Source organism: Simochromis diagramma, unplaced genomic scaffold (genome assembly GCF_900408965.1).
Source record: "Simochromis diagramma unplaced genomic scaffold, fSimDia1.1 OVJJ01000097.1, whole genome shotgun sequence".
NCBI lineage: Eukaryota > Metazoa > Chordata > Actinopteri > Cichliformes > Cichlidae > Simochromis > Simochromis diagramma.
In genome coordinates, this window is record NW_024387319.1 from 381,238 (window position 1) to 507,278 (window position 126,041).

The window sequence follows — 126,041 nt, forward strand, 5'->3', positions numbered from 1 at the left end:
GAGTGGAGTTGCTGGTGTGTTGTGTTTTGGAACTGTGTGACGATTTCCTCATGTGTAAAGAGCCCCTATTTCTGGACGTCCCCTGTGCCCCTCTGGATCCCCCCCCTCTCTCACCTATATATAGTTGCACCTGGTGTTGTGTGTTAATAAAAGGAACTGCATTTAGCTTCCCTTGTCTGCGCATGAGTCCATCCCGCCTCGTGACAGTTTTCTTTCCAAAAAACACAATGTTGACGAAATGTTTTGCACCATCAAAGGCATCTGTGAGTGCCTTTGGTTTCATTCTATAATACTGGACGTCTTTTTCTACGAAGGTTTGAACTTTCACAAGAGAAGTGTGAACATTGTCCATGTCTGTCTGACAAAAATGTATGAAGTGTGTAGTGGGGTGTTTTACAGCCTTAAAACATCTATAAATCTATAATAATTGTAAAAAATAAAGTTGGATACTTTGCGGATTTCACCTATCGTGGGTTATTTTTAGAACATAACTCCTGCGATAAATGACCACCGTATGTAAAATAGCTGCTTGGTATTTTGTTTGAAAATGCTTTATGAAGTTATTATTGTCCACATCTGCAGTTTTCATGCAATATCAGTTTGGTAAAAAACACATTCCTATAACTTTTATAATACAATAAAAAGTACAACTACTACACACTACTGTGTACTAAGGGAACAAAGATTAAAATGTGACAGGGATAAAAAGCACTAATATCGCTCAAAGGAAAATAAACTTTATGTTTATCTCCATACTACCTAAATTTAACATTCAGTGCGTTTACTGCAGGTCCAGAAATCAGAGCTACCTCATCAGATTCAAGTGTGACATCAGCTGCACTCTTTACAGGAGACTCGAGCTGAACTCTGTGGAGCCTGATCTCAAGGTGTTTAAGTCTGACCCTGAAACCAGAAGAGGATCTTTCTGTCTCTTCAGATTCATTGTGATCCAGTGATGGGAATAATTTCATGACCACGCTGATGTTTGCACAGAGCAGATAATGAAGTGAATGTTTTTGCACATTGGTAACAGTGAAACAGTTTATTTGCAGCGTGGGATCGTTTGTGTGTGGTGTATGAACTGAGATTTCTGAAGGTCTTGTCACACTGGTCACAGCTGAAGTTCCCTTTAACGTGTGTACGTTCATGTGTTTTACAATGAGCTGATTGTGAGAAGCTTTTGTCACAGTGTCTGCACTTGTATGGTTTCTCTCTTGTGTGGACTCGTTTATGCAGGTTTAGGTCACCTGCAGTAGTGAAGCCTCTCCCACATTCGTTGCAGTAGTTCATTTTGCCTCCAGTGTGTCTAAGTTGATGTTTTCTTAGGCTCCCACGATTACTGAAAGTTTTTCCACAAAGGTCACAAAGAAACTCTTTCCCGCCACCACAGTGCTCACAGGGTTGAGAACTGGATCCATCTGTGTCGCTCTGCTTCTAAACAAAGACACAAAGACAGTGTAAGTCAGGGAATTCTTTCAACATTTTTATTCTGAACGTTGCCTGAAATAAAGAGCAGCCTAATTACATTTTACTGTTTACATTATAACACTCAGCTTACTGGGCGAAGTTAGAAATAAAATGATTAAACAATGTTTTTTTTAATGTACACATTGCTATGTGCTCATTAAAGAGTTGGCACTCCATGTAGTGATGGTCAAAACCTTCATTCAGCACTATGAATTATTGCGACTGACATGCTGAGTTGCGGAGGGTTCTGCAAACATGCTTACACATCACACTGGTTAAAGTCAGGGAGATACTTTTGCTTGACCAAGGGAGACCGAACATGTCCTGAGCTTAGATAATAACTAGAAACGGTATGCTGAAAATTTGCTAGATAATTTTAAATGCAGCAAAGATAGGTTGGGGAGGTGATTTTTCGTTCTCCATCTTATTCCAGGAAGAGGGATGATACAAGACGAGGTCAAACGTGAATGAGGTGCAAGAGGAGAACCAGCCAGGAGAAGCCAGAAGAAAATAGTCATAACAATACATTTTTTCTTTTAGCATAAAACTGCGTGGCCCTCCTCTAAGGGCATCCTTTGTGAGAAAACAGACCGCTGATTTCACATCAATGTTCAGCACTGTAACTTTTAATTTCAACTGCTGAAGCAAATTAAATCTTTTAAAAGAATAGACGCTCTGACATACATTATCAGTAAGCAGTCTCTGTTACTGTCAGTGGCTTCATCCATCTGCAGAGAAAAGTGTTTATCACGCACCTTATCATTAGGCTGTTCCACTATGTCCTCTGACATATAATAATAATAATAATAATAATAATAATAATAATAAATGTATACTTTATTGCTCCCTGTGGGGAAATTACTCTCTCTGCATTTGACCCATTCACTCAGTGAAGCCGTGGGCAGCCACTAAGGAGGTGCACCAGGGAGCAGTGTGTAGGGACGGTACCTCAGGGTAGCTGTTCAGTGGATTTGAATGCCGGACCTTCTGATCATGGGGTTCTACTAGAGCTGGGCGATAGAACGATAACGTTATGTATTGCAAAATAACTTTTTCTCGATAGAAAAATTAAACTATTGCGATAGGCCTCATCTCTCTTGTCCTCTTAACAAAAAAAAAAAAAAAAAAAAAAAAAAAAAAAAAGGAAGAACAGCCAATCCACATTAAGTAGCGCAGAGCCGAACCAATCACAGCCGCAGCGTCACGTCACGTGACTTGTTACGTACAGCACAAGTGCCAAGCCGCACGTGTGTTTGTTTGGGAAGCAGCCAGCGGGTAATGGAGGAAATGAGTGCGCCGACTAGAAAAATCAACCGAGCGTGACCGAAGAGAAAACAGATGATGGTTCCAATGCCGGAGAGATTGTCGAACGGAAGAGCCATAGAAGTTCCGTAGTGTGAAGGTATTTCGGCTATTTCAAGTCTGACAACAAACAGAGTAGCGTGCACTGTAAATTGTGTCAAAGGTTTTAAAACTGTTTGAAAAGCTAATCTATACAACAAGGAGAGATTGAGAATTTCCTTTTAGTTCTCAGTTTATTTGATATTGACAAAAGTTAGTTTGTTTTACAGAAGAACAGACAAAATTGACTAAGATTTATTTTTAGAATTAATATTTTGTTTCTAAGTGGAATTGACAATTTAGTCTGTTTTGTTTGTTCTATTTTGAAACTTAAACGCTTTAGCGGCTGCCTTTTGTATAGTTTGCAATATTTGCCTTTATTTATCTGAAAAAGTCTCATGTTCCTTAAGTACATCTACCCTGTTGAACTTATTATGGGAAATAAATATTTAAATCAAAACAAGCTGCTGATTATTTCACATTTTACTTGTGAGCAACGGCACATTTAAATCTTACAAATATAGTTATTTGGCTTATATCGTGATAGATATCGTTATCGCCTGAAATGAAAAAAACATATCGTGACATGAAAAAATCTCATATCGCCCAGCTCTAGGCTCTACCTACTGAGCTTTCCCTGCCCCCATATCATAAATATGCTGATGCTATTAATTCCTCCACAATTGTGTGTGGCTTTTTTACACTGTGCCACTTGGTAGGCAACTTTATAAGAGCAGAGGTAAGCGTTTGCTGGCACAGATGCAGCTTTATTAAAAAGACACTGCTAAGGACAACTATTCACAAATTTTTGTTTAAAAAAAGTAAACTGACTTGTCTTTGTGCTGTGGATGTTTTGTCTCTAAGTGGCATTTAGCTTGTTTGGCTTTGTAAAGGTGAAGACAAAGGTAAGACAGGCTTCATCAAATTTCTACTCTTTGGCTTGAAAGAGATTGGTTTGAAAACATATTTGGTGATGCTTCTGTTCTCTACTATGCTAGCAGTGTCGAAGCCTTTTTTTTTTTTTTAAATTTATACCCACCCGCAATGGCTCTACTCTACCTCAGCACTCAAAGAGCTTTTTACAACATGCCTCATATACGATAGAAACGATATAAATTTTGCCAACGATAGAGATTTTGACTATCTGACGCTCTATCGCGATAGTGCATGTTGATGATGTCACCAAGCTGCGCCTGTTTTGGTCGAAAGCATCGCAGCGGCTACAACCATTATCATCTGCAATTTATCATCACTTCATCTGCCCTTCCTCCACTTCTGTACCATTGATTCATTAATGTTGAATTCTCTCGCAGCTGCTCTGTTCCCATGTTGTTGCAGTATATTAATAACTAACCTCGTATTGTGGATGAATAATCTCAGTTGTTGTCCTGACTGAAGTTTGGCCCGTGTACAGCATCCTGCTATGCGATTGCATTGATATTAAAATTAGTTCAAAAAAAATGCTTCAAATGAATTGCAACTCTAAATCCGATTATGGATACAAAGTAACAGTGATCATTGTTTTTAGATAGATGACTTATGTTCTTTACTGACACTTGCCAAATTCCAGCAGAAATGGCAAATGTAACATGGGCCTGTATATGGTACAAAGTGGATACTGTGTCTACAGAGAATTAGTTATTCAGTGTTTTTTTAAGGATCATGGAAGCAAACCTCTGAACTGAAATTCAAGTGTGATAAATCCAAACAGTCCAGGGTAAAATAAAAATATAAATACATACCTCACAGTAACTGCACTTGTAGAGTTTCTTTCTGGTGTGGAGCTGTTGGTGGACTCTGAGGGATCGTGGAGATTTAAAAGCCTTATCACACAGGTCACATTTATAAAGTTTCTCCTCAGCGTGTGTAAACATGTGTTGTTTTAAGCTGTTGTATGTCACAAACAGTTTGCCACACTGATCACAGTAGCACACGTCATTTTTGGTGTGAATGCGTAGGTGTTTATTTCGGCTCTGTTTGCCGCTGAAGTGTCTTCCACAAATTCCACAACCGTACGCCTTAATTCCAGAGTGGGTAACTTGATGAAGCCGTAAATAGCTACTGTAAGGAAAATCTTTACCACACTGATCACAGGTGTACGGTTTAACTCCACTGTGGATTAACTGGTGTCTTTTTAGGTTTCCAGCCTGGGTAAAAGTCTTTCCACACAAGTCACAGTTGTATGGTCTCTCCCCAGTGTGGATGCGTCGATGTTTTGTCAAATACTCAGCAAGGATAAAAGATTTTCCACACAAGTCACAGCTGAATGGTCTCTCCCCAATGTGTCTAAGCCGATGTGTTTTTAGTGAATCCTTTCGAGAAAAATCTTTCCCACACTCATCACAGCTGTACGCTTTAACACCACTGTGGATGATTTGGTGTGTTTTTAAGTGTCCAGCCTGGGTATAAGATTTTTCACACAACTCACAGCTGTAAGATTTAACTCCACTGTGGATGGATTGGTGTGTTTTTAGGCCTCTAGGACGGGTAAACCCCTTCCCACACTCATCACAGCTGTATTTCTTCTCTCCCTTTCTTCTGTGAGGTTTGTCGGCCTCCTGAGAGCGCTGACTTCTCGCTCCATGTTGGTCCTGCAGTGACAGAGATACAAACAGAGGCAGTGAGTGAAATGCAGTCGTGGAACAAACTGAACCTTCCAACTTCCTCCATTAGTGGAGTCAAAGATGTCACTAAACACACTGCAGTCAAGTCAAGACAGATTTCTTTGTATAGAACATTTAAAAGACATCAAGTGTCAGCCAAAGTGTTGAACAGAGAGATAATCTAAGGAAATAAAAAAATAAATGAGGTAAAGACAATACTACAAGATTCATTATGCAAATGTACTGTTTATAAGATTGGGGAAACCTGCAGTCAGCTGAGACTGAAGAAGTCACTTGGATGAGTGACGAAACGTTTCTCCCACAAAACGCTACGTGCAGATGAACAGAATCAACTTTTGGAGCAATAACTTGGTTATGGCGTTCCATGTTTGTCCTGCCTGCCAGCATCTTGCACCCTGCTGTTAAGTGCTGGAGTCAACTTTACACCCTCTTCACCTGGGGTCTTGCCTGGTGTGATAGACCCCATTCTCTATCGATCTTGTGCATAGAGCATGCTCCTGTGCTGCCATGATTAGTGCCTCTGTGCTGTCTTTCAGTCCAGCTTTGTCCAGCCACTGGTAGGACTTCTGGATGTCAGCCACTTCCTCTATCTGCTGGTGGTACATACCGTGCAGGGGCCTGTCCTTCCATTATGGTTCCTCCTCTTCCTTGGATTTCTGCTGCCCGAGGAACTCACTGAGCATGCGTTTTTTAAAAAAAATCTCAGTTTTCGGTGATTCGAAACGCCGTTTACGTGTGGACGAAACAGCTGCGTTTTCCAAAATACCCGTGTAGGTGCGGACGCAGCGTAAAAGAGTTAATAGTTTATTTTATTACTACCTGTAATTTATTGCAGATTACTTGTATTTGCTTAATTGTTTACTAAATGTTTGAGGTGTGAAATAAACCACAATGGAGCAAAATATGGGCGTGTGTGGTTGGAGGATGTGTTTGTTCACGCGCGAGAAGGGGGGGGGGGGGGGGGGGGGGGCAAACATTTTTCTGGTAAAACAAGGGGGGCCCAGCAAAAAAAGTTTGGGAATCACTGCTCTACAGGGTACACTCCTATATGTGCCAGACATGGGCTCCTTCAATTCATGGTCCTACACAGATTACATACCTCAAGTTAGCAAGATTCCATACAGGAGCTGCCCCCCTGTGTAACAGACTGCCATGTGTGTGCATGCGTGCTGATAAAATGTGATCTTTGTATTTTCTTGTAACTTCTGTGGTTTTTGTTTGTGAATGTAGATTCTCTATTTATGGAGGAGCCCAGGATGGAAAAGATAAAGCTGCTGTTAACAACCAGCTGTGCACAGTTTCAATAACAGCGTAACTGAGATACTTTTCTCACCTTTTGTGTTAAAGTCATCGTTTCCTCTGTAGTAGCTGAGCTGAGTCCAAATGGCTGAAACTGTTCCTCTGCTGCTCCACCAGACTCTTCTCCTCCCGTTACTCAGCTGGGACACAAAAAAAGTATAGATATGTATTTTATCCCTGACAAGAAGAAGCAGACCAAAATCTTATATCCCAATATAAGACATTCCTCATCCTGATAACAATATAGATCCAAAATAGTGCATTTTCTTTAAACTCTGTAAATGTCGGGCAACTTGACTTGTGTGAAGTGTTTTCAGCTGAGCATTGTGTACATGGAGTTGAGTGTTTTGACCAATGCATGAAACCAGATATTTTTAGACATCATTTATTACATGGCACACTGTGGGGAACAGCCGGTTCTAATGTTTGAGTCTAAGGTTCATTTTGAGCACCTGACGGTTGTTTCTTGTATTTTGCACACTGGTGTTGCTTGTGAACCTTGTGTGATACCCACCAACGTGTGATCACATTTTTGTGAATTCATTTATGTTTAAGCAAGTGACATTTTCATTTGAAAATGCCATAAATTAACTAGTTTTAATAGGAGACCTGGTAACTAGTCCGGGATATTTGTAGCATATGCTTCATTTTTGTACCAGTAGGTGGCAGTGTGAGACCATGGTTTGGCCCGTTGTTAGCAGTCAGAAGTCTATGATCCGCACTGTTTTCTCATAATGGTGGAGTATTCAGGAAGGACAAGCCACGTCTCCCTGTCTGATCATGTTTGTCCTGCTTGCCGGCCAGCATCGTGCCAGAAATATAAAGTAAAAGCAGTCACACCCGATATATTGCATAGATTAGTTATAAAAGTCGGAAACTGAAAGCGCACAACATTGCGTAGTATAATATATTAGATTTTTGTACGCATTTGTTTACGGCTTTAGCAGCATGCTATGGGTATACTGTTCGGCTCCACCGTTATCATGTATTGTTTTAGTCGCTTTTTCTGCCATAAAGCGTTTCCTTAAATTCATCACACATATTGAGATGGTGCTGATTACATAATTCTTTCAGAATATTTGGGATTTATGGATTTATCTTTTTAGCATTTGTTTTGAAGAAAGCTTGATAAGAAAACTAGGTATGTCTATGACAGTGAAATATGTTGATTCTCTTTGTCTAGCTAATAACAGAATACATATATGGAATATGGAACAGGTAAATACACTGTTGTAATACTGTACTGTAACAAAAAGTGCATAAGTAGGAATTGGAATAATGGTGGAGTATTCAGGAACGACACGCCACGTCTCCCTGTCTGATCATTTCTTTCCTGCTTGCCAGACACATATACTGCTGTGTACGGGTGCTGCCACTTGGTACCTGTAACACTTGCACGCAAGAATTTCACTCACATGTGCTGTACGATTGGAGCAGTAATGTGACGTGACAATAAAAGTGATTTAATTTGAGGTCCACAAACTTACACTGGATCCAGATGAAACCATAATCTCCTTCGATGTGGTCTCGCTTTTCACTTGTCTAACTACAAACGAGGCAATGGACACAGTCAGAAAACTATGGGCGCAAGATGTGGTCATAAATATTTACTTGTATTTGTAAATCAGGATTTGTATGTCTAAAAGGAATTTGTGTGTGTGTAAAATAGATTGGTGTGTGCACTTAGCCAAAAAAATACGTGTAAAACTCTGCACTCAAGTTTCAAGTTTCAAGTCCAAATTTTGACCCCATTTTTCTTCCTTTCATCTAATTGGCCAATGTCATGTCAATCACAAATTTAACTATCCAATCAGAGAATAGATGGGTTTGGCTGTCGGAGGGGTGCTTTTTTGAACTGCAGGTCCTTGAAGGGTAATATAGTTTGAAGCTGGAGGATCTCTAAGTCAGGATCACACAGTCAGTGTGCAGCTTAAAGGTCCTTTCAAATCGGACGTAGCATGTGCTGCTAATGCTAACTGCTAACTAAAAGCCAAGGATCCAGAATTTGTTGCGCTGGCTGCTGAGCTCCGTGGGTTTTTGCAGCAGCTCTACCTGTACTAGATGCACCTGCTCCTTGTCGTTTCCATCTCTGACTTTTTTTTTTTAAATCTTCAAATGTTCAATAAAAACATGTATGCTAATTCATAACGAAGAAAGCTTTGTAACTATCCCCACTAGTGAAGACTGTCATTCCCCCCAGACACAAAAATCACTAAACTCTGACCACCACACTGTTTTTCTTCGTGGTGATGAAGGAAAACGCTGGGCTGCCATGTAAAGCGGCATTTATTCCCTTCAAGGACCTGAAGCTCCATAAAGCACCCCTCCAATAGCCAAACCCATCTGTTCTCTGAATGGATAGTTAAATTTGTGATTGACATGACATTGGCCAATCAGAAAAGAAGAAAAATAGGGTCAAAATTCATACTTGTAACTTGAGTGCAGAGTTTCACACGTATTTTTTGCTCCATACACAAATCTTTTTCTTACACACACACACACACACACACACACACACACACACACACACACACACACACACACACACACACACACACACACACACACACAAATCCTGATTTACAAGTACAAAATTTATGACCACAATTTGAGCCCATTGACGCAGGTTTCAGAGCTCCATACTTTAATTACTCTTCAAAAATTATGCGATATTGCTTCACATTCAAGAGCAACAACATGATAGAAAACAACCATCCCGGGCTATAGACAATATGCCCCAAACATTTTGGGCCAACAAGACGGAGAAGGCTAGTAGTCGCTTTTCAAGCGACTACTAGCCCAGTTAGCTTAGCTTGCCCAGCTACTGCAGGGACAACTGCAGGCAAGCAGCAGGTGATCCTGAAGGAGCAATTAATGAATATATCTCGATATATTGTAATATATCTATATCATGGCTAAAGCACTTCTGGATGGATGCAAACTGCATTTTCTTGCATGGACTAGTTTTTCCAGGCCCTGTTGAGACAGGGCAGGGCAATATGACCCAAAATTAATATCTCGATATTTTTTTTAAAGCCATAAAGTAAAAACAAAAAGAGTTCTTAGATGTCACACAGGCACTTTTATTAACATACACCGTAGATGTACACGAAAAAAACTACTCAAAAATAAATTATGAGCATTTATTAAATAATCATGCTCCATAAATAAAAGAAAACTATGTTGTTTTTGCGCATAACAAAGAGCTCACAATTGTGCAGTCAAAATGTAAACTAAACGCTGAGCATAATAAGAGAGACAGATTTCACAGCTGCTCTGTTCCCAACTTCTATGGCGTGATTGAAAGCCTGGAGTTTGAAATCCGCTTCGTAACCATGTCTCTTAACAGGTGCCATTTATGGTCCTTATACACACACACAATATGGTAATACGTATCACTCAGTGAGGCTCCTCGGCAGCCGTAATGCTCCAACAATCCATCAAGCGGTGCAGCTCCGTAGCTTAGCAAAGTCAGTACGTACTGAAACATTTTTTGACAGATTGCTGAGCGCCGTGCACCACATAAAATCGGTTTGCGGTCATCGAGCACAACCAGAATTCATACAAAAGGCACGCTGTCAACTTTTGAGAGAATGAAAGGATTTTTGGCTGTGCAGTCCCTCTGGGCTGCATGGCGTTAGCGTGGTTAGCTCGTTAGCTCATTAACACATTGACGCCGTCCAGCCCCACGCACGGGGCAATGCGCGGTAACTCGTTAACAGAGATTTGCCGGGTCCATCTTGTCGCTGCCTGCAGGTAAAGCGATGGGGGAGGAGGGGGAGTTGTGTTCAGATAAGGAGAGAGGCGAGGTAAAGTAATGTTGCGTAAAGACAAAAGTGGACGAAAGAGAGGCAAACTTGTGGCTCCACAAATATAATTATAACGTAACATAGACTATATCGATATAAAGGATGTGTCACATCTTATATCTCATATAAAATTATATCAATATTTTAAAAAACCCACTCGACATATCGCCCAGCCCTACTTAATGCTCTAACAGCTCCCGCTTTTTCTGCTGCTTTTATGGACTCTGGAATAATGAACTCCAACTGTAAAAGTGTTGAGGACCTTTCGGACATTCTTCATTCTACCTGCACTGATATCTTGGACTCTATTGCTCCGCTCAGGACTGTGCGCGCTAAGCATTTATCAGAGCCGTGGTTGAACGAACATACGCGCTCCCTTAGACGTGACTACAGACGCGTCGAAAGATTGCACGTTTCCCTACAGATTTTAAGGACTCGTTTTTCTGCTTACCAAGAAGCTGTAAAAGCTGCAAAGACAGTTTGTCTCAAACTTAGTGTCAGTAAACAGTCACAGGCATCAGGTACTTTTTAATGTCCTTAACCCTTTAAGACCTACCATAGAACCAAGTCCGCCAGAGCTTATATTATATTTTTACATGCTGTGGAGCCATTTTTGGAGCATTTCAAGTTGCTATACATCAATACAACCATTAAAGCCCAAATTTGAATAATATGCATTAATTGCATAGTAATAACATAAATTGCAACAAAGTGCAATAAACTACAAAAAAGTTGAAAATCGTTTTAGTTTTTTTTAACATATATTTGTAGTTAGAGAAATTTAAGAGGCTTATCCCTCAAAACTGTAAATACAAAAAAGTTGCACAAAATAGTTTCCAACCACAGGAAATTTATTTTAAGTGTCTTCATAGTTTTATTTTTGAAATACACCAATTTTTATATACTGCAGGAAAAACAAAAATAAATATTATAATGCAAATTTGCAAAAAAAAACAAAAAACACCAAAAAACAGCATATGCATCAAAATAAACTATTTCCAGCGGTGCAATTTGACTTTAAGCATCCCAGAAACGACACAGAAAGTCATAAAGTCAAACATAACTTTTAAAAACACCAGTATAGGCTCATGAGGCCCTGATGGCTTAAAAAAAAAAAAAAAAAAAAAAAAAACTACATTTCCGCGAAAATGACGCGGAAAATGACGAAATGAGTGCTGCCCTTTTATTGTTGGACTTGTCAGCAGCTTTTGACACGGTCGACCGTGACATCCTGTTATCACGGCTAGAATTTCATGCTGGCCTAAAAGGATCTGCCCTCCAGTGGTTTCGGTCCTATTGTCAGAAAGGTCTTTTCATGTCAATATAGGCCCCCACAACTCCAAAATAGCCCCTCTTAAATACGGTGTACCTCAAGGCTCAAGGCTCTATTTTGGGTCCTGCCCTGTTCGCACTCTATTTGTTGCCATTGGGCTCCATCTTCTCGTGGTACAGCATTTCATTTCATTGTTTTGCTGATGATTTGCAGATTTATCTACCTTTAAAAGCAGGGTCAGACCATCCCCAGCTCTTCTTACGCTGCCTTGACGATGTCAAACAGTGGTTGTCATTAAATTTTTTAAAGCTAAATGAAAATAAAACTGAGGTTGTCATTTTTGGCAACTTTAATCATATCGACAGCACTCTGGGCGCCCTTTCCTTCTATTGTAAAACACATGTAAAAAACCTCAGAGTCAACCTTGATGGTTCTTTTAAATTGAATAAGCAGGTGAGTGCAGTAGTTCAGTCCTGCTTTTTTCAGTTAGGGCAGCTAGCCAAGGTAAAGCCATCCCTCCCGGCTAACATCTTTGTTATTCACCTTTTCCTTACTTGCAGATGAGACTACTGCAATTCATTGTATTATGGTCTAGATCGGGCCTCCATCCATCGTCTTCAGATGGTTCAAAATGCAGCTGCTCGCCTGCTAACTGGTACCAAACGGAGAGAGCATATAACCCCAGTTTTAGCTTCTTTACACTGGCTTCCTGTCTCCTACAGGATCAAATTTAAACTTTTACCTTTTGTTTTTAAGTCACTTAATGCCCGAGCCCCTCCTTACCTGTCTGAGCCCCTCCTTACCTGTCTGAGCTCCTCTCTGCCTATGCTCCAGGAAAACCCACGAGGTCTAGCTCAAAACTAATGCTGTCCATCCCACAGACTAACCTCAAATCTCGTGGTGATAGATCCTTCTCTGTTGCAGGTCCCAGACTTTGGAATAGTCTCTCTTTAAATATTAGATCTGCACAAACACTTGCGCAATTTAAATCATTACTGAAGACACATTTCTATGCCCTAGCTTTTAACACACTATGACCCAAGCATTTTGGTCTTATTTGAATTAGTTTTAGTTATTGTTTTAATTCTCTTATTGTTTTATACAGTTATTATTGTATTACATTGTTGCTTTTTAATGCCATTTTTATATTGTTAAGCACTTTGTGCAGCATCGGCTGTTTGAAATGTGCCATATCAATAAATTTGACCTTGACAAGCTCATTGACTGAACCTCTGGACAGGTCAGGTGTTAATGGGAAGACCTGGTTAAAGATGTCACTACTGTCTTCAGTTATACACCGTTTTATATTTAAAATTGATTCAGGATTTAATACCTCGATCAGAAAATTGATTATTGAAACCTACTTTAAAAAAGTAATTAATTACTAATTACTTAGTCAATATTGTATTTAAAATACTTATCTAATTACTGTGTCAGAAAAGTAACTTAATTACTAAATAAGTAATTTAACTAAATACTTCTTAAAATCCCTGTAAACCTTCAGTGGGCAAACAATAGAAATTAAACTAATTAAATTAATTCATTTTTTTTTTTAAAGACGGAGACTGTACAGTACGCAGCGCTAGCATCTCTTCCACAACGTAGCCTGCAATCATTTTTTAAGCTCACCTTTTTAAGCACCTTCTGTGCTGCTGAAGTAAAATCAAGTTTTGCCTGCTTAGCAGGAGTTGCCGCGGTGTTATCTGTGGATGATGAACAAGGATCATAGCTTACATATTACTGTAATATTCTTGTCTGCTTGTTTCAGAAAAGTGAAGAGACGGGAATATGTCCATTTCATAAGACAGCCACTCGCTTCAGCCGAGTCCGACATCTTCCGCTTTAGAATACGACTGTGCAGCAAACTGGCGCGAAATGACGCGCAGCTGCACTACAGCGATGTTAAAGCGGCAGAGTTTACTTCTACGTTTAGAAGATAAATTATTGAAGTTAAATAATGATATTCTGCGAGTTTAATTATTTTACAATGTAACGCAAGCACATTGTAAGTAACTGTAATTAAAATACCTAAAAATGAACAGTAATTAGTTACTCTACTTTTTCAGTGGAAAAATAATTTAATTATAGTAACGCATTACACCCAACACTGCTTGGCACCACAATTGTGCAAGTGAAGCAAAAGGCAAGATATACGTCATCATATTTTCTACTCTTTGGCTTAGAAGGATGTTGGTTTGGAAGCATATTTGGCGATCTTCATCTTCTGCTTTAGGTTTGCATGTGAGCCTCATCAAAAACCTGCCCATTATGCTAGCAGTGTCCAAGCATTTTTTATTTTAATTTATTTTTTACTCATAGCGTAACATCTGGTAACATAACATCTCTATTAAGGGAGAAGTTAAAAGTCAAAGATCTCTGTATAATTTTCAGTGCTGCCAAATGTGGATTTAATTCCTCACTGCACTGTGTGTGTCTGTTTATAGATTCAATAAAACACATGTAGTTCTCCCAAAATCCTTCCCCTTCTCATCAGACTATGCCCAACCCAAAAACAACCCCAAAACTAATGAAATATGTAATTTTGAGAGTATTTTATTTGTTATATTAGCTTTTGGGATAAAACCAAGTAATATGATGATAATAAAATAATAAAAACACTAAGAATAATTTAACATTTTAGTTTCTTTACTTTAACTAAAAGAATAATAATAAAAACAAACGACCAAAATATAAGCTCCAAATTTGATCTTAGTACTGAAAATACCGTATTACTATTATTATTACTATTAGCTATGGTTGTGACTACTGTAAGGGATACATATGCAGCAGGCCCCTAATATTCCGGCCATCCTCGTAAAGGAGAAGAAAACTACAGGATCATTTAAACAACCTTGTGAGTTTAGGTGTACAGTTTCCTGAATTTACGAGGTGCACCTAAAGGTACTGTTGAATAGCGATGCCCGCACTGAACTGTACATAATGCTTTTTTAACCCTGGATGTGGCTCGGTGCTTACCTTTAGATGAGCCCACAAACTCCGCGATGAAGCTGGAACTCTTTCCAAACACAGGAAACAGATCAGGGAGCAGAGACCCACGTGGTTCACGCTGATCGCAGCTACGATCCAGGAGATAAGGGTGGGCAGATCGATGCAGATATCGATCAGGACGTTGGTAGCAGTATATGATCGATACTTTAGTTCGTTTCTCTCCTCTGAGTTCACTACTTTACTCCCGTTTCATGACAAAGCAGCTCTCTCTGCTCGACTCCTCTCCTGCACACACACTGTGCTCCGTCCCCGTCTTCTTCTTCTTCTTCTTCTTCTTCTTCTGCCGTATAGGGTTTACTGGCGGTTGGCAAACAGCAAAATGGTGCATTGCCGCCACCAACTGGTGTGGAGTGTGGACAGAAAAGACAAAAAAATAAAAAAATAAAAAACATAAAATCCTCTCGAACAAATGGGTCTGCCTTAAAAACCAAAATACAGCCTGATAACTTTCACTTACAGAGGTCGTGCGAAACAAATCAATCAAGTCCAACTTCACTTCCATATCGTCCAGCTTTTTGATCAGTTGTCTCCTTTCAATATCAAACCTCTGACAATTCAAGAAACATGTTCTATTGTTTCCTGTTCCCTACTGCAGTCACTCCCCTGTACAGTGTTTACCTGTTAAAAACAAGGTGCTATTTGAACCAGTGTGTCCGAATCTCAGTCGAGATATAATCGTATCCTCTATCATGTTTCGGCCTGTACTTCTCATTTTCCCCACTTTCCTTTGGATTTTATAAAACCATCGCCCTTTCCTCTCTTCCTCCCATTGCTTTTGCCACATTTCCTTCATTTTGTATCGTACTGTACTCTTGAGCTCTGTCCTACTCACACTAATAACCATATCTACCATCGGTCTTTTGCTGTCCTATCTGCCATTTCATTTCCTTTACCTCCATGATGCGCTGGTACCCATAAGAATGTGACCATAAGCCCCATCATAACAAGTCTGAACAATGTTTGCTGGATCTCTATCAGAATGTCAGGTCTGCAGTCTGAGTGACTGTCTTGCAGACTGGCCAGTGAAGAGCTCGAGTCTGAAAATGTCACAGATCTTAGTGGTTTTGTTTCTTCAACCCACTGGACAGCTAACAATAATGAAGCCATTTCACCCGTGTACACTGATAAATCGTCACTGATCCTTTTCCCCACCTTGATATTAAATTCTGGAACTATAAATGCTATCCCGCTTTGGTTGGCTGTATTCTTTGATGCATCTGTGTAGATTTTGACATAACTCCAATACTGATTAATATATTCCTGCGCTGTATGCAGATTTAAGATAAACCCCTCTCCTTGTTCTTTTTCTTTAACAATGTGAAATCTGCTACTGCATCAGGGAGCATCCATGGTGGTATTGTAGGCAACGGTGCTGTTTGACTTATGTTTATCTTGTCCAGATTAAGTTCAGCTGCTTTCTGTCCCACTGTCCACCCAAAACTCTTCTATTCATGTTTCTCTTTTTCCCAGCATGGTTGGAAAACTGTTTTTGTCGGATGATCCTGACCATGTCCTTGTAAACCTGCCCAGTAATTCAATGCCAGTTGCTCTCTTCTTATTTGTAATGGCATTTCCCCCATTTCTACCTGTACAGCTGCTGCAGATGTTGTTTTGAATGCACCTGAGCAAAGTCTTAACGCTTGATATTGGATACCATCCAACTTACAAAGACTTGTTCTGACAGCAGAATTATATACTACACACCCATAATCCAATACTGACCTAATCAACCCAGTATATAAAGCTTTTAAAGATTTCCTATCAGCCCCCCAGTCAGTTCCCACTGAGCACCTCATTATATTCAACACTTTCTTGTAGTGATGGCCCGCTTGAAGCTGAAGCTCCGGTGCGTGTGTCAAAAAAATCAGCACACTGCTTCAGAAGCTCTGTGTCGAAGCTTGATTCGTTTGGCCAGAGTCATGTGATCAGTGACGTCCGAAGCTTCATTTAGAACCTAACTGCTTCGGTAGAAAAACTTCCACTTGACTCTTTACATGTAATGTTGTAAAATATATATTTTATTGTTTAATTAATCTGAAAATGTTAGTCTGCCAAATGTGCAGCAATTTAATGTATTTATTCTCTTTAGCTGATAGTTTGTGGGGCCCAGGTAGACTGTATAACTGCATCTCTACCAGTTTCTCTGCACTCCAGCCTCCTCTGTTCCATGTGAAGGGATTTTCCTTAAGGCAGGAGAAATTATCTCCACGAAAAGGAACAGTTTCAGCCATCGCACAGTGGAACAAATTCTCTTCTTAAATAAAAATGAAAAAGGGTTACTTTAAATGCATCATGTTTTTAGTTTGCAAGTTTATAACCATTTTCCATTTCACAATCAATTCTACCCCCAGGTCAAAAATATGTCTGGGAAAATTTCCCTAATATAATATTATTTATATATATACACCCGTCTAGCGGTTAATTGCATAAGGGCATGGAGGCGGGACCTCACAGCAGAAGCATACTTCATAATGTGTTGTACATTATTATATGTATATTATATGTAATGTGGTATTTTTCAATTATTGTATTTACCAACATCAAGAAGTCTCAAGCAAAGAAAGACCACACAATGGTGCATGTTTAAACAAGGAGAGTTTACTGGTCAAAATTATTTATTAAACAAATAAACCATATTTTTTTTAACCACCAAAAAAAAAAAAAAAGAAAAATACACGTTCAAAGCAACACAACGGCGGCCCAATATCAGACAAAATTCCACTCTGTACAGTGGGCAATCTTAATGAAGCAGTTGGTTTTATTTTGTGGATTCAAGCGGTTCTTCATATTTTTGGCCACCAGATGTCACCAGAGAGGACTATGTTGAAAAGCTTCGAGTAATGAACCGTTTTTCAATACAAGCTTCAGAAAGCTTCATTTGGCCATCACTACTTTCTTGCATTTGTCTATTATTTTCTGAATATGTACAGTCCATGTCACCTGTGACAAAGTGGGTGAAAGTACCATTTGTCCATATTCTTAGTTAACATTCTTGTTTTGATTTAACCATATTTCACATGTAATCTGCAATAGGCAAACATCTAATATCCCGGGTTTGTTTATGTTTTGCACTTTTATAGATTATATAATATAACATCTCGGTTTAAATCAATTCCTACAAGTTTGTTAAGTTAACATGTTATTTACTTCAACTGTTAATTTGTATTGTTTAGAACTTACCTTACCTACCTGTCTTCCAGAAACAAAAAGAGGAAATGTAGTTTTACTTCCTGCTTTATAGCTTCTGGGTTCATCTGAGGTCACAGGAAGAGACCAAGTGCAGAAGGGGAAGAATTCTTGTAATTTAATAAAGTTGATTTTAGAGTGTTTATGGATAAATACATTTATTGATGTAATATGTATTGATTACACCATAGAGTTTATGTTGCTAGTAAAGAGTGGCAGTAGAGGTTTGAATATAATCATGTTCATCTTACCTACCTACTGAATGGAATAGTCCAGAGGAGAAATTGTTTGGTTAAGTGGACTATTTAAGCAGAACTCAGGTGTTTGAGGAGAAAGGTTCAGGTCGGTGTAGCTGTGTGCACTTTGACCTTAATTTCCGTTGATTTAAGTTCACTTATGTTTATTTGAACTGAGTTAATTTGAGTTTCTTATTTGTTTCTTTGTAAATATTATTTGGGTCACAAAATGGTGAATAAATCACTTGCTACACTGGACAGCATCAGCCTCCTGCACTTCTTTGGCCGCTTAAGTCAAGTCCTACCACATCACCCTTTCATCAATCCACAACCACCAAAATTTAAACTGTTTTACCCTTTCTAATTCTTGTCAATATAATCTGACCCTGATGTCAACACCAACTCTTTTTCTTGTAAAAACCATTATTTTAGTCTTATCAGCTGAGAATTTAAACCCCCATTTATATGACCACTGTTCTATTTCTGTGATTGCCCCCTGCACTTTCTTTACCAAAAAGTCTAACCTTCGTCCTCTTGCCCACATTGCCCCATCCCACCCTCTATGTTCTTAAACACATCATTTATCAGCAGTGAAAACAATAACGGGCTAACTATGCTTCCTTGTGGCGTTCCATTTTCTATCAGCAAACTCTCCGAATAACTCCTCCCAATCCTCACTATTATTCGTCGGCCTTCCAAAAAATCCTTAATCCATCTGAACATTCAACCATTTATACCCATTTCCCTCATTTTTATTAATAGACTTTCCCTCCACATCATATCATACGCTTTCTCTATATCAAAAAAGACTCCGCCCCCTTCTTCCTGCTCTGTGGTGATTTGTTGCAGTGCGGTGGCGTGACACAACTTCGCTGAACACACACAAAGTACCTGCTCTTTCGTTTCCCTAATCCGGTCTTTAAGTGATGACGTGACAAATCCTACTTCCGGGCCTAAAGTAGTCTGCGTTTAATATGGCTTTTGTGTTGTTAACATGTTTAATGTTTTGTATTTTCTTCTATTTAATCTCAAAAAGCTCCTAAAAACAGTCAGTGATCACTGTTGCCTCCCTCGGCTTTTATTACCGCTAATCATTTATTTAAGCTCAGTTTTTAAAACCTTACGATGTAACTACAGCCCAGCCCGTGCAGGAGTATATGAATGACTAACCCAACTACCGCCTAGCTCGTGCAGCAGTACATTAAGAACGAACCACTTATTATGAATGAATTATCTCAGTTGTTCTCCTGGCTGAAGTTTGGTCCGTTTACAGCATCCTGCCATGCGATTACATTTGGTCCTCCTGACCACCGAGAATCCTCATGTTAACTTTTATTGAGTGGAAAAAAGTTAGCATGTTTATATTATAGCCCAGCGTAGTGTAGCCCAGCAGAGGATGTACTTCCTGAGGCAGCTGAAGAAATTCAACCTGCCAACACGGACGATGATGCAGTTCTACACTGCAATCATCGAGTCCATCCTCACCTCCTCCATCACTGTGTGGTACGCTGGAGCCACTATCAGGGACAAACAGAGACTGCAGCGTGTTGTGCGCTCTGCTGAGAAGGTGATTGGCTGCAGACTCCCATCTCTGCAGGACCTGTACACCTCCAGGACACTGCGGCGTGCAGCTCGGATCTCAGCTGACCCTTCTCACCCTGGACACAGTCTGTTTGACCTGCTCCCCTCAGGCAGGAGGCTCCGGTCCATTCGCACCAGAACCTCTCGCCATAAGAACAGTTTCTTCCCCTCTGCTGTCGGACACATGAACAATAACCATATGACTGTTCCCACCACTAACACATGACCCTACGCTGTGTTCACTGCATCATTCCATGTTTGGCACTGATCACCACCTGCACTCATGTATATATCATGTATATATCTATCCACTTAGCACTTTTAATTCTTATTCTTATTTTTATATTTTTATGACAGTATGTTGCACTGAAGCACCGCAGCAATTTCCTAATGTTGTAAACCTCCTCAACATCTGGCAATAAACCCTTTCTGATTCTGATTTCTGATTCTGATTCTGATTCTGATTCTGATTATGCTCACATAGCTGTATGGCTAGCGGTCACGTAGCACATTATTATATACCAGCTAGCCAAACTTCAGTAACCCTACAAACGTCACTGCTGTTTTGTTTTCTGTCTTCATTTATGTTGGAAGTGATAGCAGAGCCGTACGTCTTAATTTGTTTCCAAAATCCCGCAGTCAGGACATGCTATATTATATTTAGATGGAAGCTAGCGAGCTAACTTCCTGCTAATTTCTAACTGCGTTAAATGTCATAAATTCCATTTTCATGGATGACTGGATGTTAAACTCAATTGTTACACCTGGAAGAGCAGAACGCTGATCATTTTATTACAGATGAAAGAATTTAGACAGTTTTTCAACTCTCCGTGATGCCACACTGATCGTTAGGGACCTGCAGCGGAGTTTGAGCCCAAACACGACTAGTGACGTCAGACTTAAAGAACGGATAGAGATCAATGACTGTAGAAAACATGGATGACACGACAGCGCCTCCTCCTATAGGGCTTTGGAGCGTGATGTCACGGGGGTGGGCGTGGAAAGGATTTTGGCCTGATGCGCCATTTTCGGGGTCAAAGCAAAGCGCAAGCGAAAAAGGAGCGAAGGCACACACAACAGCCACGGTTTGTATTTGCTGGGTGGTCGGCTGCAATGTTCGATCGCACGACCAGCAAGAGAATAAGCTTGAAAAGGGTTTATCTTTTCATTATTTCCCAACCTGGAAGCAACATGAGGCAGCTCGTGTATCGATGTTACCAAACGAAGGCGTCTAGCCTGGATAGCAGCTGTGAGACGAGCTGATATCCAGTTCTCTTCCATCTCCAAATATCTGTTGGTGCTCCAGACATTTTCATTCCGGTAAGTTCTAAACATGTTCATATCACTCTTTATAGCCTATTAGTTTTATTTTCTATGCACTCTGAGCTCATAGCAAATTACAACAAACATCCTACTGAGTGATTGTGCAGAACTACCTTCTATTTATAGAGTTGCTAATTATTTGGCATTATTGCAGCAAACCAGCCAATGAAATGGATGAAACATCGTGACTGGGTTCCAGCGCTACACAAGGGACCTGCTTCAAACATACTACCATGCCAATCAGATTACTTCTTCCATGTGAGGGTGAAGAGGTGACCCTTCTGGATAAGATGGTGAAGGTTTGCTGCCGTTTTGGTGAACAGTGTGGTGGTAAAACCAGAGAAGAATGAAACCTGCTCCTGTTAAATATTCTTGTGCTGTCTGAATAGCGGTAATTTTTCAAAAGATGCAGTAATTAAAGTAATGTTAGTAGTGGGTGATATCATGTAAACACTGTCATGATTTTGTGTAAACATTTTGTCATTTGTAAACTATAAATGATATGGATTCTACATTGTAGAACATCACATCAGTTACAAAGTGGTTTTAATTTAAAAAAAAAAAAAAAAGGCAAAAATTATTGTTTCTTTATTCAACGGAATTACAAGCAGTACAACATTTTGCGGCAACGACAGACTTATGGTCGAGTCAAACTGTGGAGCCATACATGAGCCTGACAGTCCATTATGTTACCAGGGACTTCACCATGAAAAGTCGGTGCTTACAAACTGCCTTTTTCCCCGAGGATCACACAGGCGAGACTCTAGCACATGGATTAAAGGAGGGTCTTATCTCTTGGAGTTTGGAGGAGGAAAAAATGGTGTGCATAACAACAGACAGTGGAGCCAACATTGTGAAAGCAGCATCCCTTAACTGGACAAAGCTTCAGTGTTTTGGCCACAGACTACATCTTGCTGCTCTTGTAAGTTGATAATTTTATTTTGTTTAAAAAAAACTAAAAAAAACAAAAGCTATATGCTAGTATGATGTATATTATAAACAACAATAGCAGCATTAATAATACTACAAAAATAGTTCATATTAATACAGCTGTATGTTTTAAACAACAATAATAATTAGGCAATAATGATATTGATAATGATACTGTAAGATTTTAAATATAATAATAAATTAGTTCATGACAAGAACTGATTCAAATTTTATTTTTTCTTGTTAGAGAATGCAATGAAAGATCCAAGAATTGATCGTGCTGTGGGTCTCTGCAAAAAGCTTGTGGGCTAAGGCTTCAGAAATAAGAAAGTAGTCGATTCTAGTATAAACATGAGGCGGAGAGTAAAAGGAATACTCCCTATCTTCTGGATGCATTGTCTGCCAAATATCATTCAGACCTAAATCTGAGGTCATCTGCCTTATGGCAACTACAGATTTACTCACTGTGCCTCTCCTAGGAAGTGATCTATCTAGGTCTTGATCCAGTATTTGATTAAAATCTCCTTCTACCACTATTTGTGCACCTTCTAATTCCAAAAGATACTGTGACAGGTTATGAAAAAAGGCGGGTATGTCTGCATTAGGTGCATAGATGTTACATAAAATTGTGGGCTGCTTCAGTTACAGTTGGAGACGGAAGAGGGAACTTGCTGAGGCCCAAAATGAGCTTAAGCTACCAGAGCACAAGCTTAAAATGGAGTGTCCAACAAGACGTGGCTCCAGACAAGCTATGGTCCAGAGGGTACTTGAACAGCTACCTGCTATTTCACATGTTCTCTCCTCTGATCGGAAGACTAGACACCTGGTTCCAACATGGCAGGATGTTGAAGTTCTCGAGGCACTCAACAAAACACTCAGCCCACTGACAGACTTCACTGATGCCCTGTCAGGAGAGCAATATGTGAACATCTCAGTGAAACCGGTTCTCCACCTCTTTGAAACATCAGTTGTGGCTGTGCAGGAAGATGACTTGGATCTCACACGATCAATTAAGTCCAAAGTCCTGGGGTACCTTCAGGAAAAGTACAGTGATCCAAACACACAGCAGCTGTTAGACATTGCCACATCTCTGGATCCAAGATGACATCCAAGATGGACTACATCCATGAGGAACAAAAAAAAAAAAAAAAAATAAAAGCCAGACTGACACATGAGATGACTAGCATAAATTCAGTTGTGGTAATTATGTTTACATCAGATCATATCAGACTCATAATGATATTCACACATTTTAAATTATTAGAAAAAATTTTATATTGTACTTTATTGTTTTAAAGGTATTACTGTGGTGTGGAATAGAATGTTAAGATGAGTTGAGTTCCACCTCAACTGCATCCCCGGCTGCCTCCATGAAGAAGAGCCGACCTTAGGCAGCTTCCTTAAAGCAGCAAAAGGCAATGAGGCACCCTCCCAGCCTGAGCAAGATGTTGTCTCAGAACTACAGTCATATTTGTTCTTAAGCAACATTGATAGTGAAGCGGACCCCTTAGTCTGGTGGAGGGAACACAAGGGAGAATTTCCAAGACTGTCCATACTGGCCAAAAAATACCTCTGTATTTCTGCCACAAGTTCCCCTTCTGAAAGGGTGTTCAGCACAGGGGGAGGACATTGTAACGTGTCTCCGTTCCTCACTGAAGCCTCAAAATGTTGACCGACTTGTGTTCTTGGCAAAAAACCTTTAAGCAGCTGGCTGCATAAAAAAAGGACTACGTTCTCTGTTGTGGTCCTGCCATGGTCAACTATCATATCGTCATGTCAAGCGTTATATTTTGTTAATATTTGTGGTTTACATTTTAAGAAACATACCTATTACCTACCTCTTTCATCACCTTACACACGCAAAGAATACTGTTCAAAATGTTATTGTTAAAGTATTGTAAATATTAAATATTTTGTACGTAAGAGCAGACAAGTGAGACATTTATTGTTTTTATGTTCAGTCTCAACTGTTACGAAGTTGATGTGCAGTTAATAAGTGCAATAAATATTTATATTGGAAAAAAAAAAAATGGTGATTCTCATTTTATGCAAAATGGTGCAGCCCTACGTACAAGTACTGAAAAATTATTTACTAGTACTCACCTATCATGTGATTGGAGAGCGCAAACTCCGCTCGTGTCTTTTTCCATCAAACACTCATTAAAACAGCAACCTGCAGGTATGTTAGCGCACTCATTCCTGGCTATTGACGCCAGAATTAAAGACTGGATAATGGTTGTAGTGAGTAATTTCTCCAACTGCTGGCACAAACTGGTTTTACATGAAAGTACAGCCCAACACAAATTTAGCTTGAATTTTTTTTTTTTTTAATTTTATTTTCGGTATCAAGTCACATCAGTCGTTGTTTCAAAGCCTGTTGACCGATTTAGTTCATATTAGAAGCTTCACGAGCAACTGGTGTAAAATTATTTGGATTTTTGGGAGAAAAGCAATTTAAGAGCACAGATTACGAAACAGATAGGAGGATTAAACATGAACATGGAATTCAACTGAGGTAACTTATGAAATGAATAAATAAATAAAAAACATTCATGTTGAAACAGAGCATCAAAGGTAATCAAAGAAAAATAAAAACTTGACGTACATATTTATAATTTCAGCTTCCTGAGTGTAACATTCAGGATTACTCACTGCAGGTCCGGAAATAAGAACTACCTCATCAGATCCAAGTGTGAAATCAGCTGAACTCTGTGGAGCCTGATCAAGGTTTTTAAGTCTGACCCTCCAAACAGGACTTTGCTGTCTCTTCAGATTCATTGTGATCCAGAGACTCCAGGTCTGCATGATGACGCTGATGTTTGCACAGAGCAGATAATGAAGTGAATGTTTTTGCACATTGGTAACAGTGAAACTGTTTATTTGCAGCATGGTATCGTTTGTGTTTGGAGTATGAACTGAGATTCTTGAAGCTCTTGTCACACTGGTCACAGCTGAAGCTCTCTTCCATGTGTGTACTCTCATGTTGGTTACGACTAGTTGAACGCGAGAAGGTTCTGTCACAGTGTCTGCATTTGTATGGTTTCTCTCCTGTGTGGACTTGTTTATGACTTTTAAGGTGACCTGCAGTGGTGAAGGATGACCCACACTGGTCACAGACATGCTTTTTAACCCCACTGTGAATAAGTTCATGTATTTTTAATATACTTGGCATGGGGAAGCCTCTTCCACATTCTTTGCAGTAGCTCATTTTGTCTCCAGTGTGTCTACGTTGATGTAGTTCTAGACTTCGGTGATGGCTGAACGTTTTTCCACAAAGGTCACAGCGAAAGTCTTTCCCACCACCACAGTGACGACAGGGTTGAGAACTGGATCCATCTGTGCCGCTCTGCTTCTAAACAAAGACACAAAGACAGTGTGAGTCAGTCCTTCAACATTTTTATTCTGAACATCACCTGAAATAAAGAGCAGCTCTGCCAATATTCGGTTACCTTTTACTGTTTACATTATAACACTCAACTTACTGGGTGAAAATGTCTCATCATTTGTAGGTAATCTACTTAATGGAAAGACTGATTTTTAAACCTAAGGATGCGCTACTCTGCATGCCACAAGAAAGTAACCCCAAGCTGCTCTCCAATGTATCCACTGGAGTGTGATTGTTAGATAGATAGAAAAGGAAGAATCTTTAAAAACATATTTTTTTTCCAACATCAGGAAAGTTTCAGAAGGTTTGTGTGAGGTTTGACTGAATATTCTGTACATTAAGTTTTTATGTCTCGTTTAGCTTTGAAATTAAACTATATTCACATAATACCTTCAAAATAAGTGCAAGTCTAAAAAGAAAAATACATACCTCACAGTAACTGCACTTGTAGAGTTTTTTTCTGGTGTGGATCTGTTGGTGTTTTTTCAGGGAACTTGGCTCTTTAAAAGCCTTATCACACAGGTCACATTTATAAGGTCTCTCCTCAGTGTGGCTAAACATGTGGCTTTGTAACTGTGCATCTGTTGTAAACAGTTTGCCACACTGATCACAGCAGTAAACATCATTGCCAGTGTGAATCCGTAGGTGAATATTTCTGTACCCTACATGGCTGAAAGTTTTTCCACAAATGTCACAGCTGTACGCTTTAACTCCAGAGTGGGTAACTTGATGTTTTTTTAAGTTTTGGGACTGGGTAAATGATTTTCCACACAACTTACAGCTGAATGCCTTAATTCCACTGTGAATGAGTTGGTGTGTTTTTAAGCTTGCAGCCTGGCTAAAAGACTTTCCACACAAGTCACAGTTGTATGCTTTAACTCCACTGTGGGTGACTTTGTGTATTTTTAAGCTTTCAAGGTGGGTAAAAGACTTTCCACACAAGTCACATCTGTATGCTTTAACTCCACTGTGGATGAGTTGATGTCTTTTTAGGCTTCCAGGATGGGTAAAAGACTTTTCACACAAGTCACATTTGAACGCTTTAACTCCAACGTGGATGAGTTGATGTGATTTTAAGTCTGCAGCCTGGGTAAAAGGCTTTTCACAGAACTCACAACAGTACGGTTTAACTCCACTGTGGATGAGTTTGTGTCTTTTTAAGTTTGTAGAATGAATAAAATCCTTCCCACACTCATCACAGGTGTATGTTTTCTCTCGCTTTCTTCTGTGAGGTTTGTCGGCCTCCTGAGAGCGCTGACTTCTCGCTCCATGTTGGTCCTGCAGTGACAGAGATACAAACAGAGGCAGTGAGTGAAATGCAGTCGTGGAACAAACTGAAACTCCATTAGTGGAATCAAAGATGTCAACAAACACATTGTAGGTGTTTTACCGCCACCTTCTGGTGATAGTATCACATTACAATGATGTGCTACAATGAAGAAATATTGATCACTGGAAAAAAGCTGTTACATGTTTAAATCATGTTTTTTATTTGTTTTTGTTTCTAATGTCTCTGTAAAGCACTTTGAATCACCTTGTTGTTGAATTGTGCTATACAAATAAATTTGCCTTACTTCATTAAAAAAAAAAAAAAAAAAAAAAAAGTTCAACTGATAATAAAGAAAATGGAAAGAAAACATTATTGAAGAAATTGTTTGTTGGGAAAAAATATTTCCTCTTTGGAAAAGTTTGAGTTGAACTGATGACATTGTCCCCCCCCCCCATTGTGTACTGATAAAATATGATCTCCGTATTTTATTGTAACTTCTGTGGTTTCTGTTTGTGACGTACATTCTGCAAGTATGGAGGAGCCCAGAATGGAAAAGATAAAGCTGCTGTTAACATGCAGCTGTGCACAGTTTCAATAACAGTAACTGAGATATTTTTCTCACCTTTTGTGTTGAAGTCATTGTTTCCTCTGTAGTGGCTGAGCTGAGTCCAAATGGCTGAAACTGTTCCTCTGCTGCTCCACCAGACTCTTCTCCTCCTGTTACTCAGCTGGGACACAAAAGTATAGATATGTATTTTATCCCTGACAAGAAGAAGCAGAGCAAATAAACATTACTACACTCAGTGACAACAATACCTATGAAGCTTCAAGGTGAAACCCCAGAAGCAGCTACAAAAAGAAAGTCATCAGCTGCCTACAAGAACTTGAAAGGGAAAAAGCCACTGAGCTCCCTGCATACCACCACCTTTACCCAGGGGATGCTGCACCCTGTATATATGAGCTTCCATAGATACACAAAGAAGGAGTCCCACTCAAACAAACTTACACTTGATCCAGATGAAACTAAAGTTCCCTTTGATGTAATCTCGCTTTTCACTTATATAGGGCTTTGGAGCGTGATGTCACGGGGGTGGGTGTGGAAAGGATTTTGGCCTGATGCGCCATTTTTGGGGTCAAAGCAAAGTGCAAGTGAAAAAGGAGCGAAGGCACACACAACAGCCATGGTTCGTATTTGCTGTGTGGTCGGCTGCAATGTTCGATCACACGACCAGCAAGAGAATAAGCTTGAAAAGGGTTTATCTTTCCATTCTTTCCCAACCTGGAAGCAACATGAGGCAGCTCGTGTATCGATGTTAGCAAACGAAGGCGTCTAGCCTGGATAGCAGCTGTGAGACGAGCTGATATCCAGTTCTCTTCCATCTCCAAATATCTGTTGGTGCTCCAGACATTTTCAGTCAGGGTGAAGAGGTGACCCTTCTGGATAAGATGGTGAAGGTTTGCTGCCGTTTTGGTGAACAGTGTGGTAATAAAACCAGGGAAAAATGAAACTTTCTCCTGTTAAATATTCTTGTGCTGTCTAAATAGCTGTAATTTTTAATCACACAGGCGAGACTCTAGCACATGGATTAAAGGAGGGTCTTATCTCTTGGAGTTTGGAGGAGGAAAAAATGGTGTGCATAACAACAGACAGTGGAGACAAACTGACTGAACGCCAACTTTTTTTCCACTCGATAAAAGTTAACGTGAGGGATTCTGGTGGTCAGGGACAAATGCAATCGCATAGCAGGATGCTGTACACGGGCCAAACTTCAGTCAGGAGAACAACTGAGATTATTCATCCACAATACGAGGTTAGTCATTAATATACTGCAACAACATGGGAACAGAGCAGCTGCGAGAGAATTCAACATTAATGAATCAATGTTACGGAAGTGGAGGAAGCGCAGTTTTTGGCTTTCCCCATATTTCTAAAGTGCTTCATCTCTTTCCCATGACTGTCGCCCGGCATAATTTGCAGATGATAATGGTTGTAGCCGCTGCGATGCTTTCGACCAAAACAGGCACAGCTTGATGACATCATCAACATGCGCTATCGCGATATAGTTAAAATCTCTATCGTTGGCCAATTTTATATCGTTTCTATCATATATCGTTTATATCGCCCACCCCTATATTGTACCTTAATTTGTTTTTATATAAGTGCGTGGAATGAGTCTTCAGTTGAATGTTTTTTAATAGGCAAAAATACTTAAGTAAATGGCGAGTCGAATTTTTGTCTTTTTTTTCCTGTTTTTGCTGATCCAATTCGTGACTTAAAACCGTGATCCGATCCGAACCGTGAGATTTTTGACCCGTTGCACCACTAACAGTGACCATCAAAACGATGAGAAAATATTGCTGAAAACGATGTGCTGGGATTCCGCTGTTCTCACCGGCTCTAGTGATCCTCGATCTCCCGGTCAGCTATGGAGCTGGTGGGTAAAAGACATCCCCAAAAATGTTGGATCACTTTGGAAATGTATATCTTGCTAAATCGAGCAGATATCTGAAGCTTACACAGCTACATTCACATTTGAAAATAACTTTTATTTTGTGATTTTAGATATAGAGTAATATTTAAATTTTAGCCGCGCTCATCTACCATTGCCGTGTTTGGCGTTTGGATGAAATGCATTCTAGGATATTTAGCTGTACTAAGTACACACAAGTCACCACCAATGCATGCTTGATAAAACAGGAGGAACGAGAACACATCTAGGAATTTTTCACGTTCTCAGCTCGATGCGTACTTTAAATCAAGTCTTCAATGGCTAATTCCAGGCCCAAACTACTTCACCTTTAATAAGGCTTTTGTGTTTTTAACATGGTTTATTGCTTTATATCTTGTTCTACTTTATCTCAATAAGCCCCTAAAAACACTCAGTGATCACTGTCGGCCTCTCTTGGTCTTTATTACCGCTAATCATTTTAAAAGCTCAGTTTTTAAAACCTTATGATGCAACTACCGCCTAACTTGTGCAGCAGTACATTAAAAACGAACCACTTATTATGGATGGATTATCTCAGTTGTTCTCCTGACTGAAGTTTGGCCCGTGTACAGCATCCTGCTATGCGATTGCTTTTGTCCCTAACCACCAGAATCCCTCACCTTAACTTTTATCAAGTGGAAAAGTGTTAGTATTCGTCCTTCAGCTTCACTGTGCTAATGTTATGCTAACGTACCTGTGTCGCTAGCGATCGCGTAGCACAACATATAGCAAATAGTCCAACTTCAGTAACCCTGCAAACATCACTGCTGTTTAGTTTTCCGTCTTCATTTATGTTGAAAGTGATAGCATGGCTGTACATTTTAATTTGTTTCACTAATATCTCAGTCAGAACATGCTATATCATGCTTAGGTGGAAACTAGCGAGCTAACTTCCTGCTAACTTCTAACTCTGTTGAATTTCATAAATCCGGTTTTCATGATGCCTGGATGTTAGACTTAATTGTTACACCTGGCGGAGCAGCAACACTGATCATTTTATTACAGATGAAAGAATTTAGACAGTTTTTAACTCTCAGTATGCCGCAGTGTTCGTTTGACTTTGGGACCTGAAGAGATGGAATTTAGGACCCAGATTACTCGCGAGGCTCCTGACTCCATCAAGCAATGTGCCTTCATAACTTACCAAAGTTGTACTAAAACATTCTTTGAAAGATTTCTGCACGCCATGTGCTACGTAAAATCGGTCAGTAAGCACAACCATAATTCATACATAAAGCACACTGTCGATTTTTAAGAAAATTAAAGGATTTTAAGTGTGACTTTAAAGTGTGTAAAGTACATTATATAGAAGAAAGAATATATTATATCGTCATATATATATCATTACCGCACATGCTTCAAATTATACCGTGATATAGATTTTAGACCTTATCGCCCAGCCTTAAGTGAATCCTGCTTGTGAATCCTGTCGTGTTATTCAGGATTGCAAACCGAGCAGTATTCACTGGCTTTCAATTTGTTGTGTTTGTGGATATATTACTGAATTTAATTCTCCATAAAATCATCCCATTCTCCATAAGATTATGGACTATGAATTGTGGGATATATGGGACCATGAAGTCTACACCAGTCCACACTTCAAATTTGGGGCCATCGTTGGCGCATTGGTTGACCGCATTTGGAGTACCACTTCGAGTTGGGACAGCTGTCGCTGTGATGTAATCGGTCTCCAAATGCACACTACGAAGAGTGTGGTTGCTGGATTGGAACACAGCCCTAGGGACTTGCAGCGGAGCTTGGGCCCAGGCATGGCTAATGATGTCAAAATTAAAGACCGGATTGGAAAACTACTTGGTCTCCGACTGATGGCGTACCACGAGTACGGAAGTATGCACAAGCAAGCGGTACTAGCGCAGAGAGGCTTTCACAAGTAAAGTCACACAACGATAAAAAGAAACATGAAGAATGGCAAGAAGCTGTTGCATTATTGTTGCATTAACTGGCAAGGGCCAGTTGCATGACAGCCACTGGAAGCCGATGGGTAAAGAGAACTGTTTTTATTGGATTCCGATGTGGAAGAGAAATTGTTCAAGCCATGTTTCCGAAGTAACAAAGAGTCGACGAATGTCGACGTAATCGTGGCAGCCCTAGCTGCTACCACAGCAAGATTTGATCAGTTAAGAAAAAGAGAGCAATATCAAAACAGCCACGAAAAGTCAAGCACATATGTGCCCAAGTGTTGTATTGAAGCAATCAAGTGATGAATAACGGTTTTCCAGTAAGTTGTTTTGATATGTTTTTTTATTGCATTGTTGATTATTTTTTCACCGAAGCAGCTAATAAAGTATGATGGAATACAATTTAGCCTCTTTTTTGGAAGATTCTATAATAGAATGAAACAATAATGCCAGTTATGAATAAAGACAATAAATTGAATGAATTACGAAACACATTTTATTCCTATTAGATCTGAAAATGTTGTGTAACACTACAACCTGAAACAACAATTAGATCGCGTTGGCCTGTACAGGAGATACAGGACAAAAATGTAACAACAGCTGTGAAATGGAATAGTCCAAATCACCAAAGTAAACTGGACCTGGGCTTGTTGCGGGGATCTGAAGTTACTAAACATTTTGTGAGTGTATGCACTCACACTTAGGACCATATAATAATAAATATGTGCGTGATGAAAGTCGGGCAGCAGGCTAACGTCCTTACTCCACTGTGTATGCTCGTATGGGTCTGACCCTTTCACTCCTTTGATTTTGTTCCTCTTTTCTTTTTCTTTTTTTTTTGCCTTTTCGTGAAGTCTGGCTTTGTACGGACCTGTCGTGTTCACATGTGTGTTTTTGGGGCAAATAAAATGCAAGTAGGGATTAGGACCGCAGAATTAATGATCACCGGTGCTGGAAATACTAGCGCTTGGTGGAGTTTTTTGATTTTGTTGCCACCCACAATGCAATGCGCCAAAGTCACGTGGTCTGTCAATCTCTATTGAGACAGGCCCAGAGTGATATGAAACGATAGATGTTTTCCTATCGTCAACCGATATGTTTCGTTATAACGAACAGCCCCACACCATGGTTTGGACTCTGTGTGGCCGTGGGCCGCTGTAAGCTATCGCGTCGCCATTCCAAAAATACACTGCAATACACTCTCTCTTCTCTCAACGTGTTCACATTAAACTGTGAACAGACACCGAGGAGAGCAGCAGAAGACCTCATTCAGGAGCTAAACTCAACATGAACTGAACTCACAGTAAAGTTAGCTCGGTGCTTACCTTTAGATGAGCCCACAAACCGAGAGAAACTCCGCGATGAAGCTGGAACTCTTTCCAAACACAGGAAACAGATCAGCGTGAACCGACGTGGTTCGCGCTGATCTCAGCTACGATCCAGGAGACAAGGGTGGGCAGATGGATGTAGATATCGATACAAACGTTGGTAGTGGTTTATGATCGGTACTTCGGTTTTTTCTCTCCTCAAAGTTCAGTACTTTACTCCCGTTTCATGAAAAAGCAGCTCTTTCTGCTCGTCTCCTCTGCGGTACACTTTACTCCGCCCCCTTATTTCCTGCTCTGCTTTTTATTCGTTTCTGTGCGGTCACATGATGGAGCTACGCTGAGAAATCACATTTTTGAGATGAGAGCGTGAGAAAGGGTATGGAACGCCAGGACTGCCATAATGAATTAATTAAATACACCATTAAATGATTAATTAAATGTGGCAATAATTAACTAAAATTGGAATTAATTAAAAGAGGAGCCCCATGTGGAAATACTTTATGGCTGGAAGTGAAAACACTGAGATAAAAACAAATCTAATAACTTCATACTGTCACTGGGTTCAAACTAAAGAAGTGCTCACGACAAATCATGAGTGAATGAAACCGTGACATAATAAAATGTTTGTTAAAGCAACCAAGAAAGTCATCTTTGTGATAAGTTTGGTGTGAATCTTTGGTAATGCATGGGGTTTGCTTTGTCTTTGTCGGCTTTCTCACCCGATGGCACGTAGACCAACACGCTGTCAAAGCTCAGAATGGACTGCAAAAAAAAAAAAGAAAAAGTGCACATGTAAAACTGCAGTGTTAAGTGATGCGGTTGTAAAGTTTGAGTGCACGTCTCTGGAATAGTTGGCAGTATTAAGGATGATTTTTGTTAAAATCATATTGATATGACCCGTGAATTATTCGTAGATGACCATTAGATTAGTTTGATGGGTTAACACAGAGAGCTGAAGATATCGTGGATATGCTGACCTCGCTCCGTGGTATACAGGGCCGTTTACCCTCATGATTAATATTCACAATAAAAATATTAGCCGAACATCATGAAGTCTGTATGTTTCATACTGTCGAACAACCTTTGTACAGTTAAAGCCAGCAGTTACTACATGATGGAAACACCAACGTTATTTATTTTAATAAAGTTTGTGTTTATACACAGGTCAGGCTGAGTATTCAACAAAAACCCAAAGATCAGATGTTAAAGGGCCTGTATATGTATAGCGCTTTACTACTCCCAAAGGACCCCAAAGTGCTTTACACGTCCAGTCATCCACCCATTCACACACTGGTGATGGCAGCTACATTGTAGCCACAGCCACCCTGGGGCGCACTGACAGAGGCGAGGCTGCCGGACACTGGCGCCACCGGGCCCTCTGACCACCACCAGTAGGCAACGGGTGAAGTGTCTTGCCCAAGGACACAACAACCGAGACTGTCGGAGTCGGGCGAAGGCCAAGGCGAACTCCCAACTCTTGAGCCACGATCGCCCCGGAATAATCTGATTTTTTTGCTCTCTCTCCTCCTAAACATGTTTTTAATGTTAGTTATGATTCAGAACTGGCGACTTAAACATTTATGACACATATGAACATTATGAAATAAAAACCCGATAAATATAACCTCAGTAAATGAAGTAAGTGTACTGCGGGGGTTATGGCAGCTGAGTACCGGGGCCTGCGCTTTGAGGCGAGCGGGTCTCTCGCACGCTTTGCCGTAAGACTGGGCTGGGCAGACGTCGCCGAAATCATCAAAGCACTTTTGCAAAGAGGCTGTATCTTGACAAACCGACCAGACATATGAAGATTAAACCGCTACATTCTCAGCTAAAAAAATATTACAATGGTATTTGGTGACACACAAACTGGGTTTTTCAAAGTTCAGTTCTCTTAGTTTCCACATGCCGTTTGTTGATATCCAGTAACGTCTTCTAAAAACAACGGCCACCAGGCTAAAGCAATGGTTTTGACTCAATTAGCGTTAACCCCGCCCCCTGGGTTTGATGGGTGAGGTTGACAGATAAAATAAATTCATGGTAAGACATGAAGAGTCAAGTGTGCCAAAATGAATTAATTAAATACACTATTAAATAAGTATTGAAATGTCTCAATAATCAATTAAAATGTGAAATAAATAATTAAATGTGTCAAAAATATTTGTTTAATTAATTATTTACAATTTTCATTAATTATTGTCAGATTTTCATTAATTATTGTCAGATTTTGAGTGAAAAACCTCCTTCCATCAGCAAGGATATTGAACATAAAAGGGCGCTGGGTTTTATAGCATGACAATGATCCCAAATACACCACCCATTTTGATAAACATGTTATTGCAAACCATTGTACGTGATGGCTTAAGTTATTTAATTTCACTGAATATGTGACACAAGCTAAAGTAGCATTATATTTTTATGTTTAAGACACGATGATGTTTCTAAATGTAACGGCCTTCATTATAATTAGTTCTCATGATGTCGACGCTGAGCGATCCTGATGGTGAACTTGGAATCTGGTCTTAGAAGTCTGATGTCATTAGCCGTTTCCGGGTACAAACTCCACTTCAGGTCCCAAAGTCAAATGAACACTACAGCATCATTATTTATTTTCTTTTTCTTAATATATATATAACTTGGCCTACCCTTTTTAGTTTTGTTAATATTGGCAATAGTGAGAAGTGTTATTGTTGGGCTTGTGAAAACAAAGTGTATATAACAAAGTATTGAGATTAACTTTTGTTATTGACCAAATGCTTATTTTCCATCATTATTATATGTTATCCAAAGCAGTTAGAATCACATTCAGTACATGTACACCAAGCTACTGTTTTTCTAACAATTACCAATGATTTGAATATCAGAGCAAGAAACTTGTGACAGACAAAATATGAAGCACATTTTAGTTGACTAATGGAAGTTTGCGGGTGCAAACAGAGGCAAAGAGAGGCTCAAAAATCTGGAGGACAGCCACAGCTAGAGTGAAAGAGAACCAACGCTGACAAGCAACCATTCACCACACTTCTGCTCAAGCAGACATGGTACATATCAAATATTTAAAATATTCCCTCTCGCCCCTTGAATGTCCTGCGTAGTATCTTAGTTGTTCCTAGGACTGCGCTCTACTAGACAAGGGTCTCTGATGGTCCCTAAATTGGGATACAGCCAGGGAGTTCATGCTCGGACACATACACGCCCAGCACTCGCTTTTGCTCAATGAGGGACTGGAGCATGTAATACGTGCTGTTCCAGCGCGTCTGTACGTCCTGCTGCAGTCTCTTTATTGGCTGGTTGAGCTGTCCCTGAATGTCCTCGAGGCGGGAGTAGGCTAAGGTAGAATATTTAAAATGCCCAACTATTTTCCGCCCCACTGCTAAAGCATCAGCTATGCTCCTCTGTGCTAATAAGCCTCCGTGAATAGCCAGTTGGAGCGTGTGCGCGACCCATGGCAGACTTGGGAGCCCTGCGTCATTCATGGCTTTAATCATGTTTAATCATGTTTTTGGCTTTGTCAAGAAGCACAACATGTACTGATGTTTTAGGAATACCCCATGTCTGGAGCGTTTCATCAAACACATGCGCTATAGCCTGGCTGGTGTGCGAGCCGCGCAATTGTTTTGCATGTAATATGGCTTGCTGCTGCGTGAAACTCGTCTATCCACTGTGAGGTTAGGCTAATTAGCGACACGGGGCTAACACTGCTTGTCCAAATATCCGTGGTGAAACTAAACGCAGAGGAGGCTTGCAGCAGGCTGTGGATATGTTTTTTCACGGAGTCGTGTAGTTTAGGCAGCTCCGTGTCAGTCATGTAGTGGCGGCTTGGGACATCATATCTGGGCTCCAGAACATGGAGGAGACGCAGGAATCCCACATTTTCTACCTCCGAGAGTGGCTGGTCACTCAATGCAATGTACTCGATAATTGCCTGTGTTATTTTCACAGCACGTGGATTGTCTCTGGACATTTTCGCTCGTCTTGCAAGAGTTTGATGCAGCGTGAGTTGTGTTGGTTTAGAAGCGTGGGAAAACTCTTTGTACTCGTTGTCGTGTTGGGATTTTAGGTGCTTGATTAAATTACTTGTGTTAAATGCGCTGCCTTTTGAGCCTCCTCTGGACAATTTTGTGGAGCACAATTTGCAGTCTGCCTTTGTTTTGTCGTCTTCATTCACTTTGAAATAATTCCACACGGCTGACATGTCTCGCCTCGCCTTCTCCCCGCTGAGCTGCAGGCGGGGCCTGGGGGTGGGAACTCGGCACCTGTGATTAACCCCTTACCTGCCGCTCAAACATAGACATTTCTCAGGCCGGTGTATCGGTCCCCGTTATCGGGGGACTTGTAACGAGTACTTTAGAAAATGTGGTGTTGAGGCCGATACCAGATACCGGTATTGGTGCATCCCTGCTTACCATAGTGATTATAGTCAGGTAAAAGGAGAGTCATTTTCATGACACTGAAAACTCTTAAGCTCAATTTACCCTTCTGTACATAATAATGTCCTTATGGATTATGAAAGTAGTCTGATTAATCTCACTTTGGTTGTTAGAAAGCACAGCTTGTTTGCAGTTTGGAAGGAAAACTCATCCTTTTAGCATCTTAAACACACCCTTTGCAAACTTCATACCTACAGCAAGGTTTTGAGATAAAATTTTATGACCTTATTTTCCTTGAAGAGAATTTCAGTTTATAATAAGCTGCAGGAACCCTGTTCAGTGTGATCGGAGAACAGCCAAGTCTCCTCTGATAAACCTCCACCTCTGCCACTGAAAACAGTTGATCTGAACCTGAAATAATGGCTCAAACTACACATTTTTCACATCAAACTGTTTAAGAAAACACTAGACAGAGTTCATCAAATATAACTAATGCTTTAAGTGTATCAGGATTTCATAACACAAACTTCAAATCAACAAGAAAACAGCTGCAGAACATGTGAATCAAAATACATTCAATAACATGTGGACTTCAAGGATAGCGTAAAGACACTAAAGAGAAACTAGGCAACGACAGGTTTCAAAAATCTTTAAAATGGTCATTATTCCCTCTATAAACAAGTACTTTTCAATAATCCAAATTGTAACTTTTGAACCACCAATTCTATATTTGGATATTTTTTAATATATTTGGTTTTCTGCAAACACTGTCCAATGGGTATATAGTACTGCAGAAACTGTAAGCCCCTGCTTACATGTTTGTACCGAGTAGGAGATGCTCTGTATGTTATTGTACATCTGTATAACAACAATAAAGGGATTCTATTGTATTCCAGCTTCCTGGATGAAACATTCAGGATTATATACACTGCAGGCCCAGAAATCAGAGCTACCTCATCAGATCCAAGTGTGACATCAGCTGACACTCTTTACAGGAGACTCCAGCTGAACTCTGTGGAGCCTGATCTCAAGGTTTTTAAGTCCGACCCTGAAACCAGAAGAGGATCTTTCTGTCTCTTCAGATTCATTGTGATCCAGTGATTTCAGTCCTGCATGATCACGCTGATGTTTGCGCAGAGCAGATAATGAAGTGAATGATTTTGCACATAGGTAACAGTGAAACAGTTTATTTACAGCGTGGGATCGTTTGTATTTGGAATTTGAACTGAGATTCCTGAAGCTCTTGTCATACTGGTCACAGCTGAAATTCTCTTCCAGTGTGTTTGTTCATGTTTGCTACGACCAGATGATTGCGAGAAGCTTCTGTCACAGTGTCTGCACTTGTATGGTTTCTCTCCGGTGTGGACTCGTTTATGCACTTTAAGGTCACCTGGAGTGGTGAAGGATGACCCGCACTGGTCACAGACGTGCTTTCTGACCCCACTGTGAATGACTTCATGGTTTTTTAATTGACTTGGTGTGGGGAAGCCTCTCCCACATTCTTTGCAGTAGTTCATTTTGTCTCCAGTGTGTCTACGTTGATGTATTGTTAGGCTCCATTGATTACTGAACATTTTTCCACAAAGGTCACAGTGAAAGTTTTTCCCACCACCACAGTGATGACAGGGTCGAGAACTGGATCCATCTGTGCCGCTCTGCTTCTAAACAAAGACACAAAGACAGTGTAAGTCAGCGAATTCCTTCAACATTTTTATCCTGAACATCGCCTGAAATAAAGAGCATCTCTGCCCACATCCAATACATTTTACTGTTTACATTATAACGCTCAGCTTACTGGACAAAATAGACTCTTCATTTGTAAGTAATCTACTTAATGGGAATGGTTAAACACCTAGATGCTCTACTCTGGATGCTGCAAGATACTAACCCCAAGCTGCTCTCCGATTTATCCATTGGAGTGTGAATGTTAGATAGAAAGGGGAGGAGCTTTTAATCGTTACTTTTTCCATCATCAGGAGTTTCAATAGATTTGTGTCAGATTTGACTGAATATTCTGTACATGAAGTTTTCATGTCTTATTTAGCTTTGAACCATTGTATACTTCCGTTTGTTTGCCTTATATGACCTATTGTGCAGAAATTTGGACACGCGCGCGCGCACACACTTTTTAAATTGCAAAAACGAGCTATTGGAATAATAAATAAAGTTGGATTTAAGGAGTCCACCAACCAGTTTTTGTAGGATCATCTATGTTAAAATTCATGGACATTATACATTCTAAAACTTTAGAAATAATGTATCTAGTTATGAAAAAGAATGTTCCAATTTGTATTTTAAGTATGTTTAAACTAAGAGATGGATAATATGATTTGAGGGGGTCTTATAAGTTTGAAATACCTAAAGTGAGAACCAATGTTACGTATAGATGTGTGTCAGTTTTGGGAGTGAAATTGAATACTTGAATGGACATTTCGGTTACTGTATGATTGAGTACTTTTATGTAAAACGATAATCTGTGTTCTCCAATAGTTAATTCTGTTCATCTGGACATAATGTTTCTCCCAAGAAATGTTTCGTCACTCATCCAAATGACTTCTTCAGTCTCAGCTGACTGCAGGTTTCCCCAACCTTATAAACAGTTACATTTGCATAATGACTGAAAACAGCCCACTGAGGAACAAATGGGCTGGGAGGTCAGTTCCTTAATCTTAATTATGCAAAGTCTCATGACCATTGATCAACAACCACTGACCAAAAACCACTGATCAATGGCCATGAGTACCATTCACAGAGAGTTGGGGAATGGCTGCAATCACAGCATTGTAAGATGGTGACAGATGTACCCTTAGGCCCCCTCTTTGATTCAGAGATGATCTTTCCCTTTTCACGTAAATGGCCTCCTTGACTCCGCCCTCAAACCAGCGTTCCTCCCTGTCCAGGATGTTACATCCTCATCCTTGAAAGAGTGTCCACTGGCCTGTAGGTGTAAATAGACCAGAGGTTGTTTGGTTTCCCCGATGTATAAATCCTGGCAGTCCTCCTGGCACTTAACAGCGTACACTATGTTACTCTGTTTGTGTCGGGGGACCCGATCCTTGGGGTGGACCAGTTTTTGGCGCAGCGCATTTTGGGGTTTAAAAGCCACAGAGACCCGGTGTTTAGAAAAAATGCGTCTCAACTGCTCCGATACTCCTGACACGTATGGGATCACTACAGGTTTTCGCTTAGGCAGCGGTTGTCCTTCCCTCCTGGATCAGCTGGAGCTTTCTTTAGGTGCCTTTCCAGCTTTGACAAAAGTCCAGCTGGGATAACCACATTTACTCAATGCCTTCTTTGGTACATCTGTCACCATCTTGCAATGCTGTGATTGCAGCCATTCCCCAACTCTCTGGGAATGGTAGTCATGGCCATTGATCAGTGGTCTTTGATCAGCGGGTTTTGGTCAGTGGTTGTTGATCAATGGTGATGAGAATTTGCATAATTAAGATTAAGGAACTGACCTCCCAGCCCATTGTTCCTTCAGTGGGCTGGTTTCAGTCATTATGCAAATGTATGTTTATAAGATTGGGGAAACCTGCAGTCAGCTGAGATTGAAGACGTCACTTGGAAGAGTGACGAAACGTTTCTCCCACAAAACGCTACATCCAGATGGACAGAATCAACTTTTTGGAGATTTACTTTCCTGGATGATTGAGAATGCATCAAGACGATAATCTGTGTTGTTGTTGACCAAAATAAATTTCACTTCACTTTCGAAAATTAAACTACATTCATTTGATAATTCAAAATAACTGCAACTGTAAAAATATAAATACATACCTCACAGTAACTGCACTTGTAGAGTCTCTTTCTGGTGTGAATTTTTTGGTGTTTTTTCAGGGAACGTGGCTCTTTAAAAGCCTTCTCACACAGGTCACATTTGTAAGGTCTCTCCTCAGTGTGGGTAAACATGTGGCTCTCTAAATCTTTTGAGTTCACAAAGACTTTTCCACACTGATCACAGCAGTAAACATCATTTTTGGTGTGAATGCGCCGGTGAACATTTCGGTGCCCTGACTGGGTGAAAGTTTTTCCACAAATGTCACAACTGTATGGCTTGATTCCAGAGTGAACAACTTGATGAATTCGTAAGTACCTACTGTGAGCAAAGGCTTTACCACAGTGATCACAGCTGTACGCTTTAACTCCACTGTGGATGACTTGGTGTGATTTTAAGCTTCCATCCTGGGTAAAAGACTTTCCACACAATTCACAGCTGTAAGGTTTAACTCCACTGTGGATGACTTGGTGTGTTTTTAGGCGTTCAGCCCGGGTAAAAGATTTTCCACACAACTCACAGCTGTGTTTTTTCTCTCTCTTTCTTCTTTGAGGTTTGTCGGCCTCCTGAGAGCGCCGACTTCTGGCTCCATGTTGTTCCTACAGTGACAGAGATACAAACAGAAGCAGTGTGTGAAATACAGTCGTGGAACAAACTGAAACTCCATTCAGGGTTTATACGCCGTTTTCAGTGTCAAATTCAAGCACTTTAAGCACTTTTAAGGTCCCTTTTCAAGCTTTTCCAGCACCCCCCTCCCCCTCCCCAAAAAAGAATGCGAATTTTAATTCTCATCACCTCAGTAAGACCATGTGGGAATTAAAAAAATAAAAAAAAAAAAAAAAAAAAAAAAATCATCCTAGGTGAACTTGAACACCTTTGTAACCCCTTTGTTAAGACATAGAAAAACGCACCACACAAAAATACTGCAAAAGGAACGGTCGCCTTATATACATAGTGTATAAACTCAAAATGCACATTTCACTTACAACTAAAGATGTGAAAATGTGAATAAACCAACTTGTTAGAGATATTCTTCTGTTGAAAAAACAGAAAAAATAAAAGAAATAAATAAGTCTTATCAGTGGATAATGATGCTTCTTTCCTGTGTGACAAAAAAAAAAAAAAAAAAATAGGAGACAGATGTTTGTTTGTTTCTCGCCCTATGACAGCTGGGATAGGCTCCAGCGCCCCCCGCGACCCTGAAAAAGTATAAGCGGAAGCGAATGGATGGATGGATGGATGTGTGTTTGTTTTTTAAGTTCATTTCCAATAAAACAGTTTTATTGCTAGCTACATTGCTGTCTGTATTATTGCTAAAGTCCTAAATGATCACCTTTAAAGCGTTTGTGCTAATAACATCATGTACAGTCACACAGGCATGGAGAACAGCACCGACTGGGAGAGGCGTTAAATAGATCACATAGTTCTATTCAACATATTCAACAAGACTTGAAGAATGCACAAGCATCTACTTAAAATCTTTTTAATTTATCATCTGTGATGTTATTATGTACAAGTCCAATGTATTTTGTTCATCTCCCCAAATAAACAGGCAGCCTTAAAGTATGAAATATTCATATACAAATACACATAAATGTGTCTACAGGCCTCAGTGTGAGCTTGAAGACATTTATAATGTTTAAGTAGTTTAATGTGTCGGTGCTGACAATAAACACATTTTGAATGAAAGCCGGGGAACTTTGGTAGCACAGAAACTAGTGGCTATTCTTTGTGAACACATGGATCGGTCCCTCATATTACCATTATTTCACCCAAAGGCACCAAGTTAATACTCAAAAAAGCTGCAGCAATACACACAAATATAAACAGTACTTGGTGACAACTTTGCTTTTAGCCTTTTAACCCTCTGGTTCAGGTACTAACTTTGCGTTTTGACTACTTATATTTCACCTTTAAAAACTGTTTATCTTGCCAATCTGTTATTTTCTCATTTTGACAAACTGTATCAGCACAATTTATCTAAATTCAGACAAAATTTAAAATACGAGTAGAAAGTGATATTTTGACTGCAAAAACCACAGGCATGTTTAAGGAATCATTTTCATAACTTGAAATGCAAATAGAAATTGTACTTTTTAAAAAAAATATGCACAAGTTTTGCAAACAACAAAGTTTTATGGTACCATTTACCTAAAAATGAAGCCAAGGCTCAGACGTTTTTTATATAACAATTTCAAACTATTTATAGACCAATCAGGTGTTCTGCATCAAATAAGATGACACACATATTATTTATGCAAATCCACTATAGTTTGTGTCACTATAACACAGATGAGAACAGCACAGGGATAAACCTGCAGGTGTGTCACTCAGCGTTTACACTGCAATCTGCCTTTGGTGGCTTTTTTACAGCAACTGTGACATTCACTAGTATAATTGACAGTGTTGGGTAAGTTACTTTAAAAAAGTCATTAATTACTAATTACTTAGTCAATATTGTATTTAAAATACTTATCTAATTACTGTGTCAGCAAAGTAACTTAATTACTAAATAAATAATTTAACTAAATACTTTTTAAAATCCGTATAAACCTTGAGTGGGCAAACAATAGAAATTAAACTCTTTAAACAATAAATAAAGTTTTTGAAAGACGGAGACTGTACAGTACGCAGAGGTAGCATCTCTTCCACAATGTAGCCTGCAATCATCTTTTTAAGCTCACCTTCAGACGCTTTCTGTGCTGCTGAAGTAAAATCAGGTTTTGCCTGCTTAGCAGGAGTTGCCGCGATGTTATCCATGGATGACGAACAAGAATCACCCAGAAGTGTTCGTCTATGCTCTCGTGTCAGGCGCTTCAGTAGATTACTCGTGCTATTAACAGCAGCCGATAGTTTTTTCTCCCCAGGACACAGCTTACATTTTACTGTAATGTTCTTGTCTGCTTGTTTCAGAAAAGTGAAGAGACGGGAATATGTCCATTTCATAAAACAGCCACTCGCTTCAGCCGAGTCCGACATCTTCCGCTTTAGAATACGACTGTGCAGCAAACTGGCGCGAAATGACGCACAGCTGCACTACAGCGATGGAGTTTACTTCTACGTTTAGAAGACAAATGACTGAAATTAAATAATGATATTCAGCGAGTTTAATTATTTTACAATGTAACGAAAGTACATTTAACAGTAATTAGTTACTCTACTTTTTCAGTGGAAAAGTAATTTAATTACAGTAACGCGTTACTTAGTAACGCATTACACCCAACACTGATAATTGACACACAAAACAAAACAACGACTACACTACACACTAACTACACAAGATGACACACTAACTTGAGACTCCAAATACGGTAAAACGTCACAAATCTCTCACGTATCAAAACTCTCTCTCCCTCTTTCACTGGTCATTCCTAAAACTTCCCCCTCTTCCCAAACAACCAGATGCCACATGTTGCCATATAATTTTTTGATTGGTTGAAATGGTATATTTTCCCACCAATAGGGAAGGAGTGCTTTTCCTTTTTTCAATCACAAGCAAAGCGTGTTTGCTAGTAGTGATGGGATTTCCGGCTCGGCTCACTAAAAAGAGACGGCTCTTTCGGCTCCCAACCTGCTCTTCAGGTTGTTTGATGGTTTAATTAATTTATTATTAACAAAAATATAAAATTGTGCAAAAAAAGAAAAAAAAAAAAAGAATTACTACAGTGGTTTTATTTATATATATGGTGGCCCCTAGAGACAAGGCACGCACAAACTCCAAAACACATTTCTAGCGTTAACTGAACTTCCAAAACAGAGCTACCTAGATCACTTAAGTTACACAATTGAAAGCATATGTGTATTGTGTGTGTATTTATACACAAACGTTCATATATATTCAAATAATTAAAAAAAAAAAAAAAAAAAGTTCATTTACCTGTTTACCACACACCAAATCCCTTCCCTATGAATTCAAACAAGGATGGAAAAGATAAAGCTGCTGTTAACATCCAGCTGTGCACACAGTTTCAATAACAGTGTAACTGTGATATTTTTCCTCACCTTTTGAGTTGAAGTCATTGTTTCCTCTGCAGTGGCTGAGCTGAGTCCAAATGGCTGAAACACACAAACAACGTATATATTTTTTTATTTATATATATATTTTTGTCAGGGATAAAATACATGTATATTCTTTCTATACATCTCTCACGCACACACACAGTTTGTAAAATCCTTGTCTGGATTCTAAAAATAACGTCTCTGTTAAGTTTTGTATTGTTGATTGTCATTTATGCTTAGAAACATCTACTTATATATGCTTAGAGTTTTATAATTAGTTGCAGATTGGTAGAGGTTTGATCCTTGATAGTCTGCATTAGAGAGGTCGTACCTTGTCTTATTGTTTTACGGTAGGATTAACGTAGCTACGTCTGTTCTAGTCTAAGTGTTTTTTGTTTAGATGAACTGCTGGACTTCCTCACCGTGTTATCTAGGGTGAACCATCTAGGGGGAGACTACCCTCTTCCTGACCAAGGATGTACCTTTTGTGCTTTCATGTTATATGAGCCTTTGATCAGCAGTACCACACACACACACACACACACACACACACACACACACACACACACACACACACACACACACACACACACACACACACACACACACACACACACACACACACACACACACACACACACACACACACACACACACACCACTCTTTGTTTGTATGTAGACGTCATATGTTAATGACCCTATGCATATTCATGTAACCACAATAAAAGGAGTGCTATGGGGAACCTGGGTGAGAGTCTGACGGAGGTCAAGTGGTGGAACGACACTTGGCTCCAGGCAGGACTCCCTCATGCATGAGTAACAAGAAGAACTTTGCCTACTTCGTGTCTTGCTTGCTGTGTAATTATATTGCCTTCAACGTTCCAGCGAATAGGTTCAAGCTACAAACCTATCAGTCTCTGTGAAGGTTCTCAGGCATCCAGATTGTGGTAATTTAAGGAGCTTACACTATGCCAGCCAAAAGACTCAATTTTGCCACATTTCCACAACTGCTGCCCATAGTGGAGCTCATCACAGCCAGGGAAACCACCATAAAGATTAATAAATTACCACAACCTAAATCAGAACAAATCAGGACCAAAGTCTCAGCCACTGTCTCCAGTGCAAAAGTTCCTACATCAAACCTTATAATACAAGAAGAGAAAGCAGTCACATCCCTGAGAAAAAGGCAACTGTTGTTCGTAACACATTGGATTATCAAACAAAAATTACTACTCTCCTCAGTGGCAACAACAACAAAAAAGTTTAGTTCCCTATGAATTCAAACATGGTGATAGAGATGGTTCACAAGTTAATCTGACTGTATAATGAAGAGACAAAAAATGATCCCTGTTGTCTTTCACCCTCTACGCTGCAGACCTCTCCATCAACTCCCCACGCTGCCACCTACAGGTGAGGACTGTGATGAGCCCTCACCTGTATAGGTACCTGGGTGTTCACCTGAATAAACTGGACTGGAGCCACAACGCTGCGGCTGAGGTCATTTGGAGTCCAGGGAGCACTTCTAAAGACCTTCTATGACTCTGTGGTGGCATCTGTCATTTTTACAGTGTTGTATGTTGGAGCAGCGGTTTATCGACAGATGAGAGGAAGAACTTGGATAAACTCATCAGGAAGGCCAGCTCTGTTCTGGGATGCACCCTGGACCCAGTGCAGGTGGTGGGAGACAGAAGGACTCTGGCCAAAATAACATCTCTGATGGACAGAGTCTCCCAGCCCATGCATGTAGATGTTGCTGCAGAGCTGCTTCAGTGACAGACTGCTGCATCCTCGATGCATGAAGGAGCGTTTCTGCAGGTCCTTCCTCCCTGCAGTGTCAGACTGTACAATCAGAACTGCTCCCAACAAACAGATGTTTACATCAGTGCTGTAACTTGACACTATTTTATCAATCGATTCAAACTACAACCTGGGTTTGCCTCTTATCTGTATTTAATTTTAGTAACTGTACAGTACTCTGTTTTTGGTAACTATTGTCCTTGAAGTAAATTTGTTAAAAAATTGTATGTTTCTGGTCCGTGTCCTGTTTGTTTGTATATGCGTTTTTCTTCCTACTGTTACAACCAAATTTCCCCTTGTGGGACAATTAAAGGATTATTCCATTCTATTCTAACAATGACTGGTTTTGGTCTTTACATTCCACATCGCTGGCATTGCATCTTTCAACATGTTTCTGGGTGGCAGTAATGAACTGAACGACATTTGAGACTGCTCCAGCTGCTATATGATAGTCAGTAGATCTGCTACAAACTGGAGATCATATGCAAGTTTTGCAAATTAAATCATGAATATTCCTAACTTAGCATTAAAAAGAAAGATTCCTAACTCTCCTCCACACTCAAAAACAGATGACAAACCAACTGACACACCTGTGTCACTCACTTTCTTAAATCCACCCACTCTCACAGGGTCGACTCAATCACACTGGGTCTATTTATTACTAATTACAGTGTAACTAATCACTGTAAATTCACAGTAAATGCCATCTCCTTACAAATATTTATTAAATTGACCATACGTATATAAACTGTATATAACTACCAACTCTCTTTGTGAATATAATTTGGCATTTCTTACTGATGTAAATAAATACATAATGATTTCATTCAGTTTAAAGGTTTATTTGCAAGACGCAAAAAGAGAAAAAATTGAAAGTTACAAATGTATTGTGTATGAAACAAATTCAAACGTCGGGGAAGATGTGTGTCACAGGTTACTCTGGCTGTAGACTATGGCACTTGGCCACAGGTGGCGCTAGTTCACTCGACACCATTTGAGTGCACTAGTGATGGGAATTCCGACTCTTTTTAGAGAACCGGGTCTTTCAGCTCGATTCACTACAAAGATCCAGCTCTTTTGGCTCCCAACCGGCTCTTCATGTTGTTTTGTTGCTTTAATTAAATTATTATTAACAACAATATAAAATAATGCACAAAATGAATTACTAATTTAAAAAAAAAAAAAAAAAAGTAGTTTTACATATATGTTTATTAGGGCTGCCACAGACGATTATTTTGATAGTTGACTAGTCACCGATTATTTTTGCGATTAGTCGACTAATCAGATCATCATCCATTGGACGTAAAACGTACAGCTTATTGTACCAGCAGCATCTGCTCTTATATAACTATCATTAGCTTACAGCTTTAAGTGTTTAAGGTCTGTGCTAACTAAAAATAAAGACAAGATGATAGTTTACTGAATTTAAATGAAATTTCCAGATTGTTTCAGTGGAGTTTAATAAACTCAGCTGTCTGGTCCTTGCCATCTAAAATATAATAGGACACTGGAGTATATTGAGTTGTCTGGTTGACGTTTATTCAGCTGTGTAAAAACTATAACTTTAATCTCAGCCAAACTGATTTACTCAGGAACAAATAAAACACTGAAAAAAGCCAAACAATAACACTTTTAAGTTATCTAAGTGACTTATATATCATGTTTAACCTGAGTAGCGAAAGACGGCGGTGGGTTTGAAAACGATTTGCCGGGAGTCCGGTGTTCTCACGGCTCTAGTGAGCCTTGAACCTGGGCTAGGTATTGACCTGTTGTGTAACAGACGTCTCCAAAAACGTCGGAGCGCTTTTGAAAATATGTGGTGTCTTGATAAACTGAGCAGATATTTGAGGTTTACACAGCTACATTCTCGCCTGAAAATATGTTAAACGTGTATTTTGTGACCCAGAAAGTATAATAAGAATAATATTAAAACTAAGTAGTTGCCGCTATTGTGGGAAACTGAGCAAGGCCGTGCTATGAATTCTGCGACACAGCTGCTTCTTCTTCGGGGTTTAACGGCAGCTGGCATCCTTGTACATGCAGTGCTGCCATCTTCTGTTTCAGTCCGTTATTACACTCTTAAATCCTGCTACTTATTCCTGCGTCTTTTGTGATCTTACAAAGCTTCAAACGTCACGTCGACTATTAAATCAGTCGTCAACGATTTTGATAGTCGACGTAATCGTGACTAGTCGACTAATCGTGGCAGCCCTACTGTTTATATATAAATATATGCGTGCTAGAGACAACGCACGTACAAACTCCAAAACACATTTGCAGCGTTAACTGAACTTCCGAAACAGAGCTACCTAGATCACTTTAATTACACAATTGAAAGCATATGTGTATTATTTGTGTATTTATACACAAGCACTCACATATATTCAAATAATTAAAAATAAAATGTTCATTTGTGGGTTTTGATAATCGATTAAAATCGATTCTGGCTTGGATAACGTGATATCGATTCATTAAAATCCTGAATCGATTTTTTAATATAAATTTATTTTGCCCTCAGGTGAAACCTCACAAAATTTCAACAACCACCAAACAGCTAAAACAGGAAATGAGAGCAGGTACACGGATTCTGCACAAAGACGTAAACACAAAGCACGGACCGGTGGATCAGAATCAGTGAGATGTCGCCTTTCTCACCTGACGGCACGGACACGGTCGGGGCTGAAACCCGACAGCTCGCCGATTCTAATGTTTCGGCGGGTCCGCGCTTTGTGTTTACGCCCTTTTTGCGCTGATTCTAAAGCTGCAGGTTTTATCTCTCACCAAACAATATTGACCGAACCAGCAGCAAAAGAAGATCCAAACTACGCTTCCCATAAATTTCGCCATGGATTCCCTCTTAGTTTTGCCATTTTGCTTCCACTATGATAAAAATCACACTTCATGCACAGCTCTCTCTCTCTCTCTCTGTCTCTCTGTACTTCAAGAACAGTTTCCTTTCTAAAAATCTGTTTTCTGCATTATTCGCTTGCTTGTTACGCACAAGTCTACCGTTGTTTACAGCGCTGTCGGCCGCTGTTTTTTTTTTTCCTTTTACTTACTTTCGAGCTTAGCGGTGTCTCTAATAAAACCGCTGTAACGTCAGAGGTAATGTTCATGTGTTGATTAAAGGTTTTCTTTTGTTTTTGACGTACTGCAGAATATTTTTATAAAATCCCAGGCCAGGAAAATCACCTTCATGTTTTTCTGTGTTTTATCTTCAGCTACTTTGACACAAAGGCATCAGCTGTGACGCTCACACCTTTGATAAAGTTTTGCGAGTGTCAGCTTCCTTTTTATAGATACAAAAATATGTAAATGTACTGATCTGAATTAGAATATTTCTGACTGAAGCAAAATTTCCCAGATTCAAATAGAATCGAATCGTGGATCAAATTGATTCGGGACCTTGTGAATCGGAATCGAATCTAGAAATCAGTAATGATACCCAGCCCTAATTAAACCCAAATTAAAATATGAAAACAAAAACAAGATGCACATTCTCTGTCATATGGACCTGCATGAATAAACTTTCTGAATCCTTTATCATCCGCAACTGAAAATAGTTGTGGATCATTACTATACCTTTCTAATGTGACGTTGTTGTCCCTGGCTCTCTCTCTCTCTCTTTCCCTCCAGCTCTGCTCCTGTGCTACTGCCTAACTACCGCCCTCCCCCCTCCTCCCAGTGCAAAGCACAGGCTCGTGTGCAGAGTGAAGCGGAAAAAAGTGTGTGAGAGAGTGAGAGAGAAAAAAGAAGAAGAAAAAAATCAACAACAACAACACGGCTCCCAATAAGGAGTCGGCTCGCATCGTTCACTTTAAAGGTCCGACTCTAAGAGCCGTTTCGTTCGCGACCGACACATCACTAGAGCGCACACATGGTAAACTGCACGCTTTAGTTGTGAAGCAAAAACACTGAAATCTGAGTAATAAATGGTACAAGAGTATCGATAACGAAGACAAGATTCTCCATATCGTTTACTGTTGGTGTACCGTGAAGAGCATCATTGTGGTGACGTTTGTTTGTTTGCCGTTTTCGCGATCGCCTCGTGAGAATATCACAAGGTAAACGCGACATTTCAAAACACTTCGTGGTTCAACAGCAAGTAGACTGACGGATTGTGTTTGAGAGAACCTCAAAAATGTCACAGATAAAAGATTTGGTGTTTTTGCTGGTTTGTCAGTAGCGGCTCCTCAAAAGCATGTTTACCATACAGCTGTTCGATTTACGCCAGTTAATCTGGAACACCGGTTAGCTACGATTAGCTTTTAGCCCAACATCGATCTCGGCTCGCTTGTCGCGCATCCACCTCGCGCACACAGGTTTCGACGGGCCGACGCTGAGACGCGGCGGCGTCCTATCCCGTCTATTTGGAGCTCACAAAATGCCGCAGCAGCGCAGCATGTCTCCATCTACCTGCGCTTGCTGGCGTTTTACTACATCCAAACGTTTTGGTCGGCTATAGGCGGTTTTTCTGTAGTTTCGACGGACTTTACAATTTTACATTAAACCAGAACTTAAATAGAAAAAGACGAAATAGCACCATGGTTTGGACCCTGCGACCCATCGCGCCGCTATCCAAAAAAACCAAAAAACACTGCAATACACTCTCTCACTCTCAACGTGTTCACAATAAACTGTGAACAGACACCGAGGAGAGCAGCAGAAGACCTCATTCAGGAGCTAAACTCAACATGAACTGAACTCACAGTAAAGTTAGCTCGGTGCTTACCTTTAGATGAGCCCACAAACCGAGAGAAACTCCGCGATGAAGCTGGAACTCTTTCCAAACACAGGAAACAGATCAGGGAGCAGAGACCCACGTGGTTCACGCTGATCTCAGCTACGATCCAGGAGACAAGGGTGGGCAGATCGATGCAGATATCGATCAGGACGTTGGTAGTGGTATATGATCGATACTATTGTTTTTTTCTTTCCTCCAAGGTCACTACTTCACTCCCGCTTCATGAAAAAGCAGCTCTCTCTGCTCGACTACTCTGCTACTTTGCTCCGCCCCCTTCTTCCTGCTCTGCTTTAAATCGTTGCTGTGCGGTAACGTGACTTGGAAACTACATTTGGGCTACAGAGATGGAGGAGAATCGTGTGGAGATACTTTACTGCTGTAAATGCAAACGACAATCCAGTCAGAGGTCCTCTCAGAGAGTGAAAGAATATTCAGGTCGCTCATTTAGTGCTAAAAGTAAAGTTTCAGTTATGTCTCATGTTGGACCTTCATGGGCTGATTACCTATAAACTAAAAGCTAACATTAAAAGTAATGTCAGCTTTCGTGTAAATGTATAATTATTGTATTGGAATTTAATTAAAAATTTTCGGAATTCAAACTTTAATTGTTTTTATGTCCGAATAATGTAAACACTTTTTGTGTTTCTTGTAAAAATCATTCTTATTGATGTAGCACATTTAAAACAACAGAAGTTGATCCAAAGTGTTTTTCAGACAAACACATTTACATTCCACATCTCCAAAGATCACAGTTTCAAAATGTGAAAAACTGTGAAAGCTGCATTGGTTGTTTTAATCAACACAACAAAACACACAAACAGTGGAAAGCAAAATTCACACACATTTCATTTATTTATTTCACACTTGGTTCAGCAGTTTCAACAGTTTTCTTTCAGACAAACAAACCATACTTTCTTTCGGTATAGCACTGCAACCATGCCTGAAGTGGGAGCAGGAAGAAGAAAATATTCTTATTAAACCCTGCCCCCTGTCTGTGATCCAACTTATATTACAAGTGGACACCAAAAACCGAGGAACAAACGAACATATATCTCCAGGTCCTAACGCAGACAAAACAAATTTACAATCAGCAATATACCACATCACATAATAACAAGGAGAAAAAACAAGTGAATAGAATAAAATGAGGCAAAAAATGTAAAAAAGAAAAAGAAAAAAGGAAATCTTCAATTAACTCCAATTTCATTCATATTCTTCATATTGAATTATCATCTAACAATTTTTAAAACAATGTAAATTTGTACAATTCTTTAGATTATAAAGAAGAGAGTTCCACAGTCATATACCCCTAACCGTTGGACTCATTAATCTTTGTGTAGTCCTAGCTAGCTGATGCTTAAAATGAAATTTCCTTCTGTCTTCTCCCTCCAAACACATTGAAAATAAACTTTGTAACTTGAAAGGCAAAATATTATTTTTAGCCTTAAACATAATTAATAGTGTCCGTAGTTTCAGTAAATATCCTAATTTTAATAGTTTTTTTCTATAAATAATTTATTTGGATGTTCTCTATATTTAACGTTATGAATCATTCGTATCATTTTCTTCTGTATTAATTTTAGAGGGTTTTTAGTATTAACCAATGTATTTCCCCAAACTTCCACACAATAACTAAAGTATGAGAAAACCAACAAAAAACGTTGCTCATTGATTTGTAGTCTAATAAATCTTTTACATTTCTCAAAATATAAATGTTTTTGACCATCTTCTTTCTAATGTACTCAATTTGTGATTTCCATGTCAAATTTTCATCTACTATTACACCCAAAAAGCGAAACTCTTTCAATCAGTTCTCCATTAATGGACATAATAACTTCTTCCTTTACACAATTGTCAAATATCATCAATTTCGTTTTTGTCAGATTCAAAGATAATTTATTTACATCAAACCATTTCTTAAAAATTTACATCTCAGAAACCATGATTTCATATCTTTCAAATTCTCTCCTGAGCAATTTGTGTCACCTGCAAATAAAATACAATTTAACCTTTTTACCTTGAGGAACGCCCAATACAATCTTCAATCTTTCAGAGGTGTTCTCGAAACAATGTACATATTGCAGCCCATTTTGTAAATAACTCCTTAACCAATTCAATGCCACTCCTCTCACACCATAATTATACAATTTAGAAATCAAAATAGAATGTTGTAACGTGTCAAAAGCTTTTTTGTTTAAATCAACAAATACCCCAACTGTGTATTTATTATTATGGGTTGCAGATTAAATATCTTCAATGAAAGTCAATAATGCCAATGCCGTTGATCTATTTTTACAAAATCCAAATTGATTTTCATTTATAAGTTGTTTTTTCTTTTGTCAATAAAACTATCAAGTCTTTGCGCAAAGAGTTTCAAGCACTGTTACTACCTGGCTCAAAAGCCGCAACACAAAAAAGGAGATGAATACCAGAGTGTTAGTGAGAAGAGGTTTTAATCCTAAAATGCATAGCAGGTTGGCTAACATGGCTGCTACCACCCACCCGCTATCACCACTATATAAATGCAATCCATTATTATTATTATTAACACTATCACTCACCCACTTAAAAGTAAAACAAACTGATAGTGATGGTCCGCTTGAAGCTGATGCTCCGGTGCGTGTGTCAAAAAAATCAACACGCTGCTTCAGAAGCTCTGTGTCGAAGCTTGATTCGTTTGGCCAGAGTCACGTGATCAGTGACGTCCGAAGCTTCGTTTAGAACGTGACTGCTTCGGTGTCTCGTTCAATGCTTTATAAGGAAGTGAATAATTCGCAGGATTTGTGGAGTGTTTTGATGGTGACAGGTAGCAAACCACTGATATTTCTACTGAGAGACATGGAGCCAGCGAGGAAGAGAGGAGGTTCTGTTGTGTGGGAGAATTTTGAGTTCATTTTGGTCAATCGGGTGGGTTTTCCAGCTTTGTGTTGTTGTTTTTGTATTTGTTTTGTGCGTGTTTATTATATCTGAAAACGGGAAAAAACTTAAGATGTCAACAAATCTGCTTTTCATAATATAAATATAATTAAATAACTTTAGAAAGACTTCTATTTGACTCGTTACATTTAATGTTATAGAAAGATATATTTAATTTATTAAATAATCTTAAACTGTTAGTCTGCCAAATGTGCAGCAATTTAATGTATTTATTCTCTTTAGCTGATAGTTTGTGGGGCCCAGGTAGACTGTATAACTGCATCTCTACCAGTTTCTCTGCACTCCAGCCTCTTCTGTGCCATGTGAAAGGATTCTCCTTAATGCAGGAGAAATCTTAGCCATGCAGGACTCCTGTTCACTGCTTAACAGTTACAGCTTGTTACAGCCCTAGCAGGGCCTCCTCCTGAAGGTGCCTGTGTGGGCGTGTCCCACCACCTCTTCTGCCTGAGGTGCCACCTTTCCCTGTTACACAGCTGACTCACATCAGTAATTAAAAGTATTTAAGCCCAGGGAAAGGTGAGCTCTGGGCCAGAGAGCCAGTAGTGTGGTTACAGCTTGTGAGTGGTTGTTGTGTTTGCAGCTAGTGAGCTGCTCTTTCTTTTTGGCTTACGTTTTACTTTATTGACCAACGCCTGAGTTTTGTTTGTTTTCTTAAATGGTCATAGCGGCTTGTCTGTCTCTTTTAGTTAGTATAAATTGAAACTTTAATAAAACTCTTTAATTTAACCCTTTTGCCTCCTTGACTCCTTTTTCTGACCCGGTCACTTTTTGTTACTTCCCCCTCCCCGCCTAGACCCCTCAGGGGAACGTAACACAGCTTCACAAAAAGAACCTTGAGAGCAAACTGCTGCTGAAGCGTAACCATCACCTCACTGAATGAAGAAATGGCACATTTTTGTTAAATATGCAGAAATAGACACACACCCAAACAATTTATGGTAAACTGAGCTGCCTTGTATGTACATATGTTCAAGATGAATGGTTCTAATGTTTTCTGAGGCTGCTGTGCCATTTGGAGCAAAAATGAATATAAAGTTAACAGCATATCTTGTCACTGGAAATAGTTTGAACTGTTTATATATATATTTTTTGTATTTACTGTCGGTATTAGTGAAAAAAAGCTTCATGTTGTGAAAAACTGAAATCTGGAAATTAGTGTCACGGGTTGCTTAAAGGATCCACTCGCAGGACTCCTGGGTAGCGTTCAAACAGATGTTTATTACAGATCTTCACCAAGTGTATGTACAGACAGTGAGAGGTTAGTGCTATATACATACACACACACACACACACACACACACACACACACACACACACACACACACACAAGACGTGAGGGGCAGGGGTCCAGGGAAAACGGGGAAAATCACACACGTGCTCAGAACAGCCTCTCTCCACTCCGCTAGCGACCTGTCACTCCTTCCACACTCCACACGGGGAATCTAGGAACAGAGGAACACGTCAAGTCTGAGGCAGAGGCACGGCAAACTTGAGCTAGGTGTGTACTAACAAGAGCCTTCACAACAATCCAGCGTTGAACAGCTGATCTCCTTCTCATATACCGGCTGGTCTGCTGAGGCCCAGGTGTGCACGATCCGGGAAGGCGTGGACCGAGGGCGTGAACCCGCCATGAGTTCTGCCCCGGCAAAACAGGGGGGGGGGGGGGGGGGGGGGAGAGAAAAAAAAAAAAAAAAAAAAAAAAAAAAAAAAAAAGGCTAGGAGTGGAGAGATTCTGACCAGCGCCTTGCCGATCCCGCAGGTTGTGACAATTAGAATAGTTTAAAAAATAAAATAATAATAATAAATCTGACGTTTCAAACAGTTACTCGCTACTTGAGTAGTCTTATTTACTCTTGAGTAACTTTTTTGACAACTACTTTTGAGTTTTACTTGAGTAATAATATTTTAAAGTAATGCTACTCTTGAGTACAATTTCTGGATACTCGACCCACCTCTGGTGAATGCCTTGTAGTGGAATTTGCTGAAAACAGCAGAAGTAGTAAAACTGTGTGCTGAAGGGAGGGGAAAAGAAATCCACTGAAAACTGGTGTAGAAGCTGAAATTTGTATTGAAAACAGTTAAAAAGTTTAAATGTTAAACTGAAAAAATTGTTACCATAAGCGGGATTTGAACCCGGGCCTCCCGCTCTGAGAACAGCTGCTCATTTCACCAAGCTAAAAACACAGCTCAACCCCACAAACAAAATCAGTGACCACACTGATTATGTGGTCCATTTATTTCAATGGGAAAAAAAAAAAAAAAAAAAAAGGGGCACAAAAACGAATTAATATCTCAAAAAGTATAGAAGTTATGAGCACCAAAAGTCATAGTCGGCATTAACAGAAATAGCATAATAGTTTAAAATTTGAACGGTGAAAATCGCACAAAAACTGCTAAAGTAGTTCCATGGCAAGGAAGAAAGAAGCAACTAGAAAAGTTTGCATTTCCTGGAAAACAGCAGAAGAAGGAGAACAATCACCTGAAAAACCTGATCTAAAAATATTAAAAAAATAAAAAAAAAATAAAAAATAAAGTATAACAGTTATGAGCACCGAAAGATATAGCAGGCATCAACTGAAGGAGCTGAAAAATTAGCTGACAAAGTTGAACTTCCTGCAGAAATGAGGTGAATAAACTTAAATTTGTGCTTGAAACAGGTGAAGAAGCAGAACTTTGTGCTGAAAAGAAGTTAAGACACTTAACCTTCTCGGTCATACTATGATTAAGCAAAAATACTACCATTTGGCACCAATACTATGCTTTGGCAGAATTACTATGTTTGAGCACAAATACTATGATTTAGCAGAAATAATATAATTTGGCAGTTTCTAGATCAGTCAACTGTGTGTCTGCTAAGTCATAGTATTTTTGCGAAATCATAGTATTGCTGCTATTGACAGAAATACTATGTTTTAGCCTATATACACTATGACTTGGCTCAAATACTACGATTTAGCAGTAATACTATGATTTGGCTTAAATATTGTGATTTGGGTGAAATACGTTGATTGACCCAGCCCAATTTTTACTCTTTAAGTGTGCGTGTGTGGGGAGATATGTGTGTATTCACATCATTTATGTTAATGAGAGTGTGGGGAGTGAGTTGGAGGGTGGGGTGGGCTGCTTTTAACTATGTAAAGCACTTTGTGCTACATTTTTTGTATGAAAAGTGCTTTATAAATAAAGATTGATTGAGCTATAAAAAAAAAAAAAAAAAAAAAAAAGAAAAATTACTTTGCAGTGTCAAATACTATGAATTTGCAGAAATACAATGATTTAGCAGAAACACTGACGCTGTAAAAATACTATGATTTACATGAAATACTTTGTCTTAGCAGAAAAGCTATAATCTAATCAAGCAAGTTTTAGCAGAATTTATAAAGTTTCTCATTCATTTCAAATGGGACCCAAAAAAAAAAAAAAAAAAAAAAAAAAAAAAAAAAAAAAACACAACAATCTCCAATAATCGTCCATCTGTGTCAGGGGGAGAAAAAAAAAAAAAAAAAAAGAAAGAAAAAAAATTGGATTCAGACGGTTAAATGTTACTATTTGTCATGTCAGTCTTTACTCAGACAGTGGAAGTGAAATCATGGCTCAAATATTTGTTATGAAACCAATTATTTATTTTTACACCAAATTAGTGTTACCTTAGTCATATTTGATGAACATCCCCAGAACATTCAAAAAAAGAAAAAAAAAAAAAAAAAAAAAAAAAAAGTCTTCAAATCTTAAATTGGCCTAGAAATGTTAATAAATAAATTACACCCAGCATCCTGGACAAGTCTCAATGGAAGAGTTTGTGAGAAGACAATCATGTAATGGCAAAGCTGCAAAAGTAACAGGCTAACAGTAAACCACTAACATTAAACATCTACAATACTGCATAAATTTTGTGATGAAAAAAAAAAAAAAAAAAAAAGCCAAATTTTTATTTTTTCCCCCCCCATCAAAGAACTTGAGAACTCGCCACCCTTTCTAAATGTGTTTAAGTGTAATATGTCCCATTATTTGTAGTTTTCCCCTTCTGAAGCTCGTTGGCAAAATTGTCTCCCCAGAAACACATTGTATCAGCAGTTCTCCCCATTCGCTAACATTTTCTTACGTTGCATTTGACCTTTCTGGATCAGTTCTGTGAAAAGTAGTAGGGATTACCACAGCAGGTTGAATAAGCATTTAAAAAGTTCTATACAAGATAAAAAATAAAATTAGTAGGAAATTTCCATGCATTTAAAGTTAAAAAAAAAAAAAAAAAATTCTTAAAGAAACTTGGGAACCTTCTCTTTGTGGAGAAAAATAGTATAAGCACCACACAGCCACACTTACCAATATTCAACTTTAATGGTAAGCAGGACAGTGTGTGGAGGTTATACCACATTTAATTCCTCAAAGATAAAACAAATTATTTACACTTTAAAATACTTTTAAGATCAAACTCCTGTTACACTAGTCACAGGTGTAGCTTTATGTGTTCTTTCATGAAGGTTACGAGTACTTGAATGTGAGAAGCTTTCCTCACAGTGACTGCACTTATATGGTTTCTCTCCCATGTGGATTTGTCTATGCATGTTAAGGTTACCTGCAGTGGCGAATGATGACCCACACTGGCCACAGAGGTACTTTTTAATGCCACTGTGTATAAGTTCATGATGTCGTAATTTACTTGGAGTGGGGAAGCCTCTCCCACATTCTTTGCAGTAGTTCATTTTGTGTCCAGTGTGTCTACGTTGATGTAATTTTAAGGTCCTTTCCTGGCTGAAAGGTTTTTTACAAATGTCACAACGAAATGGTTTCCCACCACCACAACGATAGCAGTGTTCAAAACTGGATCCTTCTGGGTTGTTCTGCTTCTAAACAAAGACAAATACATTTAACATAAGTTACACGTTTAAATTAACTTTATTTTAAAGTTTGTTTCTATGACGTAGAGGAACAGAAACAAGTGTTGATACCCCAGAAAGAAAAAAAAAAAAAAAAAAAAAAAATAATACATACCTCACAGTAACTGCACTTGTGGAGTTTCTTTCTGGTGTGGATCTGATGGTGCATTTTAAGGGACGATGAAAGTTTAAAAGTCTTCTCACACAGGTCACATTTATACGGTCTCTCCTCAGTGTGGGTAAACATGTGTTGTTGTAAGTATCTTTTTTCTGTAAACTGCTTGTCACACTGATCACAGCTGTAAACATCATGTCCCGTGTGAATGCGTTTGTGTCTATTTCTGTTCCCTAAATGGTTGAAAGTTTTCCCACAAATGTCACAGCTGTATGCCTTAATTCCAGAGTGGGTAACTCCATGCCTCCGTAAGCTACCACTTTGAGTAAAATCTTTACCACACTGATCACATCTGTATGGTTTAACTCCACTGTGGATGAACTTGTGGTTTTCCAGGCCTTCTTTCTGAGTAAAACGCTTCCCACAATGATCACAACGGTATGCTGTAATATCACTGTGAGAGACTTTATGCTTTTTTAGGGCACTTTGCTGAGTAAAGGACTTCCCACACAAGTCACATCTAAACTGTTTATATCCCCTGTGGATTAGTTGGTGTCTTTGCAATTTACCAAAGCAAGTAAAACATTTTCCACACAAGTCACAGATGAACAGAATCTCTGCAGTGTGGAAGTCTGTGTGTTTTCTTAGGGACTCCTTTCGAGTAAAAGCTTTCCCACACTCATTGCAGCTGTATTTTCTTCCCCCGTGGGGTTTGTCAGCCTCCTGAGAGGGCTGACATCTTTGCCCATTTCGATCCTGCAGTAACAGAAATACCAACAGAGGCATTGAGTTAAATACAGTCATGGAACAAACTGAACAGTCAAACTCCCTCCAGTTTTCTGTATAATTTTAAACCAGAGGCCTATTTCAACCATCTACTAGTGGTAGTACATTATATACAAATGGTCAGAAGAACCAAAGCAATAATTTGGTAGTATAGTCTATGGAACTATCAGATTTAAGTATTTAAATATTCTCACGTCATCGCCATTCCTAGTGCTTGTACACACAAATATTCAGTCTTGTTCTTGTCTTTGATTTGACTGCTTAGATTAGACAAATTTAGCTGAAAGCCAACAAGGATACCCGACGGATTTACTTTGCCAAGTGGATCATCACGGCCTTGCCGTTTTGGTCCATTTGATCAACCTTTGTTGTTATTTTTCATTTTATTTTCAGTTGTTACAGACTGGGCAGACATGGCTGGGGGATAGGAAAGGGACAGGTCTACATTTCTACAGGTTTTTAAATTGTATTCTCGAACACCTTAGACTGCTGACACCGTCATTACAACAGCATTTGTTTATCCCTAGAGTTACATTTAATGAGACTACTAGGCCAAACCCTAAAATAATTTCACATTATTTTGACAAGAATTTTATAAAGAATTACAATAGTAAAATGTGGAACTTTTGCAGGTTCTGGTTAGAGTGACCCTAAAGCATGTAGCAGGGCAGAGCAAGTACTACTGCCACCAGCTGCACTCCAACACAGTGGCGTTCAAGTCTGCTGAACTACAGGATGAGAGACTAGGGATCACCACAACAACTACTACTGTATAACATTTCCAAACTGTAATACAATAATATCTAATGAAGGAAAAGTGTAAATGTAATGTGTGCTACAACAGTAATTAAAATTATATTAAAGAAAGAGTAATATATACACAAATAACATTACATGATGTACTATTGGGGGCTTAATATAAACCTAGCCTGTGTTTTGGTGCCCGTTAAAATGAACTTTGTGTCATCTTTGTGTCAACTTTTGAGCAAATTGTGACCATCATCAAGCAAACCAACCGAAGACGATGAAGGGCACACAGTTTCAATAGTAGTGAAACATATTTTCCTTACCTTTTCTGTTGAAGTCATCGTTTCCTCTGTGGTGGCTAAACTGAGCCTAAATGACTCAAAAATGTTGCTCTGCTGCTTCGTCAGACTCTTCTCCACTTGCTAACCAGCAGGGACACAAACAGATCTGGTGGTGTTTCAGTATCGAAGCATGTAAAAAATAAAAATACAAAAATATTTCAAACACATGCTTATTCTACAGAACAGACTTTAGACCCACCTACTATCCAATCACAGGTCTCAGTGATCTTCTACAGATTTTGACCATCAGAGAATTTATTGGTCTGTAGGCAGTGTTTCATGCTTATTTGCCCCCAAACTTGAACATAAATTGCTTTGAGCCAGTTAGTGACAGTATGCCAGTGTAACCCAGTAACAGGTGAACCACTCTTATGACACAGAAAACTTGGGTTTTTTAAAAACCTAACAACAATAAAAATCTTGCCTTTTAGTGCAGACTTCTGGAGAAGGCATGTATTCCTGTTGGACACTGCGTTTTTAAGGACCAGTCATGATGATGACCACATGCTTCTCCATAACAGAGTGAACTCTCTGTAGCTAAAACCCAAATAGATTCTGGCACATTCAGAAGTTCTTACATTGTCAGGGCTCAGCAGGGCATAAGTCAAAGCACAGGACTCACAGGGCAACAGAATAAACACAAACTGACCTTTATTTGGGATATCCACTCAGATCCACAATGCAAGGAAAACGAAGAGCAACAGAATTTCAGGAAGCATAAACTAACATGTTAACTAAAAAGATATGAGACAGGGCTACAAATACTCTCTCACACACTCAGGGCTAATTGGGAACTGGACACAGCTGAACATAATTAAGGAAAATGACAGACAGAACTCTGAATCCTGACTCAAGTAAAGCTTGAGGTAGTCCTATTGCCTGGACTAAAGAATAAACCTAAAACCTTCTTATGATGAGTTCACATTAATCCTACTCAATTAGACCAAAATTATTTAACCCTGTGATGGACTTGGGGTGGGCATCACAGGGTGACCCTGAACTGGAACTGAACTGAAAGTTAAAACTGAGGTATACAATGATTATTGTCAACAGAGGCACATTTGTGGAATTTCTGAGTAAATAAATCACATACAAGAACATCACACATGACATTAAAAATCTAAACTTTCCACTCGACACAATTTAAGATAAAAAAAAAAAAAAAAGTGATTTAGCTACTGGAAAAAAGGATGCTTTCATGGGTTTAAAAATAAAAATATATATGTTAAAAGATTATTTTGTGACCCAGAAAGATTAATAAGAGTAATATTAAAACTTAGTAGTGGCCGCCGTTGTTGGAAACTGGAATTGGCTGGGCGGTGCTATGAATTCTGGAATATGGTGGACCACAAAGGACACAACGACCCATCCTTCAAATCTGGGGAAAAAAACAGGACACATTTGTCGGGCGGATTCGTAGGCTGGACACAGCTTATGTATCTTGATAGTTATGTATCAAATGTTTAAAAATGTTTGTTTGCATGTTCCTATGTACAGGCCCTGGAACAGCACCTTCTTAATGCTACAGCGCTACCTGATGAGAGGCAGACAGCTCAAGGACTTCGGGCATTCAATTCAATTCAATTTTATTTATATAGCGCCAAATCACAACAAAAGTCGCCTCAAGGCGCTTCATAGGTACAGAGAAAAACCCAACAATCATATGACCCCCTATGAACAAGCACTTTGGTGACAGTGGGAAGGAAAAACTCCCTTTTAACAGGAAGAAACTTCCAGCAGAACCAGGCTCAGGGAGGGGCGGGGCCATCTGCTGCGACCGGTTGGGGTGAGAGAAGGAAAACAGGATGAAAGACATGCTGTGGAAGAGAGACAGAGGTTAATAACAGATATGATTCAATGCAGAGAGGTCTGTTAACACATACGGCATCACTCAGAACAGAAGTTAATCTTCTCTCTTCCAAGGACCATGAAAAATAGCATCTTATTTAGCATTGCTCAACCCATTTTACATGGTAACAGTGGAAATGTTCCAGCAGAAGAGAGTCACGGAGACATAGATAGACAGATAGATCTTTATTAAGATGGCCATAATGGGCAATACCACCAACATGACAGCAGAACTGATGGGAGAGAACATGTCCAAGCAATTACTTACATTTGTTTGTGGTAGCAAAGCAACACCAAGCCTCATCAGTGCCATGAAGAAACTGTCAGCAAAAAATGAAGCAATTCTAAAAAGAGGAAAAAATATTGTTTTTTAATAAAAACTAAATGTTCGGCACCTCATCCCTTCTCACACCCTGCCCTAGTTACATGAGCACACCATACCATCCCAGCACATCCTTCCTTCAGCTACAGTACGTACATTTACAGAATCAACTGACCAGTAAATCCATCTTTACACAAGTATATTTGTATCTTTTGCACAACCCCCAGTTATGCTCAGTACATGATTATTTAGACTTTTTTTCCCCACTGTTTCCCATTTCGCCACTAGATGCGCTGAAACAAAGCATTGAATTAACCCTTTAAGACCTGCCATAGAACCAAGTCCGCCAGAGCTTATATTATATTTTTACCTGCTGTGGAGCCATTTTTGGGAGCATTTCAAGTTGCTATACATCAATACAACCATTATAGCCCAGATTTTTAATAAATATGTATTCATTAAGTGCATAGTAATTACATAAATTGCAAAAAAGTGCAATAACTACACAAAAAAATTGAAATCGTTTTTGCTTTTTAACATATATTTCTAGTTAGAGAAATTTAAGAGGCTATCCCTCAAAACTGTAAAATACAAAAAGTTGCACAAAATAGTTTCCCAACCATAGGAAATTTATTTTGAGTGTCTTCATAGTTTTATTTTTGAAAATACACCAATTTTTATACACTGCAGAAAACGAAAATAAATATTATACTGCAAAATTTGCAAAAAAGCAGCATATGCATCAAAATAACTATTTCCAGCAGTGCAATATGAGTCCCTAAGCATCCCAGAAATGACACAGAAAGTCATAAAGTCAAAGATAACTTTTAAAAGACCAGTATAGGCTCTGAGGGCCTGATAGTAAAAAGGACTTACATTTCCGCGAAAAATGACGTCACTTCCGGTTTCGGGCAGGTAATGGCGGAAATGCAAAAGTTCGCGCTGACGTCTATTCCAACGTAGGAAGTGTTATGAACAGCTGATCGGACCGGCAAAGCGTGTTTCTGGAATATTATGTTTTTGTTCCTGCAAGCGCTTTTTATGCAGTTTTTGCAAAGCTTTATGTGGAAGGAAACCGTGACGTAGGACAAGCTGATGGCATAAGATGTAAGTACAACTCCTCCGGTATTCATTATGCAAAAAAATTTTTTGCGCTAGCTTACGTGGTTGCAGAGCTACCGGGATTTAAAAATAGTTACGCAAAACAGAGCGTGCCCGCTCCGATCGGCTGTAAAGGGTTAATGAACCCATTTTCAGTTCAGTTGATGAAATGGTTCTTTGCTTCATTTGCACATCACTATCCTATACCACTGTGTTGCCTAGATTGGTGGCACTGGGAATTCAACAGACAGTAAAAGAAAAAGACACAATAGAGTTAGTAACACAATCATCTTTATCACCTCTTTGCTAGACTGAAGTCTAACTGCGGTATAGATCATCTTATGAAATCATTCTGAAGCTTCGTGTTTAAATGAATGTCAAAGAGCCTAGTCACATTCAGCTTCTTAAAAATTGCTATTAATGCCTTGTTCCTTTCTTGAACATAGACCTGACATTCTAATAGTACATGCTGAACAGGTTCCAGTTCACTGCAGGGCAAAATAATAGTGCCGAAGGATTTTGATCTCCATTGCCGTTTACCTTATACACCTCAGATTTCTAGTAGAAAGCAGAAACATGCCACCTGTAAATGTTTATCTAATGACACTGCAGTGATTGGGTGTATTAAGAGTGGGAATATATCTACTTGTCTATTTATCAAGCCATGATGGTTACTGGTTATTAAACACCAAAAGCATCCATGGAAGTACTGAGACTAAACACTACTTTTTGTAGGGGGATAAGTGTTAAAATTCCTTTTAAAAAACACACACGCACACACACAAACTAATGTAAATATTTATACTTGTGCCTTCCTAGTTATAACATTCAGGTTTATTCACTGCAGGTCCAGATATCAGAGCTACCTCATCAGATCCAAGTGTGTCATCAGCTGACACTCTTTACAGGAGATTCCAGCTGAACTCTGTGGAGCCTGATCTCAAGGTTTTGAAGTCTGACCCTGAAACCAGAAGAGGATCTTCAGATTGATTGTGATACAGTGATTTCAGTCCTGCGTGATCACGCTGATGTTTGCACAGAGCAGAAAATGAAGTGAATGTTTTTGCACATTGGTAACAGTGAAACAGTTTATTTACAGCGTGGGATCGTTTATGTTCGGAGTATGAACCGAGATTCCTGAAGCTCTTGTCACAGCTGAAGTTCTCTTCCGTGTGAACCTTCATGAAGGTTACGACTACTTGATTGTGTGAAACATTTCTCACAGTGTCTGCACTTGTATGGTTTCTCTCCTGTGTGGACTCGTTTATGTCTTTTAAGATCATCTGCAGTGAAAAATGATGACCCACACTGGTCACAGACGTTCTTTTTGACCCCACTGTGAATGAGTTCATGGCGCTTTAATTCACTTGGAGTGGGGAAGCCTCTCCCACATTCTTTGCAGAAGCTCATTTTGTCTCCAGTGTGTCTACGTTGATGTATTGTAAGGTTCCATTGATGACTGAAAGTTTTTCCACAAAGGTCACAACAAAAGTCTTTCCCACCACCACAGTGACGACAGGGTTGAGAACTGGATCCATCTGTGTCGGTCTGCTTCTAAACAAAGACACAAAGAGTGTAAGTCAGGGAATTCCTTCAACATTTTTATCCTGAACGTCGCCTCAGATAAAGAGCATTTCTGCCAATATCCAATTACATTTTACTGTTTACATTATAACACTCAGCTCACTGGGCTACAATAAACATCTTTGATCTAGAGGAACAGCAACAAGCACTGGTACCCTGTCTGCAGACATACTTTCACCATACTATGAGGACATGTAAATAAAACTTACAGACCATTAAAAAGAATTTGATTTTGAGGGGGTCAGGTGGGATGCACTGATTGGTTTTAGTTAGATGACCCTCCTGTTGTTCAGTCAGTGAATACAAGTAAAATGGACTGGTTCTTACAGAGCACTTTTCTACTCTGTCTGAGCACTCAAAGTGCTTTATACAACATACCTCATTCACACTGTTAGATCCCAGTTACCCCTGTACAGGTGGTCTGGACAGCTCTCCATCCTTTGGATCAGAGTCGCTTACTCCCTACGGGTATTATCCTGTTAGGTGAAGTTGAGACTAGTTTAAGCCGGTGGCGAGGAGATTCGCTCAGCCTCTAACTGCCTTCATCTAAGTGCCCGCCCTGCACTTCCTTTGACTCTATGCTCTCATTTGCAACCTTAATGAAACATATTTGTAAGCCACAGTTATTAACGGCAGCTCTCCTCTAATGATCTATAGCACTTGTTATTGTGCTGAGTAAAATTTTGTGACCTGGACAGTACGTCCCAAGGACGTATTATAATGAAGTACTAGAATAACCTATAAGAACCTAAATCTGATGTTATGGGTTAACACACAAAGTCTTACCATTTACTGTTTTAAGAAGGTAATAGAATCAATGTCCACAATTCTGACTTTGAATTAAGATAAATAATTTTTATTAAAGCGAGATTTCAGCAGGCGTTAGCAAACAGCTTAATTGCAATTTAATCAATCAAATCCAAATAATCAATTTATCACACTATAAACTCTAACTATTCTGTTGCTGAGTGACTACAACCGTTGTTGAGGTGTGTCTTCTTTTAGGAGGGAAGGAGGATCATCGTGCGCACTGATAGAATCCAGTTTCCAGTACAAGGCTCCCCGACTTCACCTTCTTGACTCTGATCCTAACTCAGCATACGATGCGTAGGCAGTTCAAAATTCATAACCCAATCAGTCGATCCACAGTGAAGGGCTATGACTTCTCCTCTGTTGTCCCTCTCTCTAAGTCTTTTCACCGCAGATCTTCAGTCTTCTCGCATCCTACTTACCGGCTCGGGACTAGAAGAAAAAGCCCCTCTCTGCTTTTGCCTCCCATCTTTAACACCTCTACGGACACCATATAATACAGATAGTTTTTCTATACTTAAGGAATTTCTAGGGCAGTGGTTCTTAACCTGGGTTTGATCGAACCCTACGGGTTTGGTTAGTCGGTTTCAGGGTTTCGGCAAAGCCTCCGCCGTGACATGCACGGCTCATCTATGTCTTGAATTTGAAAAAAAATTGTATTTTATTTTTTGCTAAAGAGGTGCATATGGAACTGGTAGCGTTCGGTACCTCCAACAAGGTTAAGAACCACTGTTCAAGGGTGACTGTAGCTCAGAAGGTAGAGCAGGTCATCTACTTCAGCGGTTCCCAGCCTTTTTTGTGCCACGGACTGTTTTATGTCTGTGTATATTTTCACGAATCGGCCTTCAAGGAGGGGAGGATAAATGCAACAAAATAAAACCAGTACCCCAAAAAAACGGGAAAAGACCCAGGGAAACCGAGTTAACGATAAAAATGATTAGTGGCGACTGCTGATCTACATAATCCACTCTGCATGTCACAAGATACTAACCCCAAGCTGTTCTCCGATGGATCCAATGGAGTGTGAATGTTAGATAGAAGAGGGAGAAATTTTCACTTTGTATTATATTAGGAATGTTTTAAGAGATTTGTGAGAGATTTGACTGAATATTCTGTAAATGAAGTATTTTTATATCCCATTAAGATTTTAATTTAAGGTTAATTAACATAACGCTTCAAAAGAATTACAACTGTAAATCCTCAAATATGGCTACAAGGTAACAGTAACCGTTGTTTTTAATTAGATGACTTATTATGTTCTTTACTGACACTGTCAAAATTCCAGCAGCCATGGCAAATGTAATGTGGGCCTAAATATGGTACAACGTGGATATTGTGAATACAGAAAAGTAATAATGAACTTTTTTCATGATCATGGATGAAAAGAAATAATGATTGAAATCTGATCATCAGCCAGCACTGCTGTTACAGCTAGCAGAATTACTAACTTGCTAACAAGTTACTTACTGAGCAGAGTTGATCCAAACAGTGACACTGAAATTAGAAGATAAAAATATAAATACATACCTCACAATTACTGCACTTGTAGAGTTTCTTTCTGGAGTGCATTTGGTGGTGTTTTCTCAGGTAACGTGGAGATTTAAAAGCCTTATCACACAGGTCACATTTATAAAGTCTCTCATCAGCGTGGGTAAACATGTGGAATTGTAAGTGTGCATCTGTTGTAAACAGTTTCCCACACTGATCACAGAAGTAAACACCATTTGCAGTGTGAATGCGTTGGTGTCTATTTCTGTTCCCTAAAAGGCTAAAAGTTTTCCCACAAATGTCACAGCTGTACGCCTTAATTCCAGAGTGGGTAACTTCATGCTTTAGTAAGTTGCCACTGCAATTAAAAGTTTTACCACACTGATCACAGGTGTACGGTTTGACTCCACTGTGGACAAGCTGGTGTCTTTTTAAGTTTCCAGGTTGGGTAAAAGATTTTCCACACAAGTCACAGCTGTGCGGTTTATCTCCACTATGGATGAGTTGGTGTCTTTTTAAGTTTACTGTCTTGGTAAAAGACGTTCCACACAAGTCACACCTGAATGGTCTCATCCCAGTGTGGATGAGTTGTTGAATTTTCAGGTTAGACTTTCCAGTAAAATCTTCTCCACTTTCATCACAGCTGTATGTTTTCTCCCCCTTTCTTCTGTGAGGTTTGTCGGCCTCCTGAGAGCGCGCACTTCTCGCTCCATGTTGGTCCTGCAGTGACAGAGATACAAACAGAGGCAGTGAGTGAAATGCAGTCGTGGAACAAACTGAACCTGCCTCCATTTTGGAATCAAAGATGTCAACAAACACATTGTAGGTGTGTTACCACCACCTTCTGGTGATAGTTTCACATTACAATGATGTGCTACAATGAGAGTTGGACTGAAAATGACATTATTAAAGAAATATTGATTACTTGAGAAAATCTTGTACTTCATAACAAATTCTGAGTCCAACTGATGACATTGTTGTTTCAATGTGTTCTGATAAAATGTGATCTTTGTATTTTCTTGTAACTTCTGTGGTTTTTGTTTGTGAATGTAGCTTCTGTATGTGTGGAGGAGCCCAGGATGGAAAAGATAAAGCTGCTGTTAACAACCAGCTGTGCACACAGTTTCAATAACAGCGTAACTGAGATATTTTTCTCACCTCCTGTGTTGAAGTCATCGTTTCCTCTGTAGTGGCTGAGCTGAGTCCAAATGGCTGAAACTGTTCCTCTGCTGCTCCACCAGACTCTTCTCCTCCTGTTACTCAGCTGGGACACAAAAGTGTAGATATGCATTTTATCCCTTATGTGATAAGGCATGTGATCAAAAGTGGGTCAATTACACTTCTTTAGGGAGAACCCCTACCAGGGTTTAAAAAGCTGGTACTCTCCACCATCCACAACTGGACAATAAAGTTTATTGTGACCCTGATACTGCAGCAGATTGCTCTGATCTGCTGAAAGTAGAAAGATTGCCCATGTATGTCAATAAACAAACATTATGCTTGTAAATAATTAAATGTGCTACTACTGCCTCTACTTCCGCACACTTGGGATTTTTTTTTCATTCTAATGTGAAGTGTTTGTTGTGTACTAAGAAATGATGGCATAACATCACCTGATTTATGGGTATCATCTAGGCAGAGTGGAATTAAGAATTACACCTACAGGCCACACTGACCTGTGGATGTGAACATAGGTAGCTCTTCTGTGTTGTGCCATCTGCATTGCCAGAGGTTGTTTGGTTTCCTCAATGTATAAATCACGGCATTCCTCCTGACACTTAGACTACATTTAGAAAAAAACATGTCTGAACTGTTTCAATACTGCTGACATGAGGGATCACTAAGAGTTTTTGTTTAACCAGCAGCTGTCCTTCTCTACCGCCTGGGGCTTACTTTAGGTGCCTTCTCAGCTTAGGCTTTCCTCAACACTGTGAATGGGTTGGATAATGGCAGGTATTATGTATCCTGAAACAAGATAACATTCTTTAGTAGGGCCAGGACTCTCCAGTCAATTTACACCTACAGGCCAGTGGGAACTCTTTCAATGATGAGCCATCCTGGACCGGGAGGAACGCTAGTTTGAGCACAGAGTCAAGGAGGCCATTTACGCAAAAATGGAAAGACCATCTCTGAATCGAGGAGGGGGCCTAAAGGTACATCTTTCATGATCACCAAATTTCCCCTTGTGGGACAATTAAAGGTTTATTCTATTCTATCTTACAATGTTGTGATTCCAGCCATTCCCCAACTCTCTGTGAATGGTACTCATGGCCATTGATCGGTTTTTTTTTTAGTCAGTGGTCATGAGAATTTGCATATTAATGATCAAGGAACTGACCTCCCAGCCCATTGTTTATTCAGTGGGTGAATTTCAGTCATTGTGCAAAAGTATTGTTTATGCAGTCAGCTGAGACTGAAGAAGTCACTTGGAATTAGTGATGAAACGTTTCTCCCGGTATGCAAAGGTTTTGGCACCCCTGATAATATTCAGGATTGTTCTTCATAATTCATTGTTTTTTTTGGATCAGTAATTTCATTTAAATATATCATATAGCAGACAAACAGTAATATTGAGAAGTGGAATGAAGTTTATAGGATTTACAGAAAGTGTGCAATAGTTACTGAATTAGGCAGGTTCATAAATTTAGTCACCTCAACAGAAAAATGACATCAATATTTAGTAGATCCTCCTTTTGCAGAAATAACAGCCTCTAAATGCTTCCCATAGCTTCCAATGAGAGTCTGGATTCTGGTTGAAGGACCATTTGTCTATACAAAACATCTACATTTCAGTCGGACAACTCATAAAACTATGAAGTCATATACAGTGGGAAGCAAAAGTTTGGGCAACTTGTTAATAGTCATTATTTTCCTGTATAAATTGTTGGTTGCTACAATTAAAAATGCCAGTTAAATATATCATATAGGAGACACACAGTGATATTTGAGAAGTGAAATTAAGTTTACTGGATTTCCAGAAAGTGTGCAGTAATTGTTTAAACAAAATCCGGCAGGTGCATACATTTGGGCACTGCAAAAAAGGAAATAAAATCAATATTTAGAAGATCCGCCTTTTGCAGAAATTACAGCCTCTAAACGCTTCCTGTAGGTTCCAATGAGAGTCTGGATTGTGGTTGAAGGTATTTTGGACGATTCCTCTTTACAAAACATCTCTAGTTCATTCAGGTTTGATGGCTTCAGAGCATGGACAGCTCTCTTTAACTCACACCACAGATTTTCAATAATATTCAGGTCTGGGGACTGAGATGGCCGTTCCAGAACTTGTTCCTCACCGTGAATGCTTTAGTGGATTTTCAGCAGTGTTTCAGGTCCATGTCTTGTTGAAAGATCCAGCCCCGGCACAGCTTCAGCTTTGTCACTGATTCCTGGACATTGGTATCCAGAATCTGCTGATACTGAGTGGACTCCATGTGTCCCTCAACTTTGACAAGATTCCCAGTCCCTGCACTGGCCACACAGCCCCACAGCATGATGGAACCACCATATGTTACTGTAGGCAGCAGGTGTTTTTCTTGGAATGCTGTGTTCTTTTCCCTCCATGCATTACGCCCCTTGTTATGCCCAAATAACTTTTCATTTCATCAGTCCACAGCACCTTATTCCAGAATGAAGCTGGCTTGTCCAAATGTGCTTTAGCAAGCGGCTCTGTTTGTGCTTTGGGCGGAGAAAAGGCTTCGTCTGCATCACTCTCACATACAGCATCTCCTTGTGTAAAGTGCGGCGAATGGTTGAACGATGCACAGTGACTCCATCTGCTGCAAGATGATATTGTAGGTCTTTGGTGCTGGTCTGTGGGTTGTCTTTGACTGTTCTCACCATTCGTCGCTTCTGTCTATCCGAGATTTTTCTTGGTCTGCCACTTCGAGCCTTAACTTGAACTGAGCCTGCGGTCTTCCATTTTCTCAATATGTTCCTAACTGTGAAACAGACAGCTGAAATCTCTGAGACAGCTTTCTGCATCCTTTCCCTAAACCATGATGGTGAACAATCTTTGTCTTCAGGTCTTCAAGAAGTTGCAGTGCGCGTTTGCGTCCATATAAAAGACACTGTTTTTGTCCACTAGAGTGGGATTTTCACGGCACATTCTGCACCAAATCTCTGTGCGTTCATCATTTGTTTGAAGCCAGCTCACCTCCTGCAACCACTTTTCCGAGAATATTCGCTTCTTTTGTGGTTCGGACTCCTGACATTTCTTTGGAGGTGGAGGAACATCACAGTAATTGCTTAAAGGAGCTTCTTCGACATCTTTAAGAGTTCTAAACAAATGTCTGTCCTCCTCCTGAAAATCTTATGTACGCAAACACGTTGTTGCAACTTCTTATCTTGTGCGCGTTTTTTATTTTGACAGCGAATGCGCACCTGCGGACCACTTATGTGCAGCCCTGGTTATTTAGCTCGTCATATTGCAGCCACAGAAATTCTTTTGTCCATGAAACCATAAAGCTGCACTTTCTTTTTGCCTTATAGTCTGATTTGTCATTACTTTTCCGTTTTGTGGTAAGCTTTTCTTTGGCTGTCACTTCTTCACCCTGACCTGTCTTATTTGGCTCAGCAGAACTGAAATATATATCCTGCTGCTTTTACACACGCACTCACATACAGGGAGTGCAGAATTATTAGGAAAGTTGTATTTTTGAGGAATAATTTTATTATTGAACAACAACCATGTTCTCAATGAACCCAAAAAACTCATTAATATCAAAGCTGAATGTTTTTGGAAGTAGTTTTTAGTTTGTTTTTAGTTTTAGTTATTTTAGGGGGATATCTGTGTGTGCAGGTGACTATTACTGTGCATAATTATTAGGCAACTTAACAAAAAACAAATATATACCCATTTCAATTATTTATTTTTACCAGTGACACCAATATAACATCTCCACATTCACAAATATACATTTCTGACATTCAAAAACAAAAACAAATCAGCGACCAATATAGCCACCTTTCTTTGCAAGGACACTCAAAAGCCTGCCATCCATGGATTCTGTCAGTGTTTTGATCTGTTCACCATCAACATTGCGTGCAGCAGCAACCACAGCCTCCCAGACACTGTTCAGAGAGGTGTACTGTTTTCCCTCCTTGTAAATCTCACATTTGATGATGGACCACAGGTTCTCAATGGGGTTCAGATCAGGTGAACAAGGAGGCCATGTCATTAGTTTTTCTTCTTTTATACCCTTTCTTGCCAGCCACGCTGTGGAGTACTTGGACGCGTGTGATGGAGCATTGTCCTGCATGAAAATCATGTTTTCTTGAAGGATGCAGACTTCTTCCTGTACCACTGCTTGAAGAAGGTGTCTTCCAGAAACTGACAGTAGGACTGGGAGTTGAGCTTGACTCCATCCTCAACCCGAAAAGGCCCCACAAGCTCATCTTTGATGATACCAGCCCAAACCAGTACTCCACCTCCACCTTGCTGGCGTCTGAACCGGACTGGAGCTCTCTGCCCTTTACCAATCCAGCCACGGGCCCATCCATCTGGCCCATCAAGACTCACTCTCATTTCATCCGTCCATAAAACCTTAGAAAAACCAGTCTTGAGATATTTCTTGGCCCAGTCTTGACGTTTCAGCTTGTGTGTCTTGTTCAGTGGTGGTCGTCTTTCAGCCTTTCTTACCTTGGCCATGTCTCTGAGTATTGCACACCTTGTGCTTTTGGGCACTCCAGTGATGTTGCAGCTCTGAAATATGGCCAAACTGGTGGCAAGTGGCATCTTGGCAGCTGCACGCTTGACTTTTCTCAGTTCATGGGCAGTTATTTTGCGCCTTGGTTTTTCCACACGCTTCTTGCGACCCTGTTGACTATTTTGAATGAAACGCTTGATTGTTCGATGATCACGCTTCAGAAGCTTTGCAATTTTGAGACTGCTGCATCCCTCTGCAAGATATCTCTCTATTTTTGACTTTTCTGAGCCTGTCAAGTCCTTCTTTTGACCCGTTTTGCCAAAGGAAAGGACGTTGCCTAATAATTATGCACACCTGATATAGGGTATTGATGTCATTAGACCACACCCCTTCTCATTACAGAGATGCACATCACCTAATATGCTTACTTGGTAGTAGGCTTTCGAGCCTATACAGCTTGGAGTAAGACAACATGCATGAAGAGGATGATGTGGACAAAACACTCATTTGCCTAATAATTCTGCACTCCCTGTAACGCTCAGCGATTCTCTGCGCGATCAACCTCTCACATGTTTAAGCTGCGGGAGATTTCACTTGTCATGTTTGCATAGTAAGCTAACGATTGCTAAGACGATGTCAGAGGAATTGGTGCACAAATTATCGTCACTCACCAATCAGTGCTGTCGCTCTCTATACACAGTTCGCGCGATTGCAACGTGAAAGCAAAAAACAAGCGCAAATTCAAACGTGATTTCAATATGTCACATATTGACAGTGGCTCACCGATGCCAATGACATAATTACCCAGCTACATTTCCGAAAGAATGCAAAAGCATTGACATATATTTTTCCTTCCTATGACAGCCCGACGGGCAGAGATAGATTTTGCGAGCCCTGCTTCCGTGCTTACCTGTAGATGAGCCCACAAACCGAGAGAAACTCCGCGATGAAGCTGCAACTCTTTCCAAACACAGGAAACAGATCAGGGAGCAGAGACCCACGTGGTTCACGCTGATCTCAGCTACGATCCAGGAGACAAGGGTGGGCAGATCGATGCAGATATCGATCAGGACGTTGGTAGTGGTTTATGATCGATGCTTTAGTTTCTCTTCTCTAAGTTCAGTCATTTACGTCCGTTTCATAACAAAGCAGCTCTCTCTGCTCGACTCCTCTCCTGCTCACACACTTTGCTCCGCCCTCTTCTTCCTGCTCTGCCGTGGTTTGTTGGTGTCCGGTCACGTGAATCAGCTGCACAGCGCAACATCGTGGGGTGTGTTCCAAAGCGACCCCCTTTCTTCTTTTCCTTGTGTTCTATGAGAAAGTTATCGTTGGAAGTAGAATTGTTAAGGATTAAGGAAAAGAGAAGAGCGGGCTGAGAATTTGAACAGCCTTACTCTCATCTCTCTTTAACAATGTGACACCGGCTGCCCGCCCTGTTGAAACTACAATGTGCTGAACATGGACTACAAAACAAACATCTTATTTCGCCACAATATGTTCTAACCCTGTTGTTCTATGGTGGTCATATAAATGAGAACCGTCTCTTAAAAATATTCCTTTACAAAGTTTGAATTTTAAAGAGGAAGTAACATTTTGGGTCAGATTTACTAACGTCTGCAGCAGCAAAGACTTCTTTTGATGTTAAAAAACTTCTGGATTTACTGAAGCGGCTCAGTGTTAGTTTGCGACTAAAAGTTTTGGCATATGTTTTTGTAAGAGGTTCACTTTCAGGAGAAAAATAATTAAATAAGTCACACAAATGTAAATTACAAAGTCTGTGGCACACAATTTACTGCAAATTGCACAAAATCCAACATTGAAAGAAAAAAAAACCTCATCCTGCCTTATGCCTGTAGGGGTTGTGCTAGTTAGGACAGTTTAATTTTATGATGGGAAATGTTTGTGGAACAACTGTGTAATTTGGCTTAAGTTTTATTTCAGTTCCAAAACTTTGGCTCTGTCCTGAAATTCTCCAGTCAGTCCCAACGCTGAGTGTTTTGAGGCTAGCCCCATTTATTATTTCTTAATAACACAGTTTTTAATGAAATCAAGCAGAAATGAGTTACACTTCTTTTGTTTTTGCAGTGCACACAGCTAACTCTCTCTGCTGAATATGTAAAAAATAAAAGTTTTACTGTGTTACATGCCTGAATGTTGCTCATGGTATGATGGGAAATAATGTTTTCCATTCTTTAGCACATTGAACAGTCAGTTTTCACAGAGTTCAGGTTTATAGGATGAAACAGTTTGTACTGATGCATCTGTCCTCTGGATAAATCTGTACCTGGGTCCTAATCCTCAGAACACTTTGCACAGTGCTCAGGGATTTCTATCAGAACAGTTGTCTCTTATATCAAAAGCATTTTGGTTCTCCTTCAGCCTCCTCGTATTTATCTCAATTTCCTCGCTGTTGTCGGGGAGAGACTCATATATGAATCATGAGCTTATTCTGTATTGTTGAACCACTAAATTGTGCTGCTCTTTGCACGCTTAGAGGTGAAGGGACCAGAGGCAGCAGCAGCAAAAACATCGGACAGCAGCAGCAGCCTCATAGTGCAGGAATATGAGGTGAGGCGCACACTGAGGGCAGTGAACCCCAGGAAGGCCGCCGGACCAGATGGGGTAACCGCAAGGGTCCTAAAAGAGTGTGCAGACCAGCTGGCTGGGGTCTTCACTAAGATCTTCAACACTTCACTGTCCCAGTCCTGCATCCCGCCGTGCCTAAAGTCAGCCACAATTGTCCCACTGCCAAAGCGTACTAACATTAGCAGCCTCAACAACTACCAACCAGTTGCTCTAACACCTGTTATAACGAAGTGCTTCGAGAAACTGGTCCGACGTCACAAAATGTCCTGCCTGCCACCCACACTCGACCCGCTCCAGTTTGCATACAGAGCTAACAGATCAACTGAAGATGCCATCGCTACAACGCTCCACACCACCATCTCTCACCTGGAAGTGCAAGGCTGTTACGATGAGGATGATGATGCAGCAGCAGCCGTTCTTCTCTGCGTGAGTAGCTTAATGTTGTTCGTGTGTAATTTACGTTGAGTAGGCTAACCACGTTATTAAATTAATGCATGTAAGGTGAACTAGCAAACACCGTTGTTGTTACATGCGGCTGTCTTCTTGCTTGATGGCAGATACTCCCTTCACCCTGGCCAAAAAGGCTAAAATGACCAAAGAAAAAGTGGAAAACAGCTGAACATGAGAAATTATTAGACAAAATTTGTGTTTTTTTCTCCATTGATTATGCACTACTTCCAGCCGAAAGTGATACCATTTATGCCCCATATCTGCAGAAAAGGCTAACATTGTTATCTTTTCACAAACCCCCCCCCAGCTAAACATGAGAGTTTTTTGGACAAATTGTGTGTTCTCCATTATTTAAGCACCAGCACTGTTTCAAAAGTACCGGTTTGGTACTGGTATCGGATAAAACCAAAAGGATACCCATCCCTACTCCCTGTCCAAGATGTGTACATCCTCATCCTTGAAAGAGTGTACACTGGCCTGTAGGTGTAAATAGACCAGAGGTTGTTTGGTTTCCCCGATGTATAAATCCTGGCAGTCCTCCTGGCACTTAACAGCGTACACTATGTTACTCTGTTTGTGTCGGGGGACCCGATCCTTGGAGCGGACCAATTTTTTGTGCAGCGTGTTTTGGGGTTTAAAAGCCACAGAGACCCGGTGTTTAGAAAAAATGTCTCAACTGCTCCGATCCTCCTGACACATATGGGATCACTACAGGTTTTCGCTTAGGCAGCGGTTGTCCTTCTCTCCTGGATCAGCTGGAGCTTTCTTTAGGTGCCTTTCCAGCTTTGACAAAAGTCCAGCTGGGATAACCACTCAGTCAAACCTTAAATACTGATCCGTATGTGTAGGTTTACGGTACACGTCAGCTTTTAGATGTCCCCCATACTGATGGAAGCTGGCGTGCACCGTAAACCTACACATACGGATCAATATTTAAGGTTTGACTCTCATCATCCACTGGAGCACAAACTGGGTGTCATTAGGATGCTACAACACAGAGCGAACACCATCCCCACTGACACAGCGGCCAGCTGCATTTATTGCATTGAAATGCAGCCAAAGCCGCGGAGTCAAGGAGGCCATTTATGTGAAAAGGGAAAGACCATCTCTGAATCGAGGAGGGGGCCTAACGGTACATCTTTCCCCATCTTACAATGCTGTGATTTCAGCCATTCCACAATTCTCTGTGAACGGTACTCATGGCTCGGTACTCTTTGATCAGTGGGTTTTGGTCAGTGGTTGTTGATAAATGGTCATGAGAATTTGTATAATTAAGATTAAGGAACTGACCTCCCAGCCCATTGTTCCTTCAGTGGGATGGTTTCAGTCATTATGCAAATGTACTGTTTATAAGATTGGGGAAACCTGCAGTCAGCTGAGACTGAAGAAGTCACCTGGATGAGTGATGAAACGTTTCTTCCACAAAACGCTACGTCCAGATGAACAGAATCAACTGTTGGAGATACACACTTCTCAGTTACTCATTATATATGCTCTGGTATTGATTACTTTCTTATGAATGTAGTGAACAGGCATCAGAACAATTAGTCCTCTACCAACACAGCAGATGTCTCTGACCATAAGACAATCCATTTATCCAGGAGTAAAATGACTGATCATGAGTATACTAAACAATGAAAGTATTATAAAAGACACTAGGAGAGAAATCATTGGATATTTACAAGAGAATAAGAATAGCCTGGTTGAGCCCACTTTAGTTTGGGATGCAGTCAAGGTGATAACGAGAGGCTGGAGTATGATGAATGTCACGAGAGAGGTCATATCCCAAGTGAAAGAAGTTAGACAACAGATCTAAAGAACAGACCCAATATTATGTCACAGAGATGGTTAATGATATTAATTTATCATCCACATAAGTAAATCCTAAAAAGTTTGTTTATCTGAACGTAGTGTTTTCAGCGGTAGAAACATTTAATCTCTCATCTAAGTGACTTCAGTCTCAGCTGAACAATAGGCTGTGAGGTCAGTTCCTTGATCATTAATATGCAAATTATCATGTCCATTGATCAACAACGACTGATCTCATAAATGACTGTTTTATTTTCTCCCTCAAGCCTCCTTTCTACAACAGTCTTTTTACATATCCTCTCAGTACGCATTATTTTATCTCCTCCTGTCTTACCTGACATCAACAGGTTCCCAAACCTTAGAAAAGGTCAAACAAGCAAGAATTCTATCATCTTTTTCAGTTCTCTTGATACCACAATCGGACTTAATCGTATGTTCTCATTCTTCTTCTTCTTAAGGTTCAATATTAATTTGAATACCTCTCTTACTATTTGAAGCACTCACTTCTTTTGAACCAATTTCCCCTATCGCCCGTTTCCAACTTGGCATTCCAACCAGACTTTCATTGTCGTCAATTCATTCATTGTAGTCCAGTCAAAGGCCAGCTTATGCTAACTGCTGTCTACCTTCTTCCTCCAAAATTAAGCCAGCCTCCACGAGAGCTTCTCTAGCTAGGTAGGTCACATCTGCTTCCAGCATCTCACCCTGGTAGAAACTCCGCGATGAAGCTGGAACTCTTTCCAAACACAGGAAACAGATCAGGGAGCAGAGACCCACGTGGATCACGCTGATCTCAGCTACGATCCAGGAGACAAGGGTGGGCAGATCGATGCAGATACCGATCCAAATATTTGTAGAGGAACCAGAGGAAAAGGCAATGGTGACTGAAAGAATTGTGACTGGAATTCTTTGTGTTTCTTCAAGCATTTTCACCTATAATTTGAGGGACTTCTTCAGTTCTGAGACCAATTGATGGAGATCCCAGATTTTACGCTATAGTGCAAGCGTTTCCTTTGGAGAGTCATTTACCAAAGTTGAAAGAGTAACCTTTATGTCACGGCTGGGGGCAGTCGTGTGGTGTATTGAAAAAAGGATCCAAAATGCAGGTACTGGCTGGGGTGCGAGTGAGTTTTTATTTACAGCGGTGAGAAGGTGACAAAACAGGAAGAGCAGAGCAGGGAGTAAACAAACCTAAACTGGGAAAACTAAAGAACAAAACTTAAAGCAGACACTCACGGGAGGAGGAGCAAAATGCACAAAGAGAGATGGCAGAGAGACGCAGAATGAATAATTCAGTTCAATTCAATTCAATTTACAGTGGGGCAAAAAAGTATTTAGTCAGTCACCGATTGTGCAAGTTCCCCCACTTAAAATGATGACAGAGGTCAGTAATTTGCACCAGAGGTACACTTCAACTGTGAGAGACAGAATGTGAAAAAAAAAATCCATGAATTCACATGGTAGGATTTGTAAAGAATTTATTCGTAAATCAGGGTGGAAAATAAGTATTTGGTCACCTCAAACAAGGAAAATCTCTGGCTCTCACAGACCTGTAACGTCTTCTGTAAGAAGCTTTTCTGTCCCCCACTCGTTACCTGTATGAATGGCACCTGTTTGAACTCATCATCTGTATAAAAGACACCTGTCCACAGCCTCAAACAGTCAGACTCCAAACGCCGCCATGGCCAAGACCAAAGAGCTTTCGAAGGACACCAGGAAAAGTATTGTAGACCTGCACCAGACTGGGAAGAGTGAATCTACAATAGGCAAGCAGCTTGGTGTGAAAAAAATCAACTGTGGGAGCAATCATCAGAAAATGGAAGACATACAAGACCACTGATAATCTCCCTCGATCTGGGGCTCCACGCAAGATCTCATCCCGTGGGGTCAAAATGATCATGAGAACGGTGAGCAAAGATCCCAGAACCACACGGGGGGACCTGGTGAATGACCTGCAGAGAGCTGGGACCAAAGTAACAAAGGTCACCATCAGTAACACACTACAACGGCAGGGAATCAAATCCCGCAGTGCCAGACGTGTTCCGCTGCTGAAGCCAGTGCATGTCCAGGCCCGTCTGAAGTTTGCCAGAGAGCACATGGATGATACAGCAGAGGATTGGGAGAATGTCATGTGGTCAGATGAAACCAAAGTAGAACTTTTTGGTATAAACTCAACTCGTCGTGTTTGGAGGAAGAAGAATACTGAGTTGCATCCCAAGAACACCATACCTACTGTGAAGCATGGGGGTGGAAACATCATGCTATGGGGCTGTTTTTCTGCCAAGGGGACAGGACGACTGATCCGTGTTAAGGACAGAATGAATGGGGCCATGTATCGTGAGATTTTGAGCCAAAACCTCCTTCCATCAGTGAGAACTTTGAAGATGAAACGAGGCTGGGTCTTCCAACATGACGATGATCCAAAACACAACCGCCCGGGCAACAAAGGAGTGGCTCCGTAAGAAGCATTTGAAAGTCCTGGAGTGGCCTAGCCAGTCTCCAGACCTCAACCCCATAGAAAATCTGTGGCGGGAGTTGAAAGTCCGTGTTGCTCGGCGACAGCCCCAAAACATCACTGCTCTCGAGAAGATCTGCATGGAGGAATGGGCCAAAATACCAGCTACTGTGTGTGCAAACCTGGTAAAGACCTATAGTAAACGTTTGACCTCTGTTATTGCCAACAAAGGTTATGTTACAAAGTATTGAGTTGTATTTTTGTTATTGACCAAATACTTATTTTCCACCCTGATTTACGAATAAATTCTTTACAAATCCTACCATGTGGATTCATGGATTTTTTTTTCACATTCTGTCTCTCACAGTTGAAGTGTACCTCTGGTGCAAATTACTGACCTCTGTCATCATTTTAGGTGGGGGAACTTGCACAATCGGTGGCTGACTAAATACTTTTTTGCCCCACTGTATATAGCGCCAAATCACAACAAAAGTCGCCTCAAGGCGCTTCATAGATACAGAGAAAAACCCAACAATCATATGACCCCCTATGAGCAAGCACTTTGGCGACAGTGGGAAGGAAAAACTCCCTTTTAACAGGAAGAAACCTCCGGCAGAACCAGGCTCAGGGAGGGGCGGCCATCTGCTGCGACCGGTTGGGGTGAGAGAAGGAAGACAGGATAAAGACATGCTGTGGAAGAGAGACAGAGGTTAATAACAGATATGATTCAATGCAGAGAGGTCTATTAATACATAGTGAGTGAGAAAGGTGACTGGAAAGGAAAAACTCAATGCATCATGGGAAACCCCGGCAGCCTACGTCTATTGCAGCATAACTAAGGGAGGATTCAGGGTCACCTGGTCCAGCCCTAACTATATGCTTTAGCAAAAAGGAAAGTTTTAAGCCTAATCTTAAAAGTAGAGATAGTGTCTGTCTCCCGAATCCAAACTGGAAGCTGGTTCCACAGAAGAGGGGCCTGAAAACTGAAGGCTCTGCCTCCCATTCTACTTTTAAATACTCTAGGAACAACAAGTAGGCCTGCAGAGCGAGAGCGAAGCGCTCTAATAGGGTGATATGGTACTACAAGGTCATTAAGATAAGATGGGGCCTGATTATTTAAGACCTTGTATGTGAGGAGCAGGATTTTGAATTCAATTCTGGATTTAACAGGAAGCCAATGAAGGGAAGCCAAAACAGGAGAAATATGCTCTCTCTTTCTAGTCCCTGTCAGGACTCTTGCTGCAGCGTTTTGGATTAGCTGAAGGCTTTTCAGCGAGTTTTTAGGACATCCTGATAATAATGAATTACAGTCGTCCAGCCTGGAAGTAATAAATGCATGAACTAGTTTTTCAGCGTCACTCTGAGACAGGATATTTCTAACTTTAGAGATGTTGCGCAAATGGAAGAAAGCAGTCTTACATATTTGTTTAATATGTGCATTGAAGGACATGTCCTGGTCAAAAATGACTCCAAGGTTCCTCACCGCGTTACTGGAGGCCAAGGTAATGCCATCCAGAGTAAGAATCTGGTTAGATACCATAATTCTAAGATTTTCAGGGCCAAGTACAATAACCTCAGTTTTATCTGAATTAAGAAGCAGAATACCGGGTAACAGAATAATGCAGACTGACATGGAACTAAACAGACGACGTGACAGAGAGCACAGGAAAACACAGGGCTTAAATACACGGGGAGTAATCAGGGAATGGGCCACAGGAGGGAGACACAGCTGGGAGCATTTAGGCTAACGAGACAGGGAGAGGTAAAACTGAACACACTGACATGAGACATGAACTTTCAGAATAAAACAGGAAACTAACAGACACAGAGAACCAGACAGGACACTGAACTTGACAGGCAGACTCATGAGCAGACACAATAACACCATGGACAGACAGAGGGAACACAGAGAAGTGGGAGCAGGCAGGCAAAGAACAGAAACCTAACAAATGGCAAAATCACAACAGAATACACACTCGGAATGAACAAAAGCATAAGGAAACACAAAACGCTGAGTCCTCAGACTCAGGACCATGACACTTTATCCTTCAAGAAAAAACAAAAAGAAGAAAAAAAAAACCCTCCACACTGCACAATAAGAATATAGAAACTGATTTATTCATTTGACTACTGAAAAAATGTTTTAAAGGTTTTCTTTAGCATCTTTATCACTGTCAGTTTTGCAGTTTTTTTGCTGACAGAGACATCACTCATGTCCCTCACACTAAACAATTAAAGAACCAATTAGAAATAAGCCCTGAGCTGACAAACAACAGTCCTCTGAGAACTTTAATCTCTAACAGTTCTTTGATGCTTTATCCAAATTTTCTAAAAATACTTTACCCTCTGCAGGCCAACACTGTATATATGAATGTGTTCTTTGCTTGATTAAATAAAGCATAAATAGACTCACTGCTCCACCTTGTGGTATAAATTTCTTTATAAATTATTGCATTGAAATGCAGCCAAAGCCAATTCAGATTCAAACAGAATTTTAAACAGTAAAATAGAAATAAAGACTTCAAAAACAATGAAAATATAAAACTAGAAAAATATTGAACTGATTAGATTATTGCAGTGTTCTTCTTTAAACATGAAGTTTGAACTTTTGCTGTAATAGTAACTGGATGTAAAATATATTTCTATAGATTTATATTACAAGTACTACTGCTAAACACTATTGTTTCCTGAAGGAAAATTATTTGAATGTAAGAGGGATAAATAAAATAAAGTAATAAAATTTCCCACACGTGGGACAAATAACGGTTATCTTATCTTATTTATGCAAAATTAAAAGAAAGAAAATTGATGTGCATATCTTTACTTACACCTTCCCAAATTAAACATTCAGGATTACTCCCTGCAGGTCCAGAAATCAAAGCTACATCATCAGATCCAAGTCTGACATCAGCTGACACTTTTTGCAGCAGATTCCAGCTGAACTCTGTGGAGCCTGATCTGATTTTAAGTCTGACCCAGAAACCAGAAGAGGATCTTCAGATTCATTGTGATCCAGAGATGGGAGTGATTTCATGATGACGCTGATGTTTGCACAGAGCAGATGATGAAGTGAACGTTTTTGCACATTGGTAACAGTGAAAGAGTTTATTTGAAACATGGGATCGTTTGTGATCGGAGTATGTAGTGAGATTCCTAAAACTCTTGTCACACTGGTCACAGCTGAAGTTCTCTTCAATGTGTCTATTTTCATGTTTGTTACGAGACCCTGGATGTGAAAAGCTTCTGTCACAGTGTCTGCACTTGTATGGTTTCTCTCCTGTGTGGACTCGTTTATGACATTTAAGCTCACCTGCAGTGGTGAAGGATGACCCACATTGGTCGCAGATGTGCTTTTTAACCCCACTGTGGAAGAGTTCGTGTTTTTTTAAATCACCTAACGTGGGGAAGCCTTTCCCACATTCTTTGCAGTAGTTCATTTTGTCTCCAGTGTGTCTACGTTGATGTATTTTTAGGTTTCGTTGCTGAGTGAAAGTTTTTCCACAAAGGTCACATCGAAAGTCTTTCCCACCACCACAGTGACGACAGGGTTGAGAACTGGATCCATCTGTGTCGCTCTGCTTCTAAACAAAGACACAAAGACAGTGTAAGTCAGGGAATTCCTTCAACTTTATCATCCTGAACGTTGCCTGAAATAAAGAGCATCTCTGCCAACGTCCAATTACATTTCTTCTGTTTACATTATAACACTCAGCTTACTGGGCTACAATAACTGTCTTTGATGTAGAGGAACAGCAACAAGCACTGGTACCCTGGCTGCAAACAGAGGCTCACCATACTTTGAGGAAATGTAAGTAAAACCTATATACTATTAAAAGTAATGCATTAAAGAATAAAGTTACATTGAAACCAAGCACCATTGTTTTTCTTCTGACATTACCAATAAGTTTGATGTGTCACATGGCCCTCTTCCTATTGAAAAAACAAAAGTTGCATCCAAGATGGCCGACTTCTAAATAGCCACCATGGTCACCTCCCATCTTGAGGAGTTTGCCCCCTCACATATACTAATGTGCCACAAACAGGACTTTAACATCACCAACCATTCCCATGTTATTACGGTGTATCCATATAAATGGCCCACCCTGTCTTTACATGTAACATTGTTATGAAAAAAAAATGTCAAAAGCAACCACTGGCCCCCGTGCATCTTCACTTTATAAAATTTGGCCCTTTTTACAAAAGGTTTGGACACCTGTGCTGTGCATAAAGCAGGGGTGTCAAACGTACGGCCCCCGGGCCGGATCAGGCACGCAAACGGGTTTAAAACGGCCGGTGAGATGATTTTGTAAAGTATAAAAATGAGCAGCAATTTTTCAATAAAGAAGCTGCTGTTCCAATTGTGTCCATTGGATGGCGCAATAGCAATTGTGAGCTACTTTGTTTTGCCCACGAAATTTAAACCTGATGTGCTTTGGCACCCTTATTGCCCCAATATGTCTCTGTCAAAAAAGAGAAAAGTGGATGCAGAGTGCAGTGTTCCAAGAAAAATGGTCATCCTCCTATTTATTCACGGAAGTGAATGGGAAAGCTGTATGTTTGGTGTGTTCCCAGCATGTTGCAGTGCTGAAAGAATATAACCTCCGTCGCCACTATGTGAGTCTTCATGCCGACAACTTTCAAGGACAGCGGAGAAGAGAGAAGGTGAATGAACTGTTGGCGGGTCTGAAGAAACAGCAGTCTGTGTTTACTCACAGCCGAGACATCAGTGATGCTGCAGTGAAAGCTAGCTACCTCATTGCTAACGAAATTGCACTAGCTTCAAAACCATTTAGTGAGGGTGAATTTGTAAAAACATGTATGATGAAGGCATCGGAGATTGTGTGCCCTGAAAAGCGCCAGGCCTTTGCAAATATCAGCCTGACAAGAAACACAGTTGCCGACAGGATTTCTGATCTTTCAGCGGATTTGGACAGCCAGTTGAAGCCAAAAATAAAGTCATTTATTGTGTTTTCAGTTGCAATTGATGAAGGCACGGACATTACAGATGTTGCACAACTGGCAATTTTCATCCGCGGAGTTGATGACACATTGACCGTCACCGAGGAGTTCGTGGAGTTGGTACCGATGACAGATACAACGACCGCGGCTGATATTTTCACTGCACTCGTCGGCGCGCTGGACAGGGTGGACTGGTCGCGCGCTGTCAGCCTGGCTACAGATGGTGCGCCCTCAAAGCAGGCGTTGTAAAAAAGTTCAGAGATAAAGTGCAATCTGAAAATGGAGGACGTGATTTTTGGACTTTTCACTGTATTTGGCACCAGGAGGCTTTGTGTTGCAAGTCACTGAAAATGGATAACGTCATGAAGGTGGTCATCCAAACTGTTAATTTCATCCGATCCAGAAGCCTCAATCACCGTCAGTTTGACAGTCTTCTCAGAGAGAAAGACCACATCTATGGCCTGCCATGCCACACTGAGGCAAGATGGTTGAGCCGAGGTGCTGTGCTGAGGCGTTTCTTTGATTTACGAGAAGAAATTGAACAGTTTATGGAAGAAAAGGGCAAACCAGTGTTAGAATTTCATTCCGCAGAATGGATGCAGCACCTTGCATTTATGGTGGATGTTACAGAGGACCTGAATAACTTGAACAAACAGCTGCACGTTGTCACGCAGTATTATGACAGCATACGTTCTTTCAAGTTGAAGCTGTTATTGTGGGAGACGCAGCTCGCTGGTGGTGATGCAGCTCACTTCCAAAGTGTGGCAGATATGAAGCGGTTTAAAGATAAAATAACGGGACTGTTACTAGTTTGAGCAACGATTTCAGATTTTTGGTGAACTGGAGAAAGACTTCAAAGTTTTTTGCTCGCTGTTCACCGTGAATCCCTTTGATCTGCCTGCCAGGATCCAACTTGAAATAATAGACTTGCAGTGTGACTCGGATTTGAAGGGCAAATTTGCCGCAGCTGGCTTGAACACATTCTATCAGAATCTCTTGCCAGGTTACCCCAACTTGACAGCCCTCACAGCAAAACTGTTGTGCATGTTCGGAACCACGTATCTTTGTGAGCAAGTTTTCTCTGTAATGAGCATAAATAAAACAAAACTGCGCTCAAGGCTCACGCACAGGCACTTGAATCACATCCTGAAGTTAGCTGCCGCTCAGGATGTGAAGCCTGATATTGATGAGCTGGTGAAAGCTAAAAGATGCCAGGTATTAGGAGTCAAATAAACTATGCAACCCCACTGCAAGTGCTGCATGAGACACCCTGATGTAGTTCTGTGATCTGTGATATACTTCTGTGAATCACTGAGGCACTGTGTGCTTGTGTGTTCTTTGTCCTCAGAATTTTCAAATAACTTGAGGTGTTTTGTAATTAATAGCTATGTTGTGCCTGTACTATATTGAACATACTGTCCACAGGCTCTAGCTTTATTTTTATGTATTAAAACAAAGAAAACAATTTGAAGTTGTTGTTTTTAAGTTATATATACAATGATTTTACCAGTCCGGCCCACTTGACAATAGACTTTTCTCCATGTGGCCCCTGAACTAAAATGAGTTTGACACCCCTGGCATAAAGTTTTTATGTCCTGTTGAGATTTGAAAATTACAAATAATTTAAATAATGAATCAGAACAAGTGCAACTGTAAATCCTCAAATACATGGATGGATACAAAGTTACAGTAATGATTGTTCTTAGTTTGAAGACTTATTATGTTCTTTACTGACGTTTTCAAAATTCCAGTAGATGCCATTGAGTCCAGTAGAATTACTACATGCGAACATAATTTAATGAGCAGAGTTGATCCAAACAGTCAGTCTTAAATTAGAAGACAAGAATATACATACATACCTCACAGTAACTGCACTTGCAGAGTTTCTTCCTGGTGTGGATCTGTTGGTGTTCTTTCAGGTAATGTGGAGATTTAAAAGTCTTCTCACACAGGTCACATTTATAAGGTCTCTCCTCAGTGTGGGTAAACTTGTGGTTTTGTAACCGTGCATGTGTTGTAAACAGTTTGCCACACTGATCACAGCACCAAACGTCATGTCCAGTGTGAATGCGGAGGTGTTTATTTCGGGTCTCTACACGACTGAAAGTTTTTCCACAAATGTCACAGCTGTATGCCTTAATTCCAGAGTGGGTAACCTGATGACACTGTAACTGGCTACTGCGAGCAAAAGTTTTACCACACTGATCACAGGTGTACGGTTTAACTCCACTGTGGACAAACTGGTGTGCTTTTAAGTTTCGAGGTTGGGCAAAAGATTTCCCACACAAGTCACAGGTGTACGCTTTAACTCCACTGTGGATGAGTTGGTGTGTTTTTAAGCTTCCAGTGTGGGCAAAAGATTTTCCACACAAGTCACAGTTGCATGCTTTAACTTCACTGTGGATGAGTTGGTGTGTTTTTAAGTTTCTAGGATCAGTAAAAGATCTTCCACACTCGTCACAGTTGTACACTTTAACTTCACTGTGGATGAGTTGGTGTGTTTTCAAGTGTTTAGAACAGGCAAAATCCTTCCCACACTCATCACAGGTGTATGTTTTCTCTCGCTTTCTTCTGTGAGGTTTGTCGGCCTCCTGAGAGCGCTGACTTCTCGCTCCATGTTGGTCCTGCAGTGACAGAGATACAAACAGAGGCAGTGAGTGAAATGCAGTCGTGGAACAAACTGAAACTCCATTAGTGGAATCAAAGATGTCAACAAACACACTGTAGGTGTGTTACCACCAGAGATGGGCAGTAACGCGTTACTTGTAACGAGTAAAGTAAGGGATTACTATTGCAAAAACGGTAATTAGATTACCGTTACTTTCCCGTAGGAACGCTGCATTACTGCGTTACTAAAACAGTGATATTTTTTGCCAGGATGTCTCATGACAGTGACGTAAGCGAGTGTGACGTTCGTGGCAACAGCTGTGTGCAGTTCAACAATGGATCATATATCGAGTGCGGGAGAGAGTATGAGCGTGCAGCGTTTAAAGCGTGGAAGTACTGACCTTACTTTGAGAGTTTGATTCCATAAAAAGTGACAAAAACATCACTGCGTGGGAAGAAAACTTCTTTTTTACAGCGAAAAAAAGCCCTAAACTTCCAAACAAGCACCAAGTGCGCAACGACGTAATGGGAAACTCACAGAGAAACTCGCGGATTCTTCCACTGACCGCTGCGGCACACCTGCACCAGGGTAAACCTCCGCCTACCCCAGTCCTGCTATACAGGTGAAAATAGAGCAACAGGACCGCTGAGTCTTTGACTTTATTTATTTTCTGCTGTGTTTTACTTGCATCTATTTGAAAGACTGAGTGTAAACACAAAAAAAAATTATTTTATGTGCTGGAATGTGCAGAAAATAGGTTTAAATATTAAAAAAAATTTCTTCCAGTCAGAGAATGTTGCATATAATTAAATTTTTGATTGATGCATAAAGTTAAAAGATTAAAACTAATAAAACAAGTTTTAAAAAGAGACTTTTCCATTTGATTACATTTTGTATGATGGATTATGTAGATAAAGTAGAATTGGGCTGAAAGATCTATCGCTTTATCACCTATTCAGGTTGTAAATCGTGTTTTTAAAAAGTAACTAAGTAACTAAGTAATTAATTACTTTTGAAAATAAGTAATGAGTAAAGTAACGAGATTACTTTTTGGGGGAAGTAATCAGTAATTAGTTACTGATTACTTTTTTCAAGTAACTTGACCAACACTGGTTACCACCACCTTCTAGTGATATTATCACAGTACAATGATGTGCTACAATGAGAGTTGTAACCTGCACACAGGTTCAATAACAGAGATATTTTTGCTCACCTTTTGGGTTGAAGTCATTGTTTCCTCTGTAGTGGCTGAGCTGAGTCTAAATGGCTCGTCTCCTCCTGATGATCAGCTGGAACAAAAAATATATTTATATGTATTTCATCCTTGACCAAAAGAAGCTGAGATGGAAAGCTCAAATCCACTCAAACTAAATATCTTCAGTCAGTGTGTCAGCCTCCAGTTAACGACAGTGATGAGAAACTGCACTACTGAACCTCCACTGACTGAATAACTTTAGTTTGGTGCTTCATTTGAACCTCATAGATTTTATTAAACAAATTGGATAAAAACTTTGAAAAACTGAAGGTGAGCTGATAGTAAGAGAGTCATCATCTGACACTAGGGCTGCCACGATTAGTCGACTAGTCACAATTACGTCGAAAATCAAAATCGTCGACGAGTCGTTTGAAGCTTTGTAAGATCCCAAAAGACGCAGGAATAAGTAGTAGGATTTAAGAGTGTAATAACGGACTGAAACAGAAGATGGCAGCACTGCATGTACAAGGATGCCAGCTGCCGTTAAACCCCGAAAAAGAGGTAGCTCTGTCCCAGAATTCATAGCGCAGCCCAGCTCAGTTTCCAACAATGGCAAATATTACTCTTATTATTCTTTCTGGGTCTCAAAAAAAAAAACGTTTAACATATTTTCAGGCGAGAATGTAGCTGTGTAAACCTCAAATATCTGCTCAGTTTATCAAGACACCACATATTTTCAATAGCTAGCCGGGGGCAAGTCTCACTAGAGCCCGTGGGAACACTGGACTCCCGGCAAATCGTTTTCAAACCCACCGCCGTCTTTCGCTACTCAGGTTAAACATGATATATAAGTCACTTAGATGACTTAATAATGTTATTGTTTGGCTTTTTTTTAGTATTTTATTTGTTCCTGAGTAAATCGGTTTGGCTGAGATTAAAGTTATAGTTTTTTTTTTTTTTTTTACAGCTGAATAAACGTCAAGCAGACAGCTGATTATCAGAAGTGTGAGATGCTCGAGAATATACTCCGGTGTCCCGTTATATTTTAGACAGCAAGGAGTTTATTAAACTTCACCGAAACAATCTGCAAATTTCATTAAAATTTGATAAACTATCATCTTGTCTTTATTTTTAGTTAGCACAGACCTTAAACACTTAAAGCTGTAAGCTAATGATAGTTATATAAGAGCAGATGCTGCTGGTGCAATAAGCTCCACGTTTTACGTCCAATGGATGCATGATCTGATTAGTCGACTAATCGCAAAAATAATTGGTGACTAGTCGACTATCAAAATAATCGTTTGTGGCAGCCCTACCTGACACTACATCAAGATTCTTAGAGCATGTCATGGTTCACTTGATCCCTGCAAACAGGCACAAACTGAAACTCTCTAAAGCTTTTGTGAAGACACTGAAGCAGTGGACTGATGAGGCTGTGGAGAATCTGCAGGTGTGTCTGGACTGCACCGACTGGCAGGTTTTCAGGATTGTTACCAACAGTTTGGATTATTATAGAGATGCTGTGACGTCCTGTGACATCAGCTTCTGTGAGGAAGCTGCACAGCATCACACACCAGGGTGAGTTAGAATAATGGCCAGCCCTGGTTCTCTAATATATTCATTGGGCTATAAAGCTGAAGACATGATCACTTCAATGAACCTGACCGAAAAGGAGGTGAGTGAGTACCACACTCTCAAAAACAAACTTAAGGCACACTTTGTAGTCAGAAGAAACATTATCTTTTAAACGTGAAAAGTTCAACCGAAGGCAGCAAGAAGTGGGAGAGACGGCAGATCGGTTTATTACATCCCTATATGCCTTGGCGGAGCATTGTGACTACGGGGCGCTGTACAGTGAAATGATAATTGACAGACTCGCTGTCGGAATGAGAGACAAGAGGCTCTCGGAGGAACTGCAAGTGGATGCAGAGCTCATGTTAGAAAAAGCAGTGATAGGGATTCCCCAAAGTGAGCTTGTTAAGAACACCAGCATCTTCTTAAAAACAACTTCAAGCAGGAGAATCCTTGCAACGTGGACATCATTAGCAAAGATAAAACATTTCAAACCAGAACAGACTGTGCCACAAAACACAGAGAGGAACATGAAACATGACACAAGGCAATGCAATCGATGTGGAAAGACAACACCTCACAGCAAAAAGCTGTGCCCAGCCAAAGAGGTAGTCTGCAATCAGTGTAAAAAGAAAGGTCACTATGCAAGAGTGTGCAGGTCGGGGGCACTGGGAGAAATATGGGCAGCAGGTGGTGACATTGAAGAGAGGGAAGTAGCACAGTAGCATCTGATAGAACTGAGGATGCATGGATGACTAAAAAAAAAAAAAGTTAACAATATAGACCTGTTGGCTCAAAATTGACAAAAGAGCGGACGTAACAGTCTTGCCTGAAAGAAAAAAGCAGTTACAAAAGAAAGCAGTTAGCAGTTACAGAGAAATTTACAGCTAACCTGAGTACTCCGGGCAACACTACAATACTGTGTATGTAGTAGCAGACCTGACACAAGGGTTACTTAGCTGCCCAACAAGTGTAGAGCTTGGGTTAGTGGACAGAGTAGAAGCAGCGTCACTCCCTTCAGCAGAGGCGGTAAAGCAGCACTTTCTGAAGCTACTTAGCTGTTTAGGACAAATGGAGGGGGAATACAAAATTGAGCTTAAAGCAGATGCTAAGCCATTTACCTGTTGACCCCAAGAAGGGTCCCACTTCCCTACTGCCTAAAATCAAAAAGGAGCTAGCTTGTATAGAAGAGTTAGGGGTAATCTCCAGAGTGTAGCAGTCTACTGACTGCTGTGCAGGAATCTTTCCAGTACCCAAACCAAACAGAGAAGAAGTGTGTGTATTGACTTGACTAAATGTAACAATTCTGTGAAAAGAGAAAGACACATGTTGCAATCAGTATAGCACACCGTAGGACAGCTAGAAGGCGTGAAGTTCTTCTCAAAACTCGATGCTAACTCAGAATTGTGGAAAATACCTTTGTCCAAGCAGTCAGCTCTTTTTACAACCTTCATCACGCCATTTGGAAGGTATTGTTTCAATAGACTCTGTTTCAGCATATCTTCAGCTCCTGAGCATTTTCAAAAATGAATGTCTGAAGTCTTGGGGGGGCTGGACGAAGTTGTCTGCCAAATGGATGACATTTTGGACACACAGGCCCAGCACGACAAGAGACTAGTCGCAGTCCTTGTGTGGTTCACAAAAGCAGGTGTGACATTGAAAAGTGAGAAATGCGACTTTGCAAAAACCTTGATCAAGTTGCTTGGACAGATCATTGACAGTACAAGCGTCAAAGCAGACCCAGAAAAAGTGAACATGGTCAGCAACATGGAGGCACCCACCGATGTAAGCGGAGCGAGACAATTTCTGAGAATGGTTAATCATCAAGGCAATGTTTCCCCACCAAGCAGAAAAAACACAGCTATTGAGAGAACTACTCAGTAGCAAAAAAGTACTGTTGGAGTGAGGCTCAACAAACAGTGTTTGACAGCATTAAGTCAGTACTGAGTACCTGGCAGTCTACAGTCCCAAAGCACAAACAACAGTATCAGCCTTAAGCATCCTCCTATGGACTGGGAGCAGTGCTACTTCAGAAACAAGAGGAAGACTCAACCAAGGTAGTGACCTTCACTTCAAAAGCATCAACCCCCACACAACAAAGATATACTCAAATAGAGAAGGAGGCATTAGCCATTAGGGCTGCCAGGATTTGTCAACTAGTCACGATTACTTCGACTATTAAATTTGCTGACAACTAATTTAATAGTTGACGCATCCTTTGAAGCTTTGTAAGATCCTGAAAGAAACAGGAATACGTAGGATTTAAGAGTGTACTAACGGACTGAAACAGAAGATGGCAGCACTGCATCTACAAGAATCCCAGCTGCCGTTAAACGCCAAAGAAGAAGAAGCAGTTTCCAGTATCGTAGGTGATAACGTTACAGTGATGCGACAAAGGCTGTCCAAACTAGAAGACTTCTCCAAATGCAGTCGACAAATGCGTGCTTCATTTCCCCAGATTTGAAGGATGGGTCAGGTGTATACTTCGTGACCAGCCTATCCCAGAATTCATAGCGTGGCTCAGCCAATTCCAGTTTTCAACTATGGTGGCAGCTACTTAGTTTTAATTGTGTGAATGCCACACGTAGGGATGGGTATCGTTTAGGTTTTATCCGATACCGGTGCCAAATCGGTACTTTTGAAACGGTGCCGGTGCTTAAACGGTGCTCGAACAGGTGCTTAAAGAATGGAGAACACAAAATTGGTCCAAAAACCTCTCATGTTCAGCTGGTTTTTTGTAAAAAGATAACAATGTTAGCCTTTTCTGCAGCTATGGGGCATATATGGTATCACTCTTGGCTGGAAGCAGTGCTTAAACAATGGAAAAAACACAAACTTTGTCCAAAACCTCTCATGTTTAGCTGTTTTCCCCTTTTTCTTTGGTCATTTTAGCCTTTTTGGCCAGGGTGAAGGGAGTATCTGCCATCAAACAAGAAGACAGCCGCATGTAGCTATGATGGTGTTTGCTAGTTCACCTTACATGCATTAATGTAATAACGTGGTTAGCCTACTCAGCGTAAATCACACACGAACAACATTAAGCTACTCACGCAGAGAAGAACGGTTGCTGCTGCATCATCATCCTCATCATTTCTGCTACACTGGCAGGGCTAGGGGCCAGGACTCGCCTCTTCAGGTTTTTGGGGGATGTTGCTAACTCCGGGTCTGATAACAGGCAACCCACGCACAGTAGATGTGCACGGTGTGAGGTCTCGCAGCAAGCTATCAAATACGGCGCATTTCTCGGCTTTTAACAAAACGCTATGCGTTGCCAGGTGTTTCATCGGATTCGAGGTGTTACCTCCTTTGACAGTATCACAGTATCAGCTTAAAGCACTTGTTGCAGGCTGCTGAGTTTGCATCTTTTGCTGTGAAGTACAGCCAGACTTTTGACCGCTTCGCCTTGGGCATTTTTAATCTGTAGCTCTGCTCTAAAAGAACGTACGTACCTGGACCCGCCTACTATCCTCGGAAACGTAAAATGATTGGCTAGAAGTGTATCACAGCTCAGGAAAAAAAAAAGCACCGAAATAAAGCACCGAAATGTGCGCTGCTTTTCGGTCTGGTTACTACCGTTTATGTCAGAACCGGTGCCATCATGGCACCGGACACCGGTACCCATCCTTAGCCACACGGCATTCACACAATTAAAACAGCAGAAGCGATTGTGTTCCTGTTTCTCTTTATTCTTTATTGTGTGAATGCAGCAGCTTTCAGAAAAAAAACAGCTTCTACGCAGTGTTTTTTCAGCGGATTCTCCTTCTTCTGCTGTTTTCAGATTCCACTACACGACATTCACACTGGATTTTCGCAGGAAATGCAACTTTTCTAGTTCTACCTTATTCTAGTTGCTCAGACATTTGCTGGTTAACTACTCCCTCAGTTTTCATCTGATTTTCACCATTCACACTTTAAACTGTTGAGCTCCTTCTGCTAATGCCTGCTATATCTTCTGGTGCACATAACTTTTATACTTTGAGATATTAAGCTTTTTATGCAATTTTTTGGCCCATTTTGCTGAATGGGACCACATTATCAGTGTGATCACCAGTTTTTCTTGCACAAGTATTTGGCCCCTTGAACTTTTCCACATTTTGTCCCATTACAGCCACAAACATGAATCAATTTTATTGGAATTCCACGTGAAAGGCCAATACAAAGTGGTGTACATGTGAGAAGTGGAATGAAAATCATACATGATTCCAAACATTTTTATTTTTTTTTACAAATAAATAACTGCAAAGTGGGGTGTGCGTAATTATTCAGCCCCCTGAGTCAATACTTGGTAGAACCACCTTTTGCTGCAATTACAGTTGCCAGTCTTTTAGGGTATGTCTCTACCAGCTTTGCACATCTAGAGACAGAAATCCTTGCCCATCCTTCTTTGCAAAACAGCTCCAGCTCAGTCAGATTAAATGGACAACGTTTTTGAACAGCAGTTTTCAGATCTTGCCACAGATTGTCGATTGGATTTAGATCTGGACTTTGACTGGGCCATCCTAACACATGGATAGGTTTTGTTTTAAACCATTCCATTGTTGCCCTGGCTTTATGTATAGGGTGGCTGCCCTGCTGGAAGGTGAACCTCCGCCCCAGTCTCAAGTCTTTTGCAGACTCCAAGAGGTTTTCTTTCAAGATTGCTCTGTATTTGGCTGCATCCATTTCCCCATCAACTCTGACCAGCTTCCCTGTCCTTGCTAAAGAGAAGAACCCCCAGAGCATGATGCTGCCTCACCATATTTGACAGTGGGGATGGTGTGTTGACAGTGATGTGCAGTGTTAGTTTTCCGCCACACAGTGTTTTGCATTTTGACCTAATCTTTTTGTATAACTGGAAAATGCCAAGTATGGACAGTTTTTGTCAGATACCAAATCTCCTTTTCAAAACACTGAAAATTACCTCCATTATATTTTCCCACCAATTCCGAAATCCCGAACAGCTCCATAAGATATGTAAAATCGAAGCATTTTGACCATCACATCTCCAACATTCGTTCGTAGAGGCCAGGTTCCATTTATACAATTGTTGCGGTGTTCGATGCCACCAATGGATTATTTTAAGTTGAATAAATCTACTGCCTGTTTCTTTATAACTAGTATTAACATTTTGAAAACATGAATCCCATTCAACTGAAGATATGGCCAATGCCATGTCCTGGGCCCAGTAGCCCTTAACTTTAAGGAGAGGGTCAGCCGACCGTTCTTGCAATAAATGATAAATCTTAGAGGTAATGGTCTTAAGAGCAGGACTTCCACAGGGCTGCCCACAGGACAGGTTCCCAACCACTTTGATAATGAACTATGTATTTGGACATATCTCCAGAATTGATTATGTGGCAACTTATATAACTCCACAATTTTATCAAAGCTTAAAAAACATTTAGTCCCACAATCAAATAAATCTGATACATTAAGGATGCCTGCCTTACACCACTGTAACCAGTCAACCGATGTCCCTCCAATTAAAATTATTTTATTTCCCCATAAGGATGCCGAAGGAGATTTAATAAAGTCCCAGCGACCCACCCTATGTAATTTACACCACAATGTCTTCGCATTTGCAATTATAGGATGGGTACGTTTATGACTGGTATCAAACAGCTCCCTCCAAGGAGAAATACCGCCATTAACTCCCGTCTCCATATGGGACCAGATAGGTTTAACTGGTGCAGTAGGTAACCAAGCTCCAAGTTGTTTCACATTCATCACCCAATAATACCATTGGAAATTAGGCAATGAAAAACCTCCTTGTTTTGTACTCGCTTGAAGTTTCTTAATACTTAAACGATGTGGTGAGCTACCCCAAAGAAACTGCCGAATCAAAAAATCTAGATCTTTGAAATACTTATCTGGAATGTGTAATGGAATATTGGATAAAATATAAAAGATCATGGGTGCAGTCATCATCTTAATACAACTCATTTTACCACATATTGTGAGACGTATTCCGGACCATCTACCAAATTCCATTTTTATTCTTTCAAACATTGGTTCCATATTTGCTCAGACCATCTTAGTGTAATCTGAGGTAATTTGTATCCCCAAATACCTCAAACCATTCACAGACCACCCAAGCTCCCACTGTTTAAATAAAGTATGAGGGCAGTGTCCTGACACAGGCATTGCCTCTGATTTATCCCAGTTGACGCAATACCCTGAAAGCAGCGTAAAGCTTTCTATACATTCTGATAGGGCTGGAATTGACTTCCCAGACTGGGTCATAAGTAACAACATATCATCTGCATATCATAGAAGCTTATGTTGACTATTAACCATCGAAATTCCAAATACGTCCGCACCTAAACGGGTATTTTTGAAAACGCAACTGTTTCGTCCACGCGTAAACGGCGTTTCGAATCACCGAAAACAGATTTTTTTTAAAACTCATTTTTTTCTGTTTACATGTAGACAAGGAATACAGAGGTCAAATGTATGTGCCTTTTTTTCACGTCACGCTGTGCGCCACGTTATTGTTTACAGGAGATGAATTGCAGAATGGCAGGTAGTCAGATTAACAGTATTTTGTCTCTATCTTCAGGTTTTACATTGTTTTTTTTGTTTCTTTTTTCCCCCCTTTTCATACCGCTCTCCCCCTGCAATGGCTCTGTGACCCCCTAGGGGCGGGCCCCACACTTTGGGAAGGTCTGTCTTAAACAAATAATCCTACTCAACACAATCAAAAGCTTTAGCAGCATCCAGCAATAGGGCCACTTTTGGATATACTGAATCATATATGTAATTTTTTCGCCATTACTACTTTTAATCGACCCACGAAGACCCTTGACAAGATTTTTTGGTCAGAATTCAGCAAAGATATGGGGCTCAACCACTTGGGTCTAAAGGGTCTTTCCCAGTTTTAGGAATAAATGTTATAAGTCCAGAGTGCATTGACTGAGGTAATGAGCCTACTTTAAAAGCCTCATTAAAAACATCAAGCAACAGGGGACTTAACATATCCTCAAATGCTCTATAGAAATCCAATGGTAACCCGTCTAATCCTGGAGCTTTATTAAGTGGCATACTGTTAATTGCACGGGTAATCTTCTCCACTGTAATTGGAGCATCTATAATCTGCTGGTCAGTAGTAGAAAGCTGTGGCAGGTTTAAATCAGTAAAGAATGCTTCAAATTTCTGTTCATCTAAACTACCTCGTGTAGAATAAAGATTATTGTAAAAATGTTACCGTTTGGTAAATCGGTTTGGCTGAGATTAAAGTTACAGTTTTCACACAGCTGAATAAACGTCTAACAGAAAACTGGTTAAACAGAAGGGTAAGATGGTAGAATTTACTCCAGTGTCCTGCAAGAAGCAGGAGGCTGAGGTTATTGAACTCCACAGAGGCAATCTGCAAATTCCATTAAAAGTTTAATAAACTGTCATCTTGTCTTTATTTTTGGTTAGCACATACCTTAAACACTATAAGCTAATGATAATTATATAAGAGCAGATGCATGCTGGTGCAAATAGCAGTTCATTTTCCATCCAATGGCTGCATGACGTGATTATCGCAAAAATAATCTAGTCGACTATCAAAATAATCATTTTTGGCAGCCCTATTAGCCATAACCTGGGCGTGCAAGTGATTTTCTCATCAGCATCAAGTTTCATGTTGTGACAGATCACAAGCCTTTAGAGCTACTTTTAGTCTCCAAGAACTTAGATGAACTACCGCCACGAGTACAAAGACTGAGAATGAGATTAATGAGGTTCTCTTTCACCATCTCACATGTCATACACACAGCAACTGCAGACGTGCTGCCCAGAGTGTCAGAAAGAGCGGTTTCTAACACGACATTAAGAGATGAAATGGGACTTGTATGCACATCAGGCCTTCCTGAAATAGAGGACAGACAACAACAAATAAGACAGCAGCAACACAGAGATGAAACAATAAAACATGTCCAACTCTACTGCAAAATCTTTTTGACTGGAGTAACAGCCAGTATTTGGTTGTAGTGGACTATTTCTCAAGATACACAGAAATACCTGAGCTGTCTTCTAACACATCAGCAGCAATGATTGAACACTTAAAGTCCGTATTGGCACGCCACAGCATACCAACATCATTAAAGTCAGATAATGGCCCACAATTCTCCTCAGAACTCTTCCCAACGTTTGCTCTAGAGTGGGGCTTTGCCCACACCGCTTCCAGCCTGAGATTCCCTCAGAGAAATGGTGAGACTGAAAGAGAAATGAGAACAGTAAAAAGCCTTCTACAGAAAGCAGACCCATCTCTCACCATCATGGCATATTGCACCACACCACTTGCCAATGGACATAGCCCTGCAGAGATTCTAATGGGGAGGAAACTTCGTACCACAGCCCCTATACTTCCATCCTGCCTCAAACCAGGCAGGATAAACATCACTATGCTGAGAGACATAAAAAAGAAAAAAAAGAGAGAGAGGAGAGATAGAAACAGTGGAAATGGTTCAACAACAGAGAGCACAAGACCTCACTGGACTAAAACCAGGAGATCAAGTTTGGATCTGGGACATGAAAGAAAACGGGACAATATAAAGCAGAGCGGAATTCTCCACGATATTATCTCATTGAGACAATCCCCCACCCACCCAAGTCTCATATACCACCAAGTAACCAAACTATGGAAAGAAGATATCCTAGAAGCCAAATCACAACAACAGTCGCCTTGAGGATTTGGTGCTATATAAAAAATATATAAATATAACTGAATTGAATACTCAGAGGAGGGGTGTTATGGTAGGGACTAATTAAATGGTTCATGCAGCACCGTCTGGTTTTTTTTGTTGTGGCCTGCCAATAAAGGGACTCACTATGTTAAGACAGAGCTGTCCTTGTCTCATTAATACTGCTGCTATTATAAACCCCAGATCTACAAAAACAACGTGTTCAGTCACAGCAGCTGGACAATAAAGTTTATAGTGACCCTGATACTGCAGCAGATCGCTCTGGTTTCCTGTCATCACTTCAAATAGAAACGAGGCTGTAGAGGTTTGGTGCAGGCAGAAAAACAGCTGCAGGGACAATGAAAAGACTTTTCTGCTCCAACTTCTCCCAGCATGCTGAGCTAATGATTAGTTGGTGTTTTTCTCCAAACACTCTCTCACTCTTCTCTCAACGTGTTCACAATAAACTGTGAACAGACACCGAGGAGAGCAGCAGAAGACCTCATTCAGGAGCTAAACTCAACATGAACTGAACTCACAGTAAAGTTAGCTCGGTGCTTACCTTTAGATGAGCCCACAAACCGAGAGAAACTCCGCGATGAAGCTGGAACTCTTTCCAAACACAGGAAACAGATCAGGGAGCAGAGACCCACGTGGTTCACGCTGATCTCAGCTACGATCCAGGAGACAAGGGTGGGCAGATCGATGCAGATATCGATCAGGACGTTGGTAGTGGTTTATGATCGATACTTTAATTTGTTTCTCTCCTCTAAGTTCACTACTTTACTCCCGTTTCATGACAAAGGAGCTCTCTCTGCTCGGCTCCTCTCCCGCGCACACACTTTGCTCCGCCCTCTTTTCTTCTTCTTCTTCTTCTTCTTCTTCTTTGTGTTTAACGGCGGTTGGCAACCAACGTAAAGGAGCATTACCGCCTCCTACTGTTCCGGAGTATGGGTCAGACAGTGAGTTTACAATTTGTATCCAAAAAACAAAACAAAAACAAAAACAAAAATTTCCCAATTCCCCGCTCCTTCAATCTATTCTGCAGAACTGACCTCTCCACATCATAACCCTTACACCGCAGTATTACATGCTCTACTGTCTCCATCTCCTCCTGGCACACTCCACAAAGCCCAGTCTCATGTTCTCCTATCATCTGTAGTGTTTTATTCAATGCACAATGTCCCAGTCTAAGCCTGGTAATGACCACCTCATCTCTCCTATTACCCCTATACAACCTACTCTCTGCCACCACCTTCTTAAGATGATACAATTGCCTGCCCGTACTCCCTGAATCCCACCGCTTCTGCCACTCCTGAACAACCTGCCTCCAAACAATACCTTTCACTTCAGATCCGCTGCTTGTAATTTCCATCTCAGTCCTATTTTTAGTCAATGCTCTTTTTGCCAACCTATCCACCTTTTCATTTCCACTGATCCCTACTGATCCCTGGCAACCAAAGAAAGTGAATATTGCCACCACAACACCTTATTCTGCTTATAGTCTACAGAATACTATACAGCATGCCCTGCCTTGTCTTCGAACAAAATGATTGTAGACTTGAAAGAACAGCTGCCGAGTCAGACCACACTACCACCTGCCTGATTTTCGAACACTCTACCCATTTCAATGCTACCAAAATTGCTACCATTTCAACCGAGTACACTGCCAGTCCATCCGAAGTGCGTCTGTTTATTCCAATATTTTTCGACGGAACTGCTATTCCAAACCCTGTACTTCCAGTATCTGGACTTCTAGCACCATCCGTGAACACATGAATACACTCAGGGTATTCATTCAAGCTTCCGCCCTCTTCTTACTGCTCTGCTGTGATTTATTGTTGCGCAGTCACGTGACTCAGCAGCACATTTTAACCACATGGGGTATGTTCCAAAAGTTCCTCCATTCTCCTTTTTTCCTAACTTCTTTTCATTGGCCTTGATGAAAACGTCATCGTAGGAAGAAGAATTGCTAAGGACTCAGGAAAAGCGAAGAGCGCTGCTGAGAATTGGAACAGCCTTACACCCGTCTCTCTGTAACAATGTTACGCCCGGGAAGGACTCTTATGGAGGACTGCAAGAGACACACACATGGAATTAAACAATTCTGTCCTTCAGGTCCTTGAGGTGGTCGAATCGATGTCTATGGTCTTTTGTGTGTATTTTCTGATGTGTAGAACTGAAGAAGCTTCTTGGATGAGAGGTGAAACGTCTTCAAGCAACTTAAAGAAGTCCAGACGCTTTTCTTTGCAAGCTCCTTTGACTACGATGACCTGGATGACTGAGAACCTTCACAGACATTTTCTGGTCTTCTTAGTATCCATTTTAGTGTGGTTTCAGCTAACCAAGAATAAGAATTACGTTGTCTGGAAAATGCAATATTTAGAATTAATAAGCGGAGCTGGACACACCCACTACTTCACTCCATGCAGCCGGAAGCGGAAGTGAATCATTTGTAGTGATGCCGCCTCTTTTAATGACTTTACTCAGGGTTATCTGCAACCGCTGTAAATAGGCAGAAGGCTTTTCACCTGAGTTCTGGTTTGTGCTCAAGAATTTGGCAAAAAGCTCATCCCCATCATCAACAGTGCCATAGGATATGTCAAGAAGGCTGATATAATCATGAAGCGTTAGGACCACGGTGCTTTGCAATGTCAGCAGTTGGCGGAAGAAGGCTCTCAACTACTTTCGTTACCTTAAGTTTGTCAGATATGGTACGATCTGTGAGGGGGAATTCAACATTGTTGCGCCACGTATCATAATCAGCTTCGAAAGTAGAGCAAGGGGTTTTCTCAGAGAAGGGCCTTTGCGTGACCTTGAGAAGGCATTTCATTGTTCATAACGACATCCTCAACTACTACTCTCTGTACTTCAGGTGGAGTGAGCTGTTCAGGTGGTAAGTAGATAGTGGTTGTTCTGTGCGAGGCAGTCACCTCTACACTTGGAGAGGATGAGTGAGAGCCATGCTCAGGCGAGTGGGTTGAACCACTGCCCAATTTAACAGGACTTTGATCCTCAATGATGGTTGGTTCATCTCAGTCTGTGTCACTAGTGAACTGCGGATTTTGACTAGGCACTGATGCATTTGGTCCAACTGTGGGGTTACTCTCAGTGGACTTCTTCATTTTGGCCAGCTCACCTAACAAAACCTCAAAATCTGCACCACTCAGTTCGGCAAGACCTTTTAGTTCAGTTAGGTAAGAATGGATTAAACACGAACCCCTGTCTGCAGCATACAGCCAGACAGAAGCTGGATATGATGGACAACACTTGGGTTACGGCTTTGTCTTTTGCAAGGTAAGCTATCCTTAAGGAACTGGACTGGTTCACCTGATTGGAACTCCACAATGGCTGTGTTTTTAAAATGTGCCTCTGTGCTAGTTATTTTAATTACTCTTCCAATGGAACCAAACTACCCTAAGTAATCAATAACCTCATTGTCAACCTCATCACCTGTTACCCTCCTACTAGGACAGAGTTAGGTACTTTGACACCTTCAGTTTGGATTACATCCATGTTCTTATTACTCCAACCCAGAATGTCATTGACAAATGTAATGATTTGACCCAAAAGGCATGAAAGCACCAGTTGCTAAACTTCCAAAAATAAAAGGAATTAAACCTCCTGGCTGGTGCGCCACATTTGTGTAGCACCTCTACTCAGGACCAGTACACTTTCACTTCAAATAGAGACCCTAGACATCTTACTAGGTTCAGAAGGAGGTTTTGTTTTGGAGACTCACAAAAGGAATTGGCTTGGAAATGAACAACTGAGACCTTTATTGCCTCAGTACCATTCATAAACATATACAACACAATAAACCAAACTGCACACTAATGGTGCATTTTAAAGGTGAATAGATATAAAGCAGAACCAAATAAAATAAAGACAGTCGAATGAAAGACTTATACTGAATTGTATCAGAACTCTTTTGAATGAATAAAACGGATGGAAGTGTTCCCGTTGTGAAGTTTGAATTGTCCAGTCTGAATTGTCCTTTAAAGTCGTTGAAACCTGTAGCGGAAGTGTCAGTGTGCAAACCCTATTATCTGGGATAGGGCTTGTCTGAAATACAGGGATGCTTGAATCAGTTTCTCAGGCAAATCCCACAATCCGATCGCATGGCTGGCCACATCATTTCATGATCATTCAGGATCTCATTTGGGCTGTTCTCGCCGTCAGTGGTTCTCCAGAATCCTTTCTAGTAGTTCAAAAAAACCAATCTACACAAACAGTGCAGAACAATGTATTTCTTTTCCATCTTGTGTTCTTAACATGAGCTCATGAACTTCTTTTCCAAATGTATTAATAACAAATGGCATTCCATTTAGCTTTACCAAGTTACAAGAGTTACAGTAACTTGTTTGTACCAGTATCAACTATTTTATCACAATTATATCACAATAAAGAACATCAGCAGCTTAAACAGTAATGTAAATAGTCATCGCAATCAAGGTGACATTCATCCGTAAGGCTAACAAGCAAATGTAACTTCATTCACAGTGCAAGTACTAATGAACTTGAAATATGCTCATTTCTATTAAGACTTAACCATTCTAATATAAACAGAGCTAGTGCTTCTATCTGAATACCTCCCCGATCGGAATATGGCTTCGTGGGGGTAGGGTAGCTAACAGCTATTAGCAGCTAGCATCGGCAGTAAAACACCTTTAGCTCAAAGCATTCAACACTTATAACACACTGTAAAGAACAACAAGAAAAGTAAAACAACACACCAAATTTGATGAACAAACGGCATGTCACTCACTGGGATATTCCAACACAAATAACTGGACAGACGTTATTCCCTTTGTGGTCAGAGTTCGGGGCCTAATAAAAGAGTAGCTTATTAGCATTTATACGTAAAACAATCTGGTCTCATTAACCAGGTTGCAGCATTGCATACCAAGATACTTTTCGGTGAGCTCTGACACACACTTGACTGCCATCAGAGAGGGAAGATCTCATAGGAAGAGACAGGTAATGCTTCCTGCGCATTAGACGCACGGTTGTCAGAACACAAAACTGCATTACAGCACCCCCTTCTGACAATAACAAGCTATAGCCTTAGATAAAAAAAAAAAGGGGGGGGGGGGGGATTTTACGGCCCTGTATTTCACATGGGTTACACTATTATCTAACAATTCTCAGCCTGTAATTTTGCACTTACTATATAAGTCTAGGATATTCTGTTCAGACTAATTTGGCCCAGGAAAATTGCACCCTGACTTAAACTGGCTATGATATCTAAGCATGTTTGGAAATCCCTCTGCAGCTCTACATGTCAGTCTCAATAATTCAGTTCAATCATAGAGCCAAATTCACTCTTTTACCCATTATTACATGGAGGGCCAACTCTTAATGAGCACCATTGCAATGTATATATATATATATATATATGTATATATATATAAAAAATTCACTATATGAACTTTATTTAATCACTATATTCCTAACATGCACAGACAGTGAGTGACTTCTCTCTGCATGTCTTATTTTCAACTTTTGACCTTCACTGCGATGTCTGGGAGCCCGTCCCCTTCTCTCCGCCTCTCACACATCCAGTAGCAGGCCATGTTTGTGCCTTCATGAGCTGTACCATCCAGTGTTTTGCTTTATTAAGTCTTTATTATCAATTTTTTTGTCAGTCTCGTATTTACATTTTTCTTTATATCCGGGAGATCTCTCAACCTTGCCAAATCCCATTACACACAATGTACATATGTTTGCACTTCACATCTCCTTTAGCCCATTTTTAGAGACTCAAGTTCATTTATCAACACTTAACTGTTGGAATATTTCCTAAAAATAAACTGAACGTTGAAACCAAATATTTCCTTGGATTTATTGAAATGAATATTTGCAAAGCAATCAAAACAGCACAATCTTCACACCAGCATTGACACCAAAAATATCACCTCTTTTATACTCCTTGTATAAATTGTATCCTACCTACACCCGTTTTCACACCTTCTCTTGTGTGATTAGGTAGAGGATCATTAGGAGGTCCCTCTAAGGGGGACGCTCCCACAGAGCTTAAATCTGGAACTCTCCTCCATTTGACCTTAGACCTGAAGAAGATTCTCGGTTGAGAGGTGAAATAATCTTCAAGCAATTTAAAGAAGTCCAGATTTTTAGGGTCTGTTGCAGAGTGAAAGTTTTTCCACAAAAGGTCACAGTGAAACTCTTTCCCACCACCACAGTGATGACAGGGTTGAGAACTGGATCCTTCTGTGTTGCTCTGCTTCTAAACAAAGACACAAAGACGGTGTAAGTCAGGGAATTCCTTCAACATTTTAATTCTGAAAGTCGCCTGAAATAAAAAGTAAGCTGATTCTGAGGGGGTCAGGTGGGATACACTGATTGGTTTTAGTTAGATGACCCTCCCGTTGTTCATTTAGTAAATACAAGTAAAATGGATTGATTCTTATAAAGCACTTTTTTACTCTGCCTGAGCACTCAAAGTGCTTTATACAACACGGTAAAGCACTTTGCATGCTAGAGTAAAGTGACCTGGTACTGAGACTCAATAAATGTCTTCATTGTAGAGCAACCTTTCTACCAGTGGTAGGCAACCTTTCTGATGATGAGTGCCATCTAAAATTTCCTCAAAAGTCAATTTACCATATCAACAATTGCATTAACAATAAATTTAATAATGCTGCATATCAACAGTTACATAACTGTTAAGTGCTACATAACTGCACTTTTGCTGTAACGAGACAAATTTTCCACCTGTGGGACTAATAAAGGTCATCTTATCTTACACACTATATAGAACAACTTCATAGAAATAGATTTGCTATATTTAAAAAAAAAATTTTTTTTTAATCCATAACAAGAACACCATAACAGCAAAGGAACTATACAAACAGAAAATGCAGATGCTATTAATGGTCGCCTCACAACAATGGTAAATGGCCTGTATAGCGCTTTACTTAATCCCTATGGACCTTGACACTGCATTCAGTCATCCACCCATTCACACACTGGTGATGGCAGCTACATTGTAGCCACAGCTGCCTTGGGGCGCGCTGACAGAGGCGAGGCTGCCGGACACTAGCGCCACCGGGCCCTCTGGCCAACACCAGTAGGCAACGGGTGAAGTGTTTTGCCCAAGGACACAACAACCGAGACTGTCGGAGCCGGGGCTCGAACCGGCAACCTTCCGATTACAAGAAGAACTGCCAACTCTTGAGCCACGTTCGCCCCAAAAACAATGATAAGAAAAAATAAACTGGGCTAATATGACTTATCTTTATACAAGGATTTGCAGATTAATGTGATCCCTGCCGCTGCTTTGTATTTGAAAGTTGTGTTATCTGGGGATCATATTTTGTAACTCGTTGAGGTGTCCTGTTATATCAGCGAGAAAGAAACGTTTTCAACCCATCTTGATGCATGCTCAATCATCCAGGTAAGTAAACCTCCAAAAATTGATTCTGTTCATTTGGACATATAATTTTGTGGGAGAAACGTTTCGTCACTCATCCAAGTGACTTCTTCAGTCTCGGCTGACTGCAGGTTTCCCCCAATCTTATAAACAGTACATTTGCATAATGGTCAGTGGTTGTTGATCAATGGTCATGAGAATCTGCATAATTAAGCTTAAGGAACTGAACTCCCAGCACATTGTTCCTTCAGTGGGCTGGTTTCAGTCATTATGTAAATGCACTGTTTCCAAAATTCCAAAATTGAGTCCAGTAGAATTACTAACATGCGAACACAATTTAATGAGCACAGTTGAACGAAACAGTCAGTCTTAAACAAGAAGATAAGAATATACATACATACCTCACAGTAACTGCACTTGCAGTTTCTTTCTGGTGTGGCTCTGTTGGTGGATTTTAAGGTAACGTGGAGCTTTAAAAGTCTTCTCACACAGGTCACATTTATAAGGTCTCCCCACAGTGTGGGTAAACATGTGGCGTTCTAAGTCTTTATATCTCACAAACAGTTTCCCACACTGATCACAGCAGTAAACGTCATTTCCAGTGTGAATGCGGAGGTGAATATTTAGGCTGCCTAGCAAGTGGAAGGTTTTTCCACATATGTGGCAGTTGTACGCCTTAAATCCAGAGTGGATAACTTGATGACGCTGTAAGAGGCCACTGTGAGTAAAAGCTCTGCCACACTGATCACAGCTGTATGCTTTAACTCCACTGTGACTGAGTTGGTGTCTTTTTAAGCTTCCAGCCTGGGTAAAAGATTTTCCACACAAGTCACAGGTGTATGCTTTAACTCCACTGTGGATGAGTTGGTGTGTTTGTAAGTTTCCAGGCTGGGTAAAAGACTTTCCACATAAGTCACAGGTGTAAGGTTTAATTCCATTGTGGATGAGTTGGTGTCTTTTTAAGCTTTCAGCGTGGGTATAAGATTTTCCACAAAAGTCACAGGTGTACGCTTTAACTCCACTGTGGATGAGTTGGTGTCTTTTTAAGCTTTCAGCGTGGGTATAAGATTTTCCACACAAGTCACAGGTGTACGCTTTAACTCCACTGTGGACGAGCTGGTGTGTTTTTAAGCTTCCAGCGTGGGCAAAAGATTTTCCACACAAGTCACAGCTGTATGCTTTAAATCTACTGTGGATGAGGTGGTGTGTTTGTAAGCTTCCAGCGTGGGCAAAAGATTTTCCACACAAGTCACAGGTGTACGGTTTAATTCCACTGTGGATGAGATGGTGTCTTTTTAAGTTAACAGCAAAAGTAAAAGATTTTCCACACAAGTCACAGGTGTATGCTTTAACTCCACTGTGGATGAGTCGGTGTGTTTTTAAGCTTTCAGCGTGAGTAAACGATTTTCCACACAAGTCACAGGTGTACGGTTTAATTCCACTGTGGATGAGATGGTGTCTTTTTAAGTTAGCAGCAAAAGTAAAAGATTTTCCACACAAGTCACAGATGTACGGTTTAACTCCACTGTGGATGAGTTGGTGTCTTTTTAAGTTTCCAGCCAGGGTAAAAGATTTTCCACACAAGTCACAGATGTACGGTTTAACTCCACTGTGGATGACTTTGTGTCTTTTTAAGCTCCCAGACTGGGTAAAATCCTTCCCACACTCATCACAGCTGTATTTTTTCTGTCCCCTTCTTCTGTGAGGTTTGTCGGCCTCCTGAGAGCGCTGACTTCTCGTTCCATGTTGGTCCTGCAGTGACAGAGATACAAACAGAGGCAGTGAGTGAAATGCAGTCGTGGAACAAACTGAAACTCCATTAGTGGAATCAAAGATGTCAACAAACACGTCGTAGGTGTGTTACCACCACCTTCTGGTGATAGTATCACATTACAATTATGAGCTACAATGAGAGTTGTAACCTGCACACAGGTTCAATAACAGAGATATTTTTGCTCACCTTTTGGGTTGAAGTCATTGTTTCCTCTGTAGTGGCTGAGCTGAGTCTAAATGGCTCGTCTCCTCCTGTTGATCAGCTGGAACAAAAAATATATTTATATGTATTTCATCCTTGACCGAAAGAAGCTGAGATGGAAAGCTCAAATCCACTCAAACTAAATGTCTTCAGTCAGTGTGCCAGCCTCCAGTTAACAACAGTGGTGAGAAACTGCAGTAATGAACCTCCACTGACTGAGTAACTGTAGTTTGGTGCTTCATTTGAACCTCATAGATTTTATTAAACAAAATGGATAAAAAACACACAGTACAAAACAGAAGGTGAGCTGATAGTAAGAGGGTCATCATCTCAAACTACATCAAGATTCTCAGACCATGTCATGGTTCACTTGATCCCTGCAAACAGGCACAAACAAAAACTCTCTAAAGCTTTTATGAAGACACTGAAGCAGTGGACTGATGAGGCTGTGGAGAATCTGCAGGTGTGTCTGGACTGCACCGACTGGCAGGCTTTCAGGATTGTTACCAACAGTTTGGATTAATATAGAGATGCTGTGACGTCCTGTGACATCAGCATCTGTGAGGACAGCTGCACAGGATCACACACCAGGATGAGTTAGAATACTGACGAGGTCTGGTTTACAGCTAAGCTAAAGGAGCCTGAGGCTGGAAATGCAGGAAGTGTTTCAGGCAGAGGCGGAGGCAGACATTTGATACACCCAGGGCTTAGCCCTAAAGGGTAGTATGCATGAATTTGGGGGGGGGGGGGTTTAGAAATGACTGAAAGATTAATAGGCTCCGTTTTGGCAGGCAAGGCAGAACAAAACCAGGGCTGTATCATGACACGCGGACTAAACCCCAATTCAACCAGACCCAGAACTGATCCGGAATTAAAACAGGACTACAACAGTTCAAAATCAGGACTACTGAGGATTTAACCAAGACAGAACCACAATCAGAACTAGATGATATTAGAACTAAAAATCATCATAGACCTGCACTACACTCATTTTTTAATTCTACCAAAGTCCACTATTTAGATTGAGAAAAGTTTATATAATTATTTAGCCTTGTTGTGCAAACAAGCCTGCATAACTTAATAAATATAGAATTTGAAAAATAACAAACCTAAAAAGAAACACTAGGTACGAGATACATGAGGACCTATGATACGGTGATACTTTTAGTAAACAACCATTTGACTAACACAGGGGTGGGCAATCTCAGTCCACGAGAGCCGGTGTCCCTGCAGGTTTTAGATGTGTCCTCGAACCAACACAGCTGATTTAAATGGCTAAATTAGCTCCTCAACATGTCCTGAAGTTCTCCAGAGGCTGGTAACGAACTAATCATGTGATTCAGGTGTGTTGACCCAGGGTGAGATCTAAAACCTGCAGGGACACCGGCCCTCGTGGACTGAGATTGCCCACCCCTGGACTAACATGTGTGTCTCACCTGCTCTTGTTCATCTCTGTTCTGTCCTCATTCTCCTCTCTCTCCCTCTCTGCTCCTCTCTCTCTCTCCCTCTTTGTGCTGACAATCAAGCCAAACACCAACATCATCAAATATACAGTGGAAACCAGATATTTACAAACTCTTCTGATAAAAAAAAAGATTTTTTAATTGTAACATCAAATCAGACTAAATGTTTATTTTTTTTAGATTGATAAATATAAAAAACATATTTGTTAACTTTAAGAGTAAAGAGAGAAACTATCTGTATTTCTTAATTGTAAATGGCACCAAATTGTATTCAAAATTGAGCCACACTTATGGAGCTCCACAGTTGTCTTCCTGGTGTTTTGGTTGACATCTCTTGATTTTCCCATGTCACAGAAACAGGCTCTGTGTTTTGCCTTATATGCATCCACAGCTGTGCCACCAGTTTACTCACATGGACTCTACGAACCAATCAGAAGCTTCTTCAGCTCAGAATGGAATCGTGTGGAGTTTCTTATTAATTAACAATAAACTTAGTGCATATGTACACTTGATGAAAGTGATTAAAATAGACAGCGGAAACCGATTTATTTAGCTGTGGAGGGTAACAACTGAAAATATGAAATAAACACACATGTAAGCTAAGACTCTCTAAAAAAACAGCATTGTTGTTGTTCGGCTTTTCATTTTGCCATTTGTTGATTCACTTGAAGAGCGAGTAACGTAATATTGGTCAAGTGATCAGTTTGATATCAATCTTTCGTGATGCACCGTCATATTTACATTATTTGTACGGCACGAATGATTGGCTTTGGTACCTGGTCAAACTTCAGTTCTGCTCTGCCTGCGTTTCTCCAACAGCCCACTCGCAGGCAGCAGCTGCCCCGCCCCTTCGCTCAGTCGCTTAGTGTCTGAGCTCGGATCATAACTAAATTAGGGGGGATTTACGCACAGTCGTAAATTCCCACAGTGTGCACTTGTGCCAGGTTGAAGGACTACTGCATATAAAACTGTTCAGTTAATACCAATTCATATCAGCTGATATAAGGAAAAAATAATGTAAATATGGTAAGAAAATGGTTAAGAGTTTCGCGCGTTCTCCTCACTGCAATAAACGACTGCATGAGAGACGCAAGTCATGATCACTCTCGTGATTCTTTTCCCTCTGTTTTCAGGTAAAAGTATTTATAGGTTGATATATTTCCCATGTGTACACTGTTAAGATATTTAAGAGGTAATCCTTCATTGTTTTGTAAGAGTTTAGAAACATTGTATTTGTGCGCATATACGTGGCGGTTTTGAGCCTCAGTTTTGTACTGTGTAATGGCCAGTAAGATAACGGCAGGAGCTAAAAACGCCGCTATTGTCAGCCATTTTGTCAGGAAACCTGTTCTGGCATATATGGTAAGATGGTAAATGGCCTGCATTTGTATAGCGCTTTACTCAGTCCCTAAGGACCCCAAAGCGCTTCACACTACATTCAGTCATCCACCCATTCACACACTGGCAATGGCAGCTACATTGTAGCCACAGCTGCCCTGAGGCGCACTGTAATCACTTTAGTGTTTTGGTTTATTATTTAGTGTTTTTCTTCCACCACGTGACATTTAGCAGTACAGAATGTGAAACGTCTCGGTTCATTTTCACTGTAATAAACTACTGCATGAGTCATGATCACTCCCGTGATTCTTTTCCCCTTGTTTTCAGGTAAATTTGATATATATTTAAAAGTTGATATATTTCTCGTTTTCAGGGGTGTAACACACTATGTGCCTCGAATATTGTGTGTACTTTTTGTTTTATACAGTTGTCAGCCAGGCATTTCACTTCCTCTCATGTGTTCATCCACAGCAGCTGGACAATAAAGTTTATTGTGACCCTGATACTGCAGCAGATCGCTCTGATTTCCTGTTATCACTTAAATAGAAACGAGGCTGTAGAGGTTTGGTGCAGGCAGAAAAACAGCTGCAGGGACAATGAAAAGACTTTTCTGCTCCAACTTCTCCCAGCATGCTGAGCTAATGATTAGTTGGTGTTTTTCTCCAAACACTCTCTCACTCTTCTCTCAACGTGTTCACAATAAACTGTGAACAGACACCGAGGAGAGCAGCAGAAGACCTCATTCAGGAGCTAAACTCAACATGAACTGAACTCACAGTAAAGTTAGCTCGGTGCTTACCTTTAGATGAGCCCACAAACCGAGAGAAACTCCGCGATGAAGCTGCAACTCTTTCCAAACACAGGAAACAGATCAGGGAGCAGAGACCCACGTGGTTCACGCTGATCTCAGCTACGATCCAGGAGACAAGGGTGGGCAGATCGATGCAGATATCGATCCAGACGTTGGTAGTGGTTTATGATCGATACTTTAGTTCGTTTCTCTTCTCTGAGTTCACTACTTTACTCCCGTTTCATGAAAAAGCACCTCTCTCTGCTCGACTCCTCTCCTGCTAACAAATTTTGCTCCGCCCCCTTCTTCTTCTGCTGTATAGGGTTTACTGGCGGTTGGCAAACAGCAAAATGGTGCATTACCGCCACTAACTGGTGTGGAGTGTGGACAGAAAAGACAAAAAAAAAAAAAAAAAAAATCAAATCCTCTCGAACAAATGGGTCTGCCTTAAAAACCAAAATACAGCCTGATAACTTTCACTTATAGAGGTCGTGCGAAACAAATCAATCAAGTCCAACTTCACTTCCATATCGTCCAGCTTTTTGATCAGTTGTCTCCTTTCAATATCAAACCTCTGACAATTCAAGAAACATGTTCTATTGTTTCCTGTTCCCTACTGCAGTCACTCCCCTGTACAGTGTTTACCTGTTAAAAACAAGGTGCTATTTGAACCAGTGTGTCCGAATCTCAGTCGAGATATAATCGTATCCTCTATCATGTTTCGGCCTGTACTTCTCATTTTCCCCACTTTCCTTTGGATTTTATAAAACCATCGCCCTTTCCTCTCTTCCTCCCATTGCTTTTGCCACATTTCCTTCATTTTGTATCGTACTGTACTCTTGAGCTCCGTCTTAGTCACACTAATAACCATATCTACCATCGGTCTCCTTGTTGCGACTTTTGCTGTCCTATCTGCCATTTCATTTCCTTTACCTCCACGATGCGCTGGTACCCATAAGAATGTGACCATAAGCCCCATCATAACAAGTCTGAACAATGTTTGGCCTGGGGAGGCACAGAGAGAGAGAACTTAAAATACACCTGTTATTAAATGGTGAAGTTTATATGCTACTAACAAATGAACTCTCTGGGTTGCAGGACAACAACTTAAAAAAGAAAGAAAAGAAAGAGACTGGTATGACCAACCAGTGATGAAACAATAAATTTAGTGGTTAAGAGAGTCAAATTCTGAGAGGTTTTCTGCTGATTGAACAACACAAGTAATTAATGAAGGAAGGAAAATTCTCTTTTGTGAGTTTAAACATGATCTTAAGAATTTAAACATGTACCTGTGTTGTCCTGTCAACTTGGTGGGCTAGGAGTTGATTATATTGTGAGAAAAAAAGGGGGGGGAGGGAAGGCTGACACAGGGCCTGGCTTGGTGTTTCTTCCCTCTCTTTGTAACACAACCAACACAACATCATTTTCCTGTTCGTCTGTTTTTGTTTTGTTTTTTGTTTTTTCTCTGTATGCTTCAGGCAGTGGTTTACCCAAAACACAAGAACAGGAAAGTGATGAACACACACACACACACACACACACACACACACACACACACACACACACACACACACACACACACACACACACACACACACGTCTACACACACACTGATCCAGAATGAAGTGATACACACACATGAACACATGAGCAGTCGTTGATTGAGTGAGAAATGACACACACACCTAAACCGAAACGCTGATTCACTGAGAAGTGACACACACAAATACACGTGCACATGCTCGTGCAATGAAGAGTGATGCACACACACACACACACGCTGATGCAATGAAGAATGCTTTGCTAACAAATGCTTATGCTGATATGCAAAATGCTGCACACAAACATCCAAATACAGAATCTGTTACAAGAAGCCATTGATTACTTAGAATGCGTTTTATGTCACCCAGAGGGCATTTATGTAGATTTAAGGAACAAGGTCTAAAACTGTCTGGTTATGAAAACAATGTCTGTGCATGATGTCTGTTTATGGCTCAAGGCCTCGACTGAAATGTTTACTGTGCTTGACACAGCCCCGATGAGGAGCAGTGGTACAGAGTGAAAATGATGAAGTTTGAATGTAAGTTTTATTTCGGAGCGCCCCATTTTCTGTGATTGAGACTTAATTCAAGAAGGAACAAAAGGTGCTACAGTACCTGATGTTCTCATTCCCACACAATGTTGTCCCGGGAGGAAGCAAAACCTTCCTGTGAATTTCTCACTGAATTTTGGGTTTTGCTGAGTAGTAGGTTGATTTTATCAGTGAGGTTTGGGTTGTTTTCTTTCTCTACGAGAGGGAGAGAGATGGTTTTATGGTTGGACATGTCTGCAACGGGCCCTAGTATGTGTTATTATATTAGTATTTTATTGGTTACGTTTGTTTTTGCTTTTGTTACAGTGCACTGAGAGGTGTGATCCACAAGAGGTGATATTTTGATATTTTGTGAGTTCATGATTTAATAATTAGCTCTTTAAACCAGGCCTGAAAGATTGAAATTTAAAGCGCTATGAAATGTTCTTACTGAAAACAGTCGCAAAGTGTGCTTCTCCATGATTATAATGGGCTTGGGAGAAATTCACTTATAGGGGACACTGATCACATGAGTCCCGAGCCGACCTTAGGAGTAGTAAATGTTGAGCAACAATTCATCCAACCTGCAACAGACGGTGGATGCTTTGTGTTGTTTTGTTACTGCAGGAGCAGGAGGATAAGAGACTGGAGGGGGAGAATGTAGTTTCCCATGAGAGTGTGGAACTGCAGATGTTAGATTTGTATTGTTGATTGTCATTTATGCTTAGAAATATCTACTCATATATGCTTAGAGTTGCATAATCAATGTCATGTTGGTAGAGGTTTGATCCATAACACTAGAATTACTGAGCCTTTTTTCCCCTGGTGCAAGTCCCTACTACTAGATTTACTAGCCCTGCGCAAATTCCCCCGACCCTAACACCTCTTGGCACCCCGCTGAGATTTTCACAGGTCTTCAGCTCCATTGTTCTCCTGCTTTTGTTGTGCAAACACACCATCCCCCAACCCCCAACCATGAGAGATTCAGGTCTTTCCTTCCCTGCAAGGCTACTTTCTTGTCACTACATTGCATGCCTGTCCATAAACACATATACACAGAGTTGTACATATATTTATATAGCCACACCTTACATAATATACAAAAAGTCTAGTTATACACACATATATATATATATATATATACACAGTGGGGCAAAAAAGTATTTAGTCAGCCACCGATTGTGCAAGTTCCCCCACTTAAAATGATGACAGAGGTCAGTAATTTGCACCAGAGGTACACTTCAACTGTGAGAGACAGAATGTGAAAAAAAAATCCATGAATCCACATGGTAGGATTTGTAAGGAATTTATTCGTAAATTAGGGTGGAAAATAAGTATTTGGTCACCTCAAACAAGGAAAATCTCTGGCTCTCACAGACCTGTAACGTCTTCTGTAAGAAGCTTTTCTGTCCCCCACTCGTTACCTGTATGAATGGCACCTGTTTGAACCCATCATCTGTATAAAAGACACCTGTCCACAGCCTCAAACAGTCAGACTCCAAACTCCGCCATGGCCAAGACCAAAGAGCTTTCGAAGGACACCAGGAAAAGTATCGTAGACCTGCACCAGACTGGGAAGAGTGAATCTACAATAGGCAAGCAGCTTGGTGTGAAAAAATCAACTGTGGGAGCAATCATCAGAAAATGGAAGACATACAAGACCACTGATAATCTCCCTCGATCTGGGGCTCCACGCAAGATCTCATCCCGTGGGGTCAAAATGATCATGAGAACGGTGAGCAAAGATCCCAGAACCACACGGGGGGACCTGGTGAATGACCTGCAGAGAGCTGGGACCAAAGTAACAAAGGTCACCATCAGTAACACACTACAACGGCAGGGAATCAAATCCCGCAGTGCCAGACGTGTTCCGCTGCTGAAGCCAGTGCATGTCCAGGCCCGTCTGAAGTTTGCCAGAGAGCACATGGATGATACAGCAGAGGATTGGGAGAATGTCATGTGGTCAGATGAAACCAAAGTAGAACTTTTTGGTATAAACTCAACTCGTCGTGTTTGGAGGAAGAAGAATACTGAGTTGCATCCCAAGAACACCATACCTACTGTGAAGCATGGGGGTGGAAACATCATGCTATGGGGCTGTTTTTCTGCCAAGGGGACAGGACGACTGATCCGTGTTAAGGACAGAATGAATGGGGCCATGTATCGTGAGATTTTGAGCCAAAACCTCCTTCCATCAGTGAGAACTTTGAAGATGAAACGAGGCTGGGTCTTCCAACATGACAATGATCCAAAACACACCGCCCGGGCAACAAAGGAGTGGCTCCGTAAGAAGCATTTGAAAGTCCTGGAGTGGCCTAGCCAGTCTCCAGACCTCAACCCCATAGAAAATCTGTGGCGGGAGTTGAAAGTCCGTGTTGCTCGGCGACAGCCCCAAAACATCACTGCTCTCGAGAAGATCTGCATGGAGGAATGGGCCAAAATACCAGCTACTGTGTGTGCAAACCTGGTAAAGACCTATAGTAAACGTTTGACCTCTGTTATTGCCAACAAAGGTTATGTTACAAAGTATTGAGTTGTATTTTTGTTATTGACCAAATACTTATTTTCCACCCTGATTTACGAATAAATTCTTTACAAATCCTACCATGTGGATTCATGGATTTTTTTTTCACATTCTGTCTCTCACAGTTGAAGTGTACCTCTGGTGCAAATTACTGACCTCTGTCATCATTTTAGGTGGGGGAACTTGCACAATCGGTGGCTGACTAAATACTTTTTTGCCCCACTGTACATACATACACACACACACACACATATATACATACATACACACACATATATACATACACGCACACATTACATATATGTATATATACATATACATATATGTATGTATGTATGTATGTATGTATGTATATATATATATATATATATATATATATATAGAGGCTGGGGTCTATCACACCAGGCAAGACCCCAGGTGCAGGCTGTGTAAAGATGCCCCAGAGACAATCCAGCACATAACAGCAGGGTGCAAGATGCTAGCAGGCAAGGCATACATGGAACGCCATAACCAAGTGGCCGGCATAGTGTACAGGAACATCTGTGCCGAGTATAATCTGGAAGTCCCGAGGTCAAAATGGGAGATGCCCCCAAGGGTGGTGGAGAATGACCGAGCTAAGATCCTGTGGGACTTCCAGATACAGACGGACAAAATGGTGGTGGCTAACCAACCGGACATAGTGGTGGTAGACAAACAGAAGAAGACGGCCGTAGTGATCGATGTAGCGGTTCCGAATGACAGCAATATCAGGAAGAAGGAACACGAGAAGCTGGAGAAATACCAAGGGCTCAGAGAAGAGCTGGAGAGGATGTGGAGGGTGAAGGTAATGGTGGTCCCCGTGGTAATCGGACCACTAGGTGCGGTGACTCCCAAGCTAGGTGAGTGGCTCCAGCAGATCCCGGGAATAACATTGGAGATCTCTGTCCAGAAGAGCGCAGTCCTGGGAACAGCTAAGATACTGCGCAGGACCCTCAAGCTCCCAGACCTCTGGTAGAGGACCCGAGCTTGAAGGATAAACCGCCCGCAGGGGCGTGCTGGGTGTTTGTTTTTTATATATATACACACACACAGGGAGTGCAGAATTATTAGGCAAGTTGTATTTTTGAGGAATAATTTTATTATTGAACAACAACCATGTTCTCAATGAACCCAAAAAACTCATTAATATCAAAGCTGAATGTTTTTGGAAGTAGTTTTTAGTTTGTTTGTAGTTTTAGCTATTTTAGGGGGATATCTGTGTGTGCAGGTGACTATTACTGTGCATAATTATTAGGCAACTTAACAAAAAACAAATATATACCCATTTCAATTATTTATTTTTACCAGTGAAACCAATATAACATCTCCACATTCACAAATATACATTTCTGACATTCAAAAACAAAACAAAAACAAATCAGCGACCAATATAGCCACCTTTCTTTGCAAGGACACTCAAAAGCCTGCCATCCATGGATTCTGTCAGTGTTTTGATACCAGCCCAAACCAGTACTCCACCTCCACCTTGCTGGCATCTGAGTCGGACTGGAGCTCTCTGCCCTTTACCAATCCAGCCACGGGCCCATCCATCTGGCCCATCAAGACTCACTCTCATTTCATCAGTCCATAAAACCTTAGAAAAACCAGTCTTGAGATATTTCTTGGCCCAGTCTTGACGTTTCAGCTTGTGTGTCTTGTTCAGTGGTGGTCGTCTTTCAGCCTTTCTTACCTTGGCCATGTCTCTGAGTATTGCACACCTTGTGCTTTTGGGCACTCCAGTGATGTTGCAGCTCTGAAATATGGCCAAACTGGTGGCAAGTGGCATCTTGGCAGCTGCACGCTTGACTTTTCTCAGTTCATGGGCAGTTATTTGGCGCCTTGGTTTTTCCACACGCTTCTTGCAACCCTGTTGACTATTTTGAATAAAACGCTTGATTGTTCGATGATCACGCTTCAGAAGCTTTGCAATTTTGAGACTGCTGCATCCCTCTGCAAGATATCTCACTATTTTTGACTTTTCTGAGCCTGTCAAGTCCTTCTTTTGACCCATTTTGCCAAAAGAAAGGAAGTTGCCTAATAATTATGCACACCTGATAGAGGGTGTTGATGTCATTAGACCACACCCCTTCTCATTACAGAGATGCACATCACCTAATATGCTTACTTGGTAGTAGGCTTTTGAGCCTATAGAGATTGACAGACCACGTGACTTTTGCGCATTGCATGCTGGGAACTCGTGGCAAAACAATCCAAGTGTCATGGTCCTGGGTCGGTGACCCAGCGCTTTTAGTTTGTTATCATTTTCTAGATGATGATTGTTTAAGTTCTATGTTCTATTCGGTCTGCCTCTGAGTCTGCGTCTGTATCTGTCTGTCTATGGTGTCACCCCATCTGTTTGTGAATCTGTCTGTTTAGTTCAATGTCTTGTCTGGTTCCATGTGTCTGAGTTTCCTGTTTTATTGTGAAGGTCCGTGTCGTATGTGAGTGTGATCAGTTTACGTTTCCCCTGTCCCGTCAGCCCAGATTCCTCCCAGCTGTGTTGCCCTCCTGTCTCTCATCCCCTGATTACTGGTGTGTGTATTTAAGCCCTGTGTGTTCTCCTGCCTGTTGCCGGTTCGTCTGTGTTCCTCGGTGTCCTGCTCGTCTCTCTGCCTCTCTTCCCTTTTTGTTTCATCTCAGGTTTGTCATTTAGCTTTCCCAGTTCAGGTCTTTAGTTTTGTCTTCCCTCTTGCCTGTTTTGCCTTCTCACCACTGTGTAAATAAACTCACCGGCATCTCATCCACTGCCTGCATCTTGGGTCCTTCTTCTAACTCCACACGGCTTGCCTCGGCAGCCGTGACACCAAGTACCGCATCAAATGCAAGCATTTGCAGCACCGCAAAACGTTCATTCTTCGGTTCCAATAAATTCTTGCTTTTTCTTTGCCCCCCAAAAAGGTATGTACAAAACGAAGGAGAACAATGCCGGTCCGTACAAAGACAGACTTGATGAAAAGTCAAAGAAAAGATACGAGGAAAAAAATCAAACCAGTGAAAGGGTCAGACCCTTACGAGCACACAGAGGGACAAAATACGTTAGCGTGCTGCCCAACTTTCACCATGCTCATATTTATAATTATACGGTTCTTGGAGTGAGCGCATACACTCGTGAAGTTTAGTAACTTCAGGTCACTGCAACAAGCCCAGCTACAGTTTACCGACGGATGGGTGCAGGACCTTGAAATGCACCGTGTAGAAAGTAAAGACCATCGTACATATCATAAGTTTACCAGTCTCACAAATCGTCTTCATAAATACACATTCGTTAACAGTTTATTAATAGGACCTTTGAGCTCAATGGTAATTAATTAGTAGTGGAAATAATTTCTGGTACGCGTTACAGAAATGTAGCAGTGACAATAATATTGTATGTTGTAATCGTACTGGGCAATTAGTGATACAAAACAACTGTTTTATCCTTTGAATAAAAGTATGTTTTTGTCAATGTACCATAATAACAAAAGCGAAACACAATATTGTGTCAGGACAATTCACTATTTATGCACAATAAACAAAGGAGCGACAATTTCTGTTCAGCGCCAGACTTGCTTGTAACCTATATCACCAATTATGTTATGAAAAATGACGCATTAACTACAACAGCAGACTGACGTCACATTTTCAATCTCTATACAGCTTGGAGTAAGACAGCATGCATGAAGAGGATGATGTGGACAAAATACTCATTTGCCTAATAATTCTGCACTCCCTGTATACAGTGGGGCAAAAAAGTATTTAGTCAGCCACCGATTGTGCAAGTTCCCCCACCTAAAATGATGACAGAGGTCAGTAATTTGCACCAGAGGTACACTTCAACTGTGAGAGACAGAATGTGAAAAAAAAATCCATGAATCCACATGGTAGGATTTGTAAAGAATTTATTCGTAAATCAGGGTGGAAAATAAGTATTTGGTCAATAACAAAAATACAACTCAATACTTTGTAACATAACCTTTGTTGGCAATAACAGAGGTCAAACGTTTACTATAGGTCTTTACCAGGTTTGCACACACAGTAGCTGGTATTTTGGCCCATTCCTCCATGCAGATCTTCTCGAGAGCAGTGATGTTTTGGGGCTGTCGCCGAGCAACACGGACTTTCAACTCCCGCCACAGATTTTCTATGGGGTTGAGGTCTGGAGACTGGCTAGGCCACTCCAGGACTTTCAAATGCTTCTTACGGAGCCACTCCTTTGTTGCCCGGGCGGTGTGTTTTGGATCATTGTCATGTTGGAAGACCCAGCCTCGTTTCATCTTCAAAGTTCTCACTGATGGAAGGAGGTTTTGGCTCAAAATCTCACGATACATGGCCCCATTCATTCTGTCCTTAACACGGATCAGTCGTCCTGTCCCCTTGGCAGAAAAACAGCCCCATAGCATGATGTTTCCACCCCCATGCTTCACAGTAGGTATGGTGTTCTTGGGATGCAACTCAGTATTCTTCTTCCTCCAAACACGACGAGTTGAGTTTATACCAAAAAGTTCTACTTTGGTTTCATCTGACCACATGACATTCTCCCAATCCTCTGCTGTATCATCCATGTGCTCTCTGGCAAACTTCAGACGGGCCTGGACATGCACTGGCTTCAGCAGCGGAACACGTCTGGCACTGCGGGATTTGATTCCCTGCCGTTGTAGTGTGTTACTGATGGTGACCTTTGTTACTTTGGTCCCAGCTCTCTGCAGGTCATTCACCAGGTCACCCCGAGTGGTTCTGGGATCTTTGCTCACCGTTCTCATGATCATTTTGACCCCACGGGATGAGATCTTGCGTGGAGCCCCAGATCGAGGGAGATTATCAGTGGTCTTGTATGTCTTCCATTTTCTGATGATTGCTCCCACAGTTGATTTTTTCACACCAAGCTGCTTGCCTATTGTAGATTCACTCTTCCCAGTCTGGTGCAGGTCTACAATACTTTTCCTGGTGTCCTTTGAAAGCTCTTTGGTCTTGGCCATGGCGGAGTTTGGAGTCTGACTGTTTGAGGCTGTGGACAGGTGTCTTTTATACAGATGATGAGTTCAAACAGGTGCCATTCATACAGGTAACGAGTGGGGGACAGAAAAGCTTCTTACAGAAGACGTTACAGGTCTGTGAGAGCCAGAGATTTTCCTTGTTTGCGGTGACCAAATACTTATTTTCCACCCTAATTTACGAATAAATTCTTTACAAATCCTACCATGTGAATTCATGGATTTTTTTTTCACATTCTGTCTCTCACAGTTGAAGTGTACCTCTGGTGCAAATTACTGACCTCTGTCATCATTTTAAGTGGGGGAACTTGCACAATCGGTGACTGACTAAATACTTCTTTGCCCCACTGTATATGTGTATATACTGGAGGGTTTGGAGGGTTTCACCCCAAGTCCAGCACCCTGAGGCTGTATGCTAAGCGGAAGGAAGGGGGCCGGGGACTGGTGAGTGTCAGCACCACAGTCCAGGATGAGACAACGAACATCCAAGAATACATTGGGAAGATGGCCCCAACTGACCGAGTGCTCAGTGAATACCTCAGGCAGCAGAAACCCAAGAAAGAGGAGGGAGACGAGGAACCATCATGGAAGGACAGGCCCCTGCATGGTATGTACCACCGGCAGATAGAGGAGGTGGCTGATATCCAGAAGTCCTACCAGTGGCTGGACAAAGCTGGACTGAAAGACAGCACAGAGGCGCTAATCATGGCAGCACAAGAACAAGCTCTGAGCACAAGATCCATAGAGGCTGGGGTCTATCGCACCAGACAAGACCCCAGGTGCAGGCTGTGTAAAGATGCCCCAGAGACAATCCAGCACATAAGAGCAGGGTGCAAGATGCTAGCAGGCAGGGCATACATGGAACGCCATAACCAAGTGGCCGGCATAGTGTACAGGAACATCTGTGCCGAGTATAACCTGGAAGTCCCGAGGTCAAAATGGGAGATGCCCCCAAGGGTGGTGGAGAATGACCGAGCTAAGATCCTGTGGGACTTCCAGATACAGACGGACAAAATGGTGGTGGCTAACCAACCGGACATAGTGGTGGTAGACAAACAGAAGAAGACGGCCGTAGTGATCGATGTAGCGGTTCCGAATGACAGCAACATCAGAAAGAAGGAACACGAGAAGCTGGAGAAATACCAAGGGCTCAGAGAAGAGCTGGAGAGGATGTGGAGGGTGAAGGTAATGGTGGTCCCCGTGGTAATCGGAGCACTAGGTGCGGTGACTCCCAAGCTAGGTGAGTGGCTCCAGCAGATCCCGGAAACAACATCGGAGATCTCTGTCCAGAAGAGCGCAGTCCTGGGAACAGCTAAGATACTGCGCAGGACCCTCAAGCTCCCAGACCTCTGGTAGAGGACCCGAGCTTGAAGGATAAACCGCCCGCAGGGGCGTGCTGGGTGTTTGTTTTTTTTTTAATATGAGTTTATAGATAATTACACAGAATTTATGAGAGTAACTAAAATAACCTTATTTTGTACTTCAAATCAAATCAAATCACTTTTATTGTCACATCACATGTGCAGGCACACTGGCACAGCACATGCGAGTGAAATTCTTGTGTGCGAGCCCCACAAGCAACAGAGATGTGCCAAACACAACAACACAAACGAGCAAAATACAAGAATGGCCGACCTGAAACTAATAAATATATGTACAATATATAATAGTGTATGCATTTCTGGATGTGTATACTAAATATTTTCGTGTGTGTGTGTGTATACACATTTTTACAAATTAAATAGTAAAAAAAAACAAAACAACAATAATAATAATAATAATAATAATAATAAAATATATGAAATATACAGAGTTGAATATGTGCAAAACAAGTGGCATTTATATACAGTGTGGAGTGCATAATGTTGAAGTTCCAGTAGTGAAGCTGAGGTGTCTATGACGTGTTCAGCAGTCTGATGGCCTGGTGGAAGAAGCTGTCTCTCAGTCTGCTGGTACGGGACCGGATGCTGCAGAACCTCCTTCCTGATGGAAGTAGTCTGAACAGTTTATGGCTGGGGTGACTGGAGTCCTTGATGATCCTCCCCGCTTTCCTCAGGCACCGCTTCCTGTAGATGTCTTGGAGGGAGGGAAGCTCACCTCCAATTATCCGTTCAGAGCACTGCACTACTCGCTGGAGAGCTTTGCAGTTATAGGCGGTGCTGTTGCCATACCAGGTGGTGATGCATCCAGTGAGGATGCTCTCAATGGCACAGTGATAGAAGGTCCTGAGGATGCGGGGGCTCATGCCGAATCTTTTCAGTCTCCTGAGAAAGAAGAGGCGCTGCTGCGCCTTCTTCACTGTTTTGTTTGTGTGTACTGACCATGTAAGATCCTCAGCCAGATGTACTCCAAGGAACCGGAAGCTGCTCACTCTCTCCACAGCAGCGCCGTTGATGGTGATGGGGGTGTGTACTTCTCTGCACCTCCGGAAGTCCACTATCAACTCCTTTGTCTTTGCGACGTTGAGGGTGAGATGGTTGTCTTGACACCAGTGGGTCAGGGCGCTGACCTCCTCCCTGTAAGCTGTCTCATCACCGTTGGTGATAAGACCCACCACTGTAGTGTCGTCCGCAAACTTCACAATGATGTTGGAGCTGTTAGTGGCTGTGCAGTCGTAGGTGTAGAGTGAGTACAGGAGAGGGCTCAGTACACACCCCTGTGGAGCACCAGTGTTCAGTGTGATGGGGGATGAGGTGATGCTGCCCAGTCTGACCACCTGGCGTCTGTCAGACAGGAAGCTAAGGATCCAGCTGCAGAGGGAGCTGCTCAGTCCTAGATCCTGCAGTTTCCTGTCCAGCTTCGAGGGAACGATGGTATTGAATGCTGAGCTGTAATCTACAAACAGCATCCTCACATACGTGTCTCTCTTCTCCAGGTGTGACAGGGCAGTGTGTAGTGTCAGGGCTATGGCATCATCGGTGGACCTGTTGTGGCGGTATGCAAACTGTAGAGGATCCAGTGAGTCGGGTAGTGCAGAGCAGATGAAGTCCCTGACCAGCTTCTCGAAGCATTTGCTTACGATGGGGGTCAGGGCTACAGGTCGCCAGTCGTTCAATGAGGAGATGGTGGAGGATTTGGGTACAGGGACGATGGTGGCCATTTTGAAGCAGGCTGGGACTACAGACAGAGAGAGGGAAAGGTTGAAGATGTGCGTGAACACTCCAGCCAGCTGAGCCGCGCATGACCTGAGGACGCGGCCGGGAATCCCGTCCGGACCAGTAGCTTTGCGTGCGTTCACCTTCCTGAAGCACTTCCGCACATCCTCCTCAGACACAGTGTACGCACTGACGTCATCCGCGGTGCGCACACTGTCCGGTCTCATGGTGTTCGCTGCGTCGAATCTAGCGTAGAATACGTTTAGATCCTCACACAGAGAGGCCGTGGTCTGCGGTGTGCTGGTTTTCCCTCTAAAGTCTGTGATCGTGTTTAGTCCCTGCCACATACTCCGAGGGTTGTCAAAC

The 126,041-nt window shown here is 40.8% G+C and overlaps 5 protein-coding genes and 2 long non-coding RNA genes across 11 annotated transcripts; 1 reads left to right on the plus strand and 6 right to left on the minus strand.

Annotated features, from left to right (window-relative positions):
• Positions 1 to 24,407: 24,407 nt before the first annotated feature.
• On the minus strand, positions 24,408 to 26,809 carry LOC120717331 (zinc finger protein 616-like). The gene is made up of 3 exons (XM_040005263.1): positions 26,799 to 26,809; positions 25,893 to 26,688; positions 24,408 to 25,430 (listed from the first exon to the last, which is right to left on the minus strand). Exons 1-3 carry the CDS (start codon positions 26,807 to 26,809, stop codon positions 24,810 to 24,812), a joined length of 1,428 nt encoding a protein of 475 aa, XP_039861197.1. The 3' UTR covers positions 24,408 to 24,809.
• Positions 26,810 to 37,315: 10,506 nt separating this feature from the next.
• LOC120717281 (zinc finger protein 239-like) lies at positions 37,316 to 74,686 on the minus strand. 2 transcript variants are annotated; one of them, XM_040005222.1, is made up of 4 exons: positions 74,666 to 74,686; positions 69,269 to 69,374; positions 68,150 to 68,830; positions 65,214 to 65,782 (listed from the first exon to the last, which is right to left on the minus strand). In XM_040005222.1, the coding sequence occupies exons 2-4, from the start codon at positions 69,284 to 69,286 to the stop codon at positions 65,378 to 65,380; spliced, it is 1,104 nt and encodes a 367-aa protein (XP_039861156.1). In that variant the 5' UTR covers positions 69,287 to 69,374; positions 74,666 to 74,686; the 3' UTR covers positions 65,214 to 65,377. The 2 variants fall into 2 exon arrangements, with proteins under 2 accessions (XP_039861157.1, XP_039861156.1); XM_040005223.1 differs by lacking the exons at positions 65,214 to 65,782; positions 68,150 to 68,830; positions 74,666 to 74,686 and adding exons at positions 37,316 to 38,497; positions 40,617 to 41,213.
• Positions 58,031 to 61,843, minus strand: LOC120717278 (zinc finger protein 239-like). Of its 4 annotated transcripts, none has more exons than XM_040005220.1 (4): positions 61,607 to 61,843; positions 60,940 to 61,038; positions 59,084 to 59,839; positions 58,031 to 58,935 (listed from the first exon to the last, which is right to left on the minus strand). In XM_040005220.1, the coding sequence occupies exons 2-4, from the start codon at positions 60,955 to 60,957 to the stop codon at positions 58,519 to 58,521; spliced, it is 1,191 nt and encodes a 396-aa protein (XP_039861154.1). In that variant the 5' UTR covers positions 60,958 to 61,038; positions 61,607 to 61,843; the 3' UTR covers positions 58,031 to 58,518. The 4 variants fall into 4 exon arrangements, with proteins under 4 accessions (XP_039861154.1, XP_039861151.1, XP_039861152.1 ...); XM_040005217.1 differs by having other exon boundaries at positions 58,031 to 58,938; positions 61,607 to 61,836; XM_040005218.1 differs by having other exon boundaries at positions 58,031 to 58,938; positions 60,940 to 61,063; positions 61,607 to 61,720.
• A 10,851-nt stretch (positions 74,687 to 85,537) lies between the features above and the next one.
• On the plus strand, positions 85,538 to 86,829 carry LOC120717332 (general transcription factor II-I repeat domain-containing protein 2-like). Its single transcript, XM_040005264.1, is given in 2 exon segments — positions 85,538 to 86,243; positions 86,246 to 86,829. Coding segments are annotated over 2 exon segments (1,290 nt in total).
• Positions 86,830 to 88,597: 1,768 nt separating this feature from the next.
• Positions 88,598 to 100,651, minus strand: LOC120717296. The gene is made up of 3 exons (XR_005692152.1): positions 100,600 to 100,651; positions 89,836 to 89,911; positions 88,598 to 88,638 (listed from the first exon to the last, which is right to left on the minus strand). It is a non-coding gene; the product is annotated as an uncharacterized LOC120717296 (long non-coding RNA).
• A 3,141-nt stretch (positions 100,652 to 103,792) lies between these two features.
• On the minus strand, positions 103,793 to 108,864 carry LOC120717333 (zinc finger protein 85-like; the record flags this gene model as incomplete). Its single annotated transcript, XM_040005265.1, has 2 exons — positions 103,793 to 106,284; positions 107,832 to 108,864. A coding segment is annotated over one exon (1,032 nt), but the record flags the coding sequence as incomplete, so codon positions are not given.
• A 267-nt stretch (positions 108,865 to 109,131) lies between these two features.
• Positions 109,132 to 113,057, minus strand: LOC120717303. The gene is made up of 3 exons (XR_005692161.1): positions 113,006 to 113,057; positions 109,391 to 109,466; positions 109,132 to 109,182 (listed from the first exon to the last, which is right to left on the minus strand). It is a non-coding gene; the product is annotated as an uncharacterized LOC120717303 (long non-coding RNA).
• Between the last annotated feature and the right edge of the window lie 12,984 nt (positions 113,058 to 126,041).

What these genes read in the sequence shown, in the direction of transcription:
- LOC120717331 (XM_040005263.1), bottom strand. An exon ending in ACAAGTGCAGTTACTGTGAG is followed by an intron (nt 25,431 to 25,892) that starts GTATGTATTTTT and finishes GTCTTTGTTTAG; the next exon opens with AAGCAGAGCGGCACAGATGG.
- LOC120717278 (XM_040005217.1), bottom strand. An exon ending in ACAAGTGCAGTTACTGTGAG is followed by an intron (nt 58,939 to 59,083) that starts GTATGTATTATT and finishes GTCTTTGTTTAG; the next exon opens with AAGCAGAACAACCCAGAAGG.
- LOC120717281 (XM_040005222.1), bottom strand. An exon ending in ACAAGTGCAGTAATTGTGAG is followed by an intron (nt 65,783 to 68,149) that starts GTATGTATTTAT and finishes GTCTTTGTTTAG; the next exon opens with AAGCAGACCGACACAGATGG.